The following is a 144179-nucleotide window of genomic DNA, read 5'->3' as shown; positions in this document are numbered from 1 at the left end:
ATTTGATGTCCTTCCTCGCACCTAGCAGATGACCTTAGTTTATTTCTCTGGATTCTTCTCTGTGCCCCCACAGTAGCCGCCCTCCTCCCCTGTGCCCTCAGCACCTCCCTTTCCTGACTCCTCCTCCTCCTCATGTAAGCAGGGACAAAGAACAAAAGCAAGTCAGTTAGTAGGTCTCAGGTTGTCCCACATTTGCCTCGGTGTTCTATTTCCTTTCCTGTCGGCCATTTATGGCTCCATGGGAGTGTAGTGTAGGCCTCTTGCATTCCCAAGAAGTTGCTCCTTGCTACAAATCCAATGGCAAAATGGAGTCTTCACCTCCATTCAAAGGTATCCTTGATGCTGCTCTTCTTCGGCTCTCTTCTTACCCACCTGGCGGCTCTTTCTTAATCTCTTCAGAGAGTCCTTCTTGTTCTGCTGGTATCCTTCAGCTCTCCATTGAGGGCCTATGCTCTCTCTCAGTCTTTATTCTCTTGAGTTTCTAGTCTTAAACCTGCAGTTAGCACTTTAACCCAGTATGATTGGAATTATTATCTTTCTATAATCTTAGCTAATATCCAGTCTCCAAGTCACCCCCTTGGTCTTTAAAACTTATGCCTCTTCTTCATTGCCATTACCCTAGTCATCTTCAGGTTTTTGACATTTCTTACCAAGACTAGAGTTGGCTTTTGGTGGGATTTCCTGAGTCTAACCTTGGCTCCTTCTATTGATTCAGACTGATCCTTCTAAAACAGATGTTGGCCGACGTTTTTTCTATAAAGGGTCAGATAGGAACTATTTATGCTAGCTCTACTAACTCAGTTGCAACTCCTGGTGTAGCACAAGACTGGCCATGGGCAACATTAAGTAAATGAGTGTAATATTAAACAAACAGGCACAGATATGACTCAATAAAGCAAGGTAAAAGATACAAACTTGATCCTATCCTTCCCATTGCCTTGAGGATAAACTTCATATTCTTGGAAATAATTTATAATCCCAGTCATCACAGTCCAGCTAGCATGGCAGCCTATTGGAAGATCTGCACTATTGCCTTGCATTTTGATCTGCAGCTAAGGAGACCTGTTTGAGGCTGACATGGATAAACAGTATTTTGGAGGCTTAGGATGTAGTGTTGAGTTATAGCTCTGTCCTTAAGAAAGCTGGGCGGGGGGAAGGAAGTAGAGGGAGCAGGAGGATAGGAAGGAGGGGGAATTGGGATTGGAATGTAAAAAATAAATTGATAGAGTTAAAAAACTATTTCAAAAGAGCTGTGGTCTTAGGCAAGCTTCAATTTTTTCCCTTGTGGAAATACATGGTAATAATAACATTGTTTGTGAAAAGAAATACCATCAGCCCCTTGAACAAATACGTTACATAAAAAACACATATACAAAGAGGAAGGAGGAACAAATGTTGCTTTTGCGTATGCAGACTTGGCTGTTCCCTACTACCCTCTCCCCTTCTGTGTTGTGATCTCGGCTGGTGTGCACTCTGTTCTTGCTCTCCATGTCTGTCTTTCATTGACAGAGGAGGTCAAGAACAGCTTAGAGGATCGCTAGAGGAGTCAGGTCACCTGTGTCCTCCTCAAACTGACCCGCACATCCTTTTGTGATGAAAGCTGACAGCTATCTAAGTCAAGTCTCGGCTGGGAACCTTGCCTCCTAACCTATTTCTGGAGCAATTCATTCTTCTCATAAACCTAGCTACAGACAACACCAGTGCGTAAGAGTGTGAGTGATTGTATGTAAAAATGTGACTTTGAGTATGTAGGTGTATGGGTGTGAGAGTGTGGAGTGTGACATGGTGTGTGATTGTGAGTATACAAGTGTAAGTGTGTGCATCTTAGGCTTATCTTTGACCCCTTGTTGTTCCAAGGATGGGATAGAACATTTTCCCAAGGAAGAATGATAGAGCAGATGTAGTAAGTAAAACCAAGGCATAGTTTATAGATCATATATTCTCTTTGTGACCACAGACCTTATTTCTATTTATGTGTAGTACCATAATATGGGTCTCAGCTTAAACATCAGGTAGGGCATCATGTTCATATATTTGCTAATTTTTTTGTATTTGCTAATTGTAAAGTTCTCCTTCATGCAGCTTTGGTTGCCTCATGACTTGAAGAATTTAGGCTGTTATAATACACCTTAATGAAATTTTCTGATAAACACCAAACACATTAGGGATTAATCATCCATGTTCTTAAAAGAACAGTACCTCTAACAGAAAGACCCTATAAAGTGGACACAAAGACTCAGAGCATGGTTATTTTTTTTTTCCTTTGTTGCTTCGAGCTAGACAAAAGAAAAGAAAAAGGCATTGCTTTTAATGAGAGATACTTAGAGAACGCATTAAAACACTTTATCCAAAATTCACCTTTTGGGTTACAAAATTAAATTCAATTACTGTGAGTGGCACCTCTTACAAAGCATCCTTTGTATGTTCATAAACTGCACATGGCATCACTTCCACAGAGGAGGACGCTCTGCAAGGCGTCCTATAAATGACTGCCATTTCAGCTTAGAAACCCATCTCAGCTTCTTAATTATGCTTCTTTCCTGTTTAAATATTTTCTATTGTTTTTATGCAAGTTAATTAGCTACACTGCTGCTTTTAGACCTTATATCACGACAACCATAATATAAATGTCAAATACTATGTTAAATATTAACATGTAAAACATGTCCAATCTATTCACAGATTTTTCTGGGCATTTTGGATAAAAGCCTCATGGTTTCACTCCTAGGGGACCATGGAGCCTTGTATTTCAATGTCCAGAGTTTTCTGAGAACATGCATGTTGGGGTATTGTCTCAATAAGACTGGCCTATGTACAGGTCTGTGCCAGATTTTCTTAATTGGTAATTGATGCAGTGGGGTACAGTCCACTATCGGTATTACCATCCCTAAGCAAGTGGTTTTGAGCTGTAGAAGAAAGCTAGCTGAGCAGAAGCTAGGGAACAAGGCAGTGAACAGCATTCCACTGTGGTTTCTGCTCCAGCTCTTACCTTGATTTCCTGCCCCAAATTCCATCAAGGATGGATTGTAAGACGGACGTGTTAAATGAAATAAGCCATTTCCTTCCCAAGCTTTTTTTTTTTTTTTTTTTTTTTTTTTTTTTTTTTTTTTGGTCATGGTGTTTATCATAGCAACAGAAAAGGAAACTAGGTCAGTTCCTTTAAGTCTCTGAATAAAAACAGTCTTCCTTATTAAGTAGGTAAGATGAATCTATACCCAATTACCAGAAAAGCCCCCATATATATGTGACAAAATATGATGGAACTGAAGAAATAAACAAATAAATCTCAATGATATCTTGGATACATCCAGACCTTATTTTCTACAGTTGACAAAAATTATACAGAACAGTAAGGAAATTGAAAATTAGAGTGCTATGAACAAACAAAACCTAAAGAGCTATTCTAAAAATTTACCCTAAACCAAAAAAATACATGTTTTCCTCGAGTGCATATAGGACATACTCATGGGATGTGAGACAGATGGGATGGAACAGATGCTAAAGCATAAAACAAACCTCAATAAACCTGACAAGTTTGCAATCAGCAGCAGAAATCAATAATAGAGGAAAACTGGAACGTCTACAGATTGGAAGAAACTGAAGAACACATTCTAAAAACAATTCAATCCATGATATGAAGACGTGTTGGTCTTTCTCAGTTCCAGGTGGTAAATGGAGAGGAACTGCTGTGGCCCGAATGGGATCAGGTGGTGTCCCCAAGGCCAGTCAACCTCTGTAAGTCAGTGTCTCTATAAGATGGCAAATCCTGTTCCTATCACACACAGGGTTTGGGTGATTTCCCAAAGCAGGAGGCAAATCTGATGAAGAAATACAGATACACCACACTGACAGTGCTTCAAATAAAGCCATGAAAATTCTGATGAAATGGAGGATGAACCAGAAAAACATGGGGAAGGGAGACGACAAGATGATTATCATACTGAAGGGACCAGCTTCCCTTTTGGCAGCCATAAAGGCCGAACACGTGCTTCTATGACCTTGTCCCAGACACTAGAAAGTCAGCTGCCTGCCTCGTGACAAGGAAACAATCAGAAGTTAGCTGGTGGCGCTATGCTTTATGACCCTGGGTGTACTTTATGGACAAGCGCACAGCAATGATGTAGAGAGCATAGCAACCACCCTGGGAGGGCCTATGGGCCATAACAACCAGTTGACCAATCAACACAGGGCAAGCCCTCCAAGCCTGGAGGCACACCAATCGTGAGCCTGTGCGTACCCCTAGACACTCTCCTTACGCTGCCCTATAAAGATCTGTGCGAAGCAGCTTCAAACTGCCTTTTGCTAGCCATCCACCATGGCGGGTGGGTGAAAGACCTGAGCTAACATGGGGTTAGCTCGTTAAATTACAATAAAGCCTCATGCAATTTGCATCAAGCTTTCGCCTCCATTCTGTGATTAGGGTGGCCGCGGTCCTGGGCTAAGATTCTGGAAGCCTGGGCTTTCCGAGGGTCTTACAATACAAGCGTGCAGATCTAAGTTAGATCATAAAAAGTGAGGCATGGAAGTCCATGCCTGCTATCCCAGTGCTAGGGAGGCACAGAAAGGAGGGCTTCTGGGGCTTGTTGCCAGTTTAACTGAGAGACCCTGTCAAAAAACATAGGGTGGATAGTGCTTGAAAAAAATAGCCAGTGTCAACCTCTGGTCTCTGTATTCACTTGTGCAAGAACCTGCACACATAAAGTCAGATGAAATGAATAGATTCACCTGGAGGAAAGTAAATGGTAGGGAGTGGGTGATGCAGCAAGAGATTTTGTCAGCAGAAGCGATTGCTCTGCCATCTTCTGGGAGTGAAGAAACATGTCCACATGCATCAAGAGAGTCACATGACCTGACCTAAGCAGTGAACACTGGTGAGCTGGTTTGTGAACAAAGGAAAGAGTCTTTTAAAAATATAAATAACAGAGATTGGGATGGTGCCCACAGCAGAACATGTGCAAGTTTATAGAAGCATATGGGAAGAATGGACTAGGTCCAATAAAAACCTGAAATAGGAGTGAACACCAGGGAAGGGATGAGAAAGAGTGTCATCCTGGAAGTCCAGGGAACCAAGAGTCTCAACGGAACATGGTATCCAATGATAGGAGAAAGACCGAATTCTATGGCAATACAGGTTACTGTTAGCACTTTTAAATAAGAGGGAGTTAGACTGGGAAACAAACAGAGTCAAGAAGTAGACTGAAGCAGATTGCAGTAGCTGGCATAGAGGACTCTGTTAAGACGCTTGACAGGGACTTGAGGGGACGGGAGCAAACTTCACTCTGTGTTTCCCCCTTTATGAAAAGAGGACAAGTAAAGCTTCCTTCCCATGGTTGGAAAGATGAAAGGGAATTAGACTTGTGAAATGCTTATCCATAGTGCCTGGAACAAAATTAGAACACAGTAGAAAGAAATCTCATTACTATTGTTGTACCGCCATTTCTTAGTAACAGACCCAAGAACTCCAAAGGTAACTATGAAGGTGACAGAAGTGTTTATTCAGCAAAGTTCCCAGCAGGCTGAAAGTGTACTAAAGATCAAGGAGACAAGATGGTATTCTCTGAAGAAGCCCTGGGACTTACCAAACAAAAGGAAGCTATAAGTGAGAAATCTCTTGGGGCCACAACCCTATTCAAAGAAATATGGGTAACTGAGGAATGCAGAGTAAGGGAATTAGTCTTTCCCTAGGGATAAGCCCCTTAATTGGTTATCAATACCAAGTCATCAGCCCTAAAGTCATATGCATACAAGCAACATTGAGCTAACTCAGAAGGTTCTCTCTGTCTCTCTGTCTCTGTCTCTCTCTGTCTCTCTCTGTCTCTCTCTGTCTCTCTCTGTCTCTCTGTCTCTCTCTCTGTGTGTGTGTGTGTGTGTGTAGCAATAACAAAGAAAAAGAAGGCATGAATTTGAGGACCAAGGGGAATGGATGTAGGAGAAATTGCAAGGAGGAAACAGAAGAGGGGAATGATGCAATTATATTTTAATTTAAGAAAAGAAACAATTTAAAAAGAAAAAAGTGAAAGCACCTTAGGAAGTGATAATTAGTAAATCTAGGTTTTTCCTTGCACGAGGCTTTGCTTCCCACTCTCATTATAACAACAGCATCTTTATTTCCTAGTCCCTCCTCTCGCTTTTCACTCCCTTTTTGCTTATCTTCCTTTAGGAAGCACCCCTTCCAGGGTCACTTGTTCATATCCCCAGGGAAGCAAAGCATTCAGGGAGTGAATGCATAGACATGTGGGCAAGGCCCTCGCTGCCCAGTGCTGACAGGCGCTCCATGGCCTTCCCTGCAGAATGCTCTTCCACCTGGAAACTGCTGAGCTCGCTTCTGCTGTTGGCAATTAGCAGACTCGTGCTCACCTTTCTTCAGGGGGAATCATCCCCCAACCTGTTTTTTTTCATGCTCCTGGCTGTGACCAGTCATAGCTCATGAAAATAACTCAGTTAAATTCCCCAGAGAGAAAGCATAAGAATAGTTCATAGTCAATTAAGGAAAGAGGAACTATTTTGTAAGGAATTTAAATTAGGACATATAAGAGGTTTTAATGGTGTTTGGGCCCACTTTTGGAATCACAGTGGAATGTCATTAAATATTTCCAATTTATTTATAAGTCATATATATATATGTATATATATATATATATTACATAAGCATTTTCATTTAAATATATAAGCTTTTGGGTTTAACTAAGAAAACTTGGTACTTTGAAAATATATGAACTTACAACATTGGAGAAAAAATTTTGTTAACTATACTGGAAGTGTTAACTTAGGTTTGACTTTGAAATAATGTTTAAATTAATTGAAAACTTAGAATTACAAGGCTTTTCTAGTCAAGCTAATTTTTTAGAAATTTAACATTACATAATTTTAAAAATCCATAGTAGTAATACAAATATCAATCCTGTGGTTAATATTTAGACTCACATGAACATGGCTCTGTTCAGTTCCAAATCTTTAGAATCAAGAAATGCTTAAATGTCAAGGAAACAGACACATCTTCATGCTGTCATAGAGAAAACAGACAACAAATGCTGAAGAGCATGTGGATAATAGGGACTTCCTCTACAATGTTGGTAGCAATGTAAAGTAGTCCAACAATTATGAAAATTAACATAGAATATCATATATATATATATATATATATAATTGTATGTGTGTGTATCTGTGTGTGTGTGTGTGTGTGTGTGTGTGTGTGTGTGTGTGTGTGTCTACCATATAACTCAGCTATATATCTCCAGAAATTCTGAAGGACTCCAAGTCAACATTGTTAGACCCCCGGAAAGCTCAGGTATCCGGGGTCCTAGGTCATGACCTCGGTCACCCCAATCACCAGGCAGATTTGAGAGCTTGATGCAAACTGCATGAGGCTTTATTGTAATTGAACGAGCTAACCCCATATTAGCTCGGGTCTTTTGTCCACCCACCATGGCGGTTGTCTACAAATGACAGTTTGAACCAGCTGCCGAGAGATCTTGTAGGGCAGCATGAGGGGAGTGTCTAGGTGTACGCACAGGCTCACGATTGGTGTGCCTCCAGGCTTGGAGGGCTTGCCCTGTGTTGATTGGTCAACTGGTTGTTATGGCCCATAGGCCCTCCCAGGGTGGTTGCTATGCTCTGTGCATCATTGCTGTGCACTTGTCCGTAAAGTACACCCAGGGTCGTAAAGCATAGTGCCACCAGCTAACTTCTGATTGGTTCCTTGTCACGAGGCAGGCACCTAACCTCTAGTGACTAAGACAAGGTCATAGCGAGCACGTGTTACTGTCATGGCTGCCAAAATGGGGGGCAGGTCTATTCAACATATAACTGCTTACTCATGTTTACTGCAACCATGTTCACCACAGGTAAATTATGAAACCAACCTAAGTTTCCAGCAACAGAAGCTAAAGAAAATGTACCCTCCTCCTCTGCTTTAGCCATAAAGAATAGGTTATGTTCTTGGAAGCCAAATGGAAACATCTGGAAATGACCAAATGAACCAGACCTTTTCAGGAAGACAAACCACATGTTTCTTCTCATTTCTGGGTCTTTGTAGATTTTATGTAGATCCATAAAACTAGAGGAAGAAAGGGAGCCAGTGGAGGAGGGGCGAGAAAGGAGACTGTGAGTGTGACTGAGGGAATATGTTCAACAGATTATATGTAGACTTGCATGAAAACAGTTTTTATCGTTAGGTCCAAAGCAGGCCCCAGGATGGCAGTGCTACTGACACTGTCCTAAATGTCACCTTGGGCTTAGCTCAGGCTGGACCCTGGTGGAGTAAACAGAAGGACTGCTCTCAAGGTAAACAGAAACCTAAACTCAGACGCCTCATGATTCTGTTTGTCAGGAAAAGCCATTACTTCTCTTATTTTTCCCCAAAGATCAACTGCCTTGGGTAAAGGGGCTCTAGTTCCTGATTTAACACTAATGGTTGGCAAAAGATCAAAGCCCCCATGCTAAATCCCAGGCTACTCTGGCCTGCATCTCTCTCTTCACTGCTGCACGTCCTCACAAAACTGATAAGACTTTCCTGCCACACTCTGTTCTTTGCCTCCCCCTCCCATCCGGAGACAGCCCACCAGTTTGATTCTCAAATAACTGACTTTCTACCCAGGGAATGGTCTGGCTTGGAGATTTCACTGAACATTTACATGTATCTGGTGCTGACAATCCATCTTCCCCCCAAGTATCTCAGAGGCCTAGTGTTGCCTCATCAGGGGAAAACAAAATAAAACAAACCATCTTGAAGACCTGGTGTTGTCTCCTCAGTCTGATAAAAAAAAAATCTGTTTGTCTAAGCAAGAGGTGACATATATGGTATGCTGTAGTAAACTAATATTATCTCTACATGCATTTTTAACTATCAACTCTTTTTGTTACAAGTTTTAAGCTAAATTTTTGGGGATTTTATAGACTTTTTAAACTCTATCTCCAGTGATCTGACAGATCCTGAGATAAGAAAGTTTACATTTCAGCAGAAATCTTTAATGACATTAAATGGAGAACATTTTAGTAATAAAGCCAAGAAAGGGGAAAAATATTCAGGGAGCTAAACATCTGTGTTATAACTATCTCCAACAATGAGTACACAGTGAGAACATTTTAAATGCCATCACAATTAATTTTGATGTCAATCAATTGAATTTCGATTCAACTTCATAAGAAATGGAATTTTAATCTGCAACAGACTGAAGTTTTTTATTTATTTATTTATTTTTTTGAGATAGCCCCTCACACAGCCAGGCGATGTTGTTGCAATGGCTTGAATACAAATGGCTCTCATAGGCTCATATATTTGACTACTTAGTCACCAGGAAGCAACACTTTTTTAGAAAGACTAGGAGGTGTGGCCTTGTTGGAGGAAGTGTTTCACTGGGGGTGGACTTCGGGGTTTCAAATGTTCAAGTCAGGCTCAGTGTGTCTCTCTGTGTGCTCCCTCAGATCTAGATGTAGGACTCTTGGCTCCTCCAGCACCATGTCTGCTTGCATGCCTCCTTGTTTATTGCCACGGTGATGATGGATGGACTAAACCTCTGAAACTGTAAGCCAGCCCCAATTAAATGCTTTCCTTATAAGCGTTTCCTTGGTCATGGTGTCTCTTCCCAGAAATAGAACAGAGACTAACACACTTGCCAAGGATGATCTTGAGTTTCTATTCCTTCGGCTTTCATTTCCTGACTGTCAAAAATGCTAGTTTTATAGGCATATGTGACTATGACTATTTTTTGTGTGGTACTGGGGATTGAACCCTTAGCTTTGTAAATACCAGACGAGCAGTCTACTAATTGAGCTATACCTTCAGACCCCAGACTATTGATAGCTCACTGAAATATATATTGTCTTATTGGTTTTTGGTTCTTAAAATAAGATGCTGTGGTGGGTTTTATTTTGTCTATATGTTTGTATTCACGTTATATGCTACTAATTTTTCTAAATATTCAGTGAGTATGACCTCAAAAGCACATGGATAGAAGGTTCAATTCCTTTCGCATTGTTGACCCACAAAACTGTGAAATGTGATATAATGGATGGAAAGGCCCAAGGCATGCTACTGCCACTTCTTGAACCTTTTGAGCTTGTGTAGAAGGCTGGGTTTGATCACACATGGACTCTCTTACAATGGAGCCTTAAGGTCATCATATTCCTTCCCTGGCTGCTCAGGATACTAAGAGAACATATTTCTGCAAACACGTGTCCTGTAAGGCTGTTTTTACCTAACCTCACAAAGCCTTCCTAGATTTTAACGTTGGCCAAATGATCACAGGACTCAACCAAATTCAAGGTATAAGACATAAACCATAAACCTAGCCTTTCTACACCAGTAACACCGATGACTATGGGACCATATTTTGTTTTTTTTAATAGTTTGTTTGTTTGTTGAGACGAGAGTTACTCTGTGTAGCTTTGTAGACCAGGCTGTCCTTGAACTCACAGAGATCCTCCTGCCTCTGCCTCCCGAGTATTGGGATTAAAGGCATGTGCCACCACTGCCTGGCCAAGACCATGTTTTAGGATTGTCTTAGTGTTCTATTGCTGTGAACAGGCACCATAACCAAGGCAACTCTTTTTTTTCCTTTCTTTTTTTTTTAATTAAAAAGAAAATTATTTTGCATGTCAATCCCAGGTCCCTCTCCCTCCCCTCCTCCCCTGCCCCCCACAACTAATGCCCTACCCATTCGATATCCTATCTGCTCCCCACGAAGGGTAAGGCCTTCCATTGGGTGTCTCAATGTCTGTCATATTTTTTGGGATAGGGCTTAGGCTAACCCCCTTGTGTCTAGGCTCAGGGAGTATCCCTCCGTGTGGGATGGGCTCCTAAAGTCCATTCCTATGGTAGCGATAAGTACTGATCCACTACAAGAGGCCCCATAGATTTCCAAGGTCTCCTCACTGACACCCACATTCAGGGGGTCTGGATCAGTCCCATGCTGGTATCCCAGCTATCAGTCTGGGGACCAAGAGCTCCCCGGTGTTCAGGTTAGCTGTTTCTGTGGGTTTCACCAGCCTGCTCTGGACCCCTTTGCTCATCACTCCAGTTCAGTTCAGTGTTTAGCTGTGGGTGTCTGCTTCTACTTCCATCAGCTGCTAGATGAAGGCTATGTGATGGCATATGAATTAGTCATCAATCTCATTATCAGGAGAGGGCATTTAAGGTAGCCTCTCCTCTGTTGCTTAGATTGTAAGCTGGTGTCATCTTTGTAGCTCTCCAGACATTTCCCTAGTGCCTGATTTCTCTTTGAACTGATAATGTCTTCCTCTGTTATATTATCTCTTATCTTGCTCTCTTCTGTTCTTCCCCCAACTCAACCTCCCTGTCCCATCCAAAGGCAACTCTTATAAAGAAAAGTAATTGGGACTCACTTATAGTTTCAGAGGTTTAGTCCTTTATCATCATGGTAGGAAACATGCAGCAGATATGGTGCTGAGGCAGCTGAGACTTCTACATGGGCATCTGAGGGGGCAGGAACAGAAAGGCTTGGCTTGAGCTTTTGAAAGCCCAAAGTGTACGACCACTGACACACTGTCTCCAACAGGGCCACACCTCCTCATCACTGTCAAGTAGTACTGCTCCTTAATAACCAAGCATTTAAATACATGAGCCTATGGGGCCATTCCTACTCAAGCCACCACAAACATTACTGCATATCTCCTAAGATACTGAATTTAATTTAGAAAACCTTTTAAAGTTTCATGTGGCTTCCTTTCTACTGTAGGGAAATGGAGAAGAATAAGCTGAGGACTAAAGTCTTGCTTGGTTTCAGTGAAAAGCACTGAGGAGGCTGCTGTGTTTGCTGTGAATAAAGGCAAGACAATACCACAAAATTGCAGCATTCAGAATCTGACCGCTTTTGTACTTACTCAGCCAGGTTCTGTGGCATGGGTCTCGGGAGATTTTCATGATTGGCCAATGATCCTACGAAGTCACCAGCTTTTCCTATCTTTTACATTTCCTTCCAAGTACTATGTTCTCAGTGCTATGTTGGAATTCCTTGTGCAGGTCTCAAAAATAGCCTACTGTCATTAAGGAGACCCCAAAGGCAAACTATACTCATGACTTATAGTGATGATGTCTATTCTCAAATGCCCTCCAAATATAGCACCTACTTGCTTGAAAAGAACGAGGCAGGTTTCTAGCTTTCAAGAATATGAAGGGAGTGCTGAACAGAGGAAGTGTGAGTCAAGCCGGCTGTGCTTTATGGCAACAATGCAGGGGTTTGGTAGAGTCAGCCTTGTGGCAACAATGTAGGGGTTTGGTAGAGTTGTGGAGGTGGCCAGAGCATCCCTTTATTGTTCTCAAGCAAGTGTTGCTGGTAGGAGAGTCTCTAGCCTTTACCCTCCTCTAGTTTTCTGACACTAAAAATTAACAAAAACATGAAGTGGGAATGGGCAGAGGCACCACAATGATGATCCGTCCAAATGAGTAAGTGGCAGGCATGCTTTTTGGCAGAGAGGAAGTCTAGGTTTTCTGTATGAGAAACATCGAATTCATTGGTATCTTCTGACTCCTGGAATCTCATTACTGTCGAGTTCAGTTGTCCAGTCATCTAAGATATTGTTCAAGGACGATGGAGGATGGGTAGATAGCTCAGTTAATAAAGTGTTTTGCTACACAAATTTGAGTATTTGAGCTGAATCCCTAGCACCTTCTTAAAAAGCTGGACATGGTGGCCAGGCCTGGTGCTTGCTGGATATATAGTCTATCCTGATTGGTAGGCTCTAAATCCCAGGGAGAAAGCTTGTCTCAAAAAAAAAAGTAAATAAATAAAATTTTAATTTAAGAAGTGTATTTGTTAGGTCCCAAACTCCAATGTCCAGAAATGAATCTAGGCTCAGCTCCAGGTAGACTGCAGAAGGATTTCTGGTGGTTAGATAAAAGCCTTCGATCAGCATTCCTCAGGAACCTGTGAAACAGGTTTCTGTCTTCCAAAATGATGCCCTCTCATTATCTTCCCTCTACTCTGACAAAGGGGACAATTTGGCTCTCCATGGACATCTGCCCATGAGTACAGATGAAAGCCCACAGGTAGGTCTCTATCATTCTTAATTGATACAGGTGCTGTTTGGTTTATTCTTCTTGCTCAAATTTATCCTTCTTGGGTCTTTATGATGGCTTTGGTGGCATTGATGATGGGGGCCCCCATTGTCCCAGGCCCCAGCTTTAACAGCCTAGTGGTCACTGAGGCTGCAACTGCAAGGTAAGTCCATTCATAGCCAGGAAGTCTTTCATCTTAAAAACATTCTGGCGTTCCAGTAACTTTGGCTACAAAAGATGGACCTGCTCTTGCTGACGACACAAATTTAAAAAGTTTAAACCTTAAATTGTCTATGTCTCTTAAATGAAAGAAGGCTTCTAAAATGAGGCACTAAATTGGTTTCACATGTAAAAATCAGGTTTTGCTTTCCATGGAGCTACTAGGTCTCCCGCCAAGAAAGGCAAACTCATAGACAGGTTTTGCCTTGATGACAGGCTTCCGATGACAAAGGCAAACTCACAAAACTCATTTCAGTGAAAGAACAAAGCAGAACAAAACAAAAAAACCTCAAATTACTATGGTGTTGTTACTAAATTTTTTTTTGCTTTTACTATTCCTTTATTTAAAAAACAAATAAACGTGCTTTTTGATGACTGCTCTTGGCATCAAGCACTGATGTCTAATGGTAAATGACTGGATGTTTCCAGAAGTAAGGAAAAGGACCATTTCAAGTTTATATAAGTTGCAAAGGTCTGATTATACGTATGTGAAAAAAATGAGACAGATAATGCTTGATGTTAAGACTTCCAATGTTTAGAGTTTTAACATATTACTCATGGAGTTCTGTTAAGTCTAGCCTTGGTAAAGTCCTGGCTTCTGCTAGATCCTGGGGTTGCCCAAATAATGGGGACCAGACCATCAAAGTCTATTAACCAGAAGCAAACTTTATTCCTAACACTGAGGGGTTCCAAAACTTCTACTGTGACTAGGGCCACAGACAGAGTCGGGATTTTGCCACTGTGACATTGAAAAGGGCAACCAGCCTCTTCTTACAGCAAAAAACCATATGCCAGGTGGTGAGCCAAAGAAATTTTACAATCTTGAGATTGGGCCTTGGGGAGAGTCAAAGGGATTTTTATAATCTTGAGTTTAGGCCTTGAGTCACAGCACACTAAGAGATTCACAACTTTTGATTACAGGGTGTTAGTTTAAGATGTTTGCCAAAGCCTAAAGCTGCCCCACAACCCCACATGAATGGAATGTAGGGTGGAGGGTAATGTAGAAGCCATTGTTAAAAGTTAATCTTTGTCCACAGTAGCTATCAGCTTATATAGACTATGAGCATACAAGTTTTCATATTCCTGGGCTTTTCAGCTACTAAGCCTGCTTTTTTTATTATTATCATAATCACATGCTAAAGATTTTACATTTCCTTGGTTGTGTTGTAAATATTGACTTAAAAGTCCTTTTCATTGTGCTAAAAACATCTCTGTGCAATCTATCCAGTCCTCTGGACAGAAGAAAGAGTATTCAGCTCACTCTGTCACATGGGCTCGACTCAAGAACATGGCAAACATATTTTACTATACCACATTGGCTAATGCCTCTATTCATTACAGTGCTGTGCTCTGTTACTGTTGACTGTGGTTCCCTCTGTTCTCATTTCTGATTTTGTTGGAAATAGATTTAGCATCCTTCCATTTGAATTGTTTCTTTTATTTAGGGAGAGTGGATTAGATAACTGCCTAGGTTTCCTCTCCTGAACAGCATTCTTGCTATGGAGTTACACCTGCTTCTGTTGTCATAGTGGGTGGAGTATACTGCTCTGATTGGTTGACATTTTGGATTGATTTTGTAATATTGTGTGGTCACTGGAATGTCAATATAGATGATTAAAAAAAAGTCTTTAGCTTTTAATTGCCACAAAAAGAGCACACTGCAGGTGTCTGCAACCTCTTCATAAAGGACTAGAGAAGAAAATATGTGTAAAGAAAATGAATCCGACCAGAAATAGATTTTAGTCAGCAAAGCCAAGCCAACTTTAAATCAGCCAAACATCCAAAACATACAGACCTGTGAGGATGAAAAGAAATGTTTACTGCAAGCTGTTCAAATCTTGAATTTGTAACATAACAGCAGTAGACTTATTCCGACACTGAAACTAGATGTTGGATGCCACTTATGTGTGTGTACAGATGCACACATATACACAGTCCACACATACTACTAATAAAATAAAATTGAAGTTAACACATTATCAAGTGGTGTGTTCTAGAGGACAGAGAGATCATCACAGGAACTTGTGTCATCATAAGGATGTCAAAGCAGAATATTGGTAGCAATGAGCATGTTGCAAGAAAGAAATGGGCTCAGAAAATGTCAGGAAAGTTTGCAACAGAAAGGAAATGACGATAGCTCAGACCATACAGTATTGAAGAGCAAAATTGCCTCTTGCTAAATCACAGCTGTGGCCATGTAGAAGTAGGAAAACAGCCACATTAAAGCTCAGATTTATAGCATCAAGATCTATAGCATCATGAAAACACACACACACACACACACACACACACACAAAAAAAAAAAAAAACTATGGCTGTCAGGATTGTCAGTGGGTAAAGCATTAAGGCTGATGATGTGTTTGATGAAAAGAGATAAGCAGTCCTCATTAGTTGTCCCCTGACCTCTACACATACTGCACGGCATGCATGTGTATACAGGCATGTGTGAGTGTGTGCACACACACAGTGTATCTCCTCAACTTTGCATTTGTTCTTTAGACTGTCAAAATTGTTTGGGGTCCTTTTTGCTATACACATGCTAAAACCTGTTTATAAATATCTAGAAGAAGTGACAGCACTTTGGGATTATAATCAACAATTTACCAATATTCAGCACTGATTTATTTCTCTATTTAATTAAGACTTCAATTTCCCATTGGTATTTTCCTCATTTTCAGTACAAAAGACTATTTTCTTTTGGTAAAATTATTTCTAGGTATTTTCTGGTTTCAAACTGTTATAATGGAATATTTTAATAATATATATATATATATATATATATATATATGGAAATGCCATTTACATTTTATATTGATTTGTGTTTGGTGACTTTGCTAAAATGATGTACTGGCACTAGGATTATGTAGATTATCTTGAATATCTTCTGTATACAATCAAATCATCCACAAATGATGGTAGTCATATTCATATATTCCCAATATTTGTAAATTATATGGCTTTATTATATTTTCTTGAGTTATGAGTGGAGATCCTTGCCTTTCTCTTATTTTACAGTATATTAGTTGCAGATATTTTTTGACAGAGGTGTTTTATCAGCCCGAGAAAGCTTTATTCTTGACCTAGTCCATTGAGGGGTTTTGTTTTCACTGCTGAGGTATTGACTGTTTTAGTTCTGTTTAGATGGTTATCCTTGTCTTCCCTTTATTATTATGGTAAATTACAGACTGTGATGTTCCCCTGTAAATGTCACCAAATTGTACAATTTTCTAAAGTTAAGCCAATTTTGATTTCCTTGGGCAAATGCCATTAGGTTATAGTAGAATATTTCTTTTAAATCACTGCATTCTAAAAATATCTGTTTATGAGAGATAAGAGTCTAATATTCTTCACCAGGTTGGGGGGATGGTTTTGTGCTGATCTTATAAACGAAAATCTTCATGGCATATTCTCCTTTTCTTGGTCTCGGTAAGAATTTATTTGGAATTGAGGCTATTTCTTCCTAAAATGTTGGGCAGCTTCTCCGGAGACCCTCTCAGCTTGAATTTATTTTTATTATGGGAGGGACATACAGCTGAACCTTCACTTTTTCTAAACAATGTACAACTCCTTAGCTGCTTTTATTTATTCTTTTTAATTTTGGAGAGTTGCTTTTTTTCAAAAATGTCTTCCTTTTATCTAAATTTTCAACAGTATTGGCAAAAACTTGTGCACAAAACATTACACATCATTACATTAACATCCATGCACTATATCCTAGTGTTTTCCATGGATGATTTATGTGCTTACATTCTCATGTGGGTAATTTATGTTTTTGCTCAATAATTTTTGATCAAACTTTTCAAAACTCCAAAGCCCTTGTTGACTTTCTTTTCTGTTCTTGATTTTACAGAATTCCCCTATTGATTTTATTTTTCTTCATACCTTTGTCTTTTCTAATTTCTTTGGGTTTGTCTTTTATTTAGATTTTGAATATTTACATTTGCATAAACAACTTTTCTTTATAACCACAAACTTTTTTAAGTCTTATTTTAGTTGCAGCTCATAATTTTAAGTGGTATATTTTAATTTCTATTCAGTCAAGGACATTTTCTAAGTTTCACTTTTTATTTTTCACATGTTTCGTTCTTTTTCATTAGTGTATATTAAAATGTCTATTAGTTTATATAAAAAACAGGTCTCATTGTCTTCTCCTTTGCTCTCTCTTGCTCCCTGAGTCCATTCTTCTTCCTCAATTGTCTCCCTCCTGCTTTTGTATCTTTTTTCCACATCTAGATTCCACATATGAGAGATAATGTGATTGTTTTCTTTCTGAGACCAGCTTTGGTCCATTTTACTGCTTGGAGGCAATGTGTACTAACTAGATTGGAGGATTGTAGATGATTTTTAAAATATGTTTGAATAAGATAAAATGTGCATTATTTAATTCAAGTCAGCCATTCTCCACCACTCAAATCTACCCTAGAAGGTTCTATTTTATAGTTGAAGGTTTGTTGCTTAAAAACGCCTTTGCTTTCTATTTAGTCTAATAGAAGAGCTTAGCTCTTGGGTTACAAGGCGAGAAAACCAAGTACTCTCACTGTCTTTTGTATCCTTTCTTCTACTTCCTGGTAAATCTGCTTACGTGGATCTGTTTTTGCACACAGGACAAATTTCCAAAAAGCTGTAGTTGACATGCTCATCTGTGCATGGTTTAAGTCAGTAATAATGTGTTATTTCTTTGGTTACCCGAGTTGTTTTTCTGCATTATAAGGTAGGGTACCAGGATGTCAGGAATGGCTCAAATCGGCTTACTTACATTGATGGTGACTGATGAGAGCTCTGATCTGGGAGCTTAGCTGGAGTTGCTGATTGGTGACCTTGGTTTCCTTCTCAGTGGACTTCTCCAAATACTCTCTGGGCTTCCTTCCTGTATGGCAGCAGGGCTTCAAGTAGGAACATTACAATTTAGTCCTAGAATTTCACTCCAGCCGAGTTCTAGCTATCAAAATTAGCTCAGATCTTACTATGGTTTGGGAATCTCTTAGTATTAGGGGAAGCAGAATGAAAAGCACGTGGTAATCTATCACAGCACATATGTAACTCCTCTGTAGTTTCAATTTATCATAGAGTAAGAAGTTAAAAAACAAAAAGGAAGCCACAGAGTCCAGCAGCGCTAAGGACCAAGGATGCACACTCCATCCTTACAGAAGGAGAGTTCTAACAGATAGTGTGGGCCGGGCCTCATAAGCACAATCTTAGCATTTAGGAGTGGGAGGAAGGAAGATCAGGAATTACAGTGTTGTTGTTGTTGGATGCATAGACAGTTCAAGGCCTTCTTTGGCTAAATTGAGACTAAACAAGAACAAAGATCATATGTGATCAGACAGTTTGTCACTGGCTCAGTGGGCTTCAAAGTTTATATTGCACATTGTAACTATGATATGATTTGGTGTGTGTGTGTGTGTGTGTGTGTGTGTGTGTGTGTGTGTGTGTGTGTGTTCAGCATATCTGTTAATCTGCCTGTCTACTACTTGATCAGTCTATTGACACTTCTGATCTCGGGTAATTTTCCTTATGATCTTGAAAAATCTTCCTCTTTCCCCATTTGAAGCAATTCTGGTCAGTTTCACCTGAGTTTATGTAAATCACATTTTCTGAAAATGATTGCAAATAGGTTGCATCAGACCACAGAGCAATCACTGACTTGACCTCTGTGTCATGCTGGACCAGGAACAGAATTGTCCAGAGTGAAAACCATAAATGACTTCCAGTGAACAGTGTCCCAAACAACCAGGTCTCTAGATAACACATTGTACACAAACCTTAATCACCTGGGTTGACTCAGGAGGGGAGCTAGCATGTTTCTAAAACTTGCCCCATGGTTATCTGTGAATCATTCGTTAACATCTCAGAACTCATTTTATAGCTGCATTTTACCTTTTGCCTTAGTCTTCCATCCCATAGTCATTTGAGGTGAAGTTACAAATCTATTTTCTGTTCCTTTGACTTTCTTTCACACTCCAGCATGGGAACATGGAATTTATGAGGACAGAGTAAGGAGCCTGGGATTATTTGGCGTGGTAATTCGTTTCATGGCTTAAGGAAGCTATGGGCATGAGAAGCAAGATTCACTAGACTCTGTACAGGTAAAGGGAAGTTTATTTGGGAAGAATGCACTTACACAGGAAACAGATGACTGCCATGGGTTCCCACTCCAAGGATGCAGACCCAGCCACCAGGATGCTCTACGCCACCTGAGCAGGAAGCAAGAGAGAGCTTTGAACCCCAAACCTAATCCTTATCACCAGTCATGTCCACACCTGTGACCGAAACCAAAAGGACATGGTCAGTGCTACAGGTATGGAGGTGGCTATCACTACAGGAAGCACCAAACTCATTGATGAAATCTATGTTTTATTTTTTTTATGCTGTTTGTATCAGTTTTGGTGTAAGAAATTTTCAAAAACGAATTGGAGGTGTGAGAAAAAAATGAATCGAAAATACCTCCCTCTTTTTAGATTCAGCAATCATTTCAACAACGCAGGAATCATCGAGCCTTTGAAAGTCAAATAGAAGCAACCTGTGTGTAAAATCACCTGGGCAAAATCATTAGAAGCAGAACTTGAGAAGTTTTCTTAAAATTTTCTTCAGTGATTACCGTTCTATTCAACTTTCCTACTGCAGTTGACTTTTTCATATTCCTATCTCCTAGAAAATCAGCAATTTTCCCTTGGTTGGTAAAATGCTAGCCACTCGCAGTGCTTCTTGTACACTGTAATGAATAATTGAATGATGCTTAGAGCAAGTCAAATGTGAAGGACAGGGAGGATAAAATGAACACACTTTAATGGCACTTAGGCAGACAGAACCTGCCCTGACTGCTGGTCAAATTGTTTTAAAGCAATTTTGAGCTTTCTGACTTCTAAGGGAAAATTACGTGGAAGGTCGGATCTTAAAAATGGAGTTTGTGAAGCATCTTATTGTGCAATGATCCCAGCACTCTGCACTCCGCCTTTTGAAATGCAATCTCCTTTGTCCTGAAACAAAGGCAGATTCCTAATGGGCAGAAAGATGGTTATTGTCATGGGGGAAGCCACTAGTCTACAATTGTGTTTACAATTGAGGGAGAATAAATGGGACTGAATTTAGATGCCTGGAATTCTGTCTCAGGACTCAAGTGTTTTCTTGGTTTCATATTCCTCTGGGAACATAACATCTTTTTGAATATGAACGCATCGTGACCACAAACTGTAATCCCATCACCCACTGCAGTCTTCTGAGTTTATTCTTTGCCATTCTGCCAATGTGTTTCTCAGGAGACAACCAACTTCCTGGGCAGCCCAAGTTTTGCCCTCTCTGGTCCTCACCATCTTCGACTGAAGACAGAAAAACTAGGATTCATAGAGAATAAGTGCTAAACAGCAGCAGACTTTGCATCCTCCACATAGCTGTTCGTGTTAATATGCTTAGATTGTCTTAATAAAGAACCAGAGACTGGGGGGGGGGGCACAGTGCTTACACAGCACACATGTATTTTCTCACAGCTCCACTGATTACTGTGCTGAGACTGTTTGTTGCTTCCTGCTGTGACAGACTTCTAAACGCTGACTCGTCTGAAAGCAGCATAACTTAGCTGTGAGGAGCCGCACTCACATTCGCCATTACAAGATGGCACTGACATCCGCTGCCGGATCAAGTAAACAACGTTGGTATGCATGTGCCCAGTGTTTTTCCACTTGCCTAGCCCCGCCTATTCCATGGCGTCATATAGGGTGATGAGTCATCCACCTATCCCAGCTGTACACGCACTACTCAGAGCTTATGAGCCTTTATTAGGGGACGGGATTCTTGGCTAGGGGTCTCCGCTCTGGTAAGCTTATGCTCTCTCTCTCAAGACGCATTAAAGCTTTACTACAGAAGGATCCGAATGTCCTGTGTCGTTCTTGCCGGCAAGACGATCGCGCAGGACATCTGGTGCCGAAACCCGGGAACTTGTTAACATCGCCGGCACCGCGGAGACCCCTCGGACGGGGCGGATTCAGAACTGCAGGGTGGTAAGTTCGGAGAGGTATGCTTAATCCTGACACCTTTTTTTTTTTTTTTACTTTGTCCTTAATTTGTCACCACCATGGGATGGGTCAGTAAAAGCCTTAACTCTAGTCTTCATTCTTCTTTTGTTCACATTGGTCTTATATTGTGCTCATCGTGGCTGGTGTTCCAGTTCGAGACCAAGCTTACCCCAGGTCGCCACCAGCATAATGGGCTCTTCAAAACAGAGAGACCTAATTAAAAACTGTCTAGAGGATGAGGCTTGCCGTCCCACGGTAGCAGAGAGTCAAAAAACGCTTAAAGAGGTACAGGATAATATATCAGAAACCGAACGAGATGAGAGATCAGGAGCTCAAAAAAGGAAGGACATGTCTAAGAAAAAAGGCCCTCCCCAGGATACAAAAAAGGGGGGAGAGAAAATAGGGAATGACCAGTCATACCCTGGTAAATTTAAGAGAAATAAAGACTCAAAACCTAGCCTCTACCCTACGGTGAAACTAGAGGCCTTGGAGCTGAGCAACTCAGACTCTGAGATTTTAGACTCTAGCGAGGAAACAGAGCTAGAGGAGGACAGCTACCACCCTGATAGATATCGGTTGCCAAAAGTGAAAGCAAATATGAGGCCACCGCCTGTTAATCCAGCGGGTGTACTTCCATCAGCACCCCCATTATTTGGTACCGACTCCTTTTTACCATTAGAGGAGCGGAGGAAACTGCAGATGGCTTTCCCAGTCTTTGACAGGGGAAAAGGCCGCGCATGTTATTCAACACTGCTTGGAGGCCTGGGGTGCCTGGGGAAAGCCTCATATCCTAAAGTTGCTCAAGTAATTTATGTATGCTTGTTTTAAAATGTTCTGTTTCCTGGTAGCCAGCCACATGCAACCTGGTCACATGACTAACTGGTCGCCATTTTGCTGAAGTTAAAAAAAGGATACCTAAACCGCCATCTTGACTAAAGGTGACTGCATGGAAATTAGAGGGACCATCTTAGAAACAAGTTTTTCAGTTAAGATTTAAAATGTTAATGCTTCTATATATTGCAAAAAGACCTTAAGGGAATTTAAATTTCTTTTTAAAACCAGTTTTCAAATGTTTGATTTTATTAATGTTTGTACTTAAAGAGCTTCAATTTAGAATTATTTTTAAACAAAGCCTGACAATGTAAAGTTCTTGTTTTATAAAAGATGCTAATCTATTATGTTGGTAGCACACACCTTTAAGCTCAGGGTGTTGGTGGCATACGCCTTTAAGTTTAGGGTGTTGGTGGCACACGCCTTTAATCCCAACACTCGGGAGTAAGAGGCAGATGGATCTTTATGAGTTCAAGGCCTGCCTGGTCCGGCAGATCGAATTCCAGGACAGGCTCCAAAGTCACAGAAAAACCCTGCCTCAGAAAGAAGTTAAGCTACTGTTTAAGGAATATAATGTAGCTCTATATAGTTTTAAGTTCAGCTGTATTACAGAAATAAGACTTTACCTAGCCACCTGTGTGCTTCTTAAAAACAGATAATGGGCTGGCTTATACCTCTCAAAAGTTCCGGCACTTCTGCAGACAGATGGAGGTTACTCATCTGACTGGCCTACCTTATAACCCTCAAGGACAAGGCATTGTGGAACGTGCCCATCGCACACTTAAGTCTTATTTAATCAAACAAAAGGAGGGAATGGGAGCATCCTTACCCTCGGTGCCAAGAGTTGCAATATCCATAGCACTTTTTACCCTTAATTTTCTAAACATTGACGCTCAGGGCCATACTGCGGCCGAGCGCCAGACCTCAGAACCTAAAAGGCCAAAGGAAATGGTAAAATGGAAAGATATCTTAACTGGTCTTTGGAGAGGCCCGGATCCTATTCTCATAAGATCCAGGGGAGCTATATGTGTTTTTCCACAGGATGAAGAGAATCCCCTGTGGATCCCGGAAAGACTCATCCGAAGAGCCCCTTCGGACCCTCAAAAGTCGGAACTCCACCCTCTCCCCGGGAGTTGAGAGCCGCTATTATCCAGATTAACTCCATGCACCTTGAACTGTCCTTGATGGAGGGATTGTCATCATGGATCGCTTCAGCTGTTTTAAGGAATGGGTGGGGGTGGGACTTTTTGGCACAATTCTCTGCAGTGGTGTGGTGTTTATGCTTGGGACTGTGTGTAGACTCAAAACCCAAACAAAAAAGGTAAGGTAGTGGTTGCACAGACACTCGCTGCCCTAGAGAATGGAATCTCCCCCGGCATTTGGCTAAGCATGTTGAGGCAATAGGTCGCCGACTGCTCAGCTCCTGCACCTCCGGAGGCTTGACCTCATTGCACGGAATAGAGTGAGCAAGGTTCGGCAGGCCAAAAGAGTTGCAAGGCTAAGCACTACACAGAAAGGGCCTGCGGCTTTTCTTGTGGCTCTTCTGGGAGATATGTCATCTTGCATGAAGGTTATATGTCATAATGCCCTTCCCCCAGAAAAAGACATAAGGACGGGTCTGGGCCTGCTCTGGACACAAAGTCTGGAGTCCTGCTCAAGACAAGGTCTGCATCCAGTTTTGGGGAGTTGACCTCTATCTCCACTCTGCATTTGGCTGGCCTATAGCCTCTGTGTTTCTATATAATTATATAGGGGGAGATGTGAGGAGCCGCACTCACATTCGCCATTACAAGATGGCACTGACATCCGCTGCCGGATCAAGTAAACAACGTTGGTATGCATGTGCCCAGTGTTTTTCCACTTGCCTAGCCCCGCCTATTCCATGGCATCATATAGGGTGATGAGTCATCCACCTATCCCAGCTGTACACGCACTGCTCAGAGCTTATGAGCCTTTATTATGGGACGGGATTCTTGGCTCGGGGTCTCTGCTCTGTAAGCTTATGCTCTCTCTCTCAAGACACATTAAAGCTTTACTGCAGAAGGATCCGAGTGTCCTGTGTTGTTCTTGCTGGCGAGACGATCGCGCGGGACACTTAGCTCCATCCCCTTCCCCACTTCCCAGCAATTACCTCTGTCACACACTTTTCCGTGACGGTGCATGGCTATGGCATGGCTATATCATTCATGACATCTCCTGCTCAAGCCCCACCAGCCACTGTTGCATTCCTCACACTGGACTTGAGGTCAGCCTTCTGGGGTTTTCTAAAACAAGGCTTATGGACACAGTTGCAAAAGTCACAAATGCTACTTGATGTGTCTGGTCCTGCAGTTTGTTTCTTCAGTTGAATCAGCAAACCCTCTTCCTTGTTATCAGAAGTGGCTTCAACCAGACTCTTTCTTCCTCTTGTATACCTCCCCCCAGTTTTGTGGAAGCACACCACAGCATCTGCAAGGAGCTCTGTGTGTTCTGTTCTAGGAGAACAAAGAGCTACGGGACCATGGACTTGTAGTGAGGAAAGATTGACACCTTTTTGTGGAGCATTGAGCTCCTCTTAGGTGGTCAGGGTCAGAGCTCTTTCTGACCAGGATTTCTAGTCTGTAAAGATCTCCGTGGGGCTCCTTATTGAACTTGAAGTGGACATGAAAGGGAAAGTACCCCAGTGTCATTCTTCAACATGGACCAAATGTTAGGCCAGGAAAAAAAATCCCAACAAAATTTTTTTGTTTGTTTGTTTGGTTTTTTTTTTCTTTTTTCTTTGAATTACAAACAAGATTGAATTACATGACAATTCCAGTTCCCTTCTCCCTCCCTTCCTCCCCTACCATCCCCCCAACTAAAACCCTACCTATCACATATCCTTTCTTCTAATCCACACCTGACTCAACCTTTCTGCTCCCTCATGACCTCTGCATCCTTCCTCTTCTTCCCTTCTCATTCTCATAGCTCCCTCCCCCCTCTTCTCATGCTCTCAATTTGCTCAGGGGATGGTGACCTTTTCCCCTTCTACAGGTGACAAAGTGTGGAGTGTAGGCTGGTAATCCCTTACTCTATGTCTAAAATCCACATATGAGTGAGTACGTATCATGTTTGTCTTTTTGTGTTTGGTTTTCCTCTCTCAGAATGGTTTCTTCTAGTTCCATCCATTTTCCTGCAAATTTCAAGATTCCATTGTTTTTTTTCTGCTGAGTAGTACTCCATTGTGTAAATGTACCACATTTTCTCTATCCATTCTTCAGTTGAGGGGCATCTAGGCTGCTTCCAGTTTCTGGCTATTACAAATAGTGCTGCTATGAACATGTTGAACAGATGTCTTTGTTGTATGAATGTGCTTCTTTTGGGTATATGCCTAGGAGTGGAATTGCTGGATCTTGTGGTAGACTCATTCCCATTTTCTTGAGGAGTCACCATACTGATTTCCAAAGTGGCTGTACAAGTGGGCACTCCCACCAGCAGTGGAGGAGTGTTCCCCTTTCTCCACATCCTCTCCAGCATAAACTGTCATTGGTGTTTTTGATTTTGGCCATTCTGACAGGAGTAAGATGGTATCTCAGAGTTGTTTTGATTTGCATTTCCCTGATGGCTAAGGATATTGAACACTTTCTTATGTGTCTTTCAGCCATTTTAGATTCCTCTATTGAGAATTGTCTATTTAGTTCTGTACCCCACTTTTTAATTGGATTGTTTGGTGTTTTGGAGACTAGCTTCTTGAGTTCTTTGTATATTTTGGAGATCAGCCCTCTGTCAGATGTGGGGTTGGTGAATATCTTTTCCCAGTCTGTGGGCTGCCGTTTTGTCTTGCTGACTGTGTCCTTTGCCTTCCAGAAGCTTCTCAGTTTCAGGAGGTACCATTTATCAATTGTTGATCTCCGTGTCTGTGCTACTGGTGTTATGTTCAGGAAGCAGTCTCCTCTACCAATTAATTCAAGGGTATTTCCCACTTTATCTTCTAATAGCCCAATAAAATTTCTTAAAACTTGAAATAATATAATAGATCTTTTCAGATGACAATAGAGCAACAATTAATATCAGTATGTAAAGGAACTTCAGAAGTTGTACAATTAGGGCCAGCAAGATGGATCATTAGCTAACTCTGAACCCAATTCCTGAGTTACACATAGTGGAAGGTGAGAACTGACTACTATAAGTTGACCTCTTACCTCCATCACTCACAATATACAATAAATAGTAAAAAAATGTAATTTAAAATAGTTTACAAACAAACTTGTGTGACCACATGTAAATTAAACAACGCCCACCTAAAAACCTAAGTGGGTCAATAAAAAAAATTGTAAAGTGTCCTGAGACAAATAAAAAATTGAATCATATAAAACTTATAGCATATAGCAAATCAATTCTTAGAAGGTAGTTTTTAGTAATAATAGATTTTTATAGATATAAAATTAGGAAGGTTTCAAATTTCAAATAACCTACTAATGTAACTTAAGGAGACACAAAATCGTCTCCACAACACACTTCAAGTTGGTAGAGGAAAGTATAAATATCAAAGCAGAAATAAGTGAAATTAAAATTTAAAACATTTACAAAAGATCAATGAAATAATAACTTGTCCTTTGTAAAAGAAAGCCAACAGACCTTTTCCTAGACTGAGAAAAGGAGAAGACCCAAGCAAATAATATCATAAGTGATAAAAGTCATTACAGCAGATCCCACAGAAACATTGAGGATAATTTGGGATCATTGGGAGAAACTAATGAATTGGAAACTATAGAATAAATGGTTTTCTGAGCACACATAACCTATCAAAAATTGAGCTATTAGAAAATATAAAACCTTTACTGGCCAATAGTGAGTAAAGAGTTTATAGCAGAACTAAGTTTCCCCCCAAAAGAAAAATCTAGGACAAGATGGTTTCAGTGATGAATTTTAATCAACTTTTAAAGACTACTAGTCCCATCTATTCCCAAACTATCATTAAAATAATTAAAGAAAATAATTCTTCCACATTTATTCTATGAGGACAGCATTATTCAAATACTCAAAGCTGGTAATGACACAACCAAAAAAGGGGAGAGGTGGGGGAGATTGCTGCCTTATGTTCCCTATTAAGATAGATTTAAAACACTTCTCTATAAGAAATAATCCAATCCAATCAAATAGAAAACTAAAATCACAATACACCACATTCAAGTGAGACGTACCCTAGGGAAGCAAGGATGGTTCAAACTATGCAAATCAATAAATGTGTTGTGTTACATCAGCAGAGTGAAGGGCAAAGGTTATGATTATGTCAACAGATGCAGAAGGTATTCAATAAGAGTCAACACATTTCCATGATGAAAACTCAGTAAAGTAGCTACAGAAGTAATAGATTTCAACATGACAAAGGAGTTATATTCAAAAGCACAACCAACATTATAACGAATGAGGAACCCTGGAAGCATTTCCTTTAAAATTTGGAGCTGATGTCTTCTTTCATAGTTATTGAAGAGAATCCTGAAATCCTAGCCATAGCAATTGGGAAAGAGCAATGGATAAATAGACAAATATCAATTGAGTGTGAGGCACAAGCTTACAGTTCAGGACTCGAGGGGCAAGGTCATCCAAGGTTTAAGATCAAGACGGTTTTACATAGCAAGTGTCAAGTCATCCATGTCTACTTAGTGATAACTTGTCTAAAATAAAAACAGATGAACAAACAATACATACCACCCAGATCTGAAGGAAAGAAGTCAGATTGTTCTTGTTTGCAGTTGACATGATGTACTTAGAAAAGCTTAGACTCCAATGGACAACTGTTAGATTTGATAATGAATTCATTAGGACATAAGCCCACATGTAAGAAAGTATTGCTGGCCCTTTGCCCTTGCTGGCAGCACAGAGATCACAGGATGCCTACAGTTACTGTGCAAGACATAAAGCAGCAGGAGTTCATCCTAGCTCTGGTAGCCTTCCTCACAAAGTCCAGAATGCTGAGAGGCCCTGAGTGGGTGAACCCAGTCAGGCTGGTCAATCGTAAGAGCTTGCTCTCTAGGATGAGAATTGTTCTCCACATGAGAGGCTAGATAACAAAAAAAGGGCCCAAAGAGGGATGTATACATTTCCCTGGGAAGGAGAAATAGAAGAAATCTCCTGGGTAAACTGGAGGTGGGGATATTGGGGAATGGGAACTTGAGGGAGCAGGTTGGGCAGGCTGGGTTCAGGAGGCAGTTTGGGGATAGGATGGAGGACTAGGGAGAAACCTGGTGCCAGAAAAACTTCCAGGGATCCACAAGGATGACCCCAGCTAAGACCCCTAGCAATAGCAGAGAAGGTATCTGAACTGGCCTTCTACTGTAATCAAATTATCATCACAGAGTCTTCATCTAGTAACTGATGGAAGCAGATGCAGAAATCCACAGCCAAACTCTGGGCCAAGCTCCAAAAGTCATCCTGAAGAAAGGAAGAGGGATTGTATGAGCCAGGGGCATCAAGGTCATGACAGAGGAACCTACAGAGACAGCTGACCCAAACTTGTGAGAGTACATGGACTCTGCATGGGACCAACCTAGGCTCTCTGCATGTGTGTGACAGTTGTGGTCTGTTCATAAGGCTTCTAGTGGTGACATCAGGACTGGTCCCTGGTACTTAGCTGGCTTTTGGGAATCTGTTCCTCATGCTGAGTTAACTTGTTCAACATTTATATATAGAGAGAAGCTTGGTCCTACCTCAGCTTGATGTGCCATGCTATGTTCAAGCCCATAGGAGGCCTGCCCCTTTCTGAATGGAGATGAATGAGGAGTGGATGGATAGGGAGAGGGGTAGATGGGAGTTAGGGGGAGGGGAAAGGAGAAGAGGAGGGAGGGGAAACTGGTTGGTATGTAAAATAAAGGGGGGAAATCCATATGTCAACAAAGGTGTATACACTCTCAGATTCATTGCAGCACTAGTCAGAGTCATCCTAGGTGCTCACTGAGGGCTGAATGGGTGAAAAGAAAAAGACATGGTATACATTTTTCCATGCAATATTCAGTCATAAAAGTCAAGGAAATTTTGTTACTATTGTCACTTGAAGCAACATGAGTGGAATAAAGAAAATTATGTTAAGTAAAACAAGCTAGGCAAAGAAAAGACAAATGCTATGTATCTGTATTTATAAGTGGAAGTTGAAAACCAAACAAACAAAAACCTTGATTTCATAAAAGTAGGGAATAGAGGGGGCTGGAGAGATGGCTCAGAGGTTAAGAACACCGACTGCTCTTCCAGAAGTCCTGAGTTCAATTCCCAGAAACCACATGGTGACTCACAACCATCCCTTACGAGATCTTGTGCCCTCTTCTGGTCTGCAGATATACATGGAAGCAGAATGTGTATATAATAAATAAATAAAATCTTAAAAAAAAACTAGGGAATAGAATAATGTCCAGTAGAAGTTGGGAAGGATGAAGGGAAAAGGAATAGAGAGATTGATTAGATAGTGGGCACCAAATACAGATTAGGCACAAGCTCTGGAATGTGAGAGCGCCGAGGCTTGAAAACTTTCCAAAAAAAAAAGTTCAGTATTTCTAGTTAATAAGATGATTAAAAGTTTGTCATTACAACCAACTGTATGAAGAGCTGGAAGCATTTAGAATCTTGATTTGATCATTGCCTACTACGCACGTGTGTCAATTAATATACTGTAACCATGCATATGAATATATAGTTACTATGCTTCATTTTGAAATTTAAAAAGTGTGCTGTCAGGAAAGACAAGCTAGAACTAAAGATTCAATGGTCATCATTAAAGTTTCTTTTCAGATGTATTTATTTTATTAATTTTATGTGTTTTATGTGCATATATGTGTATCACATGTAAGCAGTGTCCTTGAAGTCTAGAAGTGGGCATTGGGGACTGTGAAATTGGAGATACTCCTGGTAGTGAGCAGCCGAACTTCAGTCCGCTGTAAGAGCAGCAAGTGCTCTTAACCACTGAGCCCTCTCTCCAGCACCTTTATTTTTATGTGTGTGTGTGGGTGGTGGGGGTTGTGATGTACATAAGGGTTCCACAGAAGCAGAAGAGGATTCAGATCCCATGGAACTTGAGTTCCAGGCAGTTGTGAGGTCTCCTATAGGTGCTGAGATCTGAACTTGGGTCCTCTGGAAGAGTAGGAAGTGCTGCTGAGCCATTTCTCCAGCTCCAGTATTTAAAGTTTTAAGATTGAATGAAATCACCAGAGAGTGCAGATATATATAATAGACTCCCCATGACCATGGTGTCATTCAATCACCATTAGTTTATGTGCATCTGCAGTGAAGAAATTATGAGGATACCTTGTAAAAATGCTTTGTAGTTGTTTCTCCATGAAATCACAAGTATGGTTGGTAAACTATTTTTTTCAGAGTTAAAAGGAGTTGAGGATCTGAGCCGCTTCATAAAATGAAATGCAATGCGACTGAAGAACTTGAAGCCCATTTCCAGATTTCACACTGCTGCAGCGTCACTGTTTGCTCACTCCCTTCCATCTCACAGGATCCATCTGACCCGATGGCTACACTCTTCCCCAGCAGTAAAGGCTGAACAGAGGTCAGGCTTTGGTCATTCTGGTCAAGGACAAACAAGCTAGCAGTGCTCTTGAAATATAGAAAGTTCACAGAAGACTATGGGAAGGAAGTTCATGTTACTGAAGGTCCTCGAATTATGAAAATGATTGTAACCAACCCAAAGAGTGATATCATATGTGTCACAGGAGAGACCTGGATTCTGTTTGGTATCCCTGAGATGTGGTGTTAACCAACACAGAAAACCATCCTGCTGTGGGAGCTAAATAAAAATCCTTGTTCTATTCTGAATTCTTACACTCAATGGATGTATCATGAGCATGGTGTCCAGTGGGCTGTTCTTGGCCTTTGTTTGTTTTATGAGGCAGAGTTTCTTGGTGTAGCCATGGCTACCCTCAAACTCACTCTGTAGATCAGACTGGCCTTGAACTCACAGAGATCTGTCTCCCTCTGCCTCCCAAGTGCTGATATTAAAGGCATTTGCCACCACCACCTTGCAGTCTCTGGCCTTTTTAAGACTATGGGGGGCGGGGGCGGGTGTTGCATCTAAGTTTAAACTAATTACATTATTAGTAAGAGGCTGTGACAGCCTGCTCAAAAGACAATTGGCCTTTGCTTGACTTCAGAACACATTCATAAACCAGTAACTTAGGTTAAGTTCAAAGTGGAAAAAGCTGCATAGAATTTTCCAGAAATTCAAACACTCACATGTGATAAATAACAAAGGACAAAAAGTGAAAAGAAAGTGCTTCCAAAATAAAGTAGATAATAAATGCTAGAGAGAAACTTAGTCAAAGTAGATAACTGTAACATCTGGCCATGACCCTATCAGACTCCTATGGTCCCTAAACTCTTGATTGCTCATGTCTGCCTTTCCTTGAGCTGGTTTTATGCATTTGAGCATTCAGGATCATATTCACAAAGCCATGCGTGCTTATGAATTCTAACCATGTGTTCCTTCTTACCATGTTTCCTGTTGTAGTTATAATTATATGACAGATGAGGAGACCAAGGGTCAAAGAAGTCAGGCAGCATTCCAATGTTAACTCAGCCTACAAGCAAGGAACTTTATATTTAGTAGTAAATCCTACTATTTTGTCCCAAATGTATACAGTACCTAGCTTAAACAGGTATTCATCAAGTACTTATTGGAAGAGGTGGGGGATGTAACTGAGTCCTCCTCAGTTCTACTATAGAGGCACAACATACAGACCTATATCTAAATCCTAGACCAATTTAACACATTGTCATCACCTGTGATGATGGTTATTAGGACCTATGTACAAAAGGAGAGGAACAGGATATTTCTCCATATAATTTCTAATACGCTGTCATTGACTTTGTGCATAACCCTGGATATTGTCACCATGACAACACACTGTCCTTAGTCCTATTCAGACCTATTCAGATGTGTGTTATAAATAGAATATTCGGTCATGTTCTATCCAATTGTGTCCTCACTTTTATTTAAGAGAAATAATAAATGACATATTAACTTTTTGCTTCGAAACTCATGAATTTCATAAAGTTCTTATTTAATAAGTAACATAGCCACAAGAGGCATATGTAATTATTTCATATTTTTCCTTAACAATTTCAAACCTTTTTATAATGTATTTTCACTATTCATTACGTCTTTTATCCTCTCTTCAAATCTCTTCTTAAAAAGTCCTCTCCTACTTTCATTAATTTCTTGTTTTGTCTCACTAAATTCTTTTTTTTTTTTTTTTTTTTTTTTTTTTTTTTTCCTGTGGCTCTAACTAGCTCTTGTAGACCAGGCTGGTCTCGAACTCACAGAGATCCACCTGCCTCTGCCCCCCCAAGTGCTGGGATTAAAGGCGTGTGCCACCACCCCCGGCTGTCTCACTAAATTTAATTGCAGTTGCTTGCATGATTGTGAGTAGGAATGTATTTACTGGAACATAAGCAACTTGCCAGTGGCTATACTACTGAAGAAAAGGACTCCCATCCTCAATGAACTGGCAACAGCTCTTCTGGGAGGGGCATGGTGGCATAAGCCCCTCCCTGTCCCGTGGTGGATGCTGCTAGGCTCAATCTTTGGCAGGTGTCCTGCTGGTAACCACAGCTTCTGTAAATCCACGTGTACAACCCCCACTTCACGTCCTGATGGCTCCCAGCACCCCTCTCCATGCTCTGGCTCTTACATTCTTTCTGTCCCCTCTACACAGTGTTTCTGAGTCTTGGAGGGAGATTATTTCACATTTAAAACTTTTCACAGTCCCTTAATGAAAACATAATCCATTATCTATAAGTGAAAAATTATTTGCCAAAACCACAAAGATAAGCACAAATGTCTTTCTAGTCATTAGGATACTGACAATGCATAAGCCTATATTCCTATGTATGGACTCCAAATCTGTAAACTTAAAATTAGAGATCATGTGGTCACATAGCATTACAACCATTCTCTGTAAAGCTGACACAGCAAGTATCAATTTCTCTTTACATTTGTGGTTTGTTTTAGATCTCAGAGAATCTCAGCCTGTCACAACAGTTAAGAGTTTGTAATGTATCAAATAACAAGCTGGTCAATTTAGGTGGGAAGAGCAGTCCTAGTCCGGGTTTCTATCGCTGTGAAGAGACTCCATGACCACAGAAACTCTTATAAAGGAAAAAACATTTAATTGAGGTGGCTTACATTTTTAGATGTTCAGTCCATTACTATCATGGCAGGTAGCATGGTGGCATGCAGGCATATATGGTGCTGGCTACATCTTGATATGTAGGCAACAGGAAGTAGACTGCGACACTGGGAGTAGCTTGAACATAGGAGACCTCAAAGCCCACCCCCACAGTGTTACACTTCCTCCAACAAGCCACATCTAATGGTACCACTCCTTTTGGGGACCATTTTCTTTCAAACCATCACAAGCACATTAACTCTAACTAGCAAATTGTCTTTCTATCATACTTCAAAAATTATTTGATAAGGAAGTATCTTTATTTTTTTAATGAGATGTGCTCCAGGAGAGTGTTTATGAGATTTATTTTTAATTTCAATTATGTGTATGGGTGTGTGTCTGTGTTGGATTTGCGCACATGGGTATAGAGGGCATCAGATACCCTGGAACCAGAGTGCTTGTGAATCATGAACTGTGGATGCTGGGAACCGAACCGTCGTCCTCTGCAAAAGCAATGTATCTTAACCTTGAGCCATCTCTCTAGTTCCTAGGAATGACTTAAGAGAACAAAAAAATTATCCAATTATATCTTCTATTTACTATTGATTATCACCTTTCTAATTTTTCGAGGAATATCAAAGGTGAGAGCTGGGTAGAAGTGGTGAATAACAATTGTTGTTGATAAATTGGCATGCATTAGGCATGATTATCTGTCTGTTTATAATCATTAATCCTTGTCTACTGAGGAGTGCATCACCACCCGATTCATCTTGACAATGAAGAAAGAACACAGAGTTTAAAAAGACTCAGTCACTTGGTAGGTTCTTAAGTGAAGATTCTGGATTTTACTGATATTCATCTTCATTCATTTAAAAGTCTATTTTTATTCAATTTCAAGATACAGACCATTTCTAGAAAAAGGTTTACAGGTGAATATTAAACAAAGACATTTTGAATTTTTTGTCAGATGTATTGGATTATTCACTTGTATCTTGGCATGAGTAAAGCCTGTTTCCTCTCATTCCATAGAACCAAATGTCTGTGCCAGCCTCTACATGGGAACCAGAGGTCATTGCTACATTTCAGCTCAGGTTCCCTGGATCCCTGTTCTGCACATGTCACAGTGTGTGCTAATGGCTCCAGGTGGCAGTGATGCAATGGGCTTTGCTTAATGAGCCCATTAGCAGTCAGTGCTGCTGTGGTGAATGCAAAAACAGCTCTCAGTTTGGGATTAAATCAAGATGCTCACTGTACATGAAGGCAATGGAAAGAATCAAGAATATAACTCTAAAAGGCACCATTAAATTCCCTTAGAGACTCCCTACTGTAGAAAGCTCATTAAAATACTCTATTCTCAACTTTCCATGACTGTAGAACACTTCTTAATGTTAAAATTCGAATAAAAAAAAAAACCAAAATCTAACCTGACAGCTAATGGAAAGAAGTCTCACTCAGAGTCTTGCTGATAGGAAAAGAAAAAAATTAAAGATTTTTTTTTTAAAAAAAAAAAAGCAGAGGTCTTTAGGATTTCAGAGTGAAGGGTGAATTGCCAGAGTTCTGACCACTGGAGAGTGACTGAGAAAACCATGGCTAGAGACAAGGCCAAGCATTCTGATCCATGATGATGCTGTGAGGGCAGACTGTATAATAGCAGTCTTGTTTTTCAGGGGTGATTAAAATCGGTGCTCACTCCAACACATAGCTATACAGCCTAAACCAGGATTTCTCAACCATGGCCTAGTGATACTTTAGCCAAATAACCTTTGTGGGGGGGGTCCTGTTTTTGCATATGTATGTATGTATGTGTATGTATATATACGTATCCATATATATTTACACATGAATGTGGAGGTCAGGGATCAACCTTGGGCATCATTCCTAAGAAACATCATCCACCTTGATTTTGAGACAGGATCTCTTACTGAATCTAGAATTTACCCACTTGACTATACTGGCTGCCCCTGAGCCCCAAAGTGAATGTTCTCATCTCCCAAGAGACTTTTCTACATGGGTTCTGAAGATCTAACTTGAGTCTTCAGGCTTTCAAGGCAAGCAGTTTGCCAACTGAGCTCTCTGCTTAGCCCTAGGCCAGAGAATTTTTATTGATGGGCAGCTGTTTAACATTATCCCTGGGTCTTGTCCACTAGATGCCAGAGGCATGCTCCTTTCTCTAGCCATGACATTCCACAATTCTCTTCTGACACTGTTGAATGTCCCCTCCGTGTCAGAAATTACCTCCCGTGGAAAACCACTGAGTCTAGTACCTCAGATGACCCTACTTAGTAGACTTTGCTTTCCAGCGGCAGTTAAGTTGTGTCTCTTTCCCTCCTTCATGTGGCTTGAATTTCAGCCCTTTTACATTCTGGCTGTGCAGCCTTAATCAAACTATAAAATAATAATATTGTACCTCATCGGACTGATTTTTGTTCACTAATTCAACCAAAATGTCTGGAAAGGGCCAGGAAATACACAAGGTTTGGAGGGGCACAGTATTGAGCAAAAACAATGCTGACCACTCTGATTTCAACAACTTACAGTCTGTGGTTGTTTGGATGAGAATGGCCCCAATAGGCTCATATTGGAGTGATTAGTCCTTAGTTGGTGGAACCGTTGGGGAAGGATAAAGTGTCAGATAAGATGGGTCACTGGGGCTGGGCTTTGAGATTTCAAAAGCCCAGCCCAATTCCCAGTTAGCTCTTACCTGCCTCCTATTTTCAGATAAGGATGTACATTCTCAGCTACTGCTCTGGTTTCACACCCGCCTATGTACTCTGTTTTGCTTCCAGTCATAATGGGGGATTCATTCAGGGAACTCGTCCACTGAAACTGTAAGCAAGGCCCCCAATTAAATGTTTTCTTTCATAAGCTGCCTTGGTCACGGTGTCTCATCACAGCAAAAGAAAATCAACTAAGACACAGCTTAACAGTGAAAAGGATCTAAATGGAGTTCTTAACTGTTCTAAGTAATAAAAACCCAGAGTCAGATATGGAAGAAAATGCCGAGTGATAAGAGGGAAGGAGCAAGCCACAGCACACCTTACCTCCTTAGCATTTCAGCAGACAAGAGAGTGAGTTCCTGTTTTCCCCTGTTTATATCCTGTTTCTGTCCAGCTATCTCACTTCCTGTCTGTCTGTACGACCTACAGACCTCTATGGTTAGCTAGTGGCAAGCTCCATTCTCTGACGTTCAGACAGGCTTTATTTGTACAAGCAAGATATCACCACAGAAGGATACTAGTCAAATAATTGTTCACCTAAGTGTACAATAGCTAGTCAGATGAGCTCTGTAAAGTGGATGGTATTTCTAGTTGTAGAAAAAAGCAGAATGTCCCGCGCATGCTCTGTATTTCTCGCCAGCAAGAAATCATACATGGGACACTCGGATCCTTCTGCAGACAAGCTTTAATACATCTTACCAGAATGGAGACCAGAACGGAGACACTAAAACCAAGAAAACCATCCCTTATAAAGGCTGACCAGCCGCCTGGGACGTGTTACCCTATGAATGGCTTCAGCTCCTCAGGCAAAAATGAGCCACGGGATAGGCAGAGATCAAAGGAATGGAGATTACCCAGCGCCTGTGAAGTAATTTACAACTTGGTGTCTTCAGGCACCATTATAATGCAGGAACCGGCTTCCTACATATCCCCCTTTTTTTATTAATTAATGAAAAGGCTTTATATTATAACAAGCAAATAGGTCACCCATATGTTGAGGGATAGAGGCAGGGGTTGTACCTTCCCAAAATCAAACATTAAGACTGTGTACGGGAGTCACCATCAGGCTGTTAGCTTGACCCGAAGTACTCTCGACCTGTCCTCTGCCGTTTTTCTGGGAAAGGGAAGTCTCAGGGCAGGTAACCCTTATGCAGGTCAACGTACCTCCCAGAGAAGCCTGTATAATAGGCAACTCTGTGCGATGCCTTTGCTCAGCATCCCTCATTGGGGCTGCACAAACCAGACACTCTACCCTGTGCAATGAGCCTAGGCTCCGGGTGTGCAAGAGCTGTCTGGCCGGCGGCCTATTGCTTAGCCAAAATATAAGCGCTTGGGTGATCTCTTGGTTTGAGCCCTGGAGCTTACATGCCAGTCAAAAGTAACAGCAATCCGCAAGCGGCTGCATCAAACAATTACACCCCCACCCCTTTTCTCACAGACCAGCCAAAAATAACAGCAATCCGCAAACGGCTGCATCAAACAATAACACCCCCACCCCTTAAGCAGTGACAATCTCTCCGCCAAGGGCAGGAGTTAATCTGGATAACAATAGCGGCTCTCAATTCCCGGGGGGAGGGTGGAGTTCCGACTTTTGAAGGTCTGGAGAGGCTCTTCAGGTTGAATCTTTCTGGGATCCACAGGGGATTCTCTTCATCCTGTGAGAAAACACAATATCGCTCCCCTGGATCTTATGAGAATAGGATCCGGGCTTCTCCAAAGATCAGTTAAGATATCTTTCCATTTTACCATTTCCTTTTGGCCTTTTAGTTTTGAGGTGAGATGCTTGGCCTCGGTATGGCCCCCAGCGTTAATGTTTATGAGGCTTTAAAGCCCCAGGCATTCCAGGCCTTTAAGAAGTGTTGAATAGCAGGCATGGCTTTTTCCCCTATCAAAGACTGGGAAAGCCATCTGTAATTTTCTCCGCTCCTCTGATGGTAAAAAGGAGTCGGTACCAAATAGTGGGTGTGTTGATAGAAGTACATCCGCTGAATTAACAGGCGATGGCCTCATATTTGTTTTTACTTTTGGCAGCTCCTCCTCTAGCTCTGCTTCCTTGTTAGAGTCTAAAATCTCAGAGTCTGAGCTGGTCAGCTCTAAGGCTTCCAGTTTCGTTGTAGGGCAGAGGCTAGGTTTCGAGTCCTCATCTCTCCTAAATTTACCGGGGTGTGACCGGTTATCTCCTATTTTCTCTCCCTCCATTTTTGTTTCTTTTTCATCTAGCTGAGCTGTTTCCTCTAAAACTTTATCTCTTGAGCTTTTTGTTGTAGTTTCTCTTTTTATATACACTCCCTTGTCACTAGACACCCCGGGAGGTCCTTTTTTCTTATACGTTGTAGTTTCTCTTCTTACACATACTCCCATGTCACTAGACATCCCGGGAGGTCCTTTTTTCTTATATTTTATTGTTAGGCGCGCCCCATCTCTCACCACATTCGGTTTCTGATATGTAATTCTGGACTTCTTTAAGATTGCTACAACAGTGAGAAAAGTTAAAATAGCTCCTAGCAAAAGCATAGAAGCCTCTATATTAACCTCCCACAATAGAAAAGTCAAAATAGCTCCTAGTCCTCTATATTAACCTCCCACAATAGTAACATTCCTAAGCCAAAGTCCAGAAAAAACATACCTCTCCGAATTTACCATCCTGTAGTTTTGAATCCGCCTTGTAGCCAAGGGGTCTCCGCGGTGCTGGAGATGTTCATATGTTCCCGGGTTTCGGCACCAGATGTCCCGCGCATGCTCTGTATTTCTCGCCAGCAAGAAATCATACATGGGACACTCGGATCCTTCTGCAGACAAGCTTTAATACATCTTACCAGAATGGAGACCAGAACGGAGACACTAAAACCAAGAAAACCATCCCTTATAAAGGCTGACCAGCCGCCTGGGACGTGTTACCCTATGAATGGCTTCAGCTCCTCAGGCAAAAATGAGCCACGGGATAGGCAGAGATCAAAGGAATGGAGATTACCCAGCGCCTGTGAAGTAATTTACAACTTGGTGTCTTCCGGCACCTATTATAGTAATGGATAATGCAGGAACCGGCTTCCTACAGCAGAACAGTCAGCATTCTGAAGCATGAACATTTTGTGGCTTTGCCACAAACAATGAACATTACCCCTTTGAGATGGTAATTTTATGTGATAGATGGTAAGGATATAATTTCATATTTTCCATATGACTAGTTGTCATAGATTCCCTTCAGTCCCACTGATTATCACCACCTCTGTCATATAATCAGTAATAAGATATGTGGGGATCTGTGTCTAGACTACGTTTTTTCTATTCTTTTGTCTTATCTTTTGTTACTTTGGCTTAATTATTATAGTTTTATAATAAGCCTTGATATCAGTTTGTATATGCTTCATCTAGTCCAGTACTCTGTAGGGTTTTTTTTTTTTAATGACTCCCTTTCAAAAATGCATTTGAGACACATTTCTTTTGTTGTTGTTAGATATTTTATTGACTATCATTTTTTATAAAATATATTCTGACCATAGCTTCCTTTCTCTTATCTCCTCCTTACTCTGTACTTCTTGGCTGTTTCTTTAATGTATATTTTAAGGTAGACTCTCAGTTTTTACCAAACATGGCTGGTGTTCTTACTGAAATTATCATAAACTTCAGGATTAACTGAGAGGAGCTATATTTTAGTAACCCAAATGTGACCATGTATATCTTCTTTCTTGCTGCTGCTAGCATATAAAAAATAACTTGAGTTTTATATAGGATTATTAGCATACTCAATGAACTCTTGTCTACTAAGATCTCATAAGTTGCTTGTAGATTTTCTTAGGGTTACTATGGAAACAACATCAGTATCTATAGAGTGAAAAAATTCACATATCAGTCCTTTGGTGATGTAACAAAATGCCACAAGCTGTGTTATTTATGAGAAACAGAGACTTATTGCCTCTGGTTTAGGAAGCTCAGAAGTCTAAGTTCTTCTGGTGTGAATCTCTGATCAGTTCTTTCTATGTTGGGAGGAGGAAAAGCAGTGGATATTAATATTGTGTTTTCACAGGGCAGAAGAATGGAACATACACTGGTCACTTCCCTGAAGAGGGCAGAGTTAAAATATTCATTTCTCCGTTGTCTTACCTCCTTTTCTCAATGTACGGACAAACATACCTGACAGTAAGGAAGCATGGATTATGACCCACAGTTTGAGGGGATAGTCCATCAAGGTGAGGTGTTGGGATGAGAGATGGATGGTCATACTGCATACACTGTCAGACAGCAGAGGAGGGTGAGGGCTTAGCTCTCTATCTCCTCTTCCCCCTTTATTCAGTGTAGGGTACCAGCTCCACCCACACCCAGGCTTGGTTTTCCCTCCTCAGTAAAACCTCTTCACAAGGAACATCTGAGACATGCCCTCAGGTGTTTGTCAGAGTTGGTTCTAAATACAGTAAGTTGACTGTGAATATTAACCGTCAGAGCCTGTCATTGTCTTGCCAGACCACGGCAGATGGCCTTCATCCTTACACCACAGATGTCACCTCCCATCCCACAGCCCTTTCCTCACAGCTGCCCGATGGAGGGAATTCTGCTAAGCATCACCACACTGCTTGTCCTGAGCAGGTGATAGCCCTCCCCTCCCACGCACCGTTACCAGCTTGATTGTTGTTCTAGTTTGTATTGATTCTTGACTCCCAGTCCACACCTCTGTAAAACATTTCTTTGGTTCACTGTCCTCAAATCATTAATTTGTGCTTTTACTTTGTCTGGGAGCATGACCAAGGCAGAAGTATATAAATTATCCATGCCATCCTACTATAACCTGGATGTGGATGGCAATAGCTTTAAATCAAGAATTTGTGCTCAGTGGAACATCTAGTAACTGTCCTAAGTGCTTGAAATGATTGGGCTAATAATTACCGTCTCTGATGGTATCAGAACTGTTTGTTCTGTTTTGAATTTTGGATTGCTTGCAGGGTCCAAGTGGGCGCTAAATATGCAGCGTACGTAAGAACCTCGAACGATGCTTGGGGGCGCTATAAAGGTTCTGTAGTATTTGTTTTGTTTAAAAGAGAAAATGAAAGAAAGGGTCGGGAAAGGGTTTCTGAAGTACAGATCTTTTTTTGCTACCTCAATAATTCTCAAGCCCGCTGTGCTCTGCAAACTCAATATTACCTCCAGTCTGTTATATTGTGATGGAAATTACACTGCAGAAGCGAGATCTGGTCAGCAAAGATACGGGAAATTATTTAATGCACAGAAAGGAGCACCTACCCACTGTAATGTTCCTCTTGGTTGTGTCAGCAATCTTTCTCATGAGAAATGCCTTCCCCGAGTTTTGTGAAAACTCATAGGCTAGGCTAGGGATGAAGCTTAGCAGTCGCCCGTTTGTCTGGCACGCACAAGGCCTGGGCTGGATCCCAGAGACTACCATGGTGCCCCGAGAGAGGGTAAGTAGGAGACTCACTCATCAGCCCAGTGAGGCAACAAAGGTAGTCATTCATTCAGTGATGCTCCTGCTTCTGGTACCTCATAGAAGAAGAATTCCCGGCAGATTTTCAAGTCCAAAGTTCCAGACACTGGTTTATCAGGTCTATCTCAGGAGTCAAAGCTCTCTGGGGAAGAGACTAGATGAAGATAATGACCGTGAAATGGTCCCTTAACTGTTTAAAATTCTGCTTTTAATTGACAAACAGTATAATAAAGAATCTAGTTCAGGGGAGCTGGAGAGATGTCTCAGAGGTTAAGAGCACTGACTGCTCTTCCAGAGATCCTGAGTTCAATTCCCAGAAACCACATGGAGGCTCACAACCATCCGTAATGAGGTCTGGTGCCCTCTTCTGGCGTGCAGGCACACGTGGAGGCAGAACCTTGTATACATAATAAATAAATCTTTAAAAAAATCTAGTTCAGAGAAATAATAGCATGTTATTGAATAGTAGTTTGCAGAAGTATTCAAGACACATAGATTCAAAACGAACAGAAAATAGTTTCACAACAGTCAAATTCATAGTGTTAAAAACAGCTATATTAGCTAGTTTCAAATAGATTTTAAATACGGGGTCACTCAATTAGATCTCTGTACGGTCCACCTTCCTGGCCAGTATTGTCAGCTAACTACATGGAACGTCTGATATTTATCAAAATAAACCAAACAGGAAAAAAAAAGGTAGAGATTCTCTGGATGGCTTATTAACAATTACTTCAGGAACCGATGGAGATGGCTCAGTAGTTATTAAGCACTGGCTGCTCTTCCAGAGGACCCAAGTTCAATTCCCAGCACCCTCCTTGAAGCTCACCACTATCTGTATCTTAAGTTCCAAGGGATTCAATGCCCTCTTCTGGCCTACAAAGGCATCAGACATACAAGTAGTCATAGACATACATACAGCAAAACACCTATACACAAACACATGTACACACAACGACAAGACAACTCTGCCTAAAACAACAGATTATAGCATAACATTGTACCCTTTGCAGGGCTGTACAACAGATTATAGTGTAACATTTACCCTCTGCAGGGCTGTACAACAGATTATAGTGTAACATTTACCCTCTGCAGGGCTGTACAACAGATTATAGTGTAACACTGCACCCTCAGCAGAGCTGAAACAAACATGAACAGGAAATGAATATGTTTTTGAAAGCTAATCCTTTGAATGGTCAGTGCACCTACCATGAATCAGTCACCATGTTTAACCGATCCACATGCCACTGTCATAGAGCAGCTCACAAGGGTTGGCAAAAATAAGTACAGGGAGTGGGATGGTCAAGGGAGACACCAGAGGAGTTGACAGAGTGAAAACAACATAATATTAAATAGAACTGGAAGCAGATCCTTTAGAAAACCAATTAAAGGGGAAGTAAAGAGATAGAAGCTAAAAATGAAAGACTGAAAGAAGACAGTATTTAATACTTTATAAATATCATTTGATCTGTATAAAGTACAAACATTGCGTCATCAGATAGGAATATTGATCCTCCTGTAGAGGTGAGATAATTGCAGCTTTAAGATTTGGAATTTAGACTCATGTCCACATAGTCCACCGTCCACACAGTGTGACAAAAGAGAAGAGCTAATAAAATGCTGGTTATTGGGTTGATAAGATGGCTTATCAGTGAGAAACCCTAAGCCTGATGACCTGAGTTCAATCCCCAGGAGCCATGTGGTAGAAGGAGAAAACTGACTCTCACAACCTGCTATCTATATGTTACATGCATGCTGTGGCATGCAAATACATACCACACGCGCGCGCGCACACACACACACACCCACACACAAACACACACACACATCATACATGCACACACACCACCATACCACACACACACACACACACACACACACACACACACACACACACATGCATCACACACACCATATCACATTATACACATACAACAACACACAACACACACACCATACACACATTCACACCCCCATACATCTAATTTTTAAAAATAAATAAATAAATCTGTGTTATCTTTGAAAAGTTGTTCATTCATTAGCCATTGAAAGATGTGACTACAGTAATGGGGTTTATCACTGTGACCATGTTTTCCTTTACAGTTTATGAATTTTTCTCTATATAAATGCAAATCTTTATATTTTGAGTACTTAGACCAGGCAGATTTGAAAAGATGCCATGGATGCTTCCATACATTTGTTCTGATTCCTAAAATTTTTGCTAATTTCCTTTGCCTCAGAGTACCTAAAAATATCTCAGCAAGATGAGGTGTGAGGATGAACCTTCCCAGAGGCAGTGTGTACTACCCATAATTCCCATCCAGATTTAAACTGAGTCACCATGGAAATGAATAGCCTTTTTAAGGACATGCTGCACCAACACTAAAGTTTATTTGATTTATTTTGACAACTGCCTCTAATTGCTTAATAGTACACAATACATGGGTAATAAAAGGCTTAATAACTTGAGACCTTATTGCTATTCAGATGAAATGGTAGGAGTGTGTTTGCCAGGCATTTATGGGTTGGTGTGTGTGTGTGTGTGTGTGTGTGTGTGTGTGTGTGTGTGTGTGTGTGATGACCTTTCTGGCTTCCACTTTCATGCATGCATACATGCACACACATCCATGAAAACATGCAAAACCCCATACAAAATAAATTCAATGGATTTGAATAAACTATAATAATTCACATACATCAATTCTATCAGTTGTTTCTCTAGAGAGCCCTGACTGATAACGAGGGCATTTGTGAAGATGAAGACCAGATTGGTGTGATTGATGCTTCTATTAACTAAGGTGCCCCCAAAGCCTCCAGCATACCCCCAGAAGATAGCGAGAAACATTGAAGAGTCTCCACAGCATCTCTGAGGATTTATTCAAAGACACTGGGGTTTTCAGATGTGAAGAGGTTATATGAGGACTCTGTGAAAGATTCTCCAGCAAGTAAATATTTCCAATTTTCAGTTGCAAAACAAACAATGACTGAAATGTATTTTAGACTATTCTTAATTTGTGCATTGGCCTTTTTGTGGGGATGTCCTATTATATGTTAATCTGGCGCCCTCTTGTGCAGTAGGTTTTAATAATAAAGTTTGAAAAGTTATGTACTGTTTCCACATCCAGTTACTAGAGGAGCATAATCATTAGACAATATTATTTTATCTTCTTTTTTATTTTCAACATTGTTGTAACAAAAATACAAAAGTAAGTAAGACCAAAGTTTACCAAGTCACCTTTCTTGAATTAGGCCAAAAACCACTTTTCAGAATTAAGACATTTTTCTCTTTTTAAAAAATATTTATTTTTTGATATAATAGAATTACATCTGGTTTTCCTTCCCGCTCTGCTCTCTAGCCCCTCCCACATGCCCTGCCTCACCCTTCAAGGAAAGTTCTCTTTGCAATAGGCAAAGACCATCACAGAAAGCCACAACCAATCAAAAAGCAGAGTTGTGGAGCCAAGTTCTGAGGGATCAAGACATTTCTTAAGAAAAAAATAACTCACTCTCAAGAGGAAAAGGGAGAGTTTTTTATAGTACAATAATTAGTTCTGATGGATTCTTGGAATTTCAGGGCAAAATGAAAATGTATTGCTCTGGAAAGAGGCAGGAAATGATTGGCACTTGTCTCTCCTGTGTGCAGTTGCTGGGTGGGGCCAGCATCAGCATTGTTAGCCCTTCCTGCTTCCTATACCATAGTGCCTAACCAGTGTACCAGTTTCAGAAAATGTGACAAGCAATGGGAAGAGTGTCATGACTGTAGTCAAAGACAGGGTGAGCTCCTGTGTGCAGTACCCTCCTTTATGTAGTAACTGTGAGGTTTGTGAACCCTGGGGCTTTTCCTGATGTCACAACTTTAGCTTTTCCCTCCTAAATTACCATGGGTTGAATGTAGAGAAGTCCTAAAATGGAGTGTGATCCTTCATTTTGTTTTGTTTTGAGGCAAGGTCATACTATCTAACCCAAGATACCTCAAAATCTTTGTCATCCTGCCTTATCTTGCTAGAACTGTAGCCACTGGCCGAAACAGACTTATTTGAAGACAGGGTCTTTATGGGTAGAGTGAGGTTAAAATGAAGTCACTTGGATGTGCTTCAATCCAATACAGTTTATAAAGAGGAGAAATCTAAGCGAGTGTGGCCAAGCATGCCTGTAATCCCAGCACCTGGGAGCAGAGGCAGAAAGAGCAAGAGTTCAAGGCCATCCTTCAAGGCCAGGCTGCATTATAGAAGACCCCTTGTTATGGGGTATTTAACAGAGAATACTGAACACACGTGGGGTTAAGTCAATAGAAAGTTTTTATTAGGTGGCCAGAGACTACACTAGGTGTTCAGGATCCCATTGTAGCCCTGAGTCTTTCACAGCCTTCCACAAAAACCATGTTCTTGACATACTTCATTTAACAAGAACAGTTATCCAGAAGAGGAACTACAGAAGCTAAAAAGCAAGGTTAGTCCATTTAGAGACTTTCCCATGGACTTTGATGGATTAAGTCTTTGTTTTCATTTTGGAGGGTGGTGCTGTCTATGTGCTGAGTTTTACAGCCCAAATGGTACTTCCATCATGGAGTCAGTTGTGGTAGGGTCTGGGAGCCTACTAAAGTCTGGGTTCCTGTTACACCTGCCCCACAAAAAGGAGTAGGGGGATGTGATGGCTCTTCTTGGTTGTCAACTTGACGGGGCAGACTTGTAAGGGATTTTTCTTGACTGGATCATTTGCCATCAGAAACCCACCTTTAATTTGGCCACGCCTTCTGCTGGCAGCTTATGTAAGGGACATGGAGGAGGGAAGCTTTTGCTCTTTGCCTGTTTGCTTTTACTCTCACTGGCAAATTCATTCCTTCACTGGCATTGGCGCCTACTTCTTTGGAATTCCAACATATACTGAAGACCATATGAGACATTCAGCCTCGTGACTAAACAACTATTGGATTCTTGAACTTTCTGGGAGACAGCAATTGTTAGACTAGCTGAACCATAGCCTGTAAGCCATTCTAACAAAACACATACACACACACACACACACACACACACACACACACACACACACACACCCTTCTTCCATCCCCCTCTCTTTCTCTCTCTCTATCTCTCTCAGTCGTTTCTCTAGAGAACCCTAATACAGAGGTGATGGCGGAAGTGCTTCTGTGTATGTGTTTGTCTTACTGGATGATAAATAAAATACTGTTTGGCCAATGAGGCAGCAAGTTAGGCAGGACTAGGAATCAAAGAGGATTCTGGGAAATGTAGTAAAGAAGTGGTGATCCAGGCAGGAAGTGACATAGCAAGGAGACACGTATTTAAGTAAGGAGAAACAGGAAGTGTCCCTTTCCCCCTCCACTCTTCCTCCAGCGGCACAATATCACCCATCCGCAAGGAGGGACACCAATGGAAGGTGTCCAATAAGTCTTATCAAATATATAGATTTATGATAATTAAGACTGAGCTAACAGATGAGAATCCTAGTCATTGGCCAAGCAGCATTTGTACCTAATATAAGTCTGTATATTATTTTGTCCATCCACACAGTGGGCAGAACTGGGGCGGCTGGCGGAGACTGCCCACATGGCGGTAGAACTAGGGCGTCTTTTGGCAGAAAGATTTATCGTAATACAGAGGCATCCATTAAGATGAAGTCAGGACTGCTGTGACTGATGCTTCTGTAAACTGAGGCACCCTAAAGTCACCAACACAATCCCAGAAGCTGAAGAGAGGCATTGAATAGTTTCCAGCAACTGTCCAAGGAAGCTCTCTTCCAACCCTCACTCTTGAACTCAAGCCTGCAGAACTGTGAGAGGGTGCATCTCTGCTGGTCCAGGTCTCTCAGTGTGTGGCACTGAAGGGGGAAATGGAAGGAATGAAGTGATATTGTGAAGAGTTCACCAATAAACTGGAAAATATTAAGTTACACAAATGTAAGATTTAGCTAAGGAGCATTGTCTCTATTGGTTTAGAGCCGTCAACGCGGGCTGACAACCACTGATTAAACCTGAACCCTCTTATCATGGAGAGCATAGTTCTGCCAGGAGGGCAGGGTGACCCTGGCTAATAGCTGCCCTGGGAAAAGCAGCCGTGGTTTGTCTCAGAGATAACTATGGCAGTATTTTTACATCGGAAATGTCCCCATTTGTCCAAACAACCAAGCTGTGGAATTACTGTCTCTGTAAAACACATTCAATTGCTCACAGTATAACTTAGGGCTGTGGAACTACATACTTGTTGACAGGGATTTCTGTCCCAGGTAGGTTCCCTTCCATGCATTAGCCTGAGCCAATGATGCAATATTATTAAAGAGATTTTCCTTTATTAATCTCTGAGTGCTTCACTGGGAAAATACAGTAACACCTAACAGCACTTAGTTAAACAAATACATCACTTTGCCATTAGTGGCATAGTGTTTCCTCATTGTTAGGTGGAATAGCCATCCCGAGAGGGCGAGCAATGAAAAGTCCCTATAGATCCAGCTATGGGAATACTGGAGTGTCTTCCAGAATGACAGAGACTTTCTTGGCTCTTGCTGTGCTTTGCTTGGGGGACTAGGGTGTCAGAAAACTTGACAGTGTCGAAAACCACCTCAAGCTTGTGGATTCTTATCTCTTGAATCTGAAAAATGAAATTCACGGAGCACAGAGGGAGAAAGAGCAGAGAGTGAGCAGCACCCCCACCCCATCCCTGCATAGCGGGTGGGTAAATAGGGTACCAACGAGCAGCTGGTCTGGGGGCTTCTTCTTTTTTTTTTTTTTTTGGTTTTTTCGAGACAAGGTTTCTCTGTGTAGCTTTGGAGCCTATCCTGGCACTCGCTCTGTAGACCAGACTGGCCTCCAACTCACAGAGGTCTGCCTGCCTCTGCCTCCCGAGTGCTGGGATTAAAGGCGTGCACCACCAACGCCCAACCCTTGGGGCTTCTTAAAGGACTTACGGTAGAAACTGGGCAGAGGCCTGGGAAAGGAGATGAGCTGGTTGGTCCAGCTGGCCCAACCATGAATTGTCCTGGCACCTTGCTCAGTTTAAGTCAGCGTAGTCCTGAGCAGCCTCCAGGCAGGCAGAGAAACTGGAATGGAAACAATACATTGCCATTCCTGGCCTCCAGCAGGGCCATTCTCATTTGGAACTGTTGCTCTGGGATCCCTGCTCTGTCTGACCAGTTCCTATCTCATTTCTCATCAGCACAGAAACTTTCCAATACAGAGCAAAGACTACAGTGTCCTGTTATAAAAATAACTCACTGACAAAATATATTTTTTCTAATTGCCTACTAGATTTCTAAAATTTACATGTATAACACATTGTTTTAAAAGAACAGGTAGTCATCAATGCAATTCACCATTAATGTTTTGGTTATTTCTTTTAAAACTGAAAGTGTTTTTCTTATGTATAGGTAAAGCAATATTTGCCTCTAATTTTAAATGAGTTAGTATTGTATAATAATCAATCCAGTGTCTTCCAAATATCGTATACTTGACTTGCTCAAAAGATTATCTGTTTTGAGCCTACACATTACATCTGTTTGTTGAGACACTTTGACGAGGCTGATGCTGCCTTGCAAAGAGAATTGGCTCCCATGAAGAAAATATCACCACTCCAATTTTGAGTTCCACTGTTTCCCTTCTAGCATTGTTCAGATTATTTCTGTAAATGAGATAGTAAGTCTGTGTTCTGTTTAAATGTTTGAGGCTAGTATGTATCCTGCCCCGTTCGCTTCACTTCAGTGTCAGATGGTATCTGCCAACCTGGAGACGCCGAGAGAAGCCACTGTGGTGGGGTGACAAACTGTTCCCTTCATTGCAACCAGAAACCAGTCTTGGGTTACTGTGCCCCAAACAGATGCCCAGTTCCCAAGAAATCACTTATCTAAGTATCACATTAGTTCATCAGTCTATAATTTAGGCAAGTACGAAGTGTTGTCAAGATGGTGCTGACAGAGGACCAAGCCGAGTCCTTTGGGTTGGCCCAAGTGTACCTTTCTCAAAAGCTGATTGAAGGTTTATCTTTTCTCCTTACTCCAAGGGTAGATGTTAGTTTAGTAATTACTTCAATTATTGAACAGTGATGCCTCCCCTCAGCCCTGCGACATTGCTTCTCATTACTCTCACTACAGACTCATGAGTTCTTAGCACACATTCTACAAACTTCAGAGGCTACAGATACAGGCCAGTTGGTAAAGTGCTTGCCAAACAAGCACAAGTCACTGAATTCTATCCGCCATACTCCCGTGGGGGAAAAAATGAAAAGGCCAGTTGTAGCTCTGGGGAGATGAGAACTGGGAAATCTCTGAGAACCAAACCAGTGATAGACAAGTCACATGGCTCTCGAGGAATGACCTGGTCTCCACTTGAGTGTATACACACATGCACATACGTACATACAAATTTAGACAAACACAAAATAAAATTCAATGGGTCTCAATAAACTATAGCCACAAAATATGAGTGTTTGTTCAAATTGTCTCCAATGGGAGACTCATTAAACTGGCTCCTTTCTATACAATTCTATTAATTTTTGGAAGTTTACTTTTGGTCCACAAGATCTGTATTTTTTCACAAGGAATACTACAAAGGACTAAAATCCAGATTCTAAGAGAGGAAATTGTTAATGTGGTAACAATATTATCTTAGATGATTGGATGCACAAAATTAGAAAAATACATGTGTGTCATAAAAATATGAGTTCATATCAATATAACTTCCAATCCACATTTATAATTACAATATTGTTTTTGAGACAGGGTCTTATTATGTAGCCTTGGATGGCCTGGAGCCCCCTATATAGACCAGGTTGGCCTTGAATTCACAGAGCTCCCTGTGCCTTTGCCACTTGAGTGCTAGGATTAAGGTGTGTAGCATCACATCTGATATTTTTAGTTTCTTAATTTTATGTGTTATCACTTGATCCTTGCATATTTGCCTAAAATATAAAGAAAAATCTTTAAAAAAAACTATATCAGGGCCTAGGGAAATGGCAAATTAGTGAAAGAGTTCACTGTGTATCCCTAAAAGCTACATAAAAGGAGATGTAATAACACACGTCTGTAATGCCAGTGCTTCTGAACAGACTTGAGAGTCAGGGATGGAAGATTTTCCAGAGGCTTGTGGGTCAGGTTGCCTGCCATACACAGCAGTGGACAAGAGACCCAGTCTTCCAAAGTGAAGGGAAGGACTGACATTCCAGGTTGTTCTGGGAATCACACAGGAGTACTTGTGCGCGCGTGTGCACTCATCAATGTACTCATGCAGGCATGCACATGATAAAAAATGGGGTTTTTCCTTGCAAATCCCTGTCATTGACAATATATACTAAAGATAGTTGATTTTAAAGTTACTTGAAGTTCCCCTAACAATTTATTATTATAACCAGGTTTGTTTGTTTGGTTTTCATTTTAGCCATGGTAAATTTAATTAAATGCCTACTAATTAGTAGGTAAAGGCATGGTAACAGAACCCAGACAGAAAAACTTTCTTCTACTTTTCCTTCCTCTACCTCATGGCATCCTAACAAAAAGACCCATGTCTAACAATTTCTTTCTTCTCCTCTCCCTGTTAATGTTCCTTTTTGTTTGCATTTTCCTCCCCCCCACAAAGAACAGCATAGTATGCATTTATTTGTTACTATTTATTGTTTTTCCTCATTTACATCCTGGCCACCTCTCCTTGACAGTTTACCATCTCATCTGCTCTTTTTTGACAGCAAGGACCACTGCCCTGAATTGCCTCACGAAACCACTTCTTAGTACTCTCACTGTATTTAGAGAGTGCGTGATTCAGAAAAACAGAATCCAGAAAAGTAGATTCTCATGCTGCCCCTTGCAACTGTGGCACAAAGCATCCCTTAGTGCCCATAAAAGGTGGGTTCCTAGACCCCCATATATATGAAATATACAGATGCTCAGGTCTCTCAAATCAAGTGGCCTGAGAGTTACTTCGTATGAGCTGAGCACATTATCGTGTATGCTTTACATCACCTCTTGATTATGACTACTTGAAGTACCTAACACAATGTGATGCCAGTGGTCGGCACACTGTGTTGTTTGGTCAACAGTGATAAAGAAAACAGAGGTCTGTGGATGGATGTTTAGTACAGAAAAAGATTTTTCTCAATATTTTTCCCCTACAGCAGACTGCATCTGAAGATGCAGAACCCGTGGAGACGCAAGGCAAATACAGCATTCATTTCTTTGGCTCATCCAAACACTCTGAGCCGGAAGTGAAGCGGGTGCTTGTGTTAGAAGGCTCTGCCTGATTCTGCTTTTTCCGGTGTTGGTGGCAGCGGGATGTTTGGCTTTTGATCTGATCAGGTCTACTTCCTGGCAGCAAAGTAAACAGCAGCATCTGGTCCTCTGTGGGCAGTGATTTCAGAGAGTGCCTCCAACTTGAACTCCAGGAGTGACATTTGGGTCCCTGAACTTGATTTTCCAGTCCACCTACTATTTCTCTGAGCTTACTGTGATCCCTCTAGTAAATTCTTTTTCCTGCTTGACTAAGTGGAGAACTCTTACCTACATACTCTTTTTGAAAAAAAGTAATTAATGGCTCAAAAAAACTAAAACTAGGGATCGAGGAACGGAGTGGAGCACCTGTCCTTACTTCCTTGGCAATAAATTAACTTTGACCCACAATTGGTCTTTCCCTGATGTCTGTGTTCTTCTGCTTAGAAACAAAGAAATGAAAGAAAACCCACACCACCAAGGGTTTGAATTTCATGGCACTCTTCTGTGCATGGGGAGGTCAGCTGAAGATGTAAGAGGAGCTTTGGGCCTCTCTCTCTCTCTCTCTCTCTCTCTCTCTCTCTCTCTCTCTGTGTGTGTGTGTGTGTGTGTGTGTGTGTGTGTGCGCGCGCGCGCGCGCGCGCGTGCGTGTATGCATGGATCAGGTCCCAGGTCCCATTTATCTCCTCTGTTGAGCAGCAGAGATGGTACTGATCTCAAGAGAGGACATGCATGGAGAAGAGTTGTGTTCTTGAGTTAGCATTCCTAAGAGAGTCTTATAAATCTTCTTCAGTAACAGATAATTCAGTCTTTAAAAGAAAGCGTTTTGTGCCCTAAGCTAGATAATTGAGGGAACCAATAAAATTGCCTGGCTAATTTCATAATTAAAAGTTCGAAGCAAAGCTAGGAGAACTGAGGACCGGGGAATGACATAAGAAGGAGTTGGGTTTCCTCTCACTTCTAAAGGAGACCTAGCTAGTGTGCTGATGGCCTGGCTTCTTCAGATAAGTGGAAGGATAGAGGATAACTTTGTACACCTGGATGTCCAAGGCCAGAACAGAAATAATCGTCAAGAGATTAAAGAAAGATTGTAGCTGCTCCAGATCTACTCTATTTGTCATAGTTCACTCGGCCCCTTTCCTGGATTGACAGAGCTTTGTGAAACTTCCTTTCTTTGTTCCTGTAACTGTTATTATTATGAAAAGCCATGATCCGAGGAAGGGTCTAGGCCTGGCCCAGGATGATGTGGTAGACTTTGGGGAGCTCCTTTTGAGTGCCTTACCCTGCCTGGGGAGTAGAGGGGGATGGCTAGGGGCAGGTGGGATGTTGGGGGGGAGGGGAGGGAGAGGGAGAAGGGATTGACATCTGAAGCAAGCTTGTTCCTAATTTGAACTAATAAAATAAAAAGAAAGAAAGAAAGAAAAGCCATGATCAAGCCTTGGCCAGCACTGAAATTAAGTACTAGCTTAATTAGGCTTCTGGAAAGACCAGTCACTATAACGCCCCAGACTGCATCAGTGCAAAGTATCCTGAACAAATTCAGATGTGTTGGGAGGGGCAAAACTTGAAATGAAGTAGAACTTGGATTCTGGAGACCAAGAATTCCATACCCCGATAGCGACTCTAATAGTCTCTGGTGCTGAAGGAACTTGGACTAGCCTGGACACGTTCAAGAATAGAGAACAATAAAAAGTCCCACACCCACCCACCACACTTGTGGCATAGAGAGATCAGACATTTCTGAACCCTGGGTTGAGACCTGGGTCAAGCCTGATGTAACTTCAACAAAGATAAACATCAGGGGCTGAATGTGCTTCATCTGCTTTATTCCTCTCCTCTACCATATGGGTGATCTAGGGCGCTTGCTAATGTCTCTACTCTCTGTCCACTAACCTTTCCCTCAGGGTTAGGAACTCCTAAATCTGGGGTCCTCTGATTTGCACCTTGAATCTTAACTCTTTGAGTTTTCATCTCTTGATTCTTATCATTAATCTGTAAAGACTGAACCACTTTTGGGGATCAACATACATGCTTATAAATGACAATGGCTGAGAACTTGTGCTCCTCATGAAAGATTGCAGGTCTCATGAGATGGGGGATCCCCCACCTATGACACACCTCATACTACATATCACACACACTCTTTAAATGTTAACTGACGTCTATGCCTCTCAGTTCTGATACTCTGTTCTTGGTGTCAAAGGTGGAAAAATCAAATAGCACTAGATGTTCCAAATCTGTTTGTTTTGCTTTCCCAAGAGAATCACCTTGCACTTCCACAGCAGTTTCACTGGGTGGTTCAGCAAGTCATAACCCCATCCAACAAAATTTTCTGGCAAGTGGCTTTCTAGAGCTGAAGTTAATAACCGTTAGGACAAACCAGGGTCTTTGACTTCAGCTACTAGGTCAAAGATTCAAGAACACTTGTTCATGTTTTCTTGTCTTTTTTCCATACTTCATTTTATGACAGACTTTGCATTGATTGATAAAGTGGTAAGGCTTGCATGATTGATATATATATATATATATATATATATATATATATATATATATAATATATGAACACAGCTTTGGTGCCAAGCAGGAACTCTCAGTGTGAACAAGTCTTACTGTTTGATCTTAGAGAGGGCATTCTATTCATTGTTCCTTGATGTAATTCTATCCTTCTCTATTGGAGAAAAGAGAAATAGTTGTATATACCATGATTAAGATTTTGATATGCTCCCCTCTGTTTTCCCTGCAGTACTTATATTCTAACACAATTGAAAATATTAACTCAGTAAGAACTGCATGAGAAGTAGGCACATTCTCTATGCATTATTTACAGCCTCCATCACACAGGAAGAGATGGCCTAGTTTCTCTCTTCCTTGGGGACAGTCTGCAAAGCTCCTGTTCAGTTTGACTGATAGCAACTATGGCAGGTAGTATTTTTTTCAGCCAAACCCACACAATAGTAATTTAGTGAGCAAGTATGAGGCTCTTGGGAACTGCTTTGTAAGAAATGAACCATCTGTTTGGGAAGACTAACGTCTGGAGATGACTCTCTAAAGAGCCTGTGATGTGATTCAAACCAGGAAAATGTTCAAGGCACACTTCCTTGTATTACACTTGCTTATCCTTTAGTCAAGTAGGAAATGGTTCCTTTTCTCACTAAAGAGCTTTGAATGAGAATGGACCAGTCCAGTGATGCTCAATTTTCATCTGCACTAAAACCACTGGGGAAGTTTGGGAAATCTTGGTATCATCAAGTCTTCTTGGGTAAAGAGGATTCACTAGGTAGGGGAGATGAAGGTCCTAGGAATCTGCCTTTTAAACCAGCACATCAGGCAATTCGTGATGGGTGGTCCAGGGGAAAGTGACACCACAAGCAACAAACAGTGTAAGCAGGGCAACAGACATAATTTGATAACACCAACAGTAATACCACCTTTCATTTGTTCAGCATGGAGTAGTTTTTCAAAGCATCTTCACCTGTGTTGCCTTTCCATACAAACCATGTGAGAGAGGCAAGCATGTGACTGACATTCCATGCTGTGTAAAAAGAGAAAGGGAGAATGGAGAGGGAGAGATGAGAGAGAGATGAGAGATGTGTGTGTGTGTGTGTGTGTGTGTGTGTGTGTGTGAGAGAGAGAGAGAGAGAGAGAGAGAGAGAGAGAGAGAGAGAGAGAGAGAGAGAGCTCTCAACTTCCCCAAGTTCCTATGTCAGCTAGATGAAAAACATGAATTGTACAAAGACCTGTCAAAGCTCCTGCTGGAAGGAGGAGAACTATAATGATAAGTAAGTGTCCTGAGAAACAGGTCCCAAAAGCTGTCTTTGGGGGACACCTATTGCTGTCTTTATCATGCAGAAAAACTGGGGACACAGTATATGTTCGTGCTCAGGGTCCCTGGTTAAAGAAGAAGAAACAAAGTCACTATTGGGCAGCTGGAAGTTCTGAAAGGCCTTTTTTTTTTTTTTTTTTTTTTTTTTGCGCCAAGAGAGGAGAAAAAAAGACTAGAATGAGATACAGAGAAGGGAGGGGAGGATCAAAAACAGGACAGAAGGAGAGAGAGAGAATGATGATTAAGATTATTTTCTATTTTCTTTGGTACTGTTGTAAATAAGTACCTTTGAATTAACATCCTTCAATAGAACCTTCACTGGATCCTAAGTTGATGTCTTCAAACCAAACTGTATGTGAATTTGAGACATATCTGATCTAGGAAAGGAAAGAGAAATCCCTCAATGTTTTTGTGAACATTGTCTTTTCTATAATTGTAATGCTTATTATATCCCATTTCAAGTATATATCTAACAATAGTATAGCAAAATGTATTTGTTTATATGAGTTTTATATAATGTAAATACAATATATATATAAAGATAACTATATGAGTTTTACATTATATAGTTTCACGTTGTAAAAACAAAATACAATTTAAAATGATAATTATTCTGCATTATATTTTGAGATATGATACATTTAGAGAAAATATGTTTGTCTCATAGAAGTTGAATCTTTGAGTCTTGAAACAGGATTTAACGTGGAAGGAAGGAAATATACAACACATATTTCCTTGGTGAACAACCCAGGTAACATTTCTAACTGACCACTACCACGCATCATGGTGTGAATATTATTAATAGTTATTGTAGGATTTGTTAAAATTGAGTAACATTCAACTTTCAACCAAGCGTTGTGTACCTGTCCTGGGTAAGCCATGGAGGCTCAAAGGTAAGAAAGAGAGGTCTCCAGCCAGGGGAAGCAGGCAGACTTACCCTTTACTGTTCAAACTGCAATCAATTCTGCCCAAACTGAAACAAGCATGGAAGCCCTCCTCAAACTGTGGGATTCCATTTGGAAAGAGGTTCTGTGAGATGACAAGGCTGTCTCTGTAGAGGCTCATTTATCAATATCATCATCATCATCATCATCATCATCATCATCATCATCATTTGTTTTGGGAACAGGGTCTCATGTATCCCAGGATGGTCTCAAACTCACAGTGTAACCGAGTATGACCTTGAGTCACAGCTGTACCACCACCAACCTTGAATCATTTATTATTTTTGGCAAAAATGAAAGCTGGGAGTGGTGGTATAAGCCTATCAACTGCACTTTGGAGCTAGAGGTTGAAGAATCAGGGATTCAAAGCCGAAGCTAGCCTCAACCACATGGTGAGTTTGAGGCTAGCCTAGGCTACATGAGATCCTAGCTCAGAAAACACAGACCAAACCAAAACACAAAATGAAGTGTTCTCTGTGAGTGATTGTCATTACTGAATTTCTGAGAGAGTATTGACAGCAAAAAGGTACTATCTCCCATTCATTTATTTAATGTAAATGAAACCAGGAGGGAAATGGCAATCTAATTCTGCATAAGTGACCATTTCTTAGTCATAGAGTCTACTTAAGAAGCTGGTGAGGGTGAGGAGAGTCCTTTGGAAGCACCTGCCAGTGGAGTGGTGGTGTCAGGAGCTCCTGAACCACCAACTGCATCAGTGGCCATCAGTAAATTAACCTTGTTCTAGAAGTTTGTTCTTGTCAAATGCAGATGTGGCAATATTTACTCAGCAAATATTTTTAGAGCACCTACCATGCTCAAAAGCTCTGTGTTAGAACACACTTGCGTGTTTCAGTCAACCCTCCAGGCAATTCTGCTTGCATGCACACATTGGTTTAACAACACACTGGCTTAAACAAAAAATGTGCTACTGTCAGTCTGTGTCCCCAGAAGTTCTGATTTATTTCATCAGATGTGGAAGTTCAAACATGCGTGCATTGGACACTTCTCTTGCAAGTTCTTCTAGATAGGAATAGTAGGGGCCCTGAGGCTTGAAGACAGGAGGTGTGTGGTTTTGGATAATCATTTCCAGTCTTACAAAGGGGAAATTCTTTGATTCACACTTACATGTCTACAGCTCCCAGCATGTATGATACACCAGAATAGGGGCTTTAAATGTGTGCAGTACCTCAATCACTAGGGTCCTGTGGGAATAGGTTCCAGGCCATTTCCTCCAATTAATTTATTAATAATAGAAGGACTTTAAAATTTTTGTTGTTGTCGTTAATGTCTCCTTTATAGTTGTGGAATTTTTAATGGAAAAATTGAAAACACAATCTCTGAATGCTTCTTATGAAACTACAGGATAGGAAATCAATGTCTGGGGTGGCGTCTTCTAACTTCCAATTGCTGCCCTGAGTGGAGACAGATCAATTTTTGTTACTAATCAGCCACTCTGCTAACAATTTCTTTGAGACACATTTATTTCACAACTAGTAGAAAAATCTTTGCTCTGAAGTGTCTCTAGGCTTTGGATTCACACGAGAAGCAGTTTTTGCAAGTCACTGCTATCTGGAATATTCACCTGCACGGGGCCACTAAGTCAGCTACACCACCTTGCCTTACACACACACACACACACACACACACTTTAAAATGGCAGTCATCATTTTGTCGAGCATTCATCATAGATGGGGACTGGATTCTACATATTAATCAGCATATTCTTCACAAGAATCATGTTATTGTTGCCCCCGACATTTTATAGGCAACTGTCTCATGTTACGTATCTCACTTTCATTACATGATAAAGCCCCCTATCCTAGGCTGGTGCTCAGAGTTCTGAGATTAATATTCTACTCCTGCCATTTCTGGGGGTGAAGACTCGTGTGGCAGAACTTGATACTCCTGTAAGTGAGCAAGTCTTCATTCTCTCTCTCTCTCTCTCTGGACCCTGTGAGGCAGCCTCCACTTTAAGCCAGCAATATATTCCCCCTGATCAGCCATTGGATGAGAAGCAGTAGAGTGGATTGATGCATGTATGTGCGGTACACTACTGGATTCAAGTAGCATTTGCTGGCTTAAGGGTCCTGCGCTTCCCTTGGTAAGTTGAAGGGAAGTTAATCATATTTAACTACCCATTAGCCTGATCAATGTGATATGTCTTCACATCATCTCTACAAGGCAGTTTTCCTTCCTTTATGATTTAGGAATTGGGAAATTTAGTTCATAAATGATCATTTACAAACTTTCAATCTTACAGTGTTTAATTATACAGGTCCTTTTTGTTCATTACAGGAAAAATATACAAAGTAATTAAGTGACCAATTTCTGGGAAAAGAAAAGTATCAAGCAAAAAGTGATAACATAATTTCCATCTGGGATTCTTCCTTCTTTCTTCCCTTCCACCGTCCCTTCCCATTCCTTTCTCCCTTCCCTCCTCTCCTGAGACAAGGTCTTACTGTGGAGTCCTGACTAGCCTAGAACTTGCTATGGAGATCATGCTGGCCTCAAACTCAGGGTCTCCTGTCTCTGCTTCCCAAATTCAGGGATTAAAGGCATGCACCACCACACCTAGCCTGTGATCCTTTTACCTTACACCTCAAACTGTCTTGGAAATTCCAAATGCTTGAAAAAGGGTGACATTATCATTGTTAGCAATGTTGCTTTTCATTTATTTTGCAAATAAATATCTATTTCTTACCTTAGAAAATTAGAACGTCAATCCATTCAGTATTGCTTAAGCTACTAAACATTTTTGATTGAAATTGCAAATATTTAGTCATAATTTTCTCTAAACAATCTCTCAGGAGATAGCCCCTATAACTTAAGACAACAATATGAGTTCACTGTTATTAAAAATTAATGATGGTGTTGACTTACTATTTTCCAGTCAATAGAAATGATCACATCTTGAGTTTGCACGAAATTGTTTGAAAGCATAAAAAAGAATCTCTTCTCCAAACACAAGCCTTTCCTGATAATTATTTGTCAATGATAAGCAGCCAAATTCATGAACATTTACATAATAGGCAATACTCAGAAGTTTGCATCCAACAGCTTTCTTGGTAAAAGGCTTGAAACTCTTTAAGATTCCATGCTCAGAAGCTAGATCTTAGTGAAATATTAAACAATGGATACTTTTAACTCTAGAAAAAGAAAGATGACTAAGTCTACCTGTTTGGAAAGCCACTTCTCTGTCTTTCTCAGCAGTTACAGCTTTACCCATTTGGTTCATACGTGGGGTGTTAACTTCTATCCCCAAATCTCTTTCTTCCCTGGAAAGGTAGTCCTTTTCAATAGATGCAAGCTAATTAGTTTATGATATCTCAAAGTAAAAAGTATCCTTTAAACACTTAAAATTCATTACTTGTTTATTTTTGCATGTTTTTAGGCTAAGAAGAATTTGAGATTAGTTTTGGGCAAATGTAAACATGATAAATAAAACCAGAACCAGTTTAAAACTCAAAGTAAAATGTACACAAATATGAACACACACACACACACAACATCCTTTACACGCATAAATACCTACATACAAACAAACACAAGCTAATCCAACAAATAAACAAATAATGTTGTCTATTATTTAATTGACTACAAGTGAAAATTAATACAAACTTGGGTTTTCTGGAAAATATGGCCAGAAGAACAGTTGGTTCCATAGCATTCACTTTCCAAAAAAGAGAATGTAAAGTCTCCAAAGCCTGCAGTCATGACTGAAACACTTGGTGGACTCCAGCTGGGAGCACTGATGTCGGCTGTGTATGACCTCAGTAATATTATACAGAGGATGCAGATAGAGTTTGCACAAGGCTTCTTCCAAACAAGTCAATTTTATGATACTGAAAAATAACTCGGGGATATCAGTCTCCACTGAATCAAGAGTCCAAGAGTGTAAGTTTTTAGATTTGGATGTAAACCACAACTGTATTCAACCATAGAAAGATCAGAGTGTTTCATTGTTGGTTATCCATCTAGCAATGGATGCCAAAATGAAAAAAAAAAAAGTTTAAGATAGGAGATTCCAGATAAATACGATAACATCAGTCATGCAGTGGGTTTTAACGTGTTTTACTTAGCCAATATTATACATAAAACTAGGTTTTGCTCAAGGGAAGTGTGGGACTACAGTTGGCTGAATTGCTTTTGGTGAATTTCTCTAAGGATCAATTTGTACTTTTCATGGCTATACAGGGTCACCTACAACTGAATGGGTATTTTGAAAATATCTAGAAAATAACATTTGAACTAAAAATAACTCCATTCAAGCTGAACTTCAGTTAAAATCTGTGAGTTAACCAGTGTTGCTGAGCTTAGAAAAACTGTATGTGTTGGATATCAAAGGCATCCATAATTTGAAGAGCATTTTAATACCCACAAAACTCTAAGCAAGCGCCAAGGATTATGATCGCATTTGTTAATGTTTTTCAGGATGGCCATAGAACTTTGTTTACCTACAGTGATGAGTAATTCAAGTGTCAACTTTATTGACAAAACCAATGGAGTGTTAAGGAAGAGTGGGTGAGAAAGCCCTCACCAATGTGGATGGACATCATTTGGTCTCTTGCGAGCAAGAACAGAGCTAAAAGATGGAGAGGTCAAGTTTCTTCCCAAGTCCATCTTCTCTGCCCTTGGACCTTGTGTTTCCAAGTCTCTGGCCTTTAGGCTTGGACTGGGTCTTAAATCATCACTTCCATCGTCCTCAGATTTTGAGTTTGGCTGTGAAATATGATGTTTTTCCCAGCTTGCACTTGGAGAAGCACTGGTCTTCTCAGTATCTAATCTCTTGTTCCAATCTTTGTAATACATATTTTCCAAATGTACGTGAGAATGAGTACTCACAGACACAGACGTGTTTGGCCTGCATGCATGTTTTGTACTGCATGTAGGCTAGAAAGGTGGTTGGGTTCCCTAGAACTGGAGTGATGGTTGGTTGTGAACAAGCATGTGGGTGCTGGGAATTGAATCAGGATCCTCTGGAAGAGTAGCCAGTGCTCCTAACTGCTAAGCCATTTCTTCAGCCGCTTGGAAGAGTTTTTTTTGTTTTGTTTGTTTTTTTAATAATTTTGCTTAGATTCAAATGTAATTAAAGATATTGTTTCTGAATTCCAAAAGGTAATTTAAAAAGGCAGAAACTTCAGTAAAACCTCAGGTTATTCCCTAGGTCTAACAGAGACTCTTATTCAAAACATTCGTGTGTGTGTGTGTGTGTGTGTGTGTGTGTGTGTGTGTGTGTGTGCGCGCGCGCGCGCGCGCGCACGCGTGCACGCACGCGCGCGCATGTACAAGCACTTGTGTGGAGGCCAGAAGATGATGATGCCTGGTGTCCCTATTACTTTCTACCATATGCCCCTGAGACAGGATCTCTCCCTTAACCCTGAATGCACCCATGTGGCTAGGTTGGCTGGCCGGTGAGTTTCTGAGAGTTGGGGTGACTGGCCTTGTGGTCAAAGCCTAGCTTTTAAATAGGTTTTAAATTCAAGTCTTCATGCTTACATAGCAATAGCTGTTACTCACTGAACTATCTCCATAGCCCTATTAAAAAAAAAGTCTTAACAGCCCCTCCAATGTGACATTTACATATTTTTGTTTGTGAAGTTTACTCCTGGCTGGGAAGATGTTTCAGTCAATAATGGACTTGCCTCAGAGCAGAAATTCCTGAGTTCCAGTTCCCAGAAAACATGCACAAAGTTGGGTGTGGTGGTGTGCACTTATATCTCCAGTTGGGGGTAGCAAAATGGGAGCAGAGAGAGGAGGTGAAGACAGGTGGCTCACTGGAAGCTTACGGGCTTCCTAGCCTGACTGACATGGCCGAGTTCCAAGCTGTGACAGACTCTGCCTCTAAAGACGGAAGGCTCCTGAAGAGCAATACTGGAGGAAATCTCCTGATCTCCACATGCACCACCCACACACATCAGCACCCACTTGTGCAACTCTCTCACAATAGCACATCCTCTATCGAATCTCCTTGTGGCCTCCAGACAGTTTCCCTGTCCCTTACTCTTAATTATAGCTTCGATTTTGAGAGACACAACATTGAAGAGCTTCAGCAATTGCCTGATAATAGTAGAATTCCCCAGAATCATACTTTTAAATTATTTTTTATAAAATCAAGGCATTTTAGCAAATGGTTTTATTTTAATAACACAAATAAATGCCATCATCAGTAATACAGTTCACATCTATCAAGTTTATCAAAATAGGATTTATTTTATTGAGGCCTCCTAAAATTCTGTGTCACAACTCTTTACCTGCCAGCCAAGACAGATTCTCAGTCACTTACAACAGTTTTTGTTGGCAGCCCCATTCCCTACCCAATGCTTGCTCCAGGCCAATTGTGATTGAGAGTGGTTGCCTATCTGGTTGTTGGAAGGGATGGAAAGAAGACAATACAAAAACACATTCAACAACAGAAAAACCAATACGACACCACTGGAGTCTAGGGACTCTACACCAGCAAGACCTGAACATCCAATTGCAAATGAAGCAAAAGAGAATGACCTTAAAAACAACTTCTTGAAAATGACAGAGGTCTTCAAAGAGAATATGAGAAAATCCCTTAAAGAAATGGAAGAAAAAACAAACCAAAAAATACAAGAAATCAACAAATCTCTTAAAGAAAGCCAAGAAAAAACAAACAGATTAAGGAAACAATTCAAACAGTTCAAGACATGAAAACTGAAATAGAGACAATAAAGAAAAAACAAATTGAGGGAATGCTGGAAATAGAAAAGCTGGGTACATGATCAGAAACTACAGTTGCAAGCACAACAAACAGAACTCAAGAGATGGAAGAGAGAATCTCAGGCATTGAAAATACACTAGGAGAAATAGACTCATCAACCAAAGAAAATCTTAAGTCCAACAGATCTCTAACACAAAATATCCAGGAAATATGGGACATTGTGAAAAGACCAAATCTAAGAAAAATAGGTATAGAAGAAGGTGAAGAAACCCACCTCAAAGGTACAGAAAACATATTCAACAAAATCATAGAAGAAAATTTTCCCAACCTAAAGAAAGACATACCAATGAAAGTACAAGAAGCTTACAGAACACCAAATAGAGTGGACCACAAAAAAAGTTCCCTCACCACATAAAAATCAAAACACCAAACATACAAAATAAAGAAAGAATATTAAGAGCAGCTAAGTGAAAACCTATCAGAATTACACCTGACTTCTCCATGGAAACTCTGAAAGACGGAAGGTCCTGGAGAGATATTCTACCAATATAGACCATAGATGCCTTTCCAGACTACTATACCCAGCAAAGCTTTCAATCACTATAGATGGAGAAAACAAGATATTCCATGACAAAACTAGATTTAAACAACACATATCCACTAATCCAGCCATACAGAAAGTTCTGGAAGGAAAACTCCAACCCAAGGAAGTTAACAACAACCAGAAAAATATAGGCAATAGATAAAACCACTTTACCAACAACCAAAAGAAAAAAAGGGTGGAAATCCATACACAATTCCACCACCATAACAAATCCAAAACAAAAAAGAATAAACAATCAATGGTCATTAATATGCCTCAATATTAATGGTCTTAACTTGCCTATAAAAAGACACAGGCTAACAGAATGGATATGAAGACAGAATCCATCCTTCTACTGCATACAAGAAACACACCTCAACTTCAGGAACAGATAGTACCTCAGAGTTAAGGGTTGGGAAAAGATCTTCCAATCAAATGGACCCAAGAAACAAGCTAGGGTAGCAATCCTAATATCTAATAAATTAGATTTTAACCTAAAATCAAACAAAAAAGATGAAGTAGGTCATTTCATATTCACCACAGGAGAAATCCATCAAGATGAAGTCTCAATTCTGAACATCTATGCCCCAAATACAAAGAAACCCACATTTGTAAAAGAAATAGTACTAAAACTCAAATCACACATAAAACCTCACACACTTATAGTGGGAGACTTCAACACCCTACTTTCACCACTAGACAGGACCACAAGACAGAAACTTAACAAAGGAACTACTAGAAGTTATGACCCAATTGGGTTTAACAGACATTTATAGAACATTCCATCCAAACACAAAATGAATATACCTTCTTCTCAGTGCCACATGGAACCTTCTCTAAAATGACCACATACTTGGCAACATAGCAAACCTCAACAAGTAAAAAAAAAAATTGAATAACCCCCTGTATCTTATCAGACTACCATGCTTTAAAGTTAGAATTCAACAACAACTCAAATTGCAGAAAACCTACAAACTCATGGAAATTGAATAAAGCGCAATTGCACCATTCCTGGGTCAAGGAAGAAATACAAAAAGAAATTAAAGACTTTCTAGACTTCATGAGAATGAAGACACAACTTACCCAAACTCATGGGACACTTTGAAAGCAGTACTAAGAGGAAAGTTCATAGCACTGAGTGCCCACATGAAGAAACTGGAGAATAGTCACACTAGAGAATTAACAGCACAACTGAAAGCTCTAGAACAAAAAGAAGCAAACTCACCCTGGAGGAGTAGATGCCAGGAAATAATCAAATTGATGGATAAAATCAAATAAGTAGAAACAAAGAAAACAATACAAAGAATCAATGCAATAAAAAGTTGGTTCTTCAATAAAATCAATAAGATATACAAACCTTTATCCAAACTAACCAAAAGGGAGAGAGAGAGCATGATAATTAACAAAATTAAAAATGAAAAGGGGAACATACCAATGGACACCGAGGAAATCCAGAGAATCATCAGGTCATACTTTAAAAACCTGTACTCAACAAAATTGGAAAATTTAAAGGAAATTGACAATTTCCTGAATAGATATCACTTACCAAGATTAAATCCAGAACAGATAAGAAATTTAAATAGACCTATAACCCCTAATGAAATAAAAGCAGTCATCAGAAGTCTCCCAAGCAAAAAAAAAAAAAAAAAAAAAAAAAAAAAAGCCCAGGGCCATATGGCTTCAGTGCAGAATTCTACCAGAAATTCAAAGAACAGCTAATTCCAATTCTTCTCAAAGTATTCCACACAATAGAAGCACAAGGGTCACTGCCAAATTCTTTTTATGAGGCTTCAATAACCTTGGTACCCAAGCCACACAAAGACAAAAATAAGGAAGAGAACTAGAGACCAATATACCTCGTGAACATTGATGTAAAAATACTCAATAAAATGCTGGCAAATCGAATCCAAGAACACATCAGAAAAATCATCCATCATGATCAAGTAGGATTCATCCCAGGGATGCAGGGATGGTTCAACATACGAAAATCCATCAATGTAATACACCATATAAACAAGCTGAGAAAGAAAAATCACATGATCATCTCACTAGATGCTGGAAAAGCCTTTGACAAAAGCCAACATCCCTTCATGATAAAGGTCTTGGAAAGATCAGTGATAACAGGAACATACCTCAACATAATAAAAAGCAATATACAGTAAACCAAATGCCAACATCAAACTAAATGGAGAGAAACTCAACACGATTCCTCTAATCAGGAACAAGACAAGGCTGTCCACGCTCTCCATACCTCTTCAATATTGTCCTTGAAGTTCTAGCTAGAGCAATAAGACAACAAAAGGAGATCATGGTGACACAAATTGGAAAGGAAGAAGTCAAACTTTCACTATTTGCAGATGATATGATAGTCTACATAAGTGACCCAAAAATCTCTACCAAGGAACTCCTACAGCTGATAAACACCTTCAGCAAAGTGGCAGGATATAAGATTAACTCAAAAAAATCTGTAGCCCTATTATATACAGAAGATAAATGGGCTGATAAAGAAATCAGAAACATCACCCCTTACAATTGTCACAAACAACATAAAATACCTTGGGGTAACACTAACCAAATAAGTGAAAGACATGTATAGCAAGAACTTTGAGTCTTTAAAGAAAGAAACTAAATAAGATATCAGAAAATGGAAAGATCTCTCATGTTCTTGGATAGGCAGGATCAACATAGTAAAAATGGCAACCTTGCCAAAAGCAATCTACAGATTCAATGCAATCCCCATCAATATCCCAGCACAATTCTTCACAGACCTTAAAAGAACAATTCTCAACTTTACATGGAAAAACAAAAGAGCTAGAATAGCCAAAACAACCCTGTACAATAATGGAACTTCCAGAGGCATCACCATTCCTGACTTCAAGCTCTACTATAGAGCTATATTCCTGAAAACAGCTTGGTATTGGCACAAAAATAGACAGATAGACGGATTTTCGTATGTTGAACCATCCCTGCATCCCTGGGATGAATCCTACTTGATCATGATGGATGATTTTTCTGATGTGTTCTTGGATTCGATTTGCCAGCATTTTATTGAGTATTTTTACATCAATGTAAATAGATAGACAGATAGACAGATTGAATTGAATTGAAAACCCTGATATTAACCAACACACCGATGAACACCTGATTTTTGACAAAGAAGCTAAAAAATACAATGGAAAAAAGAAAGCATCTTCAACAAATGGTGCTGGCATAACTGGATATTGGCATGTAGAAGATTGCAGATAGATCCATATCTATTGCCATGCACAAAATTTAAGTCCAAATGGATCAAAGACATCAACATAAATCCAGCCACACTGAACCTCTTAGAAGAGAAGGTACATGGTACCCTCAAACGAATTGGTACTAGAGACTGCTTCCTGAACATAACACCAGTTACACAGACACTGAGATCGACTGAGAAGCTTTTGTAAGGCAAAGGACACAGTTAATAAGACAAAACGGCAGCCTACACAATGGGAAAAGATATTCACCAACCCCACATCTGACAGAGGGCTGATTTCCAAAATATACAAAGAACTCAAGAAACTAGTCACCAAAACACCAATTAAAAAGTGGGGTATAAAACTACAGACAATTCTCAATAGAGGACTATAAAATGGCTGAAAGACACATAAGAAAGTGCTCAACATCCTTAGCCACCAGGGAAATGAAAATCAAAACAACTCTGAGATATTATCTTACTCTTTGTCAGAATGGCTAAAATTAAAAACACCAATGATAGTTTATGCTGGAGAGGATGTGGAAAAAGGGGAACACTCCTCCACTGCTGGTGGGAGTGCAAACTCATACAGCCACTTTGGAAATCAGGATGGCAGTTCCTCAGGAAAACGAGAATCTGTCTACCACAAGATCCAGCAATCCCACTCTTAGGCATATACCCAAAAGATGTGCATTCATGCAACAAGGACATCTGTTCAACAATGTCCATAGCAGCATTATTTGTAATAGCCAGAACCTGGAAGCAACCTAGATGCCCCTCAACTGAAGAATGGATGGAGAAAATGTGGTACATTTACACAATGGAGTACTACTCAGCGGGGGGGGGGGGGCGGCACAATGGAATCTTGAAATTCGCAGGCAAATGGATGGAACTAGAAGAAACTATCCTGAGTGAGGTAACCCAGTCACAAAAAGACAAACATGGTATGTACTCATTCATATATGGATTTTAGACATAGAGCAAAGGATTACCAGCCTACAATCCACCCCACCAGAGAAGCTAGGAAACAAGGAGGACCCTAAGAGAGACATGCATGGTCCCCTGGAGAAGGGGAAAGGGACAAGATCTCCTGAGCTAATTAGGAGCATGGGGGAGGGGAGAGGGAATTAGGAGAAAGAGAAAAGGAGAAGAGGAGGGGAGAGGAGGACATGAGGGAGCAGGAAGATGGAGTCAGGGGAAGAATGGAGGAGAACAAGAAAAGAGATGCCATCAGAGAGGAAGCCCTTATAGGTTTAGAGGAATCTGGCACTAGGGAAATGTCCAGAGATCTACAAGGATGACTCCAACTAACTAAGCAATAGCCGAGAGGCTACTTAAATGCCCTTCTCCAATAATGAGATTGATGACTATCTTATATGCCATCCTACAGCCTTTATCCAGTAGCTAATGGAAGCAAAGGCAGACAACCACAGATAAACACTGAGCTTAACTCTGGAATGCAGTTGCAGAAAGGGAGGAGTGATGAGCAAAGGTGTCAAGACCAGGCTGGAGAAACCCACAGAAACAGCTGGTCTGAACAAGGTGAAGCTCATGGACCCCAGACTGATACCTGGGAAACCAGCATAGGACTGACTCAGACCCCCAGAAGGAGGAAGTCAGTTTGGAGGTCTGGACAATATATGGGGCCTCTGGTAGTGGATCAGTATTTATCCCTAGTACACAAATGGACTTTGGGAGCCCACGCCACATAGAGGGATACTCTCTCAGCCTAGACACATGGGGGAAGGTCTAGGCCTCCTCCAAATGATATGACAGACTTTGAAGATTCCCCCAAGGAAGGCCTCACCCTCCCTGGAGAGCAGAGAAAGGATGGGATAGGGGATTAGTCGGGGGCAGGGAAGGAGGGGAAGCAGGGGGAACTGGCATTGACATTTAAAAGAAGCTTGTTTCTAATTTAAATTTTAAAAAAGGAAACAAATAAAATTAAAAAAATAAAATAAAACGCACATGTTCTCTGAGCAGCCACCTCCCTCTGATTCTTACAAAAAGAGAAAAATACAGTATTTCAAAATGCAACTCTCCATCATCTGTGCTTGATTTTACAGAGACTTCCTGGTTTGTTTGACAATCTTTTTGTCCTATCAAAAATGTTGAAAGTGGTGAGCCTGAGTCCCGATGCTTCCTGCTGTTCAAGCGTGATCTTTTTAAAGGTTTACTAAAGCAATCCTGCACAACATAGGTTATTTTCAGCATCCCTTGGTCTTTCCCTCTCTCCCCAGCAAAACATTGATGTCTGACATCCTGCTAATTCTCAGGGCTACTTAAACCAGTAGTTTATGATATTAATTTTAAATGACAATGCTAATTAATTGTAAGTTGCTTAATGTTAATTTATGCGTACCCACAATCAGCCATTATCAGTGAGCATTCATTGAGATGTTAGAATTACACTGAAGTCTGACTGAAAGCAATGTTTACACTCTCACTTTTCCAATAATCTTTTCCTGAACGACATTGAGAGACTAAAACTCTTAAGAAGGACTAGATGATAATTTTGTAAATTTTTGTATAAAAGTAATCACACTTATGATAGGCTATGAACAAAATAACAGCTGATGGTCAGTAAGCTACTTCAAACATTCTAGGCAGTAGGACTAAATAATACACTGATCATCAATAAGTACATATAATCATAAATACTTTTAAATATGTTTCTCATTTAACACATTTTTCTATGTTTCTGAACAGTTGAACAATTGGTAGTGACAAAGAAAACCTTGCTGTTAGAAACTTAGAAGTTGTGGGAAACCTGACCTGCATTGGACATGACCATCATTCTTTTGGGTTACAAGTTGTCAGGAAAACCAACAAGCCATCTTGGACCGTAGCCAAGACAACATTGTGACTAAAATTGCACATCAAGCTGATGGATATGGACACTACGACTTACCACTTCCTCTGGGACACAGGCACATGCTCATTGTAAGAAAGGGCATCTCTCCCTGGAGAGATGTTAGTCTTTAGTTAGTTTCTGTTTGTTTGATGCCCCTTTCTTACCTACTGCCAGTTATTGAGAAAAAATATACAAACAAGAAATGATTTCCGTGGAACATCTGTCCAGTGTCACCCACCACTCAACTGGAGTTGACAGAGTCATTCTCTGGGCTGTTGGGCCATGTTTATCTACAAGAAAGTCCCTCTTTTACATCTCTCCGGGAAAATCACACTTCTGAAATAATCACCTGAAAAGGGGGCTTGCTCTTAGGACCCATGTGCAATGTCTGCTTGCTCCCCAGGTCAGAGACCACACCTCCAGCACCAACCTGAGCAGCTCAGAACATACTTGAAGCACTCGATTGCACCCTAAGTCAGAAGTCATGCCTATAGACAAACATGTATCCCATAAATACCACTATTTGGGACAGATAAGGGGTGTGGCTACTTAGAAACATGATTCTGGAGGAGACAGATTAAATCACCTCTCCCTGCTGCCTACTGCTGTGTAGTAAACAAACACACAGGAACAAGTTAGGGATGGAGGCATGGTGTCCTGATGTCACACTCCTCTGAAAGGAACCTGCTTGGAACTCACTCACTGGGCAGCCTGGATTTTCTGGGCTCAGTCTGTGAGCTCTCGTCATCCTCCTATAGAAGACATTTTTTATGTCTCCCCAGAAATCTACATTTACACAGCAGAAATCTAGCCAGTAGGACACTTAGGAAGATCATTTAACCCAATTAAGATGGTGTGAGATGTGTACTACTATAGCATCACTTTGCTTATATGTGGTACTACTGAGTCTACGGTTTTCACAACATGTGCCCATCAGCTGCTACTTTATTTGAAGATCATAAAGCAGCATTTTCTTGAATGAATTCGTGGCTTAAACATCTCATTCAGACTATCCTTCCTCTAAATTAGTGTCAATTAGTAAGCTTTATCTTAGTAAACTTTCTCCAGTTATGAGAGGATCCTTCTTCCTAATTGAAGAGAGACACCAGGCTCATGGGATGTTAAAGTTAAAGTCAATGAACACTGCTGATTGAGGCTCAGGCTCAACTCATCAGTGTGCATGGACACCTCTTTCCCCAGTTTATACTTAGCTTAAGGAATTCAATAAGTTGAAAACTTCGATTAGTTCAATTTTATAGGCAAAATTAAGAAAATGGACTTTGCCAATATGCTATTATATATTAAACACACATATTTAACATAAACATTTTGATGAGTTTGAGCATATGCTTTGGATCTCTGGTGTCACCCCAGTCAGGAGAGTTAAGAAGGCTTGGGATACAGCTCAGTGGTAGAACAGCTGCCTGCATGCACAGGAGCCTGGGTTGGATCCCCAGTACCATGCATTTGCAAGTTTTTAAAGGTAGTAAACACATCTACCACTTCCACAGAGAGAACATTTTTAACTACTGTAGAGCAAAAACAAAACAAAGAAAAAATACTTACAACACATCCAAGTAACAAAGTGTGTATAGCTTTAATGTGAAAGGAAGTTTTATTTAATTATTATCATTATTTTCCTATTTGTATGTGTGTGCTCATATGTGTGAAAGAGAGGGACCATACCATTTCCTGAGTTAGGAAGTCAAAGACATCCTTGAGTATTTATCTTAACTTTCCACCTTGTTTAAGACAGCGTCTTTCTTGTTCATTGCTTCATAGCTGGCTCAAAAGCTCTGGAAATTCTTTGTCTCAGTTTACCATTTCCTAGAGGGAGGAGTACTCTACAATCACAGACCCATGCACTACTGCATTTGGCTTTCATGAGTTCCAGGAATGTAAACACCAGTCATGGGGCTTGTATCACAAATGCTTACTTACTGAGCCCCGAAAGGAGCTTTTAAATAGTTAATTAAAAGTGCAGGGAAACAAAAGCCTAGACAAAATTTTTGAAGAAGGAATGCACTTATAATTAAATCACTAATAATTAAAGTCAAACTTTTGATGACCAGAAAAGGAGTTAAAGTAAGGAAAAGCAAAATCTTGTGATGTTAGCTGTAAGATCAGGATGAATTCACAGATTTAATATATTTGCAGATGAACAGACACAGAAATAGGAATGGGATGTGTGTGTGTGTGTGTGTGTGTGTGTGTGTGTGTGTACTTGCACAACAGTGTCCATACATATTTTTCTCAGCCTTATGTGCTAAATGAGCCTAGAAACAACAATTTATTGGACAGTCTGGCATACAGATCTGGCTTCTCCACTTCTTTTTCAAATGAAAGAGAGAAGTCAGCCTTCCTTGGACCAATTGATGCTCGGAAAAATATCTGGAGGAGGGATGCTGTAGATAAATTTGGACTACCTTGTAGTACTGGAAAGCAAAACCAGATGATATATGTGTTGTAATTTAAGAGAAGCAGCACGAGAGAAAGACATCATTTGACAGGGTTCAAGCAGAGGGTTTTTGTTTTTTTTTTTTATTAGGGAGAGGGTTCATAAAAGGGGAAAGGGGAGGGAGAGACCAGCCTCTGGGGACAGGAGCAGCAGGGGAGAGGGAGAGAGAAAGGGGGAAGGAAGAGAGAAGGGGGAAGGGAGAGAGAGAGAGAGGAAGAGAGAGAGGGGAGGGAGAGAGGAGGAGGGGAGAGAGGGAGAGAGAGAGAGGGAGGGAAAGAGAGGGGGGAAGAGACAGGAGGACTGGAGGTAGGAGGGCCCTTTCAAAAGGGAACATAGTGAATAGACACTGGTGGTGCTCTTAGTGGCTGCAGCTGAGTGTGTATCCTGTCAGAACCCCAAGGACAGGCCAGTACAGATGCCTAAATACTAACAGTATGTAAATCATGTAAAAAGAGAGCCGACTTAAAATATTGGTGAGCGTGCTGGAGAGATTGTTCAGCCGTTAAGAGCCAACTCTGCTCTTGCAGGGAACCCAGGTTCAGTTCTCAGCACCCACAATAAATACCACCACCTGTACTCCAGCCTCAGAGGGGAAATGACATCTCTGGCTTCTGACGGCAATTGTATTCATGTGCACTTCCCCCATTCCCAACCCACCAAACATAATAAGTAAACATAATTTTTAAAATAATGAGCACTTTAAAGTTGATAAAATCTGGGACAATAGGAAAAGCAAAAGAAATGGGAGTAACTATTACTCATGTGGTAAAGCAAGCATGTACAAGTCCATAGTGATATAAATCATTGAATGAGTAAACAAATGGAAGAAAAATAGGAGCTCTCCTTAATCATAGAATTCCAAGCAATCTATGTAAAAAATGATTGAAACAGACAGCTAGCATTTGGCAAACATAGTGATAATCATTAGAGTTGAGAATTGTCAACAGATGCTGAGCCCGGGAAGTCAAACAGTAATGAGAACCAGAATAATCACACATATTAAATCATCGGTCTGACACATATTAATCAGTAAGATAAATATAGTAAATGTGAAGTAAAGAAACTTGTCAGGTCCTCCTTTAGCCAAGAGACTGAAGGTGAAGGCAGCATTAGCTGGCCTAGTCAACACTTCACACTGAATGTGCCACACCGAGCTCATCATGTTGCTTTTCTTCTGTCCTTTAAAGCATGGCGAAAGTTACATTTAATCAAAGGGAACATCTTTGTTGGGAGATTCTTCAAAAGTCTGAAATGCGTGTAAGACAGAAAACACAAAACAAGGCAAAACCAAAACATGAAATGAGCAAACTGTGCCAGATTAAAAGGGACCAAAGGAATATGACAGTTTTGTACAAAGTAGGTTAAGGTCATAAAGCCAAGCCCTAAGTAAAGAGTTTATTGTATAGTGATGTTTTACATGCTATCTTGTTAAAAAAATAAATAAGTAAAAGAAGGCTAGGGAGATGGCTTTGGTGGGTAAGACACTTGCTGTGAAAGCCAGAGGAACTGAGTTCAAATCCCTGCACCCTCATAAAGGCTGATCATGGCTAAGAATGCCTGTAACACGAACATTGTGTGTATGGGAGGGGGTGCTTTAGAGAAAGGTGGATTCCGGGTCTGGAGAGGTGGCTCAGTGGTTAAGAGCACTGACTGCTCTTCCAAAGGATCTGGGTTCAGTTCCCAGCACCCATATGGCAGCTCACACTGCCTATAACTCCACCATCTAATAACTTCACATGAAGATACACACAGGCAAAACATAAATGCACATAAAATAAATACATTTTTAAAAAGAGAGGGAGAGAAAGGTGGCTCCCAGAAGCTCACCTACCATCTAGCCTACCTGGAACACAGAGCACCAGGTTCAGTAAGAGACCGTGTCTCAAAAAACAAAAAAACAAAAAAACAAAAACAAAAAAAAAAACAAATTAGTTAAGATAGAACAAAAGAGGATGATATCTGATGTCTTCCTCTGGCTTCTGTATGCCCAAGGACCAGTGTGTATACCCTCACCACCCAATCCCACATACCTGTGCATACAACACACACACACACACACACACACACACATACACACACACACACACACACAGAGTAGGGAAAGAAAGACAAATGTAATAACTACAGGGAAAAGAAACCATACAAAGGTATAAACAATAATAAAAATAAAGAATCCATCAAACAGGCTTAACAGAAGAAAAATTAGTGAACTGGGAAACAAGTTATGAAGTGTTATTCAGGATATGACATCAAATGGCAAAGGGATTTTTAAAAAAGTAAATGAGATATAGAGGGTCTAACTAAAGCTAAATACACATTTATGTATTTATTAATATTTATTTTAAATGTATATTTTATTTATATTATTTTAAGCATATTTATATTATTTTAAACACATATCTTATTTAAATTGTTTAAATAACTTATTTTAAATACATATTTATATATTCATATGGAGAACAGAACAAATAGAACATACTTTTGGCTTCCTTTAACAATTATAAATTTATGACAAGCACCAATCAATATGTAGATACACTGAAAACTCATCAAGAAAAAAGCTTGCATTTAACTTGTTTGATTTTTCCCCCAAAGTAGAGTCTAGTGTATTTACCACTTAACTGACCAGACAAAGAAAGAATACTTTGTAAATACAACATACACACATGTATGAGTGGGCACACACACACACACACACACAAACACGGTTTGTCTCTCTTGGTTTGGGTAGAAAAATGATTAATTTTTCTGCAGAACATATAACCCACTACTCATCAGTTTTTTGTTTTTGAAAGATTCTTAGAATCTCTTGAATCTTCTAAAAGCTACAGAACTAACTCAAGTCTTGTGAGTGTGGAAAGAGCAGACAAGAGAAACTAAAAACTACACACGAGAAGCCCAAACTGTGTTTCTCTTTATCAGTTGTAGGCTCAATTGGCTTGTGTGGTTTGGTCAAGCCATTCCACCTCAGTAGCTGCAGCTATTTCCTGTCTATGATTCTATGTCCCAGGCTGCATTTAATGATGGAGTAAATCTGACTGCCAACAAAGGTCACATGTGGTAACCTTACAGCCCCAGTCCCTGCTCAAATGTGCAAGGCATTGAGTTTTCTTGTCATTTCTGGGAACACGTTGAGGCAACTCATATATGCTCATGACTCTAGCGCTTTTAGCTGTCTTTCTCCATCTTCCTATTGCCGACCCCTACTGAGGATCTGCAGCAGCTGAAACCCCCAAAATGAGAAAATATTGCATGCAGACTCCATGGTTGTGTTTCGGGGTCTTGCTGGGCATGAGCTGTCACGTTTGCAGACCTCTGTCACCTGGTCAGGTCACAAGTGGCTGCCCCTGGGATAGCTGTGTCACAGAGACACAGGGGTGTTGATCTTCCACGGCCTGTTTCTTGCAGCCTCCACCCTGCTGTGAACTTTGCTTCACATGTGGGTGAGTCTGGGAAGAAGGAAAGAGGAGTCTGCACTCATGTGGTTATGAAACCACCATGAGTCAGACGTCCAGAGCGAGCCTTCCTGTAGCCACTCACTCTGCCTCATGATTGGGAGAGTTCCTACCAGAGACACTGACGAGATCTGAAACAAACGTTTCCACAAACTCACTGTTGCAGGGACTGCCTGTCCTTGTTGCATTTTGTCTCAGGAGTCCACACACCAAGTAGAACATGTCTCTGAAATCACCCTGTTGCTGTCTTTTCCAGCTCTTGGGGCTTCATCTTTAAAAGGTCTCATCTGCCAGCTGACTGATAAAAATACAATGTCGATGTGGGCCACAGTTTGGAGCCTCAGAGGGAAGCATCTAGTCTGCAAGGAATGTTTCTCTTTAGTCACTCGAATCACCAAAGTTTAAAATACATTTTCTTTGTTATTTGAAAGTGCATTCGGACTGATGTCCTCATAAGAAGATAAGGTAAAAAGGCAGAAAAAGATTGCAGGGAGAATGCCAGTGAAGGTCAAGGGTTAGAAAGGTGTACTTGCAAGCCAAACATCACTGAAGATTGCCAGAAAGACACCAGAAACTGAGGAGAAGCAAAAGACTCCTCTAGGAGTCTACAGGAAGCACATCTCTGGCTTCAAATGCCAACAGTTTTTAAATACCCATTTGCGGTACAGAACAGGTGAGTAGGTTCGAGGTCTGTGTTCTTAGGAAATGAGCTTTTAAAGCCCAGTGTACATTCTCTACACTAAGGAAAGACTTGGGCTTGGTAAAGTGGGCTCTGATAGGAAGACATAAGCAGATGACCCTGTCTTCTTCCTTACAGTGGTTCTCAACCTTCTTAATGTCACCACCCTTTAATTCAGTTCCTCTTGTTGTGGTGACCTCCCCCCGGGCCAAAAAAAAAAATATTTTCGTTGCTACTTCACAACTGTGATTTTACTACTGCTATGAATTGTAATGTAAGTATCTGTGTTTTCTGATGGTCTTAGGTGACCCCTGTGAAAGGATCATTTGATTGACTTCAAAGGGGTTGTGACTCACAGGTTGAAAACCACTGCTGTAGATGTTCTGGGAACACAGCTTTGGAGAATGAAAAGATAGTCCTTAGTAGAGGGTAGAGGATCTTGGGTAAAGGTGCCTGTTGCCCAGATAACCAGAGTCTGATTCCCTGAACCCATATGATGGGACAGAAGCTCCACAGGGGCACCATGGCATGTGTTTACCAACACACTCATGTACACACACACACACACACACACACACACACAAAACACACATACCACACCCCCAAACACATGCCATACACACCATACCACACACACAGCACATACACACACACACACCACACACCACACACCACTCACCACACACACCACACACACATACCACACAAACACACACCACACACACACCACACCACATACACACACATACACACACACACACATACAACACACATACCACACCCCCACACACATGCCACACACACCATACCACACACACAGCACTACACACACACACCACACACCACTCACCACACACACCACACACACACCACACAAACACACACCACACACACACACCACACCACATACACACACACCATACAATTATGAACATCCCCACACATCACACATACCATACACACACAATCACACACACCACACACACTATACAACACCCACACACCACACATGCATACCACACAATACACACACCCCTCATACCACACACACCATACACACCACACATACACACTACACAACACTCACACACCACACATACACACCACACAATACACATACCACCACATACCACACACACACTACACACACACACCACATACCCACACTACACATTCACACACCACACACACACACACACACACACACACACACACAGTAAATTAATATAAAAAGTTTAAAATTAAGCAAAAAAAGTACAGTTTGTGTTTATGACAGGAAGGAAGCAGTAATCATTCCATGTCCGAATGAGGTCACCCAGGGTAAGACCTGTCAAGGTCAGCTCATCTTGGATAGGGAAGTCAGAGGACAAAACATAACTGACCAAGCCCAGCAAAACTCTATTGTTAGGAAATCAGTCATTTCCAGACTTCCTTCTGTTACTGTATAAACATGTCCTATTAGTCAACAAGCCTGTCTGTAGATGGATGACTGATTCAGGAGTTGGGCCACTTCAGGCTGAGGGTATCTATGGAGTGACATGGCTCTTATAAAGTACTTCCTTGGCCTTGGATTCCTCCATGACCTAGAAAAGACAAGCTATACCAAATATATGTTTGATGGACTAGATGTCTCCATCTACGACTGGACCTATGCACTGAGTTCCGGATGGTTTACTTAAGGAGAACACAGGGAGGCCAGGGGGTGTTTGAAAGGGAGTGACTGTGATGGTAAACTGTGTAATATGTGAAACTGGTGATGTTTAGGAAGATACCTGAAACAATAAAGACCCAAGGAAAACAAGATAGCCAAGAAACCATGAGTTTTTCTTTATCAGAGAGTTAGGGTTCATCAATCAATCAGGTGATAAAAAGGTTCCCTCAATCTGCCTAAGCAAAGACTTCCAAGAAAAGCCCTGGTGATGAGGCTTGACAGCTAAGCTCTATGAATTAATATATGAAGTTAGCAAAAACATACTCACCAACTCCTTCTTCAAAAATCAGACACAAATAAACATAAGATCAACCAATTTTGAAAAGAAAGAGCACAGGTTCCTTTTTTCCAACTATAATATTCACCATGAAGCCATACTGACTAGGCGTTATGGATTAGTGTAGCCATGGGCAAGCAACCCAGTGGCACAGAGGAAACTGCATGGAGCAGTGTTGACTTTTCAGCTGACCTGTACAGAACTTGTCTGCTGGGCTTGGGATCTGAGGACCCTGAAAGTATGGAACAGACTACCGTGTGATGTAACTTCAGTTCCAATGTACTTTTGCACCCAAATGAAAGAAAGCAAAAAAGCAATGATATTGCACACAAATGAAAGAATGAAAGCAATGATACAAGGATGGTTGTTGGAGTTCAGAAAAAACCATGTAATAAACACTAGTGAGCACACACTAAATATTAACAGAACAGCTCTTTCCCAGAACATTCCCAAGACAGATCAGTTGAAACACAATTGCCTGGCGAGTACTGTAGATTCTGTCTGAGAAAGCATGAAAGCAAGGCAGAAGGCCGTATCCAGATTCAGGACACTCTGGCCAGACTGGGTTCTATAGCTATATTGTGACATCCAACAAGAATAAATGTATCTTATCAATTGAAAGTAAATGTTTACTACAGGAGGCACCAAACCACGTTCAGGAACAATCCTGGGAACAAAATGCACCTGAGGTAAAAGGCCCTCTGCCTTTCTGCCTGGAGCCTCTCTCACAGTTTCCCCAGGCATTGTGCACCATTCACCAATTCTTTCCACCATCTTCTGACAGAGTCACACATCATTTATGATACAGAACTTGGCATATGATAGAAATAGCTCAGTGGTAACATGGGGAAGCTATCTTGAGTTGGAGGGGAGATGTAGCTGGAAGATTTAAACAATATAAAAAAGTGGATTAAGATAAATCAATTCAAACACGAAACTCTGTGCTTCTAATGCTCAAACCTAGCATATCTCTGGTAGGCAAACCATTCACACTGAACAGCTTTTTCTCCTTTTCTTCTGACTTTGGGGAAGGCTCTAAATTGGCCAAGTTGGCTTCGAACTAGCTCTATGGCCCAGACAGGCTTTGAACCTGTAGTCCCCCTGCCTCATCCTCCCAAATAGCTGGAATTACAGGCCAGCACCAAGAGGCTCAAAGAAGGATACAATTCAAATCAAACAGAAGAAAAAGTAGATCACACCTGTGATCTGGGGAGCAGGTGAAACTTGAACTCCCAAAGCTTATTGTGAAAATTACCCAGCTGCCATTTGTAAATTAAGGATTTTGAATGACAGCATACACAAAGCTATCCGATTCTTGACAGATTAAGAAAAGTGGCTGGATGGTGATGGCATATGCCTTTAATCCCAGGCGGATTCCTGTGAGTTTCAGGACAGCCAGAGCTACAGAGAAACCTTGTCTTGAAAAAACAAAAGGAAGGAGGAGGAGGAGAACAGAGGACGAAAGAAAGAAAGATGATTTCCAACGTCAACATCATTAGAGGCAAATACTTAGGTCATATAAAGAATACCATATCCAGGTGTAGTGCTAACACCAGGATTCAAGAGCCTGAGGCAGGACGACCAAGAATTCAAGGCCAGGTTGGAATATATTCTGAGATTCTGCCTCAAATAAATACATTAAGAAAAAACCCTGTAACTATGTATTTAGATTATATCAGCAAAACATAGTAAATACAGAACATATGTTTGGAAAAGAGCCATCAAAAATGGTTCTGAGAGACTTTGGCTTCTTGATTTATTCATTCAGTGAGTACAATACATTTATTCAATCAGTAGAATCAGTGTTTATCTCATATTGGACTATTCTAAGTATTGAAGGGAGAGGGAGAAAGAGTCTCTGCCTTGAGATATTAGAATTCTCCTGGTTGTTTTGTCTTCAGAAGGATTAAAAAAATTTTACTTCTCATATGCCGGTTTTCTTTTTAAGGTTATAATCAAGTAAGTTTATAGCTGGGAGAATACTTGGTTGTATTTCTTCTGGATTCACACTTTTCAAAATATTTATTTAGTGTTGGGGGTGGGTAATGCATGCACTAAATCATGGAGGTCAGAGGTCAGCTTGCAGGAGTGGATTCTCTCCTTCCACCATATGGGCTCTGAGGGTCAAACTTGGGTCACCAGGCTTGGCGTCAGTGCTTCACCAGCTGGCTATCTCATCTGGCCTAGATCTGTGCTTTTACCAATCCACAAACAACGTCTCAGGGTGACCCGCTGACGCTGCTGGGGCTGCTTCCATCAGAAGCCCAGCACCTAGGTTTATGCAGATGCCCAGCACTGGATCTCTGTTCTCCTTCTGCAATCTGCATGTGACTAGCAACCTCCCATGCTGCAGTTTCTTCCCCAGTAAAGCCACAGGGAGAATGATGTTCAGCCTAAGGTTGGTTTAAAGATGAAATGAAGAAACATTATCTTGGCACACGACGGAAACTCAAGCTAGCTGATTTTGCTTTCTCTACCTTGGTTGTAACATGATTGCAAAAGATGAGATTTTCCTGTATTTCAAAAATGTATTTCAAAACTGAAACTGCTTTGGGTTATCAGGGAAATAACTGATGCCTTCCAGTAAATACTAACATTAATACTAGTAATAAGAATAATAATAAAGCCACTTGCTTTCCTAGACAATGTGACTTGGTACACATGAAATATGTCTTCCAGATTCGCTGTTTTCCCCAGCAATTGAAGCTATGACTCAGGATGCTCAATGGAAGAGCAGTAAGAGACCCTATTGCTCTTTTAGCCTCACCTTGCAATTCCTCGGTGGACTTAAATCCTGGAAAAGGTGAGTGCCCTGCCCTGAGGTTGTACAGGCTACGAACCTAGTACTTCACATTGCAGTTATGAAACCACACACAATTGTCAATTGTCTGAGGAATGATTAATGTCATCCAGCTGGCTTTTTCAAAAGGGTGTGAACTGGACGGATGAATAATGCTCACTTCACTAGAGACCTGAGAGGCGCAGAGGAACCAGGGCGATTCTACCGATGGGGTGTTTCTGTTGACTCTGTCATTCACACTCAGGAGGCGGAGCCAGTTGTTGGATAAACAGATCCAACCCAATTATAAGGGGGGAAAAAGATGTGCCCTCTGTCTTTCAGAGTTACAGCTGGTGACAAGCAGCTGGACACAGTACCGGTGCAGCAGAAGGAATCCGGTGACAGCATGAGCTCCAAGCCAAAGTCCATAGGGATTATCGGGGCGCCGTTCTCCAAGGGACAGGTAAGTGAGAGCCTGCCTTTGCATGCCTGGAACTTATTGGCAAATGTTTCATTTTAACACTTGCCAGGCATTGCCATCTGGCTGTAAGTTTCCCAGCACCATCTGGACTCCAGGTTTGTGCACTCAAGTCTTCTCACCACTGTGTGGCATGGCATACCTGAGGACTTAAATCCACTTCCTTTTTAGGCTCCTGCCAAAGCCTATTTCATTTCAATCCGAGTCATGACTATGTTGGAGCAAATTCACCTGGGTGGAGATCGCCTGTACCTGCACTCTAGCTTCTTCACTGGTTGCTGTGGTTCTTGATGTTTTTCGTGTTTTCTGAGTATAGAGTGTGAGATTGTAAGAACACACATTGGTCTGGTTACACAATTAATGCCTAGAAAAATGTAATGGGTTGGCAGCAACCTTCAGACTTTTTCTATTACGTTAAGTAATAGAGCTTTTGCAAGTTTGTGAGGAGTTCATGCTACTTGGAGCTTTAATGATCTTATGACTGTTAGCTCATAAATTGGGGGGCCTTTACATGGCTCTTTAAGGAGAGAGAACAAGTACAAAATACTTCAGGGTGGCACCCCTGTAAGGACGACTAGATCCATTAATGTCCACTTGCTTAGACCGCCTAAGCATGAAACACACGTGTAGCGGCGCCTAAGTGGGCCATTGCTTCCCTCCCCCCCTGCCCTGGCTTGGATACACTCATTCTGCTCATGGTAATAACAGAATGCCTTAGACTCAACATGGTCTGTGTTTAAAAGGGAAGGAGAAAAAAGTCCAAGTCAAACAAGAGAGTTGGTGGATTGGAACTCCTACAGTCCTTTTGTGTTTTAATGGGTTCTTCCTCTTGGCTTTTAGAATCTAGATAGTCTTTTTAATTGTGAAGCCTCAAGGTGCATGCTGGCTTTTTGTCAAACCCCAATACAAATTGTATGAGGTCCAAGGTTGGAGGCCCAAACTGTATTTAGTGTCAGTAAACAGGCCTTCACTATGCCCACCAAAGAATGCTCCCAGAGCACCAGAACACAGGGGTATTTTGTTGGCATATATTCCCTTTAAAATGCACAGTATGGTTCTGGGGAAATGGCTCAGAGGTTAAGTACCACTTGCTACCCTCCAGGAAGACAGGGTTCAGTTCCCAGCACCCACATCAGCTGGCTCACAGTTGCCTATAACTCAAGCTCCAAGGTATCCAATACCCTCTCCTGGCCATTGTGAGCACCTTTACCCCCCACACCCACAATTAATGAAGAAAATCTTCTAAAAATTCCATTGTATGCTCATCTGTTCTTTAGGTTTTAAGGGTTTTACTTTTCTTTTTAACTGTGTATATACTAGTTCATCTCTGAAGGATAGTGTGCATTCTTAACCACTGAGCCATCTCCCCAGCCCTACAACTACTGCTGAAATGGATTGTAAAAGACTTGAAAATGACCAAGTAAAAAAGGGGGGAAGAAGGAGGCAAACAGAAGAGAAAGGAGGAAGGAACGAAGGAATGAAGGAAGGAGCGAAGGAAGGAAGGAACTAGGCATAGTAGCACATGTTCTAGGGAGGTCTTGAGTTCAAAGCCAATGTGAATTTCATGAGAACCCTTGTCAGGAAGGAAGGAAGGAAGGAATGAGCAAATGAATGAAGGAAAACATACCTTGGCCTCTGGGCTTAGGCAGAGAGCTGACCTCAAGGCCCTTCTAGGGGACAATATGGTAAAACGCCATCTGCTGTACTGTCCCATTCTTAGTAACTTTCCTCTTGTCAAAGATTCTCCTTCAACAAGGGCCTGAGTCTGCAGCTCATTGTGTAAGGGTAGAGACAGAGTCCCCTGTTGTCAGCCACGTATCAGAGGGTGGCACTGCCAGCATATACATGCAGTTGGCCTACCTAAGTGTAGAAGAAGTTTGACAAGCTGGCAAAAAGGAGAAGGCTAGAGGGAAGTGGTTAGAAGTTTGAGAAAGAGCCCCATTCTCTGCCTCACCTCATTCCAAAACAGTGAATAAAGAGGCAGCTAGGTATTGTTTTCAACGTATGACTGAGTTAATTAAGGCTTGCAGTGATTCTCAACTTTCCTAATGCTGTGACCCTTTACTGTGGTTCCTCGTGTTGTGGTGACACCCAGCAACAAAATTATTTTGTTGCTACTTCATAGCTTTAATTTTGCTATTGTTACAAATTGTATGCGACCTCAAAGAGGTCCACAGGTAGATGGCTTAGAGTGACCTGCTAGTTTCCCCATAGTCGTGGAATCTTCACTGTGTGCTTCCAGACAGGGTTGTTTGCTTCCAAAGTGTGTACCCCTCATCTACACCGATGCTGATTTAGAAGGCTCAACTCTATAGCAAATCTTTGCTTTGTGGCCAGTTAGGGGCTGAACAAGACACATTAAATGGCCAGGCTTACTGACAAAGCCATTTCCAAAGTGGGCAAAGAAATGAAGCAATGAACATACAAGCAATCATAAGAAGTCATTTTAATCAAAGAAATAAAATGGAATGCTAGAAAATGTCATTGTGAGGGGCTAGGATTGTGGTTGGTAAAGGGTTTGCAAGCTTGATGATACAAAGCCCTAGGTTGGATCCCCCAACTCCATAAACTGAGCATGGTGACACACTCTTATAGTCTCCAAACTGAGGAGATAGAGGGATGAGGATCTGAAGCTCAAGGTCATCCTTAGCTATGCAGTGAGTCTGAGGCTAGCCTGGGCTACATGAGAACATGTATTAACAAGACAAAACAAACCCAATCATTTCACGGAGAACCCTACTGACTGTCATAGCAAATACTGTGTCAACTGAGAGGTCTATACAGGGTTATTATGATGCCTGGAAAGGAGAAGGGGAGAGACCGGTAAGTCACATTAAGTTGTAGTTTGGGTACCACCTATATGTCAGTCCTCCACTGCAACACACAGAGCCCCACTGCTAAAAACATTTAAGTTGAAATCTGACAGTTAGACCAAAGGATATGAAATTGTAAGTAAATAGAATCCATGATGAGTATAGTTAGGGACAGTCCACCAGGACTGGGAAGACAACTAAGCTGGTAAGGGGCTTGAGTCCCCAAATCCGTCTTAAAAAAAATAAAAACAAACAGAAAACTCAAAATACCTGGATCTGGTGGTGTATGTCTATAATCCCAAGGCTGGGAAGGTAGAGAGAGCTGAAACTCTGGCTAGCCAGGCCAGCCTATTTGTGTGTTTCAGGCTAATGAGAGACACACCCCGCCCTCCCTCCCCCCACACACAAGGGACATTTATTAAAGGGCTGGACAGAGTCTGTCCAATGGATTTTTTTTTTTTTTTGAGATGGGGGTTTCACTGTATAGCATTGGATAGCATGGAGCTAATACTCTGTTTCTCTGTCTCTCTGTCTCTCTCTCTCTCTCCCCATATATACATGAAGTTAATATCAGGGTGGCCTAGATCACATCTGTCTAACCATCCCCAGTGGTGAGATTAAAAGTATGCACCACTATGCCTGATGGAATGACATCTTGAGTTTGTCTTCTGGTCTGCAGACACACAAACATGCATGGTGCACCTGTACATTCATGTGTGCATGTACACACACACACATACACACACACACACACACACACACACACAGAGAGAGAGAGAGAGAGAGAGAGAGAGAGACAGAGAGAGAGAGACAGAGACAGAGACAGAGACAGAGACAGTGAGAGACAGAGAGAATAATGCACTCTGCAACCCCCAGAGAAGATTTTTAATACCCTTATTACAAAGAAATAATAAACATTAAAAGTGCTGAGTATATTACCAGTGTCTACATGGAATCAGACGTCACACTAACCTTCATGAGTATATACACATAGTATACCTCAATTGAAAAATGAGATTTAAAACAATTTATGAGATGTAAGGAACAGAACCATGTTAGGCAAAGTATTCAAGGTCCTTGGTGGTCAGCGGTAGAAATTTGACACCACGATTTGCCTAGCACCTGGGCAGATCATCTGTCATTTGACCAGAGAGGAAGTATTTGCTTAGTTTAGGGTTAACAGTCCCAATCCTTAGGATAAACACATGTGACTTTTGACATCAATCTCCTGGCCAAGATCACTTTCTGTGTCTTTAAATAATAATAATAATAAAAATGTGTGTGTCTTAAAGTGTTTGAAATGAAGATCAGAAAAATAGAGAAAGATGTTATTTCTTTAGACTCCTTCTATCAGCCATGAGGCTGGAGAAGAATTTTTCAAAGGGAAACATGGCCAGCTCTCTGGATGTTATCTCAGCAAGTCAGGATTTCTCACATCAAGTTTAAACAGGTCAGAATTTGAAATTATTATTCTGGCCTTTGTGGTTTCAGGTCTCGGGTGACAATTTTTGCCTGGTTTCTCCTCAGAGTCCTAAACTCACCTCCATTTACCAGTCAGGGCACTTTATTGTTTTGTTTGTGTTATTATTATTATTATAAATACTGCTGTTACACATTCAGGTGCAAGTCTTGTAGGTTGACTTGCATGGAGGTCTTTTCAGGCCATAATCTTAGCCTGCTGATGCCTTTGCCCTAGATTTTCCCCAGGTAGCAGTTTCTCCATCACCCTGTCACCTTTCCTGACCATCTACTGGTGTTGCAAGGCCCAGCCCAAAGATCTATGTTGTAGCCAGTATTTATGGCACACCCTGTTCCAGACTCAATTAAAAACAGCCTATTTTCGTATCAGTATTGAGACAAATACCTGTGTTCAAAAGTTCAAATACCTGTGACTGAATGTCCAAATTTAACCATTTTACACAGAATGTCTGTTTATTCTGTGGACAGCATAGCATGCTGGGAAGAGGCAAGCATGGAATTCCAAGGCCAACTTACAAAGCTAGTTCTGCCACTTGTCTGCTATTTACCAGGATGAAAATGACTTTGTGGTTCTAGTCCCTTCTGTTTGGCATCGGTGCAATTCATTCCACATTACTGTGAAGATTAGGTGAGAAGTTGTAAGGCCCTGGATCCGTGGGAGCTGAAAAACGGATGGTTAATGATTGAATCGATAAAAAAGGGGGAAGTTTCTCTTGTGGGCATTGGGAAGTCACAGTCATGACTGAAGTGCTGTTCTTTTTGCGTTGCTCAGCCTCGAGGAGGGGTAGAGAAAGGCCCCGCAGCATTGAGGAGCGCTGGTCTGGTGGAGAAACTTAAAGAGACAGGTAATTTTAAAGTTGAAAGATGATCGGGTAATACCTTCCTCACTCTGAAGGAAGGACAGGCTTCTAAGGAGGGAGGATGTGTCCCCAGTGACACTGACGCCACTGAATCAGGTTTTGTTTTGTTTTGTTTTGTTTTGTTTTTTGTTTTGTTTTTTTTTTGTTTGTTTGTTTTTAAGAATCATTAGAACCATGTTCAATGGAAGAAGCAGAGCCCGGGGAGGATGCCCCATAGACATTGCTGGTGCAATATTCCCATTTCCTTACTTGGTTTGATTTTTCTGGCCAAACTATTGTACAAAAGGATGTATGATACAAGAAAGAGGTTTGGGTGGATGAGCTGGGGGAGGGGAGATTGAAAATGAAAAATAAAAGCTGCAAGAAATACACCTCTTTATTGCAAGAGTCTCCCTACCTGTGAAAGTAAAATGAAACAGTAATAATAACGGGAACCATAACTGCATCCAGTGTGCATGTGTGGGCATACAGGTAGCAAAGTGCTGGTGGGGTGGAACAACTAGAACCTGTGTGTATTTCCAGGGAAAAAGTAAAACGACACAACCAGTTTAGAACGCATTTGATAGTTTTGTCAACAAACAAGACCTGTACTTGAATGAATGACAGTGGTATAATAACAAGCAAATGAGACACTAAGTACCCCAGCTGGTTAGTGGGTGGAATAAAGTGGGGTATCCATGTAGAGACAATGCAAAGGATCAAACTGCAGCATGGACAAGGCCACTGATGGGTCTCAGAAATAGCATGTTAAGTGAGAGAGGCTGGGCACAAATGACCACATGACTCAGTTTGGGGGAGGTTCCGGGAAACGTAGCTAAAGAGAGCAATCCACACCGGTTGGGAGTTGGGGCAGGCACTGCCTGTGGAGGAACGGAAGGGTTTACTTGATGGTGGTTACGCGGTTGTAGCTATTTCCCATGCTTGCTGGCCTGTACACTCAGAACGATGAGGTTTAATGGATGAGCATCACTTCATCAAGCTGGAAAGGAAAGTGAGGGTGAGCATGGAGTTAGGGCATGAGGGGGGCATGGAAGGAGGCAGGGAGAAAGAAGGAAGGGAGAAGGGAGGGAGGGAGGGAAGAAAAAAGGGAGGTCACTCACTGGAGAACAGAAAGCCCAAGTGTGTGGCCTCGCCCTTAGTTAACTAGACTAAACTGATTGCGCATTGTACCAGGTGAAATGTCCTGAAAGTGTTGCTAAATTTTAAGAACACAGAGATATAATGAATACTTCGGCAATGGCCAGTTCAGAACACTGAGCAGATCCTGTATCACAGTGCTACGGGATGCTCTCCAGTTTAGAAACTCATGTCAGGGCTTTTACAACTGAAAGCACAGTCAGGTGCTTAGGAACACTGGATTCACCGCATTTTCGTTTTAACGTGAAAAAGTGTAACAAAGCTTGCATTTCCTGGACTCTCTGACCTGAGAGGTTTGGTACTAAGCACACAAAGCATTTACATTTTCAGCACGCAAGGCAGGTGAGATATGGGAAGAAGATGGGGGTTTCAGTGGGTGACACTGTGGGTGGAAAACCAGGACCCTTGAAGTGGCGTCAGAAACTTAGAAAATGCTACTGTATTTCACAACTGCATGTTAACAAATTCTGATGTATTTTGAGATATATGAAGTACTATTTAAAAACCAAACGTGATTATCACAGAGAGATCAAAAGCATTTAACACACAAGTACACACACACATACATGTGGGGACGGGGGTGGGATGAGGGGCGGGGGCACAGAACAAGATATTGTCCCTTTTGGATCAAGACCACAAAGTTCTCATTGTCTTTCTTCAGCATCCAGTTTCTGTGGATTGATTCGGGAAAGAGGAGGCCCCAGTTTTTGGCAAGCACCAGAGTGAGATGGTAGCTAGAGGGCTGATTTCTGTTTCTATTTAGTAACATCAAACTTTTAATTGCAGAATATGATGTGAAAGATTATGGGGACCTGGCCTTTGCTGATGTCCCTAATGACTGCTCTTTTCAAATTGTGAAGAACCCAAGATCTGTGGGAAAAGCCGATGAGCAGCTGGCTGGTGTGGTGGCAGAGGTCCAGAAGAGTGGAAGAGTCAGTGTGGTGCTGGGTGGAGACCACAGGTCTTGTGAACTGCTATATTCATGGGGGTTGGGCACAAATGGCATAAAGGGACCCAAGAAAAGGGAAAATGCAGACAAGAAAGCACTGTAGGGTATGTATTTTTTTTTTTTTTACCTTTGGAGACATTGTACAGATTAGTTTATTATGGAAACATAGACCAAGCTCTACTTGAAGTCTTAAAATATCTTTATCCATTACAACAGGAAATATGCCAACTGTGAATTTCAGCACAGCCTTAAATTTTATAATGACAAGCCACTGGAGAAAGTCATAGTTTATTTGACTTTATTACTGACAATACACACAATTCATTTAGGCGAACAATTTAGAAATGTGTGCTTTCCATTATACAAGTACTATAAAACTTCTTAAAGAATACTCACGAATACATGACCAGTTTAACAGTTATTTTTGAGTCATTTCTCATGTTCTGTTCTAAACCAAGAGTTTAGATTTCCTTATGTGTCTACTTAGTATGCACAAAAGTATTATTTTTTCATCATGGAATGACACCACTTTGTGTGTGTATCTATATCTATATCTATATCTATATCTATATCTATATCTATATCTATATCCATATTGACATTGACAGATATTTAGTTTTACATTTTCACCAAAACAAAAATCGGTTTGTGCCTAGAGCCAGTTGACTCAGGGGTCAAGTCCGGGGAAGGCCTGATGAGTTGGAGTGAAACCACTCCTGCTCTTGAAGCAAGAGCTGTTTCCTTTCCTGCACTCATTTCCTCACTGGCACCTGGGAACAGGGCTTCTATGGGAGAAGCTGCAGTTTAGACTGGGCTTGCTTCCCTTTCTTAGAAATCTAAGTGGGAACATTGGAAGTAGAAATGTTAAGAATGCAGATGACCCAAAGGTACGAGACTTAAAGTAACAGCAGACATCAAGCCAAATGAATAAGCAATACTTGGACATGAGGGCATGATTTTTTTCTACTTTGAGAATATGGATGCTCATGGCTTTGAGTGCTATTTATGTGTTTACAAGTGTGATGACACAGGTGTCCTATGTCTGACCTATTGTTAATGCCTTCTGTGCAAGGTCTCACTTAGCTCTCCCATTCTGGACTAATGGGGAGTTAGGAGGATTTGGGGAGCTGAGGACTGACTGGACAGACAGACCCTGGCTGTAGGGGACAAATGAACTGCCTAGTGATACTCCCTGATTATAAAGGTGCTGACTTTTGAGAAAAAGATGAAAGACTGTGCTATAATTGAACACAGAGAATCAAATACTTAAGACAGAGTCCAGAAAAAAGGAGCCAGTCAATCCTCAGAACTAAAGAGAGTCCATGTCTTTCTTAGTGACATTACAGCTACCCTTCTCTATTGTTCAGCACCCTTCGGGTCTATGCAAAGACTCAATGGACTTAAAGGATATTCAAATAGGCACAGGATGTGAGCTAACACTATGATGTATGTGATAACATTGTAAGCTTGACGTTAACACAAATTTTCCTCCCTCCCCTGCAGTATGGCAATTGGAAGCATCTCTGGCCATGCCAGGGTCCACCCTGACCTATGTGTCATTTGGGTGGATGCTCACACCGATATCAACACTCCCCTGACAACCGGCACTGGGAATTTGCATGGACAACCTGTGTCCTTTCTCCTGAAGGAACTAAAAGGAAAGGTAAGAGGTTCCTTAGCAGATACAAAAAAAAAAAAAATTCTGTAGTAGTTCAGGAGGTAGAAGGCAAACAGGAGTGTCTTCCTGCCTTTCAATCTTGGTATAACCTCACTATCGTCTCTGTAGTAAATAAGCAAAAGGTAAGTTGTTGGTGAAGGTAGGAAGGGTCTCATTGTACAGATTGCAAACACTCCATCTGGAGTTGTCCCTCTGTATCCATGAGGGAGTGGATGGTGACTTCACAGATACTAAAACTATGGGTGCTCCAGTCTCTCAAACAATATGACACATGTTGCATATAATCTATGTGCAAACTTTCCCAGACCCTAAATCAACTCTAGATCATTTATATTACCAAATACAATATAAATGCTATGAAAACAGAGTTCCAATGGTATTGTCTAGGTGGAAAGCTTGTATATGTTCAATGCAGACCAAACCAGTAGAGGCCTAAGTACATCCTGGTGGAAACATAGATGCAGAAGGCTGACTGCTTTCTATTTGGAATTTCTTTTATTTATTTATTTATTTATTTATTTATTTATTTATTTATTTATTTATTTATGGGGATTTCTGAGATAGGGTTTCTCTATGTAACAGTCCTGGAACTCGGTTTTGTAGACCTGGCTGGCCTCAAACTCCCTAGTGCTGGGATTAAAGGAGTGCACCACCACACCTGGTCTCTTTGGCTTCTTAAACTACCCTTCTGAGGAGATGGGCAGACTAACCCATTCTAAACAGTTCTGCAGAGACTCAGAGGATAAACAACTTGCCCAGAATCATGCCCAGTTAATATGAGGCAACGGCAAATGGGTCTCCTGGCTCCTACCTCTACCTTCATGTTACCAAGTGACCCCTTGGCATCAGAGCCCAGTCAGAAGAGCAGCTTTGCCATGCAGATTACTTTTGGGGGGGAGGGCAATAGAGTCTTGCTAGGTGGTTGAGGCTGGCCTTGAACTTTCCACCTATCTTCTGGGTGCTAAGACAGGAGTGTGCCACCATGCCTGGTTTTCAGTGGCTTCAGATCTCTACTGTGAGAAGCACTCAGCTGATCCCCAAGAGGAAGAACCCCTCCCTATTCCTGAGAAACTTCTTTAAAATTCTGGATTAAGTCCTTTTGAGAGAGGGAAGGAAAGATGGGAGCTATTAAAGTAACAGAAGCATACATTTCTTGGTATTAGAGCCCTGGGAAAGAATCTGAGCATTGCAGAAATGGGGCACAGGGCATGACACTATAGACAGGAGCCCAGGGTACGACTAGGTCACAGGGCAAAGCTGTTGAGGCCAAAGCAATTAAGAATATACAAAGGGAAGCAGGCATCCTTCCTAATTTCCTTCCTAATTTTAAAATCACTTCCAAGTTTATGCTCTAAATGTTAGATATATGCAATCAATGATGCTCAACATTAAATGTAGATCTGTTCAAGAGAAACATATTTATCTAAATGGAAATGCTGTTATCTTTAGATCCCTGATGTACCAGGATTCTCCTGGGTGACTCCCTGCATATCTGCCAAGGATATCGTGTACATCGGCTTGCGAGATGTAGACCCTGGGGAACAGTAAGTTTATTCCATGTTCTTTTATATGCTAGGTATATTTTACTGGTCAAATCTTAAGGGAAGGTTATTTTAAATTGTCACTATGTTTACATGTATGCATATATACAACTACAAAAACACGTGTATGCATTTCACTTATACAGATAGGCATTATTCAGACAATTTATAATGATTTACTCTTAAAGTACAACTATGCACCTATGTAACACAGTTCGAAGGACTTATTTTATGTATCATATTATAGTAATCTTTCCATCAAAGGGAACATAAGAAAAATCAGCCTTACTAACTGGAGATGAACTTAAATCTGTTCTTTTATAGCTATATTATAAAAACTCTGGGAATTAAGTATTTCTCAATGACTGAAGTGGATAAACTGGGAATTGGCAAGGTGATGGAAGAGACGTTCAGCTATCTACTAGGCAGGTATGATACTTTTGTGTAACCAAGGCTTCCTGCTGACAGCCTTATCCAAATATGTGGTTTAAAAAGTTTAGGTAAAAAGAGATTTCTGTTGCTTCTTTTTATAAAGCAGACCTATATTTGTTTACTGATCCCTAAACCACCACTCTAATGGAAAGTCTTTTCTATTTCTTCAAAGAAAGAAAAGGCCCATCCACCTGAGCTTTGATGTTGATGGACTGGACCCAGCGTTCACACCGGCTACTGGCACACCTGTCCTGGGAGGCCTATCCTATAGAGAAGGTCTCTACATCACAGAAGAAATTTACAAGACAGGTAGGGAAAGAAGACAATGATGAAATAGCTGTACACTTATCTGGTGTATAAGCGGGCCTCTCTGACCTAAAAGCAAGCCCATTGGTACTTCTAGGACACCCATCACGTGATGTAACTCCTCATGTATTTTCTGTTGGTTCCCACCTCTTCTCCACTAGATATATTCTGAATCAGTCGCCAAAGATTTTTAAATGCCTGTTACTTTTATCAACCATATCAATGCCATTTTTTTGGTTGTTGTTGTAGGGCTACTGTCAGGACTTGACATCATGGAAGTAAACCCAGCTCTGGGGAAGACACCAGAAGAGGTGGCTCGCACAGTGAACACGGCAGTGGCATTGACCTTGTCTTGCTTTGGGACTGCTCGGGAGGGAAATCATAAGCCAGGGGTTGACTACCTTAACCCACCTAAGTAAATGTGGGTGTGTCACGTGATAGTCAGCTGACACATGATAGCAAACCAAAGAGACCCAAGCAAATTCTCCCAAGGGCTTGTTCTTTCAGGATGTTTTTTTTCCCCCACTAAGTATTCCACCAGTTCCTTTATGGTATGAAACTCAGGGTGTGGAAATTCAAACAGCTATGAAATTAGGACATACAGAAATTAGGACATATGTATTCCTAATTTTAGCAGAAGTTATCCTTAAAAAGCAGTATAAATTAATTTCTAATTAAAAATGCTCTAGCATTTAAAATACACATTGATGTAAGTGCCGACCCATTAGAGTGGGCCTTATGACAGTTGGGGACAGAGGTGTTCAAAGGGAGGTAGCTGTGTTCACGTTGTTCAAAAGATGTGATTTGTTTTGTAATAAACTCATTATAAAATTCTGTTGTCTACATCTTTCCAAAAACATGCACCATACTTACCCATGATATACTATACCACACATATACATCACACACAGACACACAGACACAGACACAGACACAGACACACACACACACACACACACACACACACACACACACACACACACACATCCTTCTTAAAATCATTGTAAAGATTCCTACAAGGCATAGAAATAATCATCCCTAAAACAGTCTAAGACTTTGAAGCCACTGAAAGTTGGTTTCTGGGACTGGAGAGAAGGCTCAGGGGTTAAGAGCATTGACTTTTCTTCCAGAGTACCCAGGTTCAATTCCCAGCACCCACATGGGAGTTCACAATGGTCTGTAACTCCAATTCCAGGGGACCTGACACCCATGGCAAAACATCAATGCACATAAATTAAAAAAAAAAAGAAAAAAGTTGCTTTCTGTCTTACCTGTAAAATGGATAACCACAAGCTTAGACAATCTCCAAGCTCACTGACAGTAGATGACCCTTTCTTTTTTTAAGCAACCATAACATTGATATTTAAAGAACAATTGTTGTGCAGGTATCTGCAAAGGAGTTCACAAACATCTATGCAGGAACCAGAGAAATCACTGGTTGTTTTTGTTTTTCCAAGAGCTACTAATACATATTGGGAGTCTGCCTAACGTCCCCTAGGCTTTGAGAAGCCCAGCCTCTCATCACTGCCAACGGCAGCATGCCTGATTAACTAAAACTCTTAGGCATTCTAAAAACTCAGCTTGGCTCTGAAATAAGCTGAGGGAAGAAGATACAAATGAAAATAAAGTGAGATTGTCAGAACATGTGCAGCCATGTGTGTTTGCCCTCACTTCAATGTACGTAGCAACTGCAGGGAACTGTAATGCAATTGGCTACATGAGGTTTTTTTTTATTTTTTTTTTATTTTATTGTTTTAGCAGCTACATGTTAGTGAGGCATGACCATATGATTTTTCAAATGCACTCCTAGAGTTTAGGCCTAATTACTGCCTCTATGGCCTTCACAGTACATTTTATTGAATTAATTTTAGATAATTAGGAGGTACCTTTACAGTACCTTGTACAATATAGTAGCTACATGTAGTTATTTACACTAAAGCTTAAGAAAAATTTAAAATTCAGTTCCAAATTTTAAATGTTCACTAGCCACATGCAGCTATAAACACTGGCCCGCCCACACAGTGGAGGCAGGGTGCCCAGCACAGGGGTCATGCTTGGCAGTCAGTTACTCATTGCAAACAAGCACCCAAACCTTTTTTTAAGATACAATGATGTAGTGATTTTCTTCTCCCAGTTATACACCCAAAGTTTCTGCCTCCTATTAATGTCTCTAATAACTTAAGCTAGACAGGGAAAAACTTAATTTTTAACAAATTTACTAGTATGATTATGCCCTTGAGAAAGTGGTTAGACTGCAGTTCATTCTTGTGTTCAATAACAAATATATACAGTGATATAATATAAATGTCAGGGTCAAATGTTCCCATCCTAGGATCTCCCTGAGGTACAAAGAATATACTGAGACTATGTTAAGAATAACAATTCTGGCCAGGCGTTGGTGGCACACGCCTTTAATCCCAGCACTTGGGAGGCAGAGGCAGGTGGATCTCTGTGAGTTCGAGGCCAGCCTGGTCTCCAGAGTGAGTGCCAGGATAGGCTCCAAAGCTACACAGAGAAACCCTGTCTCGAAAAAACAAAACAAAACAAAAAAAGAGTAACAATTCGAATCATTCCTACTGTAAAATTTCTGAAGATTAAGAATATTGATTAGCCTAGAAACATTAATGACACCATTATATATTATAAGATGGCCACACACGGCAAATAAAGATTTAGAGATTATAAGAACATGAACTACAAAAATAAAGGTCTAGGAGAAACATACTTCATAGTAAGAATCTGGAGTGTAGCTGGCTAATTTATCATCATATCTTTTTTTTTTTTTTTTTTTTTCAAAGAATAACTCAAGATTCCCAGGTGAAGATGTTAAGATTCTTAGTGCGGACACTGAGGGCAGCCTAGGTTTCCAAGCAGCAGGTGTTCACATTAGGCCATTAAAGAAATCATACAATTTGTTCATTTGACTTTCACTGGCTTTCAAGGTTTTTCAAAATGCCATTTCCCTTTAACTAGCACCTCAAAAATCACACAAGCCTTAAAGAGCTAAAATGTGTACTAGATTGAAAACGTGGGAGGTTATTAAAACCCAGCGAAGCAGAAGAGTCCTGTCATCTGCCAGGTGAGTATGACCCTGGAAAGGCAGCCACTGTATCTCAAAAACATATCAGGGAATCACACATTTGAGCATGGGTTTATTGAAATTCATATACCTCAGATGCTCTTTTCTTACATGGTTTCTGACTCTTTTACACAGAAAGTTCAGAGCAAAGGCAAAACCCTCATTTACTTTGGTAGAAACTTTACTTCATTTATTTGGAAATATTTGCAAATTTAAAATTTACAATAAAAATTTACAGCCAGTTACAAAAGAATATGAAACCTCTTGTTCTTGTAAATATAAGGCCCTTTCATTAATAAAAGGCTCTATTCTGAAGACATACCAAGGACACATATATAAAAGGGTTTGTAATGTCCACTTTACATGTGTTGTGTCTTTAAGATAATGTACATGAAATGTGAAGATGTCACGTAGAGTAATTTAAAAAATGTCTGAAACAAGAAATCTGAAGCCACTTAGTTAGAGAAACCCCATGTTCCCTATGCTATGAATATGAACAACATGTAGCGTATTTAATCTCTCAGAGACAAAAATATAGACAGGGAGAAGGAAATTATAAGGTGTCAAGAGATCCAGTATTTGAATCACAATAAACCAATCTGAACATGCTTCTGTCCCATCCGCACAGGGCACGGTGTTCAGATTTAGGAGGCCTGAGTCACTTTCGCAGGGAGATTTGTTCTTCTGCACCACGGCGTCTCTGGCTTCACTGAGTTACTGGTAGAGATGCTGGCACCTGAGTAGACTGAGGTGCTGGAGAGCCACTGTTGAGGGCTTGGGGAGGCACGGCTGGCTCCATCTTGCTAATATGTGTGATGAATCGAAGACGAAGCTTTAAGGCAGGCTTTAAATTACAGATAATCTTCTCCACCTGAGAAAGGAGAATGCAATTAAAAAAAAAATTAGTAGTTTTACTTGTACAGAAGCGACTCCAGTTTTCAACAGTATTTCCTATATAGAGGGGGGTTGGCAGATGGGGAAAGAAAGGAAATGTATCAGTTCAGGATTCCCTAGGCCAAGTTCTCAGCACAAAGGAGATTTATCTGCTCCAGAGAGACAGAGGGCAGGGAGTAAGAGACAAAGACAGGAGACAGAGGATGAGGGAGAAGGGGAAGGGAACAGGGAGCAGGGGAGAGGGGGCAGAAGTATTTGCCCCAGAGGACAAAGACTGCCTCTGGATAGAGGGCAGACAGGCATGGCCCAGAGGAAAATGGCAGTCTATAAAGGTACAAGGGAAAACCCTGTGTTAGGATGAGGTGTTTAATTTTAATTGGGCATGTTAATTAGGTGAGCCAAAGAGAGCTTGTGGTTGCCAGACTTCACCTTGGAAGTCAGCCTTGGGAGGATTAAGCAGCCAAATAAGGGAACAGATCTTGGTGGCTAGCTTTAGGAATGTAATCTAATGGTTTTTAGCAAGGCAGAGGGAATGGGGAAAAGGGCAAGGCCTGCGAAGCCATTCTCATCACGGTGGAGCTGGTCAGAGTCTCTTCAGGAAGTTTTACAAAAACAGATACACCTTTTCTTACACAGGTAAGCATATATGTGTATTCTTCCTCCCATACACAATGTATGTGTACATGTGGTGTGTATATCTCTGTCTATGCACACACTTCAGGAACTTTCCACCCATCTACCTACCCAGTTATCCTGCTAACACAACTAGAACTGTTCCCATTAGAAGCTGCAGACATCTAAAAACTCTGTTATCCTTCCCAAACGCTATATATGCTAGGAAGAATACGTACATCTTAAAGTTTTTTGGATAACTAACATTTACAACATTTATCTTAAAGCTGCTTTCTTGATTTTATACTTGGGTTCCTCACACACATTAGATGGAACCAGCAGCGTCTGCACAGTATCAGGTGCTTCCAGAGAGTATTTTAGATGAGTGCACTGGTCTCCCTGCTGTCTTAGCTTTACTGTTCTTTGATCTTAGGAGGCGGAATCGAGTTGTCAGCAATGTTTCCTTCTGCTTTAAACCCTTGTCAAAGTTTAAGTCCAAATACAAGAATACATTTTGGTTTTAAAAAAACATTCATCAGTTCTCCCATTTTTTGTCTTAACAGAAGCAGACACTAAAAGAAATGCCTTCCTTCCTTCTTTCCTTCCTCCCTCCCTCCCTCCGTCTCTCCCTCCTTCCCTCCCTCCCTCAGAAAGAAACTGTTATCTCCAACATTGCTGTGAAGGCATAAAGTAGCCCATGTCATTCTGGTTGGTCTCAGCTCCAAAGAGCGAACACTGTAGACCAGCGTTCGGACACTGACACAGCAATTATCTTCCTCCCTGACAGAGGGGGTGAACATGCTCAAAGAACAACACATGCCAGTGATAGAGCTGATTAGAAGAAAAATCCAACAGAACTAAATCTGAAAACTGCCCTGCCAGAAAGGGAGGGGAACAGCAATCAAGTATTGAGAAGAAGGGGCTGTACTTCACCTATCTGCCACACTGACAACCCCCAAACAGTGGGGCTGTACTTCACCTATCTGCCACACTGACACCCCCCAAACAGTGGGGCTCTACTTCACTTATCTGCCACACTGACACCCCCAAACAGTGGGGCTGTACTTCACCTATCTGCCACACTGACACCCCCAAACCTACTCAGATGGTTTCATACACACAGGAAACGTGTGTGGCAAAGGAGGTTTTTCCCACTTGAAGCCAGCTCTAGTGGGAAGTGCCTCTTCATATGGAGAGTTGGTGTGCATCCCTCCCAGTTCACCATGGTTCTGATGCTGTGTCATGTGATTCCACGTGGAACCCTTCTAAATGGTGGGAGACATTTGCCTGGGACTTTGTTCTTCAGGTTGAGAACCCTCATGCTCTTCAGAAACTCTCTACATGCCAATCTCTTGACCAGGCCTGGCTTGACTTCTAGCTGTGTCACTGTGTGTTCAAAGTCCCACAGGAGACCCTAATCAGTGGGGGAAGGGAAGCCTCTCTCACTGAGAACACACACCCTCTTGGGTCTTTTAAACACACCACACTGCTTTCTCCACATGATGACTACTGAATGAGACTATTATTCACTGGATGCCTTAGGTTTGTTTCAGATGCTTTGTTTCAAGTATCACCGTGAAAAGCCAAAGAGATCCTTTTTTTTTTTTTTTAATTGCAGTATCTAGAATAATGTTCTCTTCTGGCTTTAGGTTAGATAACAGATACCTCACAAACTGAAATATTCATTCAAACAAAAATGTTTATCACCATGTATTCAAGTTTGATAGGTCAAACATCATTAAAAAGTTAAAAAAAAAATACTTACTTGTTCTTTTACACTGTCACCAGTAAACATGTACTTCATATGATACAGGAAGTCACAGATGGGGTCCATGAAATTTAAGTGTGTGCTGCACTGGTCTACATTCAACAGCATGTCATAAAATGCCACACCAATCTATGCAGAGAGTAATGTCAGGTTATTTAAATGACCGAATAACTCAACAGAACACATCTGGCCTCCCACACCGGCACACAGGATGGCGCGTGTGCAGAACAGTCCCAGGTCATGCATCTCTATGTTCACAGAGCTAACACAAAGCCTGCATTCAGGGTGGAATCACAGTGCTACAGAATGGCCTAACGAGAAAGCCTCCTTACACTTTAGTGTCTTAGAATTTAGATGTATGATTTCCTTTCCAGATGCCATCTCTGGAATAAATGCACTCCAGGGATGCTTAGGCTTCCAGTGTACCTTCCTAGTTCCCTTTGCTTGCTAATTAAACAAAACAAAACAAAACAAAAAGATTTGTCTAATTCACATGTATGTATGTGCACCATGTGCATACCTGGTATCCAAGATACCAGAGGAGGAAGTCAGATCCCCTGAAACTGGAATTACGGGTGGTTGTGAGCTGCCATGTAGGTTTTGGGATCTGAACCTAGGTCCTCAGCAAGAGCATGAAGTGCTCTTAACCACTGAGCTATCTCTGCAGCCCCTGTGATTTTAGTAACTCACTTCTTGCTCATTTTCTCAGAATGCTTGACTTCATCCACTCTCATGACTTTAAATAATGACACTAAATTCTCAAATGTACGCTGTGCCCTTAACTCTTGACTTCCTCCTTGATGACAGCTAATTGCCCCTGCCATCTCCAGTTCAATGCACTGGGACACCAAACTGCTGACAGCTCCACTAAACCCTATAAAGCGGCTCCAGCTCTCTGAAACTGACGTTACTACTCACAGCTGACCTCCATTGTGACAAACACGCTTTCAGACTGGCACTTTACCTCGATCATGCAGCGGGTCCTCTCCTGTTGGAATCTTTGTAAAAACGGCCCTACAAGATGATACACATACAGCAACTGGAACTCAGTTTTCACCACAGGAAGAAGCACTTCAGTGAGAAACCTGAAGGGTGAAGATGAAAACAAAAATCTCTGATGAAGTTCAATCAATTGAATTCTTTGAATTATGTTAATATACTATTTATAAAAAATAGTTAAGAAGACTTTTTTAAAAGTTCCATTTAGTTGTGGTAACAATATCATTTCTTTTTGTGTACAAGTATGTGGGGGCAGTATGTGTACTTCTGTGAGTACACATGCCTGTGTGCAGCGGCCAGAGAAACACATCTGCTCCGTCATGCTCCTTATTCCCTTAGAAGGGTCTGTCACTGAAGCTGGAGCTGGGCTGGCATCCAGAGATCCTACTGTTGCCACTCCTCCTCAGCACTGTGGTTGCTGGCATAGGGGTAGCCATGTCTAGCTTTGTGTGTGTGCACTCTGGGGATGTGAACTCAGGTCTTCATCTCTGCAAAGCACACACTCTTACAGTCTGAGCCTTCTCCCCATCTTTTTAACAATTATACTTATAATCAATCTTGCATATCTCACTGGCTCTTACTTTCAATTGAGTGATCACTGAAAGAAATTACTTCAGATTTAAAAGTAATTCTTAAAGTACAGGTATTACACGACAGGTGAATTATCTAAAAAGTAAACAGAATTTATGAAAATGCCATTCTCATGAAATGTAAGTCTAATTGATAGCATTTTACAGTCAACAAAAAGAATCTGAAAATAGACAGGCCAGTTTTTCCGTTCCAAAGGTGATTTTAGTGATACATTCTGGAGAAAGCATAGATTCAACTAAACCTCTTGAAAACACCATGGAAAATGAGACAGCAGATATTCCTACTCATACATAGAAGAAATGAAAACCAACAATTCTGAAATAAAAGAGGCTTTCTGATTAACCAAGGCCTCCACTATTTGAAACACCCTTACTCTGCAATCCTCATGAAGGAGAAACACACTCCACCTGTAAACCAGACTTGAGAAAACAAAGCTGCCACATCTCTTTAAGAAATTCCAACTCTTACTTTGGAATGAGTGAAAGCTGCCCAATGCTAGAATGGTGCCACACAGCGTGTGCAAGTGCTAAGGTATAGCTGCAGCTCATCTCGGAGTAGGACTGATGACAAGCGGTGAAGTCGAAGAGTCGGAATGGATAGCCAACCCACTCAGTCTCTGATGTCAGGCTAGGACTGCTGATGACACTCACAATTCGGTCATGGAGGACAATCCAGTACGGTTCCTTTAAAAGCAGAGGGAATTCTGGTTAAAAAACAAAACAAAACAAAACACCTATCCAGTATTTGACCTCAAAGCTTACATGCTCCTAAACTTTCCCGTCCACTAATGGTTTCCTTTTCTCTGCCTTGTGTCTGTGAAGGGACATTCTGAAACAGATCAGCTTTGCACTGATCAGCCTGACCGGGAACAAGGATGACTTGCACCTCTGCAGCGCATTACTTAGTGACTGATATTTACCATGCAATAAACTGACTTTACCAATAGTTACTACATAGACAAGTCTGGTATACACGTAAAGAACAGAAACAAACACCTGTATTCTATTTTGAAAACATGTAGCAAAACATAGACTCACAAGGCTACCCAAAAGTAGAGAGCATGGTGCTTAAAGTTACTTCAAGCTCAAGAGACAATGAGGAGGTCAGAGAAGGGAGACGTCACATGCCTAGAGTTGCTAGATAATGGGAGGGGGAAGAACTCTGGCACAATGTCTTATTTACTAACATACTAGACCTAAATTATTTCTCAGTGAGCAGTGTGCAGGAGGGATGGCAGGACATATAACATGCTAATTGGCCAAAAACAGATCAGAGTATGAGACAGAAATGAAGGCTGGCTAGGTGAGTTGGTAGTGGCAGAGACTGGTAAGTTTAGTAGACACATTGAGAACTGCAGTAGAATGGCAAGAGAATAGTGATCAGAACTGTGTGTATGTGTTGAGACAGGGCCTCGGGTAGCGCAGGCTAGCCTCAAACTGATGCTGTAGCTGAGGATGGCCTGAAAACGTCAATCTTCCTGCCTCTACCTCCCAAGTGCTGAGATTATGGGTGTGTGCCTCCACACCAAGTTCACGTGCTGCTGGATCTCCCACCCAGGGCTTCATGCATTAGATGAGCTTCATCTCCAGCTCATTATAATATTTTAAAAAGTAATGGTATGGAAGACTGAAGAATGAAACCGTTCATTAACGCTCACGCTATCCCACTGTAGGCTCACTCTGTGTACACCTATTTGTCTGGGTCGACAGTGAACAGTGAGTTCACAGCATCACTACCATGCAGTGAACACTGGGATGTACAAACCACGGCTAGGAACTCACCGGGAGGGCAGTGATGATCAAACCAATTGCGTTCATCCATGCTGTAATGTTCTCTCTTGGCACCAAGGGCTGACTGCAAGAAGACAGAAAAAAATGTAAAATTATTAAAACATTTTATATGACTGACCAAGGATCTTGTTTTGAAAACAAAAGTGATTAAGAAGATTCACAATTGATCAACTCCAAACAACAATGGACATTTAATTGAAAAAAACTATAATACAAACAAAATAAGTCCTGTGTGTGTGTGTCCTTTAACAATAGTTATGGGGCTGAAAAGACTATTTGAACTTATTTCTACTTTCTCCCAATCGTTATTTCCTACTTTTTTTGCTGATCTTCTAAGAAAACTTTTTGTGCGGGTTGGGGTTTTGGTTGGGGACTTAACCTACCATCTAGCACTTACTAGACAAGTGCTCTAAAATCAAGCTACATCCCCTGTCCCTGGGGATCTGTAGAGACTTATTAGTGACAAGTTAATTAGTGACAAGCAGGTGATAAGAGGCATCAATGTGAACAAACCTCGCTCTTCCAAATCCAAGCATCATTCATTCTCTTACACTTACACTATGGAGATGAGACTGGGAACCAAAAGACGGGTATTATGCACAGTGCTCAATTTGGGGCACAGGTTTGCCCGACAGTAACAGCTTCAGAAATAAACCAACTCTTACTACATGAAAAAGGACACAGACCTTTTCAGGACGACATTTAGAAGGGCATTCCCAACATCTTTGCCTGGAACTGCCAAGGCCATGAGTTCCACACAAGTGACATGCAAGGCATGGGCAGCAGGGTTGGGGAACTCATTGAATCTCCAGTCACAGTTTGGGAAGGGCCCAGGAGACTTGCCAGCCATGGGTGCAAATGATTAAGGAAAAACATTTAGAATATTCTGAGGTTAACGACACAATTATATAATGTTTACAGATCTCACAATGTTTTAAATGAAGGCATCTCATTTGATTATCCACTTATCTGATTATGGGCTGTCAAGAAGTAACTTACTGCAATTAATACATAACAGGATAAACAGTACAAACTAAACACAAGGTAAGTATGACATGACTGAAGCACACTGAGCAATACCCAGAAAACACAAGTGGTTGCTCTTACAGATGGCTCTTAAAACAGGCACTATACAAGCAGGAGACAGGATCACATACAAGCAGGTGTCCTCAGGCTTCTTCAGGCTATTTCTTTTACAGCTATAGGACTATTTCACATAAAAATTACTTTTAAATGTGTAATTCTTTTACCTTAAGAAATATATTCCCCTGTTTAGGAAAACAACACTGGTATGGTATACAGACATGTTATGTAGACTTGCTCATAACTGTACACATGAAATCAAACTGAAGAAATAAAAACATCAACACTACAGCTATTTAGTTCAAAGCTTAACTACTGTCTATTAACAGCAGTATGTTTTGAAAGTACTCAAGGATTTACTATTTATTTAATTCTCTAACTAAGGTAGGGTCTTGCTATGCAGCCCAGGCTAGCCTTGAACTTTTAGAAGTCTTCCTGCCTCTGTCTCCCAAGTGCCAGGATTAGGGGTATGTGCCACTACAGCTGGTTCTAAAGGATTCTTTTAAAGTAACAAGACTAATGCTCTCCAGGAGCAAATGGACACCTGTGCTGTGAAATAACCTTTTTGTGTAACTGAATATGTATTATTCTCATTGGTTAATAAAGAACTGACATGCCAATAGCTAGGCATTTTGGGGGCAGAGGAATGCTGGGAAGAAGGGCAGAGTCTGGGGAGTCACTAGCCAGATATGGAAGAAGCAACATGGGGAGCTCACAGATGAGGTAAACGAGCCTGGGGACAGCACACAGATGAACAGAAATGGGCTAATTTAAGTTCAAGAGCTGGCTGGAGACAAGCCGAAGCTATCAGCCAAGCATTAATAATCAATAAGTCTCTGTGTGGTTATTTGGGAGCGGTTGCCATGACACAGAAAAACTCCATCTACATACTTGCACTGTAAGACATAGTATACGAAATTGAAGTAAGAGTTCCTACTGTGAAACAAATGTCTTTAAAGTCTGTTCTTAAGTATGAATAGCAACAGAGAAAATTCCCACCTATCTGGTATAATGATGCAATTTAAGATTTCAAAAGGAGATGACAATCATTAAGGCCACTTTTAATCCCAGCACTTAGGAGGCAGATCTGTGTGTCCAAGGCCAGCCTGGTCCACACAGCAAGTTCCAAGCCAGCTGTAACTACATAGCTGGACTGTCTCAGAACACACACACACACACACACACACACACACACACACACACACACACACACACACACACACACACACACACACCCACCACCCATCCACCCACCCACCCGAAGAACTGAAGGGGAGTGCAGTGGTGTGCACTTGCAGTTGTAATTCTTGAGGCAAGGAGTTTAAGGTCAGCCTGAGCAACACAGAGGCTCTGTTCAAAAAAAAAAAAAGAAACTAAAAATGAGGTTTTGATATACATAAAACATTACCTTAAAAACAGTTCACAAGCTAAAGTACTACTATTTCTAATGAGTGAAGAAACATGACAGAAGAAAGGATATTGTCTACCAGTCGGCCAATCAGCTTGCAATAGTAGGAGTCCTCTGGAACCCAAGGATTGTCCTCCCGTGCATTCATAGCATGCTTCAGGTAAGTATCACTGAGACACCAGCCCTGTGGCCGGTTATCTTTGAGGGAGCCGATGATTGCATGGACAAGTTTTCGTTTGAGATGGTCACGGTTTCTCAGGCACATTTCATAATAGTGCAAAGTATTATACAGATAAGTCACTGGTCGGTCTGCCAAGAAGAAAACAGGTCATCGTGTTTATCAGGTTATTGACAAGTTTAAAAGTGAACTGGTTGTTTTCAAGACTACATGAAAACAACTAAGAAGATTGTGACACTACTTCACGGGCTGAACAACTACATTTGATGAGTTCTTTAATCCCAGTCAGCCAGAAAAGTCCTACTAATATACGCAGTATTTAAGGATGGTAGTTATTCTGAGTGAACAATTTCACCTCAGTAAATTTATTGTGCAAAAATTGACGTCAGCTACGGCCCTGTTCCCACTTGCAAAAGGTTAGCAACTGTTAAAGCAGCCAAAAAACATAGGACTGGGAAATGGTCACAGTGAGAGGCAGGTCTTTACGCACTGACATTAAGAGTCAACCTTAATACAGGCAACAGGAGAAAGAACCTGGTACAGAACAGGGTTTTATTACAGAGACAAACAGCAAGAAACCAGAACAGCATCTAAGGAAGGGGACCTCAGCAACTGTAACAGTGCTTGCTCAGAGTTACAGCCAGCTCTGGAGACATGCATACCCATTACACACCGCATTCCCACACCCAAAGAGCACTGTTTTTAAGGGCATTCTTCCTTGAACCCGACACTTATTCTGCATAGACTGTAGATCAAGGACTAACAATTGCCCCGGGACAGCTTTTCTCTGCTGTGGTTACCCTGAGCCTTTCATGTCTCTCACGGCCTGCATCGTGCTCCAGTGTCCAGTCGTAAGGCCACGGTTTCAGTGGTCTCCTAAGCAGGCACCAGCCACACAGGGAGTCGTGTTCCTGGCTCATGTTTTTAGTCACAGCCCACGGCTTCTGAGAGGCTACTCTACACCAGTGCTGTGAGGAAGCTTTGAAAGGGCAGTATTCTAAAACACTGCTCACATGCTCACGTCCCACTCAGTGACCCCACCCGACCACCATCTTCAGGCTCTAAAACCCAAACTGGCATTTAATGTGATCATGCAGTCAAGTATATTTTCCTTTTCCAGTCTCCTTTGAAACTCCTCGGTAAACATTCTTAATTCCGTCTAATGAAGCAATTTTCCTTCAAATATGCCCTTTTTTCTATCACCAGGGTCTTCCCCAAAAAATGACTCATATATTCTTTCACCCCTCTTGCTCATACAAATCATTTACATCAAAAGTTCAAGTTGTAATTCAGAGGCCTGCCAAGACACATTTTATTGATAGTCAAATCGCCCTGCTCTGTGTGTCTTACCATATCTTTGACATCATTTCACTGCACTTATCTTCCAGCACTTTAAAACCTGCAGAACCACTGTTACCACATGGCAGAGCCCAGCCTGTCTGCTCATAAAGGATATTAGATGGAATGAAAACATGAACAAACTCACCGTGGAATTTATATAAGCCCCCTAGGTGATCCAGAAGGGTCTCCAGTGATTTGGACACTGGAAGCAACTCTAAGAATCTGTGGATTACTATATCAAATACTGGAAGGAACCGGAGACACACATTTCCAAAATAGATGGGCAGATAGGGGGACTGGATTGGCACCGGAGGGTCGACCTGTTCTGCCAGGCCTTCGAAATACAGCTTCTCTGGATACTTCTGTGGGTGAGGGGACAGACATTTAGAGTATCTTAGAAAAGCATGCTTAAAGAGTTACAGAAAAAATGAAAATATTAATCTTTTTGTTTTGTTTTTGAAGACAAGGTTTCTCTGTGTAGCTTTGGAGCCTGTCCTGGATCTTGCTCTATAGACCAGGCGGGCCTCGAACTCAGAGATCCTCCTGCCTCTTGACTCCCAAATGCTAGAATTAAAGGCATGTGTCACCACCACTGGACTATAAATATTAATTTTTTTAAAAAAATAGCAATCTTTGATTTTTTTTGGTGCTGGGAACTGGCATGTGCTAAGCATATGCAAATCGGTGACACCCTAGCTTTCCCCAGAGACACACTGTATTAATTTTATTACAGCTTTCTTCACTTTATATGCAACCATGTGTGTTAAAAGTGCAGTTACAATTTAATCCTATTCATTAGCATAACTTTACAACTAATCGAGTGCCCCCCAACCCCCAACCCCCAAGCTGCTTTGCAGAGCAAGGCAGAACCCGTTAGAGCCAGTACCTTGTGGTAGTTCATATGCTTCGTATGCCAGTCATTCTGGAGCCAGTGCTCTGGGGAATTCTCCTTCACAAAATCACTTACTCGATTTCTGAAGTCATTTGGTTTGAGCAGCAGCAACTGAATTATGAAATAACAAACCTGGGCTTCATTTCCTTCATGACTACGCATGGCCTTTGGGAATGAACAGAAAAATTAACTGAGATTGTCCTATTTGTTCAAAAGTATGATCCTGCCACCCAGTAGGCTAAATTTTAAGACAGCAAATCTCAATAGTATTACAATTTTCCTCAATGTCTAGTCTACCCCAAACCAATTTCCCAGCAATCCTAAAGATGACTTGACCCTTTCTGGCCTGTTTATGGTTCACTATGCCTGTGGCTAGGGATGTTTAGATTAAACATTCAGTAAACTTATAGTAAACCTTCCCTTGACAGTGTGTCATTGAGGGTAATGTGTGATGCCCTTTGTTGTGTGACAGTGTTTTCCCTTCATTACAACTTACCTTAGCCCCCTACTACATTACAACTCTCTGTATGTTTATGCTCCACAGAAAGAGGTCAATGTCAATGAACTAAGCCACTGCATATATTACCACCATGCCCTGGCTGGCCTTGAACTTGTGACAATCTCCCTGCATCTGCTGGTATCATAAGCATGTGCCAATGTACCCAGCCACTACTGTATTTTTTAAAAGTGTACATATAATTTTTCAGTCTAATTCTCTAATTCAGTCTTTTCTTAAAATTTTCCTTGAAGGGCTGGAGAGATGGCTCAGAGGTTAGGAGCACTGGCTACTCGTCCAGAGGATGTGGGTTCAATCCCCAGCAGCTGCATGGCTCCTTAGAACTTCCTGTAGCTCAAGCTCCAGGGGATCTGACACCCTCTTCTGGCCTCCATGAGCATTGCAAACATGGGGTGTCTAAGCCAAACGCAGGCAAAACACTAATACACATAAAAAATAAAAATAAACTTAAAAGAAAAAAAAAAAAAAACTTTTTTTTCGAGACAGGGTTTCTCTGTGTAGCTTTGGAGCCTATCCTGGCACCTGCTCTGGAGACCAGGCTGGCCTTGAAATCACAGAGATCTGCCTGCCTACCGAGTGCTGGGATTAAAGGCGTGCACCACCAAAGCCCGGTAAAAAAACAACTTTTGTTTGAGATACACCAATAGGCAGAGGCAAAGGAGCATTTGGAGCATGCTGGGTATAAATGGGAAACAGTCTGAATTCTGACTACTGAAGTGAATGGTTACATTAGCTAGCATGCTACAAGGAAATGCAATGGCTTTTTACTACTTCCTAACCCCAGTGAAAGCCTCTGAGAATCACAGCATCACAACGCCAGAAAAAAAAAATATGTTTTATTCACTTTTGTACCTTTGTGAATGTAATACTAAATATTGAATATATACTGAGTGAAGAATTCAGAAATTTCTTTTTCTTTAAGGAAGCCTGAGTGCAGCATGAATCCATTAAAGTCTTTAAAGCCAAATAGAGGAAATCAGCATGTGGTCTCCCATTCATACAGATTGATCAAAGGATGATAAGAAGGCTTAGAAATTTATTTATTCTTACCAGGCAGAGAATTAATCTGTCCAATGTAACAATGTTATACTTCCATACCATGTCATTAAGAATTTCAATGCACTTATTAAGCTGCTGACCTCCTGCTGATGTAGAGAACTCATACACCAAGAAATCTGCAAATGTTCTCACATGGGCTACCAGGGCCCTGGCCCCAATTCTCTCCAATACTCTAGAAGACAAAGCGTGAGAATTAACCTCTCCTCGTATATGGATAACACTTTTGTGAAGCAGACAGCAGCCAGGCCTCAGCTTACCGGTAGCCGATCTGGCTTATGTGATCTGTCTCCAGGAGCATCTTCCAGAGCAGACAGAGGAAGAGGGGCGGAAAGCCTTGCACAGAGAACTGAGTAATAATCTCATTCTCATCCGTCATCGACTTCCACTTCCTGTATTCCTCCTCCACATTTTTTTTCAGGTTAAAGCGACTTTCCTGGGGTACATTATTTTGTTTGAAGAATGCCTAAAAGGAAGAGCAAAAGTTTATGCCAATGGACATAGTAAAAGGAACAGTGGACACATGGAGGTGAGAAATCTGTTCTGCATTCAGTTCTGGCATTACAAAACTAAATTCCCTTGAGTAAGTCAGTAACGAAGGCCTGAATGTCTACACTAGGAAATGTACAGGCTGGCCTACTGGCAACTCAAGTTTCTTTTTCTGTACTTCCTCAACAGAAATTCCAAGCAAGCTTGAATTCAAAGTCTCTTCAATCATATTTTGCTAATCTTTGAGAGGAGGGAGACAAGGAAGAAAAAGAAATGTGTACTGCTCGGGTTACGCATTTTATTATCTCCATAAGGAAAATGGATTACAATAACCCAGGGCTTCTGATCATGGTCCCCAGACCAGCAGTCCCAGCCAGTCCTCAAGCCTTAGCCCAGATCCGGTCAACCAGAAGCTCTAAGGCTGGGACCCACAAATTTGTAGCTTGGAAAGCTTTGCAGAGCAATCTAATATGTGAGAACCACTGCTGTAGTTTCACTAGAAGTCATGGAAACACCATTGTCTACCATGTCATAAATTTTCTCTGAGAAGCAGAAGATATGTAAGGTTTGCCTTTCTCTTTATTATGAAGTCACAGCTATAATTTTGTTGTATGGATAAAAAAATCCAAACACCGTCAATTTTAATATCTACATATTTTATGACATTCATTAAAGTACATTTGTCTCCATTTTAGTGATAGGAAAAGAATTTTTCAGGTCATGTGTTAACTCTTGTGAGATTCTAAAACTATTCATTTTTAAAAATGAAACTATAACATTTATGTTTTCAGAAACACATGTAGTCTTCAGTAGGATGAGAAGCAACTCAAGAGATTTTTGTAACAATAAATCTTTTCACCAGCTTCCCCAGTTCCACCCGCTGCCACGTTAAGGTCCTAAGTAACACACAGAGACTTATATATTAGGTACAATGCTGCTGGCCAATGACTAGGATTTCTTATCTGCTATCTCTGTCTTAAGTATCAGCCATAATTATTAATCTATATATTTTATAAAGAATTATCTGATCGAGGACACTGGCGGCATGCTTCCTCTCTTGTCGGGCTCACATGGTGGCTCCAGAGAAGAGAGGGGGAGGAAGAGAGTGATTTCCTGCTTGTGCCTGCCTATATTCTGAGTCTGCCTGCTATGTCACTTCCTGCCTGGATCACAAGACTTCTTTTTACTACATTTCCCAGAATCCTCCTCGACTCCTAGTCCCACCTATCTTACTCCCCTATTGGCCAACAGTGCTTTATTCAACAACCAATAAGATAAACAAACACAGAAGGACTTTCCCCATCAGCAAGTATTTTCAACAAGGAAATGAAAGCCAATTTTCTTTAGCTGTCACAAAGACTAACTCCCTAGAAGCCACTGTGATTGGAAGATTCAGTGTGTATTTAATATGTAATTCAGACCAGATTACCTGCAGAGGGGCTGGGAAACAGCTGAGGGTGTGTGAAGCCCAGTTATGAGGGGTAAAATTCATGATGGTCTGAAGGATATCTTTACACCAAGTTCCCTGTATTGAGTCTGAGCCTGTAAAAAAATCTAAACAAACAGATGTGAGTCAGATCTCTGTGACCACAAATACAAAATGCCAAGAAAGCAGAAAGTAGCCACGTACTCGGAGGTGTTTCAGTGCACTACAGTCATTGTTATTTACCTGTGGTAACTCAGGACCTAAACTCGCTTACCCTGAAAATAACCAGGAGGGACTTAGGTATTTTTTATTAAAAAACATGAGCACAATTAGTGAAGAGACAACAAAGGACTTTTGATTCCTCTTTACTTTTAATATGATCTTTACTGGGTCAAAACAATGGAACTGAGGAAGTAGAGGTCTGGTTTTGGTGCCTGAAAACAAGGGCCTCTCACTTTAACCAAAGCAGTGTCAACATAAATAGATAATACTTCTGCTACCAGAAGCAGACTGGAGAAGACACCTATGTTCCTTTCACCACGTATGGAAGGGCAATGAAACATCAAAACAAAAGCACCACTTCCCATTAAAGTTTTGTTGCAGAAAATACTTTTTTTTCCCATAAATGTTACTTATGCTAACGTCACATGCTATAGTATTTTTAAATGAATTATTTTTTAAAATTTCTCCATTTTAATGACTAATAGACTTTATGGATAGATAGAAATCTATAAAAAGAAAATCTTTGGGAATTTCAAATTAGTTTGAAAGCAGTTATGAAACAAAACCCTTAGTTAGAATGGTGGTGCCCTGAGCTTCCATTATTAACTGATCATATGGAGATGGCAGAACGGGCACCTCCTGAGTACAGTCTGCCACTGTGGCCTGAGAGGAGCAAGACACTTCATCTGCTAATGTGGCTCTCACAGTCTCTACCTGTGACATGGTTGCCCTGGCTAAGGTCAGGATCATGGTCTCTACCTGTGACATGAGTTGCTCTGGCTAAGGTGAGGATCAAGGCTCGGTTCAGTTCTTCAGATTCTGCTGACAGCACCGTTTTGGGATCACTGAGGAAACGTGTGAACTGCGGTTGGACCTCCGAGCTCCCTAGAGCTGTGATGAGCCTCAGCGCAGTGCTCTCCACACTGAAAGCAGCAAGAAAGCACAGTTCACATTTATGCAGTTAGATCCAATTGTAGAATTATTAAACTGAAAGGACACAAAGATTATACATTACCTTTCTTTGACATAAAAAAACCTCCCTGTTTGATGCTAAATTTTACAATCAGAAGTAGCTGACCTTTTACACATGCGACAAGAAAGAGCTTATAGACTAGATGAAAACCCTCCGAGACAAACAACACGTCAGTAATTGTATTTTTACTGGGTAAGTAGCACACACTTGCAAGGTCAGCATTTAGGAAGCACTGGCAGGAGGATCAGGAATTTAAATCTTGCCTTGGCTACAAAAATGAATTCAAGGTCACCTTACAATACACAAGACCCTGTGTTACCTCCCCCATCTGAAACATATTTTCATTTATATCAAAATTAAAATGACACTTTAACCATGACTTGAAGTGTATTTAAATACAACTTCTATTAAAAACTTGGATTCCACTACTGTGTTAGAATTATAGTATCTTAGAAACAGAATTTTAATTTTACAACAAATAAGAAAAAAAAGAGGGTGGGGGATTAAGTCCCCCACTTGAAAGCACAAGCGTACCAAACCCGAGGAAGGGCAGTCTGTAGCACTCACCACAGATGGAGCTGGTTCTGGTTGGTTTGTGCAACTGCAGCCAGCGTGTGGAGATGGCTGAGGAGCTGCACCCTGTAATGAGGCTGAATGTGGTGCATGCGGTAGCTGAACATCTCCAGAAGGGTGTGCAGAATGCCCCAGGCGTTCGACTTGAAGACAGTAGGCAAGAGCTGACCTGGAGAAAGAAGAATTCCAGGCACCAGTTACTAAAAGGGACAAACTTGGATATTTGAAGAATATCACACTCAGGATATATACAAAAATGTAACTATAATAACATATACACGCAAGTACATACACAGTTCTACTTGTAGGGGTGAAAAAATCAGAGCCTACATACACATTGAATTTATCTTTCCTTTCTAGAGTTTGATAAGTCAGGCTCAAGTTAAGATGGGAAAATTAAATGAAAGCAACCACACACAAAAAACAAAACCAAACAAAAGAATAAAAGCCCATCAAACTGCCAACTTGCCTTGCTTCTCAGTTATCTTTTACAATATTTCCATAGTCAAGATTTATGAATTTTGAGTATGAGAGACATTCCTTTCTCTCTTTTTTATAGTGCTGGAAATTAAACCCAAGGGTTCCATTACCTAGGCTGGCAGTGAACTCTTACACTCAAGTAATTTTCCTGCTTTAACCTCCTCAGCAGAGACTACAGGTGTACACCATTGCAATTAGCACAATTATAACAGTCACTTTTGTTTTTTTGTTTTTTTTGTTTTTGAGACAGGGTTTCTCTGTGTACCTCTGACTGTCCTAGAACTCACTATGTAGACCAGGCTGACCTTGAACTCAGAGATGCACCTACCTCTGCCTCCCAAGTGCTGGCAGGATGTATGTGCCACCACTACCTAGCCAGATTCAATTTTTAATTAAAAAAAAAAAAAAGGCAAGGTGTGGTAGCAGCTACCTTTAATCCTAGCACTTGGGAGGTAGAGGCAAGAATCAAGAGTTCGGAGCCAGGTTCACCAACATAAAAAGTGAGACGCCAGCTTGTACTGGACTATGTAGGAGATACTGTCTCAAAAAAAGCCAAAAAGCAAACCAGAACAAAAAAGCTAACGTCTTTCCTTGTTCATTCTTTCTTCCATCCAAAGAAAGGTGGATTCACATCTAAGAGAAAAAGAGTGACTATGGTTAAAATTCAGGCTATTGGTGAAATGAATCACAAAGATGTTTCCAGTTAGAGAGCACCTATTATGTAGAACTGCTAACCACTAGCTAGCACTGTCTTCTGCAGTGTCCGAAAGTCCTTCTCTACTGCCAGCCAGCCTTAGCACTAGCCTCACCCAGCACTTCGGCCTCTAAGAATTCATTTGCATGGGAGAGGACGTTAAGCTGAGCAGCCCACCTGAGCACCTAGCTTACTGTCGTTTTCCTGCCATGCTACTTCCAAACAAGCTTCTTTCCCCACAGACATTAAGAAGCTCTCCTGTCGCACATTTTGCTTTCTTCTCTATCACACACTGTCTGTCACAGTGCATCTCTCTCAGTTGCTTGCTTTACTCCCTGTCCCCTGTCTGTCCTCAGCAGTGGGCCTCATGCCTGCTGCATCCTCTGAGAGCACCTAAAGAGTACTCCTTAAATTAATGAACATGTTAGTCATCAGAAACAGCAGTGAAGCTTGTCTTACTGATAAATCCTTTGATGCCCAAAGACTCTATTTCCATGTAGACCAGTAAGCGACTGTAAGTCTCCACCAGAGCTGGGGCTAAGGCGACACTGGATTTTGCATGAGCAAGTTTTATCACTCTGGTTGCAATGCTGTGTATAAGGCTGAAGAGGAAAAAAAGCACAAAATAAAAAAAAATGTGTCTACATAAACACAGGGCATTCTAGTCATCAACAATTTATAAATAAACTTATAAATCTGAAATGAAATGGTTCCAATGGACTTAGCTCACTTAACATGTCTAAGCTGTGCTGGACACTTGGTAATGATGGCCTGAACTACTGGAAATGAACTATGGTTTCTCTGGTGCTTTAGGGCTAGGGGTGTAGTTGGTTCAAAATGCAGAGGGATCCCTCTTCTCTGGAAGAGCAACCTCTCCATACAAGACCTAAGAGCATGCTTGGGCACCTTTAGTCTGTTTCTCCTCTCAAATAGGCAACTAAGCATTGCTGAGGAATAATAAAACATTTATCACCAAATTATTTAATAAATTATTGCAAAGACCCAAGTGCTTGATTCTAGCAGGGCTTCGCTCCAATTTGTCACATGCACAAGTACTACAACATATGGTCTTTTACAATGTTTATCATATGAGAGAAAAAAGCACGGCTTTTGTAGAGCTGCCATACAGACATGTTTTCTTTGGCCTATATAGTATTGTCTTAGGTTTGCACCAATACTCGAAAACTGAGAGAAAAGACATTTCTGGATTGCCTAGTCCTTCTCAAAAAACAAAACAAAACAAAGCAAACAAAAAAACATTTTGAAAACCTAGACTAGGCAGCATTTTACTACCCATGTTTGCTAAGCTGTAGCTCAAATGGAACCCCATTGCTCACCTCCACACACCCCTGCTTTTGTGTGCACTAACTCCTGCTTCTCACCATGTTGTGCCAGGCTTCACTACAGTCCCAGCCTGGCTACTCTGAAACTAGAACTTGAGTTCTAGTTTCAACAGAAGCTTTTCCGCCTCTGTCCTGCCTTTGTTTCCAGGAAACAAACACAGCTCTAAAAGTGCCTCTGTGTATAACTCAATAAGGTAAAAGCCTAACATTTTAAATTCTAGGACTCAGCTGGGCGGTGGTGGTATGCTTTTAATCGAAGCACTCAGGAGGCTGAGGCAGGCTTATCTCTGGGAGTTTGAGGCCAGCCTGTCTACTGAGCGAGTTCCAAGCCAGCCTCCAAAGCCACAGAGAAATCCTGTCTCAAAAAAACCAAAAATTAACAAGCCTAAAATAAACAAAATAAAAATAAACAAATAAAGAAAAAAAAATTAAAGATTCCAGAACTCAGCAACTGTCCTTTCAGAAAACTGTTTAACAAAAAAAATGTAAGACAACTGAAAGCAAATGTAGCTATAGCCGGTACAATGACTGTTATAAGGGCATTTCCATCCACACATCTTCTTGATAAGATGATGCTGCCAAAACCTCAAAGCCCATCAACTTAGAGTGGCTACTTATAGCCTCATAAGAAACTTGCTTGTAGCAATCCAAGTGTTTGCGGGGAAATCATGTGAAAAGGTGTTTATTATAGGAAAAAATAAGACAAACAGCACGGATATTAGAACAACACATAATAAAATCACAAATTTACTTATTGAAAAAAAAGATGGAAAAATGTTCTCCATGCTCATCACTTATGAAAAGGCTATTTAGCATAGACTATACTCTCTGTATAGTCTATAATTTCTGTAGCTAACAACACTCATTTTTGTGAAGAAATTATTTCTTAAATGCATCGATCATACACATATATGTACACATACCCACCTATAATTAAAAAAGGTTAATACCAGATTTTTATCAATTCCCAAATACTAAAAACCAAAAAATTAAAAAGAACATACCTCATCTTGGCATGAACTGTCAGTGAATCCAGGAGGTTCATTGGTAAGGGGGTTATAGATGCTGAAGCCAAGCAGCTTGTTCCGGGGAGAGGTACTCTCATAATTCCATTTCCATAGATAGTTTCTACTAGCGCCCCCATAGGTAGTGTAAAACACTCTGAATTTGTGGAATATGCATTACACAACAGGGCAATCTTGTAGTCATTCATCTGTAAACTTTTATTTCTCAGACTCTGTTGTAGGAACCTAGAAAATATCACATTTATTAAATAGAAAAACACAAATAACATCCATGAAGTTACCATTACTGTTTTCATTCTTACATATACTACAGTTTCTGGTGAGATAAAGAATGATTTTGCATGTTAAAGTTTGGCTAATATTGCAGATGAAACTTTGTCCTAAATTAACAATTAATGGATATTTGTCAAGACATTACACATAATGCACTATATTAGGTGAAATTTTAGAGAATAAAGAAATAACTCACAAATTAATGAAAAAGATTTCTATTCTATTTCATTATCTGCTTAAATATAACATGTAAATTTATTATTGATTTCACTGTGAAAAGACTGATCATGGGCATTCCATAAAATAAAAGCCAATGAAACATGGATCTGAGCAGGCACAGACTCCTATAAAGAGACCTGGCAGTCCTGAGAAGGGAGTTCAGCCATTCCTAACACCTCTTGACCGAAGCACAAACCCGTCTAAGCAGGGCATTTCCTCGAGTCAGCACAACTTTGGAAGACAATGAGGGAGCATGCCGGCCACATCAGCTCACCCACCTTGGCCATCCCAGGTAGGGAAAGATGCCTAAATCGGACCATGTTCAAATCACGAGCACTTTGAAAATATTTTTATGTTGATAAAAGATAATATAAGTTACAATTTTAAAGTGTAACACATACAAAGGTCAGTCTTGAAGAACAGAAAAATACCTCGCCATATAGCCAGACTCTCCAGGTTGTTTTCTGACACTGCCTTGGCCAATTGCTTTTTTGTGTGTGTGAGAAAAGGGGGACTTGGTTTATTAAAAAAGACCAATGAAATACAGACTAATAAAAATTTTCTTAATGCTACCTGATACAATGAAATAGCAGATGTGGCTACACTCTTAGCAAATAAGGACAGAACTTACAACCAAAAAGTTAACAACCAGGTCTTGGGTCAGTCAAGTCTCTAGGCAAGGACTTGGGCTTCAGTCACCTTCAAGGGGTACCCAGCACCTCCTATATGAGCATCTTGGGATGCAATCTCCTGTGTATCTCCAATAATGTCTTCAAAGGAGATCAGGTCTATACTGCTGATTCCAGTTTAACAATTCTGTACATACAATCCACTAAGCTGTTAATTGGGGAAGACAATGCCATGAATGACTTCAGTTCATTTTGATACTGGCAAGCCTTGAGACTTAATGTCCTTGATCTTAATACATGGGGTCACAGGACACCTTGACTGTGAACCTAAAACTGAGATTAATGACTGAGGACACGAAGGAAAAACATCCAGGTTCCTAGACTGACCATATGTTTGAAACTGCAAGCCAGTGGTGACCCTGTTTTGACAGAGGCACAGTTAGAAATGCAAAATAGCCTTTCTGATTCCAGAAAACAACTATACTATGCTCCATTTATACTTCAAGTCATGTTAGTCCCTATGTTGTGCATACCCTGAACACTCTGGTTTCCAATGCATCACACAATGTCTGAAGCCATGTGTTCTGGGACTCCATAATGAAAGTCCAACCTCTAGACTTTCAATTCTCAGTATCCATACGCAATCCTTTCCTATTTATTGCCAATACTGGCAAAGTCTGATCTCTGTGTTATAAATACAGAGCCTACGACATTCAAGGCAGATGCCTGTACCAAAGACTATTGTCTGAGGCTGCCTTTTGGCAAAGACTATATTCCGGAGCTCAAGACAGAGTTGGGAAAATTCCTCCACACGAACAGAACCCAGTGGGTCATAGCACTCTAGAGGGGCAGGGTAGAACTCTACAGTCAAGTTGCTTAGATCGGCCATGCCTTGCACAGGCTTCTTCAGTACAGCAGTGGAGAAGCTGTTGTCATAGGTTGGCCAATTTCTTTACTGTGGCATACATACTAAGTATCAGCCTTCTGGGTGGTGTGAGGAGATATCAACGTCACATGCATACTGGAATCAATACTTGTCTACAAGCCTCTGTTAATGAAAAAAGGAAATGAAGCTGCAAGTAACAGATAACTTACTCATGATGAAGCTTCAGGGAATGGGGTATTGGGATCTGGAGATTGGAGTCGTCATTTTGAGCTTTTCTATTAAGATGAATCCAAATACAAGTCATTGCAAAGGCATGCGTTGATTGGGGTTTGTTAATATCAGGAACTGGAATGCACTGGAAAATAGTAATTAGCTTCCATATGAATGAGAATTAATGGTCACATGTATCTTAGAATCCTTTACAGTATAACTCTTCAAAGTGCCTATCTTAGTTTAGCCCCAATACCTCTTTGACTATTCAGCATTACAATGAGACCTTACAGCATAAGAATTCTAAAAAGATGGTCTAGTTGGTATGTTTCTACTTGTCAATCAAAAATAAAAGATGCTTAACTAAGCTTTTCCTATCACAGAACTATTGAACAAAAGTTGCTTAAATTTTAATTCTGAAAAAAAATAAATCCCCAAGTCATAACAAATCGAGATTAAATATATCAAAAATAAAATTTCACAAATGCGTTTTAATTTTTAACACACACAAAAACACACAATTATACATGTTAATGTGGTATCACATAATGTACACATTGTGTAATCAGGTTAAACACACATACTCCTCCAAAATTTATTACTTCTTTGTGGAAAAATCCTCACACACCTTCTTGCAGCTTCTGACATACAGCATACAATAGCTAGGGATAGACACTCTACTTGTGTAATAAATAGCACACTAAGTCTTTTTCCTGTCCAACTGCTACTTAGTCCCCATCATTTAATCCCTTAATCTCCTCAAAGAATATTTCCCAAGATATAAAATTTAAAAAAAAGATAAGCATAGTCACACAATCCTGAAATCCTAGCACTTAGGTAGATGAAGCAGGCCAAAGCAATGACTATAGCCTGAGCCATATAGAGACTATTTCACAACAAAACAAAACAAATACACAATTTCAATGACTATCAAAACAATGTCTCAGTTGGTAAAGACACCTGCCACCAAGCCCGACAACCTGAGTGGATCCCTGAGATCTATGTGGTGGAAGGGATAAAACTGATTCCAACAGATAGTCCTAAACTTCTACATGTGAGTTGTGGCATGTGTGGCCCCCACCCCAACAAAGATATAAAAGAAATTATTTTTGAGGATTAAAAAAGGGGGTGAGAGCAGAAGAGATGGCTCAGAGATTAAGGGTGCTTACTGCTCATGAAGGGGCCCAATTAGGTGGGTTCCCAGCACCCATACTGGCAACTTAAAACTACCAATATTAAGCTTCAGGGGATCTGATGCTTTCTTTGGGCTCCTGCAGTTATGTGAATTCATATGTACATGACTCCCCCAGCCCCCAGAAACATGTGATCAAAAAAGTAAAATAAAATCTTGAAGACAATGAAATACTAGGAAAATATGAAAATCGTGAAGTTGAGGACTGCCTGGAACACACAGCAAGGTCCAGATTATATAGTGAGACTCTACCTCAAAAAACAAACAACAAAATAACCAAAAACAAAACCAAGATATGCTGGATACTGAAAATAATACAGATAGCTGGAATCTGCTTTAAAATTAAAATTAGCCAGCATTAACAACAACAACAAAACCAATAAAAGAAAGCGGCATGATGATACAGGAGCTTCCCTAGGTGACAGGTACATAAATGTTTATTCTACTTTCTGTTTAAAATTTCCAGTAAGTGCTTCTACGACATGGCAACCATCAAAATAAACCATGCCTTCCTCAAGCACTCTGACAGAAAACTGGGTTAGCGAAACCTGAGACCTAGCCAACAACAAACACTAGACACCAACCATACAGACCTTACCATTCAGTGACATGTGTAGATTAAAAGGAGATTATGGCATTTTAAAAGTATACAGAATCTTAGAATGCACAGGAAGGGCTTTCTACACCAGACACTCAAAATGTGATTTGGGACAGATGTCAGAAATAACGTTGTTCAATTTCTTTTATTTTACATGCAAGTAAACAACTATCAAGAGACTGCCCAGACCACTGATCAGAGTGAGCCACAGAACTGGGAAACAAAGTCCTGGTGACCCAGTTGGCTTTCCACAAATACACATCAATTGGCTAAGCTTAATCTCTCTGTTAAGTGCTCAGTAAACTTACTTCCTTTTCTGGATACAGCAGATCAAAGAGCTTCATGACAGGAAGAAAATCAGCAAGTGCATTTTTCTGAATACTTCCAGAGATGAACTGGAGCAGAACCCACATCAGATGGTCTCTGCCTTTTATCAGTCCTCGCCCTGCTAACTGTAAAAAAAACGTTAAAGTACAAATGCACACACAGCTTCAAAATAGTATGGTTAGGAAAGTACTTTGCTATGTTTTTCTCTTGGGAAACTTCTATTCCTCTTTGAAGCATTAAAGCTAGTTATGCTGTCTTCATTTAGGGACTATACCCTGTGTGACACACAGTAGGGAAAGATGTTTTCATGGTGTGCTGGCTGTCAATTTGACATAAGCCAGAGTTATCTGGGAAGGGGAATTTTCAACTGACAAAACACCTCCATTATTTGACAAAATGCCCGCAGGTAACTCTGGGATGCTGTCTTCATTAATGATTGATATGGAATGTACTATCACCCTGGGCAAATGGTCCTCAGCTGTGTAAGATAACAGGCTGGGAAAGCCACGGAAAGCAAACCTGTAAGTTGCATACATCCATAGACTCTGCATCCGTTTCTAGCTACAGTTTCCTGATTTGAGTTCCCTTCATGGCAGACCATAAACTGTAAGATGAAATAAACCCTTTCCTTCCCACGTTGCTTTTGATTGTGGTGTTTTTATCACAGCAATAGGCACCTAACTAGGACACAGGGTAACAACTATTATAATAAGGTTGTGTGTGTGTGTGTGTGTGTATACACATATATTCCCCTCTATTGTAGGACTCCTTGGTGGTACTATAGTGTCTTTTCATTTTGTATCATCTGGTCCTAGCATTGTGACTATGTAGAATGAATGACAAATCAGTTTTTATAGTTAGAAAGAAAACTGAAAAGTTAAGAAACCAAAAAAGTTCTAAACAGAAACCAGGCATAGGAGTTCAAGCCTTCAACCCAGCACTTGGGAGACAGAGGCAGGTGGGCCTGTGAGTTTCAAGTCAATCTGGTCTACATAGCAAGTTCTAGACCAATCAGGCAACACGTGAGACCCTGCCTTTTTTTTTTTAAAAAAAAGGAAGCTAAACAAAACCAACATCCAGGCCCTGATCTCCGCCCCATCTGAAGCCAGGATACTGGCGGTGCTCAAAGCAGTCTAAGGCAATCAGCAGGCGAAGTGGCTCTGAGCAAAGTGCGCTTTGGTACATACCTTCTGATGGAGGGAAAGGACCATGTGTGGAAAACTGGCAAACTGGAAAAGCACAAAGAAAATGAGCTGACTGGAGAGATGCTGCCACAGGAGCTGGCTTGTTCCCCCATCGTCAAACTTCTCCTCGGTCTCAGACCTCTCCATGGCATACACCACCAGGTCCACCAACTGGTCCTCCAGCACAGGGCAGCGCTGCTTGTGCTGTAGGGCAGAGATTAAAGACAGTATTCCAAAAGCCTCCTGGTTAGTTTCAGAAGCCACCAGTCAATGGGCATTCATTGTAACGAGAGGCTGAGAAGCACGGAATGGAGTTGACGTTAAGGTTAGAGCTAGTCTATTAAAGCTGCATCATGTCATCTTACCACACAGGATGAGTTTCATGGCACACATTTTTCATGTCTCCTGCTGCCAATTAATTTTGATTTTGACTACAGAATTATTTCAATTTGACAAAAGGCCATCAAAGCACAGCTACCACTTTGTTAATATAACAGATTAAAGTGGACATGATAGGAGATACCATCATTTTTGCAATCTAACTTGAAAAAATTAAAGGCCTAAATTTCCAGAGATTAAATATTTAGAAAAAGCAAATGAAGCAATACATAAACCTGTGGGTTTTAAAGTGACAACTCCAAGTTAACAGTTCCATCGCTTACAGAAGTAAACCAGCCGTGTAGCAATAATCCTGGTATTAAATGGAAATTTCTTTTATAACCAGAAAGAAACTGATCTCTGAGTTAACCTCTGCTCTTGCTTTCTTTGAAAGCCAAACATAATGCAGCTTTAATTTTAAATTAGACCACTTTCAAATCTAAAACAAGAAAAAGAGCTGATTTTAACACTAACAATGAAAATGCAACTTCCCTTTCTAGAGGCAAAAAGATTTGTGCTTTTAAAAGTGATTTAAAAGGTACTTTTACCAGAAGAATTAAGCCATATTTTAAAAGCAACTTTATTTTTTCTTTATAAATGTTGTATTATGTAGTAGCAGGCAGTTGAAAGCCTTTCTAATGAACACAATTACTAAAATATAGATGATTTTCCCTATACTTTAGATTTAATTATGCATGTCTTTTGCCATGAAAAAGGGATATGATCTCTTGGATTTATAGAAAAATGCATAATGGGGACAAATTTGAAAAGAAACCAAACAATGCACTGTGTTCCCTCCTGCATGCTTTGTCAGCCCCGCATCGTAAAGCTCCAATGCGGCTGCACTTTCTCCATGCATGCAAATACAACAAACATCTACCCCAAACAGTAAGCATCGATGGTTGGTTCATATTGTATTTTTCCAAAAACACAAGGCCATGATCACAGTTCAACCACATTACAGGTTTACAAAGAGCAATAGTAACACCACCAGTTGAGACTCCAGAACTTCTCCTCCAGATGTAGTTATCAGTATGAAGCAGAGCAGAGTGCAACAGACAACACTACAAACTAGTTCTCAAGTCAGCATGCAACTACTGTGTACAGGGCTTGAAATTCACTAGTTCTGCCAACCACCAACAACCTAGGAAATGTGTCAGACAACACGAATTTAGAACGAGATCATTCAAAGTTTACAAGAGTCAGAAAAATTTGTGAAAAGAAGGAAAGCCAGGATTTCCAGTAGGAATTTGTTTTACTAGTAAGGAGAATTTGCTTATACTTTGGAGAGTAGCCAATTTGTCAACTATTCCTCCCTCCAAGGTGGTCTCCCATCAATCTACTTCAGGAAAAAAGGAACAGACTAAATAAAATTGGCATCGAGCACCTGAGCCACTCTGGAGTTTCCCTTTCTTGTATTAGCTATTTGTTTAAGACTGGATATTTACCTACAAGTTTTCAGACATGTTGTGATGGTCACACAGTTGATGGTTTAAAGAGGAATGCCAAAAATATTAGAATTTTGACAAAATAAAAGCAATTGGGAAATTCACAGTTAAAGCTGATGCTCTTTTAGCACGGGGCATGTCTCATGTTTACTCCCCAGGTTTTCAGTTAAGAATCAAATCCCCTGGAATCTTTCTGCCACCTCAGGCCCTGCCATCTGACAGAAGAAAAAAAAATATGTATTAGAGTAGTTATTTTGGATAAAGTCAAGTACTTTCCTTAAAACTAATGTAAAGGTGGGGATTAACCATATTGCTTTATTTGCCAATTTGACAGTATCAAAAAAAAAAAAAAAAAGGCCTGAGAAATTAAATAACCTATACGTCTACTTTTAAGAAACTTTTGTGCCAGGCTAGCATTCAGGTGTTAGGGCAGCACAACTGATAAGGGCAAGGCTGTGTGAATGTGGTAAAGACAGCCTGTTGTATGCAGAGTGTTCCAGGTCAGCAAAAGGTACCTAAGCAAGACCCTATGTCAAAACACAAAGCAGAAATAAATAGGCTTTAGTTTTCTGCTTTTTGTGTGTGTGTGTGTGGGGTGTGTGTGTGTGTGTGTGTGTGTGTGTGTGTGTGTGTGTGTGTGTGGGTGTGTGTGTGTGTGTGTGTGTGTGTTTTAAAGCCAAAGTTTTGCTATAGCTCTGACTGACCTGGTACTCACTGTGAAGTCTAGACTGAACTCAAAATTGAGGCAATCTTCCTGCCTCAATCTCCAGAGCACTGGGATTACAGGTATGACACCACAATTAATCTGTTTTAGTTTTTAATTACTATAAAATAGGTACATTAAAATGAAAAGTCTTCATTATACCTCAGATTGTCTCATAAAGTGGACCAAGTGAACATTTTAAAGGTAGTTTAGTAATTTTATTTATAAATCGCTAGACTGGCATAAATGTTGAACTTTTAGTTTATGGTTTATCTATATGCATATTTATTTTAAACCTCTTTTCAACAATGAGAATATTCAAATTTGGTATTTTAAAATTATTTTTCTACATAATACTTCAAACTGTAGTAGACCCCATATTAACCCTCAATCCCAGCATGCCCTGCTTCTGTCCTACTACTAGGACAACTGGTAAATAGTGCTGCTTTTCAAATTCACTACTGAGTGGCATGTGACACTTTTTATGTAACAGCTCCCTTTTGCATTAAACATTTCAGAAATTTTACTTACAAGGGCTCGAGTTAATTCTAGATAGTAATTTATTCAGAACAAGTTGGAAGGAGTAAATCTCTCTCAAGTCTATTAATGCCCTACTCTAACCCAGGAGGCTGCCAATCAGAACCAGATCACTGTGTTAGTAAGTAGCTCCCAGAGGCCTTTCAGAGAGATGGTAGCGAGAGCCTACACACAGCATACAAAAGCTTAAGAAGTGTAAGTGATTTGTGATGCCTTTAATTTTAAGAAAAAAGATAGAAACTCTGACATAAACACAGAACACAACATTTCTTTTTTTCTACTATGTGTTTGGAGCTCAACATTCTACCTTGCTGTGGCTGTGGAACTGGGCTATTTATGACCTGTCTGTGACCAATTTTAGGATTAACCATAGCCCAATTCCTACTGGAAAATGCAATATGGACAGGTCATAAAGTCTACAAGCTTTAATTATTGCACTGTTAGAGAAAGAACAAGAAAATACAGCACAGGGTATATAGTTCTGTAATGATAAAAGATGCGGTAAGATGATTTGTTTCTTTTTATTCATATGGATTTATCCTGTGTTCTCCTTTTATACCCTACTCTCCATATGTAAAATAATATACCAAGGCATTTCGGCATATTATCTTGCATCTGTAGAATCCTTCACTACAGAGTTAGTTGCCTAGGACAACAATTACTGATGAATTGTGAATTTTTGACAATGTTTACACTATGGTGGGACCAAAACTAATAATGTTCTGTCAGCATTTCCATTATAAACTTTATTTTTAATGGATCTATGTCTTAGTCATAAACTTTTTATAGGTTGAAACTTCTTATTAAAATGATCAGATCATAAATACTCTTCTTTGAATTATTTTGTCAATTTATATTTTGAGGATAGCTGCCTCCTTCCCCCAAAGGAGGTGGGGGAGCCACAGATAGCTAAAGATATCTGGGGATGTACTTGCAGCTCCAATGACATTTAGCCACCAAATTATAAAAAAATTGAGTCAAGTATGACTTTAACTTTCACTGCAAAATTAGTTTTAAGACAAAGTGTGAAGCATTCTTGCAAAGTTAGCTAATACTTACCTCTAGCTCAAGTGAAAGTGGATCAGAGTTAATGACTTGTATTTAAAATGTTACTGTGACAGATTATAGGAGGTAACTGTCAGGTACTTTAATGGTCAAGGAGTTTCAGTTTCACATGTACAAAGGCTCTTCCAAACAAGGAAACTTGGTAAAATTTTTAGAAGGAAAAAAACTGAAAATAATAAAGGAGGTACTACTACTGGCGTGAGTTTGGCATGCAGTTTCAACACTGAGCAAGTTTTATGGCCAAGCCGTATGTCCGTAAAAATAGGGCTTTATCAATGGAAGCACTGGTACAACCTTCACTATGGTATTGCAAACAGCAACGCTACTTTACAGAGCCTAGACAAGAGCGTCTTTTTAAAATCAAAAATCTGGTCTCTTTTAATATGCTGGGCTCAAAAATTGTTAACAAAAATTGGAACCACTATTTTGCTTAAAATGTCAAAGGTGCAAAGTCCTGGAGCAGACGGGGACTGCATAAAAGTTTGGCTTGTCAAATGTAGCCACAGTGGTTTTCTCCTGCCACAGGTGGGCTTCAACTGAGGAGCCCACTTAAGAGAAGGACTGACAAAGAAGGGTGTTTGTCAAGAGGTGTGGGGTCACCTAAGAATGTGACATTTCTTAGTCAATCCCCATTTTTCCAAAACAGCCTTCCCTGTTTAAAGCTCACCACTCCAACTTTTAAAAGCAACATTTCTCTATGAAAATGGTCTTTGTTCCTTTTTAAAATTATTTTGGTTTTAAGGCAAATCAAACACAGTATTTTTGTTTTTGTGATTTGTTTTTCTTAATAGTCTGGAAAGATAGGAGGCTACCATCAATCTTTCCAACTCTGAAAATTCCATTAGGCTAAAACTTTAGCCCTAAAATGAAAACAGTAAAATGGAGTGGGGGGAAAATCCCATCAAAAAGTGACAGGCTTTATTGAGTGCCAAGTGTTGTCTCTTTCTTAAAAACAAGAAACCAAAAAATATTTATATTAAAAAAACCACCAAAAACAAAAACAAAAACCATCCACCAAAAAGAACTCTCACATCCCAAGAAGGTTTTTAGTGGCCTTGGTCTCAGCATGGTCCCGCCAATTTCAAGCCCCGACCATACATGTATTGTCTAAATGAATCAGTGGCTACAAAGCGGCCAGCGTATCGTTAGTCACAATACAACAGTAAGGTTGTGAACATACCTGAGCAATGTTCAAGGTCTAGAGCATTGGAGGATGGGCAGGACAAGACAGGACAGAACAAAAATAAAGGAAGAAAAAAAGAAAAGACAAAACAGTGACTATGAGGCCAGCCTCAAGAAACCCAGAGTCAGCACAAACCCGCCCACATGTCAAACCACCAAAACTAAACAAACACACACCAAAAAAAAAAAAAAAAAAAAAAAAAAAAAAAAGATAGAAAGAAAGAAAAAGAAAAAGTCAGCAAGGCGGCCACTCTGAAGATATCAAGGGTTATAAAAAGACACCCAGACAACAAAAAGGTCAAAAAAATATGGTTAAGTCATGTGTAGGTTTCTCTGGCAAAAGGTAATTTGAAACTGGCCTTATAGAAAAAAAGCAATGCAAAACAAACCAACTTTAAATATACCTCCCTTTAAATTTAAACATTCTTAATGCAATATATAAATGATAGAAGAAAACATTGTTCAGTAAGCTATATAATAAAAAGGTCATCGAAGAGTTCTTAACTGTTTTGCTCGGTTAACTACAGCAAAGAAAATAGAAAGGAACAGTGCAGATCTACAGATTTTTATTGGCTTCCAGCATAGTACAGTACCTGCTTATTTAAACCTAGCATATTGCAGACCATATCCCTGGAATAAGGCTGTTCCAATACATATCTCAACAAAGCAGTCTGTGGTTCAAACAGATCCTTTAAAGAAAATAAAAAAGAAATTACTGATTCAAATTAACAAATGCGAATTCCAATTATTTGGAATTAAGAGTAAAACCTCCCAAGGCACCTGTTACCTCCCCAGTACTCAAAATCTAGTGTGGAAAAAAAAAGTTGTATTTAGTGCTTACAGGTTATGTGTTCCCACCTCTCACTTGGAAATCAGGTTGAAAGCCTTGGGTGGGGTCTTTTAAGGGTTAAAAGTCAAGACAATGCTAGAATCAGATCATTTTATTTCCCTCTTTTCCTGAAAACAAAACATTTACAGTTTTCCATTTTAGAGTCTCTATTTAAAATGTCAAGTTCATATTTTCATTTTAGATAGGCTTTGTCCTTGGTGATATTTTTTTAGACATATTGAAGCATCACTAAGATTTTTGCTTCCTTTCTATGTAAAACTGACAATTTTCCAGAAGAATCTATGTATCTAACACAAGATTTCTTATAACTAAATCCAGTTTATACAACTACTACTATGAAGGTACATCTGTGTTTACAGCTATTGTTCTAAATGATCACCTGGCAGCCTTGGTAGACCCTCAGTATAAGCTTCTGGGTCCTGTGACCCTAGTAACTTAAACACACATGTTTTATGAGAGGAGCAGGCCTATGCCTGCGTCACTTAGTGTACCTGACTTACAATACACTAGTTCTAATAGAGCCAATACTTATTAAACGTTTATAGAAAGATTCGGTTTTCTAGCACATGCAGCATCTTTACTCAAACTGTCTGTGCTGTCAGAGCTATTACTCTAGTCGCTGCAAAGTTTACTTCAAATACTATGTGGGTAATGGCTGCTTGATTTTATTTTCTTATAGATCTCTTAGATGGTATTCTGAAATGAATAGCAGGTAATTTATGAACTGATTTTTAAGATACACTTTAAAAAAACTGTACAAGTGGAATTGTGAGGTAAAACTGAAGAACTGTTATTGCCCCAATTAACATTTTTCTTTTCAAATGGATCTCCATCCCCCAGTTCACTGCAGCTCCATACTGGCTTGATGCTCCTTTCTTCACTAATGCTGTATCTGCGGAAGTGATAGGAGACATCCACATCCCTTCAGGTAGTCATTTTAAGGACTCCTTGAAAGGCTGGAGGGATGGCTTAGCTGGTAAGGGCAGTGGCTGCTCTTCCAAAGGATCAGGGTTCGATTCCTAGAACCCAAATGCAGCTCACAACCACCTACGACTCCAGTTCTGATGCCCCCTTATGACCTCCACAGGCATGGCATTCATGTGGCATATGGAAACACTTGCAAAATACTAATATACATAAAATAAGAACAAAAATCTCAATAATTAAAAAAAAAAAAGAATTCCATGGGCCACTTAAAAACAGAATAACCAGTCAGTTTTACACAGAAACTTTAATAGTAAGGGTTGGTTTGTAGACACAAGTTGTTTTTTGTTTGCTTGGTTTTGTTTTGTTTTTTTTTGAGACAGGGTGTCACTCTGGTCTAGAACTTACTATAAAGCTCTGGATGGCTGGAACTCGTAGTGTCCTCTTGCCTCTGGGGTTACAGTCATGACTAACAACAACTAGCTTTGTGGATACAGTTCTAAGGACTATGGAGTCTGTGCAATCTGCAAGACTGCTCATTAATGAACTTAGTGGGACTGTTCTTCCTTAACAGAAAAACCCCTAGTGATTACAAAAAACATACCCTCTTTGCTTTGGTATTAAACTCAGAAACATGACTTCAGACAGTCACATTTGTCGTAAACATCATTGTAAAGAAAAGAATCTTCCACTTATAAATCTAACCAAAGAGAATGGATACAGTTTTCAAACGTTCTCTTCAAGTTAACCACTATTGCCAAATTTGAAAAGGGTAGATGCCAAAAGAACAATAGTAATGTGTGTAGGTCCTCAGTTCAAATCCTGCATCTTTGAGTTCTTTAAATGCAGAGCCTTAGACAAGAACTCTACTTGAGGAGAGCTTTCTATATCTAAGTACTCCTAAAGGCAAACCCACAAACCACAGAGTATACCTGGGGTAGCAGAATGACATAGCACCTACAGCCAGATGTGGCAGTACACAGCTGTCATCTCAGCACCGGGAGGCAAAGGAAGGGGTGCACCACAAGCTCAGACTATTGCACAGAGTTCCAGGCCAGCCAAGGCTACATAGCAAGACCTTAGCAAAAGAAGTGGAAACCAAAGACAAAACCAAAGCACACATCATAAAATACAGTAAGCCATAAGCTATCTTTCTTTAAAATATTTACTTTCCCAGACTATTAAAAGGCATCTGACATTGAACACTAGACACTATGGGATGGTGATTCTTAGAAGACTAAAAGTTACATTGGATTTAACACATACCTTATCATATGGCAAAAGGCCTTTCAAAGGAAAGCGAAGGGTTGCAGGGTCCAGTTTCCATGAGTTACAGATGGCTCCTGAGTTGTTCACAACTGGCAGAAGACTGCAACGGCCTGTACACGCATTACAAAAACATTTCTATGTAAATCTGACCGAGGCAATGCCAGGTTCTTCATACCTCTTTGATAGTAATGAATATGCATGCTGGGGTAGACACTGGTTTAAATGCCTTTAACAATGCTGTCAGGAGACTAAAGTGTGAGAATTTTTATTACCTTTATTTCTTTCAGATGGCTGAACAATCAATTTGTACAAGGCTTCCAAATTTGAAACTGTTGAGTTTTGTTTTAGTGTCTAAGGCAGAGGTCAGCAAAGTACAGTCCCTGAGCCAAATCTAGCTGGCTATCTGCTTTTACAAAGTTGTAATGACACACAGTCACCTTTGTAGTCCGGCAGCAAAGCTGCCACAGACTACAACACAAAGCTTCCGATGGTTATGAGATGGGACTGTACAGATTCAGCCCGAGATCTCTGCTCTAGAGTTAACGCTTTTGGGTTTTATTTGTTTGTTTTGTGAGATTTCTCTAGAAGACTTTGATGTGGCATATGCTGACTGCCTAAACAACAGTGTCACTTAGCTATTCCATAGATATCCCAAGCTCAACCTACCTGAAATGAACTCACCTTCATCTTTCTTAAGATCTGCTTCACTTCTGTAATTCATTTAAGGATATTATTATCCGATCAGTTACAAAACCTAGAGTTCAGGATTTTTTGTCTAGAGAATTTATGTAGTTTATGTTTATATTCCCTGTGTCTAAAACTGCACTGACTCTTAAGAAATGCTCAATAGATGATCATTAAAAGAAGGTCTATATCCCAGATAGTTATGTGGCTGCCACAATTTCTAAAAATACATTTGGGCATTGCAAAGAGTATCAAATGAGAAAATTAAACCAAACATAAAAAAGTAGATAGCTAAAATATCCAATGAAGAGCTAAGGTGTGAATTATAATGGACTAGAAGAGTCTGGTATTCCCCATACTATAGCCACAGCAGAACAAGCTTGCTGGCATTTCCAGCTGCCTAGAGTTTAAGAAGCATTTCCAGGCGTTATAGACGTAGCTCAGTAGTTCAGCAGGCATGAAGCCCCGGCCTACATAGTTTGAGGCCAGTGTGGGTTACACAGACCTTGTTTTAAAAATCCAAAAATAAAACACAATAAAAGTTATACCAAGCTAATCAAAATATACAAAATAAAAAGTGTTCCCAGTTACTAGGTAACACAACTTCTAGAATGGTCTTATGTGAAAGTTACACCACTCTATGATCTCTGTCTTTGCCTATCCAAAGCACCTGAAAATAAACATTATTAGTTTCCTCGAGTGTTACAAAGTGGCAAGCCACTCATAAGAGGCCATCTTTCAGCTTTGTCCAGCAGACTCATAGTCACTAAAGATCAGGTATTAAGTAATATACTAAGCAAACTTCAAATTGTAATCTTACCGCAAATGGAGTTTATCCTTGCTGTGGGCCTAAAGGTGTCCACAAAGTCTGATACCAAGTTTCCTAGTAACTAAAAGAAAACAGATAATACAAAAGACCAAGATTACCCAGAGTGATCATCTATTAAAATTTAGATAATACCCATAAAGAATTAGTACAAGCCTGGCACAGAGTAATTACTCAAAGACAAGTGCACTCTTTTTCTTCCAGGTACTTGTCACCCAGTGTGTCCCTAAGTTAAGCCAAGCCACTAGATCCTTACCTAGTCAATGAAGCTTTGTGCTTTTTAAGCACATAAGAACTGTCCCAATGGGCTAACAGAAATATGAAACAAATATATTATGCTAAAAATACATTTACTGGGCCAGTGATATGGCTCAACAAGTCAAGATGATTGACACCAAGCCTGATGGCATAAGTATGATCCCTGGGACACACAGACAGAAGAGAGAATGACTTATGCAGGTTAGCCTTAGGCCTCTAGCCACATGCATGGTGTACACAGTCCACACACACACAAATAAGTATTAAGTATAAAAATATATGCTACTCAAGCATAATAACATAATCAAGGCACTACTTTTCCTTTGGGACCCCTCCCACTCTAGGGAGTTGACTTTACTTTCCCCATGTTCACTCTGATACATAAATCACTATCTTTTCGAAGGAGGCAGTGAAATGAAATGGCTCAGCAGGTGAAATTACTTGTTGTGCAAAACTGATAACCTAATTTTGAGTACTGGATCCCACTGACAAAGGAGAAAACCAACTCCCAGAGCTGATCTGACTCCATATGCATGATACGGCATGTGCATTGATATACATACTGTACTGGCTAATTTTATGTCAACTTATCACAGGCTAGAGTCATCTAAGAGGAGGGAACTCTGATTGAGACAATGCCTCCATAAGATTAGACAATTCCTGGACTGGTTGTCCTGGGTTCTATAAGAAAGCAGGCTGAGGCCGGGTGTTGGTGGCCATGCCTTTAATCCCAGCACTCAGGAGGCAGAGGCAGGTGGATATCTGACTTTGAGACTAGCCTGTCTACAAGAACTAGTTCCAGGACATCCTCCAAAGCCACAGAGAAACCCTGTCTCAAAAAAACCAAAAAATTTAAAAAAAAAAAAATTAAAAAAAAAAAAAATACAAGAAGAAAGCAGGCTGAGTTAGTCATGGGCAAGCAAGCCAGTAAGCAGTAACCTCTCCATGACCGCTGCTTCAGCTCCTGCTTCCAGGATCTTGCCCTGTTTGAGTTCCTGTCCTGGCTTCCTTCATCGATGAGCAGCAATAAGGAAGTGTAAGCCAAATAGACCCTTTCCTTCCAAGTTGCTTTGGTCAAACTGTTTCATCATAGCAACTATAACTCTAAGATACATAAATATATATACACACAGTGTGTGTAACACACACATAAACAAGAGTACCTATATGAATTCAAGTAATACAATTAATATAGAGTTGATAAAATTTTGTTAAGAATTTGAAGTTTTAGAAAAATCAAAATTTACCCAGTGTGGAAGTTTTCCCTCAGGATATAGTTTCCTGATCTCTGTGACTGCAAAATAGGCTGGCAACAGGCAGGCATTTCGCTCTAAGATATAAGCTATAACCTAAAAGAAATAAAAAGATAACATTATTCTTGGCTAGCCTCACACATAAGACCTTTAAATACAACAACAGCAACAACAAAAAGCATTTAAAAATTAGTAAGTGGGGCTGGGAGATAGCTTAGTTGGTAAAGTGCTTGCATCTGCAGACACCTGCAAATGCTGATAAAAAGACACCCTTCTGGTAATTAGACAAGAGGAATAAACTCAAGAGGTCTGTTAAACATCATGACTCCAGTTAGTCAAAAATATTATATCCTTGAAGACAGCTAATCAGATCTTAACTGTTTTATCAAGAAGAAAGTGTAAGGGAAACATGTCTGAAATTCCAACAGTTGGGAGGTGGAGACAGGAGAATCAGGAGTCCAGCCTATCCTCACCTCAGCTGCAAATTAGTTCAGAGTCAGTCCAGGTTACATGATACCTCACCTCAAAAAACAAAACAAGAGACTGTGAGGTAAACTATGCTGAATTTCTAGAATTAGCCATTCTACAAGGCATGCGTGCATACACACGTATACACATACTCAATTTAAAAAGCAGAATTATTATTTTAAAGTTTACTATTTAAAGAGGAATTTCCTTAAAACATAAAACATGAAGGGTAATTTACAATAGAATGGATTGTTAGTAGTAATATCTTAAAAATGTTTTAAATATTCATAGACATAAGACAGTAACAGAACAACTCTTATAATATTATTAGTAGTTTAAAAAGATAAAAGTGGTCACTGTCTTATAATGGTTTAAAAATACTTTTGTATCTATACTCCTATCATAACTAGCTAGCAGAAATTGAAAACTTAAAATTTCCTTCAGAAATATAGTAGCAATGAAACAAAAATGACTTGGGCTACAGATGTAGCTCAGTGTAACAGAGCACTTGATCAAAAACAGAACTGACTTTATTTTAGTAGAAGGAATAGAATGTTCTACAACTACTGCAATTTACTTGAGTTATGTGTACATGTGTGCAGTTGTCCCTGCTTGTGCTCGTACATGCAGAGGCCAGAGATGAGTATCAGGTGTCATCTTACTGTTTTTTTTGCCAGGCTCGCTGACCAGTAAGCTCCTGGAGGAATCTGTCTACCTCTGTCCCACAGCAATGGGGCTATAAGCATGGGGGACAAGGCTTGGCTTGTTTATAGAGGTACTGGGTATATGAACTCTATTTCTCTGTTTAACATTAAGTGCTCTTTCCCACTGAGCTGTCTCCCCAGCTCCAGCCACTATAGGTTTAAAAGCACACATCTAAACAAACCTAGACACCGAGGCTATTCCCACGATTTCAGGCATGTTTAAACTTAAGTTACCTCTCGAGCTGCCAGAAGCTGTTGGACAACAGCAGAGCTTACTGTATTCGGAATTGTCAAGATTTTCTCCAAAATCACTTTCAGGAGGTCTCGAACACCCTAATAAGGAGAAAGAAAATGGCATGTATTAATATATAAAGTTCTCTATGGGAGATGAAACAGCCAAGTTTCTGGAGTATACACTGCTTCAAAGTCACACTTTAATCAGAGGAAACACATTCCTAACACTAACCCAAGAAGAACAGAATATGGACAGAATTCTGCATAACATCTTGTAATGAAAACCAAAAGTCACTTAAGAATAAAAATGGAACTTTTTATACTCTGTCAGTCTTTTCTGGCCCTCAAAACAGTCAAAGGGTTTCTAATATTGCAAAGGTTAAAAAGCATAGCTTTGCTATAACAGAGATGCACATGAACACCACTCTGGAAACCCTGGTCACAATACTTAGTTTGAGTAGAGAAAATAATTGGAGACGTCTTCTGTGATTAAGGTAAGCTATAATTTAATAAGAACTATCTACCTGTCATTATTGAATCATTTCGGATTGAAGAACATGTCAACATAAAGCTTAAGGGCAGGTACTGGCCATTCCTTGACAAAGGACAGCAACAAAAGTGACTGAACTTGAATGGCTGCTGCAGCCGTGGAGCTGCTGAGCCAGACTGTGAAATACAAGACGAGACCGTTGCTTTTGGTCAGGAGCAGAATTCTAAAGAGGTCAAGATAGAAAGCTTGGTTCACAACCCCTGCTCTGTGTGATTCATTTCACAAAGCAATAAAACACTTGTGTCATCCAACATGGATTCTGCCTTGTGACCTCCCATTTTATCATAAAAACCTATCAATCCTGTGTGTGTTTTCAAATGTTTGGAGCAAAGAAGCTGTAAACCAACTAATTTTAAGTTCCTTCAGCACATATGCAAAAAAGTCAAACTATGAATACTCTCTACTTTGTTTCTCTCACAGGAAATAAGATATATACCCTGTAAAAAAAATAATCATGACTGAAAGCAATCATTTTTTACAATGAGGAAATAATACCTTGTAATCCACTCCTCCAATGATTTTCCGAACCAGTTTAAACGTTAAGGACCAAAGCTGTGTTCGTTCCCATTCAAGAGTGTCAGAGTTTATCAAAGATTCACAAACCATCCTAGGGCAAACAAAAAAAAAAAAAAGAAAAAAAAGAAAAGAAAAGAAAAAAAGAATATTCTAGTTCCAACAGAGAATCCTAGAAATTCTCCAAGGGCAGTGGTCTGGAGATGTTGGGTACCGTAAGTGCCATGGCTAGCGTGCTTCCCAACACTGCACTGTTAAGTGTTCCAGGTATATGTAACATTTCCTGTTTTTAATTAGAAGAAAGCTCCAACATTAAGTACAACTAAATGATATTCACTATGCTATATATTCAACAGATAAAAAATCTATCAGGTGGTGGCAAACTGTATTTTTTTTCAAGGTGACCACATTACATTTTCATTTCCATTTTTCTGTGAAATATGCCACTTCTGCACACCCTTGGGAGAATTCGAGGGGTGGTCTGCATTGTCTGAGCAGGGTTAGGACTATGACAAGGATGCAAGGCTACTTGTTGACTATATTCTTTTGCAAACTTTTGAACTCCACCAAGCTACAAGAAAGCCCAGCTCACAGCAGATGATACGTGTAGTCCAAGAATGACAGCCCCAACACAAGTCCCAGGAGATGAATGAGAGTGGAAAGCTTTTTGAAGAACTTTGGCCCTTGCTACACTGGGCTATAATTATGAAGCACTATGAAAATTAAACAACAAGCTGGAGAGGTGACTCAGCAGTTCAGAGCTCACACTTTCTCGAAGAAGCCGAGTCCAGGTCCCAGAAGCCATGCCAGGTGGCTCCCATTACCTGTTACCTCTAGCTCTAAGGGATCCGACACCCACTTTGGCCTCTCAGGCATTCCTATAAACATAGCAACTAGTAACGCAGATGCATACACATCAAAAACAAAATAAATTTGAAACCAAAAATAACCGACTTTTAAACTGACTTACTAACGAGCCCAGGCCCCTCTCCATCTCTTATCTCTGTACAACAACCTCAAATCAACTCTGCCTCTTTTGGAGGGAAGGTCTTTGTACAGGTCATCCCCACCCACACATACCTGGGTGGAAGGAGGCCAGTCTCAACTGCCATTGCCAAGCAGTCATAAAGGAAAGAAATTCTTTTAGGGCTGTGTTGGCCATGAATAAATTTAACAATCCACTGGATGCATTGTTCATGAGAATCCTAAAAATTAGAAAAAGTTTTTATTTTAGGCCTGAAGTTACATTTTCTAAGGAACAGAAATGGTTAATATCATACCAGGGGATATATCAGTACCGTAAATAAAATATTGGACTGTGAACATCAGTAAATTAAAATAATTCCTAAAAGGGCAAGATTCAAGTCAGATTCAACTGTGGGCATGGTAGTATATGCCAGTAAACCCAGTACTTGAGGGGATGACGTCTATGTGAGGCTATCCTGGGCTACATATAGAGTTCTGTCAGCCTGAGCTATATCTAGCAAGACCTTGCCCCCAAATAAAGATTTAATTAGTATTTGTTACACTGATTCTTAAATATTTCAATTAAACTCCTACCATGAGACCTCCAAAAGCCGCTAAGATTATATTAGCAAATTCACGGCCAATAGAAACTCATCTAAGTTACTCTAAGCAGCATCTTTACAAGGTGATATAAATATTCCACTTGCTGGAGGAAAAGAACCTAACTTAGGTGGGGACCTCAGCCTCATCAAAATTTAGATGAATACAGTCCCCATGAAGGCTAATCAGAGCCTGCCATGATTCCAAACACAAATCTAATTTCTAGGTCTTCATAATTAAAATCTGACACCAAAAGTCTTGCTGATATCAAGACCATCTTTCAGGTGTATACAAATGGTGATTCTATAAAATAAAAATATAATTCTGAGGCTGGGGATGCAGTTCAGAGAGGAGCGTATGCCTAGCATGTGGAAGGAACCCCGTATTCCCAGCACTGTTAAAAGAGAAAAAGCACACTGTGATGGCAGACGACTCTGTAATCCCAGAACTCAGGAGACAAAGGCGGGGTGACATAGACAGACACAGTCTCATATGTAGATAAACAGTTCAGGGACCACCAACTGTGATTCTAGCTTCAGACGGGGGTTGGGGGGGAGCTAAGCTAGAAAAGGAAGAAAACCAGCCTTTGGAGCCACTCTTCTGCTTTCTGATTCACGCAAAGTACTACCTTTTGAAAATAAACTTAGAACATATTGTCTTTAGGGTGGCAAACATTACCACTGGCTCAGAGGCAAAAGCTCAGTAGCTCACTTCCCTATGTTTAGTGTACCATGAGAAGATAATGTACTAACAGGGACTCTATTACAGCATCTTTAGGAGGGTATACTCATAAATCCTGGGTAATTTTTTTCAACCGTGACATTTTTCTTTTACAAGAAATGCTTAACATTATCTGTTTCCATGTGGAAAGCAAATGTATCAAAATAGAATAAAATGTCTTATATAATCTAACATGAAAGAAATTTTTTAAAAAAACATCTCCCACTGGGATCTTATTACATTGAACTTTCAATGCAGGTTCTGCAGTAAAGAAATAAATGTAGCCAGGCGGTGGTGGTGCATGACTTTATTCCCAGCACTTTGGGAAGCAGAGGCAGGCAGATCTCTGTGAGTTCGAGGCCAGCCTGGTCTACAGAGCAAGTTCCAGGACAGGCTCCAAAGCTACACTGAGAAACCCTGTCTTGGGGGTGGCAAAAAAAGATATGAATGTAAAATGATGGCAATTTTATTTTTCCTATTCCTAAATGATCTTAAGAAAAAGGTCAATGTGGACATAAAAAGTAAGAAGGAACCAGAAGTCATCAACTGGCTGTTACATAGGTAATGTCTCACCTGAGAAAGCCCATTCCAAAACTGTCGGAAGGCTGCCAAACAGCTAATTAGTTTTGTTTTTTCATCCTCAGGGGTATCCATAAACATGCTAAAAAACAAAAATCACATTACTTGCAATTATTGCAACTCCCCCAAACCAACGTAAGTAAAATCTTACAAAGATACATCTCACAAAAATCCTGCCTGCCTCATACTCACCCTGGGAAAGCCTCTTCTATAATTTCTGTTTTCTGCAAACAAACAAAATACAGTAAAGGATCTGAATAATCAAAAGGGGGTGGGAGGTGTTCCCTAGAGAAATAGTTTAGGGCAATATAGAACAAGTCACTTTTATCAGGAACGCGCGGGAACTAACGATGCTTTCTTTGAATCTGACAGCTGCCCAGGGATCGCCAACCCTAGTATAGACTCCAATGTCAAAACAAACAAAGGGGGCGGGAAAGGAGCCGGCCCTGGTCCAGGCCCAGAGCCGGGCCGCAGTCTCCTCCCTACTTCCCCCACCCCCTCTCCCCCTGGTCACGGACATTTGCACTCACCACCACCTCCTCGAAAATGCTCTGCAGCTGCGTCTCCATCGTTACCATCGAGCCCCGGGCTCCCGGGGTGCCCGCCAAGGCGCGGGTAAACCCCTCGATCCGGGAAGAAAGGTGCCAAGGGGAGGAACCACAGGAAGGAAGCCCGGCTTTCTCGCTCGCTTCCTTCAGAGGTCCGCAACTAAAGAGAGCCCGCCCGGAAGCTCGGAAGGGCCCGGTGCGCTCTCATTACAACCACTCCGAGTATCTGTAGCCCTACCCGATGGTTCCGCAAGCTGAGGTGGCCCGCAAGCTGACAAGCGCACCTTGTTTGATATGAGACCTGCTGCCTTGGTCACCACCTCCTGGCTGGAGACGGAGCTGCGTCATATTTTAAGTTCTTTTGCAGCCAAACCAAGCGATGCCTGTCAAGGACTGACCATCTGAAAGAGTCGATACCGCTTTATTCTTGCCCGCGTGCACCCTATCTTCTTTATGGTAGTTGCCTCAGTTGCTAGGAGATGGGCACGTTCTTTCGATGAATTTTGAAAAAAAAAAAAGGAATAAGCGCATTGTTATTAATTTAATTAATTTTGATTGGTGATGTTAAGCACATGATTAAAAACACTATTTTGCATCGCCCTGGAAAATTTATGCAGCCAGCTGCTCAACCACACTGCCCTAAATCCAGAAAGCACTCTCTATTTATACTACCATTCGTTTGTCACATCCTTGATGTTTATGACTGGACTGTTTACATCTTCTGTCTACTGTCAATCATATAATTTTTCATAAGCTTATTTGTGGTTCTAATACATCCTGTATTCAAGTTTTTCATCTTATATAGACAACATTTTTCTTTGCTTTAGTTTGTGCTCTCGGATAACACTTCTATCCCCTCCTCTTTTTCTTTCTTTCCTCCCTCCCTTAGTCTCTCCCCTCCCCTCCATTTTCCTCCCTTTCTTCTCACCTCCTCTCTCCTTTGGTTCTTTTCAAGATGGGGTCTTTTGTAGTCTAAGTAGGCTAAACAGAGACCACTATATAGCCCAGGTTAGCCTGGAACTCAAAATCTTCCTGCCTCAACCACCTGAGTCCTGGAATATTTTCTTACTTTATTAAACATTTCTTTCATTGTAGATTAATTTTCATGGATACTTTGAATTTGTTGTGGTTGTTGTCTTGTTATCAATAATTTCTCCTTTATTCTAAGGACATGATGCTATCAATGTTTTTTTTTTTTTTTCCCAGAAACTTCAGAGTTTCAGCTGAAGTTAAGTCCATGATTTTTAAAAATTATACATTGTGGCTGGTGATAACTTGTCACATGATTTTTCCTTGGGGAGATGTAAATTAACGTTTACATACCACAAACAGAGGGCATTGACAGATTAAATAAAGGATTCCATTCAAGTGCAGCTTGGTGAACCAATGAGTTTATTATAATTACTTATAGCAGCATGGTGACATGGGCAGCCACATCACTGGAAACTCCTATTCCACGCATGGATGTCTTATAAAAAGATGTACCACTGGAGAGTACTCTCCCAATAAATTACTTTTAATACAACTTTGGGGAATAGAGGGGATTTCTGGGGATCTTATAAAGGCTGCCTTGAGTTTCTGTATAGTCTTTATTTTATTTTATTTTATTTTATTGTTTTGAGACAGGGTATTTTGTAGTCCAAGATGACCATGGACTCACTATGTAGCAGAGAATGGCCTTGAATATTTAATCCTTCTATTATTGTCAGATCTTCATGCAGAGAGATGGGACACCATTGAGGGTTTCTGCCAGGAAGCACTGTTTATTTGTGCCAGCACTAGCTCAGTGAATTTACACCCAATGGTTCAGCTTCTAGCACAGCAGAGTGTAGCCTTATATAGGCTTCCTTAGTTCCCCTTTACATTCTATACCCCTTTGTCTCCCTTACATGGAAACATATATGCAGATCATGTGATCCATGTTACAGGGATCCATGGCAGAGTCACGAACAGCCAAATAGATATTAACTATGCCATATTGCCATCCCTCAGTTAGGGATGGCAGAGGAGGCCTTTACCACACTGTCTCCACCTTCTAACTGCTGAGATTACAAGTTTGTGCTGCCACACCTAGATTATGTGGTGCTAATGATTGAACCCAGGGCTTCCTGCTTGCTAGACAAGTAGTCTACCAACTAAGACACATCCCCAGCCCACATGTGGGCTTCATGCTGGCAACTGACACTCCTCTGCTTTGACAAGCTAATCTCAAACTCTTAATCCTCCTGCCTCAGCCAACTGAATGCTGAGATTACAAACATGCATCATCATGCCTGACTTCATTATTGAGAATTTATTGTTAGTAGATGTGAAAAATTGCCAAAGGTTTTCCTTTTTGTCTTTCAGATGATCAACTTTCTTTAATTCACAAGAAAAATCACTGGTTGGGGTCATAGGCTTCTAGAGTTCTTTTAACGTTGTGTGTGTGTGTGTGTGTGTGTGTGTGTGTGTGTGTGTGTGTGTAAGAGTCCTGTGGAATAGTACAGACTGCTAAGCACGCCCTGATCCCTGAAACCTGCTAGGCAAGAAGCTTGTGAACCCCCAGTATAGCCAGGCAGAATCTTAGTTTCCCAGCAGATGTAATGGGCACATACAACCACTGTATGTCATTTTCACTGTGCCATATTTCCTAAACACTGAGATGAACTATTCCATTTTCCTGTTGGGGAATATCCTGAAGACTTACATCCATTGTATTGTTTGCTAGGAATGTGATAAGAAAGCGAATTTTAAACAATAGAAATTTATGTTGTCACAGTTCTGGAGGCTAGAAGTCTAAGATGAAGGTGCAGCAGGAACTGGTTTCTTTTCTTTTCTTTTTTAAACGTTTCATTTTATTTATTCTATCTGGTTTTTACATCATGCCTCTCGACCCCATTCATTTCCCCATCCTTTTGCATCTGCCCCTGCACACCAGCTCCTGAATAAAACAAAATTTAAGAGGAAAACCAAAAAGGACAAAAATTAAAAATCTCATCATAGAAGCTGCAGTGTGACACAGTGACCCTCTTTGTCCATATATTGTAGCTTGTAAGTGTTCATTGCATAGAGTCATTGCTCTGGTTCTAGAACTCTGGCTTTTACGACACTATCAATTCCAGGTCTTCACTGAGACTATTAGGACATCCCTCTGGAACCCTGTGTTGTGGATATCCTACAGCTTGGGTCTCTGGGTCAGATTCGTCCCTGTGCTACAGCAGATCATAGACGGGATGAATGTTAGGGAAGATGTTGGGATCTGGGCAACCGCAGGTGGTCCACCTCCAGTTCTTCCCTGTCGTCACCACCAGGGGGAGCTCTCCAGCATTGTCCTACTAACTCACCTCTTGTAGCAATGAGTGAGGGTGGGGCCCGTTCTCCTGCTTTCACACCCTCAGGTTTGGCTCTTCCACCCTTACACCATCAGGGCCAGCTCTATTCTGTTGCCCAGGTGAGGTTCAGGGACCATTCTCCTGAGTGCTGCAGCTGGTGAGGGGCAGGGATAGCTCTCCTGCTCTTATGACCCCAGGGCCAGCACCTCCACCTGTCTCAGGCAGGGGTGGGAGGGAGGGCATTTCTCCTCCACCCATGCTGCCGTGTGTCAGATGAGTAATGGGGACAGCTCTCCTTTGCTCTCAACACCAGTCTGGGTCATCGTCACCTCTGACTACCGTCTGGTGTTGCCTAGGCTCACTTTCCTGAGTGCTGCAGCTGGTAAGGAGGAGGGTGATCAGCTCCTTCTCCCACACCACTGCATGACAGATGAGGAGTAGGGGAAGCTCCCCCACACTCACAACTTCTGGGATGGCTTATCTACACCTCTGCCAACAAGGTTGGCTCTAATATGTTGCTCACGTGCAATGCAGGACCTGATTTCCCAAGTGTTGCAGCTGGTTGTGGGAAGCAGGGACAACTCTCCCGCTCTTGTGACCTCAGGGCCAGTTCTCACACCTGCCTCAGGTGTTGATGGGCACAGGGAGGGGGAGCGACTCTCCCCAGCCCATACTACCACAGGACAGATGGGTGATGGGGACAGCTCTACCTTGCTCTTTGGAACTGGCTCACCCGTGCCTGTGACAGCAGCAGGACTGGTGTGTTCTGTGGCATCTCTCCTTGACTAGTAGATGGCCATCTTCTTGAGTGTTCTCATTGTCTTCCTTTTGTGTTATTGCTACTCCATCTTCTCCTCTTCTTCCTTCTCCTCTCCCTTCTTCCAATTTCAATGAGGTATGTCTGCTAGGCTGACCTTGAACTAATTTTGTCAAGTTGCCTTCTATATATGTATGCTTATACTTATAGACCTATGCTGCTGTTAGCCTCAATTGGAGAAGTTTCTCTTTACAGTGCATTGGTCAATGGAGAAAGACACAACTGGTTGAAGCACTGAGAAGAAGAGGCAGAGAATTTGGTCCTATCAGGACATCTGTCACCAAAGCTGTGGAGGAGGCAGAAAGAATTTAAGAACCGGAAGATAGGGAGGAATGCTGGGGAATGTCTTCCAAAAAATCACACGGATATCCCCATAGTGAACTCATAGCATTTATGGATGCCTTCACAAGACCAGAACAATATCAAGCCAACAAATATCCTGCCATAAGCAGGCTAAATGATCTCCAGGTCCCACTCCCTACTGAGTAGCTGTAGGTAGTGGATAGTTTTGAGGGAAAGAAGAATTCTTTCTTTTTGAAGATATGGTCACTGGCAGGTTTTCCATGCTCTAGTGGATTGTGCAATATACATGTACATATGATCATTCCTAACTAGATCTAGGAATTATAAAAAGTTATGTTATGAGTTATAAAAAGAATAAGACAGGAAATAAGAGGGGGCATGTTGAAACAGTATGGAAAAAACTGGAGGGGCAAATGGGGATAAATAGGATTGTATTTCAGTGTATACATATATGAAATTCTCAAAAATTAAAAAAAAGATAAATAAATTTGTACATTTATCTATATATCCATGTGAAAGTGGTATGGCATGGATGTGGAAGTCAGAGGATAACATGTCTGTTCCAGGGATTGAACACAGATCACTAACATTTGCCTTTACCTGCTGAGCCATCTTGCTGTCCCTCTATTTAAAATAATCGCCAACTCCACTTCAGACTTATTCTTTCTGAAAGTATTTTCTGAATTAAATTCAAGGATCCAGTTTTGTCTCAGTCAAGATCCCTAAAAGATTAAGGGAAATACTCAAGTTGCTGAGGGGGACAACATGGAGACGTCTCCATCCCCCCCCCGAAAATTGTGTACAATCATTCTTTCCCCGCCTCCTTAAATTTCTTCTAGGTTTCTTTCTTAT

General features: G+C 40.7%; 2 protein-coding genes across 4 annotated transcripts; one reads left to right on the top strand and one right to left on the bottom strand.

Moving 5' to 3' along the window:
• Window positions 1-81260: 81260 nt before the first annotated feature.
• Window positions 81261-93451, top strand: Arg1 (arginase 1). Of its 2 annotated transcripts, XM_027402909.2 has the most exons (8): window positions 81261-81476; window positions 86556-86628; window positions 88567-88741; window positions 90233-90392; window positions 91857-91951; window positions 92273-92377; window positions 92553-92689; window positions 92936-93451. In XM_027402909.2, exons 1-8 carry the CDS (start codon window positions 81336-81338, stop codon window positions 93103-93105), a joined length of 1056 nt encoding a protein of 351 aa, XP_027258710.1. In that variant the 5' UTR covers window positions 81261-81335; the 3' UTR covers window positions 93106-93451. The 2 variants fall into 2 exon arrangements, with proteins under 2 accessions (XP_027258710.1, XP_035296212.1); XM_035440321.1 differs by lacking the exons at window positions 90233-90392; window positions 91857-91951.
• Window positions 93452-95825: 2374 nt separating this feature from the next.
• Med23 (mediator complex subunit 23) lies at window positions 95826-139048 on the bottom strand. Of its 2 annotated transcripts, XM_027402910.2 has the most exons (30): window positions 138879-139048; window positions 138541-138572; window positions 138343-138430; window positions 136564-136688; window positions 135466-135577; window positions 134421-134519; window positions 133009-133110; window positions 131498-131567; window positions 129991-130103; window positions 127544-127639; window positions 126949-126966; window positions 121641-121841; window positions 120435-120578; window positions 118336-118481; window positions 116099-116344; window positions 114211-114353; window positions 112572-112746; window positions 111791-111954; window positions 110813-110937; window positions 109155-109360; window positions 108889-109069; window positions 107316-107486; window positions 106575-106791; window positions 104983-105219; window positions 103106-103271; window positions 102411-102483; window positions 101098-101312; window positions 100004-100124; window positions 99037-99168; window positions 95826-96636 (listed from the first exon to the last, which is right to left on the bottom strand). In XM_027402910.2, exons 1-30 carry the CDS (start codon window positions 138924-138926, stop codon window positions 96472-96474), a joined length of 4131 nt encoding a protein of 1376 aa, XP_027258711.1. In that variant the 5' UTR covers window positions 138927-139048; the 3' UTR covers window positions 95826-96471. The 2 variants fall into 2 exon arrangements, with proteins under 2 accessions (XP_027258711.1, XP_027258712.1); XM_027402911.2 differs by lacking the exon at window positions 126949-126966 and having other exon boundaries at window positions 95929-96636; window positions 138879-139047.
• Between the last annotated feature and the right edge of the window lie 5131 nt (window positions 139049-144179).

The sequence above is a fragment of the Cricetulus griseus genome, chromosome 2, assembly GCF_003668045.3.
Source record: "Cricetulus griseus strain 17A/GY chromosome 2, alternate assembly CriGri-PICRH-1.0, whole genome shotgun sequence".
In the NCBI taxonomy this organism is placed as follows: Eukaryota; Metazoa; Chordata; class Mammalia; order Rodentia; family Cricetidae; genus Cricetulus; species Cricetulus griseus.
This window is presented reverse-complemented; position numbering and strand designations above follow the sequence as displayed.

Bases quoted from the DNA above. Each gene is read 5' to 3' on its own strand.
- Med23 (XM_027402910.2), bottom strand. From the start codon at position 138,926: ATGGTAACGATGGAGACGCAGCTGCAGAGCATTTTCGAGGAGGTGGTG. The intron at 106,792-107,315 runs GTACTGGCTCTA...CCTCACCCACAG, and splicing joins AGCATATGAACTACCACAAG to AAGTATCCAGAGAAGCTGTA. The intron at 102,484-103,105 runs GTCTGTGTCCTT...GTCTTCTTGCAG, and splicing joins CTAAATGTCGTCCTGAAAAG to TCAGCCCTTGGTGCCAAGAG.
- Arg1 (XM_027402909.2), top strand. From the start codon at position 81,336: ATGTGCCCTCTGTCTTTCAGAGTTACAGCTGGTGACAAGCAGCTGGAC. The intron at 91,952-92,272 runs GTAAGTTTATTC...GTTCTTTTATAG, and splicing joins GATGTAGACCCTGGGGAACA to CTATATTATAAAAACTCTGG. The intron at 92,690-92,935 runs GTAGGGAAAGAA...TTGTTGTTGTAG, and splicing joins AGAAGAAATTTACAAGACAG to GGCTACTGTCAGGACTTGAC.